The sequence below is a fragment of the Medicago sativa genome, chromosome 4 (genome assembly GCF_051527215.1).
Source record: "Medicago sativa cultivar Bolivia chromosome 4, Bolivia_mono, whole genome shotgun sequence".
In the NCBI taxonomy this organism is placed as follows: Eukaryota; Viridiplantae; Streptophyta; class Magnoliopsida; order Fabales; family Fabaceae; genus Medicago; species Medicago sativa.
This window is the reverse complement of record NC_140752.1, coordinates 61,799,856-61,941,530: the sequence shown is the minus strand read 5'-3', so window position 1 is coordinate 61,941,530 and position 141,675 is coordinate 61,799,856. Positions and strand designations below refer to the sequence as shown.

Below are 141,675 nucleotides of genomic sequence, written 5' to 3'. Positions count from 1 at the left end.
TTCGTTTCTCCTAAAACCTGAACACACTGATCAGAAGCTAAGTGAGACAGCTTCTGAAGTGATAATCAGAATCTAAATGCAGCGGAATAAAACAGAGAGAGAGAAGAAGAACGACACAAAGCAATTATACTGGTTCCTTCCACAATCCGGAAGTAGTCCAGTCCCCCTTGCACTTCCAAGGAGATTTCACTAAGAGTAATATCTGATTACAATTGCTCAAGCACACACGCAAGAGACTTCCTTTGCTCAAGCACACAAGCTAGAGACTTCCTTTGCTCAAGCACACAAGCTAGAGACTTCCTTTGCTCAAGAACACAATCAAGAGACTTCCTGCTCAAGCACAACTGCAAGAGACTTCCTAATTAAACAAAATTACACAGAAAATTGTTTAGGTTGAACACTTGATATACAATCAGAGGTGCTCACAATACAAATCAGATACAGACTCAATGGACTTAAGAATTTCTAAGAAATGACTTTGAGACACAGAAATTCTAAGTGAATGCAGAACAATTTCAGCAGAGGTTTGGCACTTGTAAAAATGTTGAGAGTCTGTTGTTCAGCATTACCAAATCTCTAGGTCTTCACTCCTTTATATAGAGGTGTGAAAGAGACGTTGTGAAATTGCCAGCACACCAAAGAGTCGTTGTTGAAGCTTGATCTTTCACCTTTGATCTTTTTCCTGATTTGGTTGTTGTCCTATGAAGAACTAATTTGAAATCCATTCCTTATCCAAAGGAACATCTATGCAGGCGAAGCCGTATTCTGGAGCTGTTTTCTTGTCTTGTAGCGTGGACACAAAACAGAGTAGTGGAGAACGTGGTTGTACAATTCGTACAAATGTCAACGCTTTCGTCCAAATTGCAAGCACATGCCTTCAAACACCTTTGAAATGACCGTTGCAAAATTCCACTAATCCTTTGTTGCGTTTTCGAATCCAATAGACAGCTTTTGCAGTGATAATTCTTCAATTCTTGAATCTTTGCAAATCCAGTTGATATTCAACTTCTGGTGAAATGGCTTCTGATGAGGCAGCTTCTGCAGCTTCTGATGATACAGCTTCTGATGATATGACTTATGCAGCTTCTGATGATACAGCTTCTGATGATATGACTTCTGGACCTCTTGTCTTCAGGAGCACTATTCTTACTTCAGAAGCGACTTAACTTCAGGAGCGCTTTTTCTCTTCAGTAGCAAGTTGCCTTCAGGAGCGTCCAAGCTTCAAATTTTGTTGTTTTCCTTTGCTCTTTATTTGCTCATTCAGAACCAATGATGATGTAACTTTTTAATTATGGTCCTGTATACTTGAACAAATATTAGCTAGTCCAATTTACAATTTTTAATACCTTGTTATCATCAAAACTCTTTAAGGTTCATTGTTAAACACATTTTGTTCCAACAGCCTCTATTCATTAAGTTATCATCAGTAGGGAGTTTGTCTAACATAAATCTCCAAACCATCAAAGCCTTAGAGGGAGGAATGCCAGGGGACCAAATCAGCTTAGCCCAATTTACTTTAGGGAAGTGAGTTTTCTTGAAGTTACAGGCATCCTGCAAAGTCAGCTCACCATTGTTACTGTGTTTCCAAATCAATTTATCTTTGATGCACTGTTTTGGAATAATAACTTTTGAAGCAAGTAATCTCAAATCAAGGAACAAACTCAACAGATCATCAAGGAATCTCTAGTTGTAATTCTGCATATAGTAGTTAAGCTTTTTAGGGAGCATGTTCAGCTGATGAGGAGCAATATCAAAAGTGTCAGCTAAAATTTCCCCACACCAATTATCCAGCCAACAGTTAATTGTTTCACCATCTCCAACTAACCAGTTATAGTTGTCCATTAAACTTTGAAATTCAGACTCTGCACCACTCCAAATTGAAGAATAAACATGATGTTGGATGCAAGATGAGTTTCTAATTACTCTACTTCTTAGCACATGAGCCCATTGTTCCTCAGATTGAAACAGTTCCCAACAAATTTTCAGGTTTGAGGCTGCATTTAAACAAACTAAAGATCTAATCCCCAGACCACCTTCATCATAGTCTGCACATACCTTTTTCCATGCACATACCTTAAAAAAATCAATTAAATAATAGTAATAAGCTACTTTAGTATATAAATTTAAGTATGCAAGGTCATTACGACTCTATTGGGGTGTTACAGACAACCATATAGAATGATGTTTTTAAAGTTATGAAGACGGTTTTTGGTGTTGTAATCATGCATCTAAAGTGTTTTGTCTTTATTTTTCACTATTCTTTTATGGGTTAATTAAGTAAATGGTCCCTATAAATATTCAAAATTTTGTTTTTAGTCCCTACAAAATAAAATCACACTTTTTAGTCCTGTAATATTTTCCTTTAGCATTTTAGGGGACCAAAAATGCTGACGTAAAATTTTTACAGAGACTAAAAATGTTGATGGAAAATTTTACAGGGACTAAAAATGCTGACGAAAATTTTTACAATGACTAAAAAGTGTGATTTTATTTTGTAGAGACTAAAAATGAAATTTAGAATATTTACAAGGATCATTTACTTAATTAACCCTTCTTTTATTGAATATGTCTCCTACTCTTCAACCTTGGTCAACGATACTTCAACAATTGTGACTTTTTTATGAAGATTCCACTATTTTTTCCTCATTGATTTATCCTATTTATTTGGAATAAAAAAAAACATAGAAAATTCTTCTAAAAACATAAATAAAAATACCAATTTATTTAATAAATCTTAACAAAAAATGGGGTAAAATATCATGTTATCAAACTACTCCATACTTGAACCATAACTGAAGGTGAGAAAAACACAAGAAGAGGTTTAATTGTGTTGCCTTTTTATGTTTTTTTTTTTCTTATGAGTGTTAAGACTTGATCAGAATCTGAGGTATACAAATTTTGATACAAAGTCTGAATGCAGCGGATTAAGTACAGAACACAAAGATAAAGAGACAAAACGAGAGAAAACAGACACAAAACAATTTTATACTGGTTCCTCCTACAATCCAGGAGTAGTCGAGTCTCATTGCACTTCTAAAGGATTTCACTATAATCACTCTGAATTAAAAATTGCTCAAGGACACTTCCAAGAGACTTCTCTTTGCTCAAGCACAGATGTAAGAGACTTCTATGCTTAAGCACAACTGCTGAAGACTTCCTGCTCTAGGACACTATCTAAAGTCTTCTCCTCAAGGACAACTCCAATAGACTTCCCTTTGCGTAAGCACAACTACATAAGACTTTCCATTGCTCAAGGACAACTCTGAGAGACTTCCAAGGTGCTCAAGGTTTGCACAACTGCAAAACTAGTTAATTTGTTATTACACTGTATTTAACAAGGGTTCATCAACCTAAGTTACAAGTTAGAATCTTAGGCTCCATAAGTTGCAAGTCCTCAAGAAATTGGGAACTCACATCACAAGGTCACTCATTTGTGTTCAAGGTGATTTAGTTCCACTCAATTATTTCTCAAACTCCAAATAATACCATAAACTTGACTTTAAACATATATTCTTTAAAAGTAAGCATAAATAAGAATACTTTTCAAGTTTAATCCCACTTATGTTTCCAAAATCCCCAAGAAAATATGTCACGCCAGCCAGTTGCAGTCGAGGTAAGACATCATGTATCATAAATGTTGTATATCAACCTCATAGCTGATACAATTAAGAGGTACTTTGGGATACAACTGAAACATATGGATATGACTATGTGTATGAAGCCATGTCCACAGCGAACAAAAAAATTGGTGCATTTGCCAATAGGTTATCAAACTCTAGGCTTTGCTACATTCTTAAGGGGCTTTGCTACATTCTTAAGGGAAGAAGGAAAATCAACTATGGAGCACACCATAAGGTTTACTGAATAGTGCGGTAAGGGAACCCATAGCGAGCTCCACAAGTTATAGATGTTCATTTTAGTGTTATACGAACAACATTCTTGTGGTATTAATTCCTTTCACCAAACTCAACCCAAACATGGAAAAAACATGGAAAGGTGTTTCATGACAGGTTCTACAGGCCCAAACCAAAAGTTAAAGCAGTTGATAAGTTAAAGCAGTTGATCTGATGAATCTCAAATGACAAGCAGGTTCTACAAGTTCTCGTATTCGCTCCCACGTACTTCAGTTGCTTCTTCTTTTTTCCATTTGTTCAACAAGTTTTTGTTAGGCAAAAATTTCTTGTCATGATTTTCCACATTTCCTCTTGAGAATCATTTTGCTAACAAGATGCTCCAGCCACAACGTTTTTGTGTTACGTCTTGCTTAACGCGGTGCATTGTTATCAAAAACTCGACTTAAGTCCCAAAATCCTGGGTTTTGCGACTTTGTGTAGCTTCACGACTCAAATCCATAGCAAAGTCCCAAAAACAGACAAAATCCTATCAAAATAGCACAAAATCGTGAAATTCATTCAAAATCGCAGGATTTTGATGGATTTTGAAGGATTTTGTTCATTTTTTGATAAGGGTTAATTTTTGACCCAGTTCGTAAATTGACCCGATTTGAATCCATGACCCGTTCTATAAATACCCAAAAGGCTAAAAATTTTCATTCTTTCACTTCCCCCACATTTATGTATATGTATTTTGTGGACTTTGGACTTTAGTCATTTATGACTATATGCAATTGATAACATATATTTAACATTATTTTTGTTTTGGTACAATCCTCGATTTTGATTGCGATTTTACGAGTCCCGACTTTGCTATCCTACATCGATTCTACAAAAGTCTTTGAGTAAAATCCTTCGATTTTGATTGCGATTTTACGAGTCCCGATTTTGCAACTCCCTTTCGACTTGAAGTAAAGTCCCGATTTTGATAACCTTGGAGAAGAGGAAGAGCAACAATGCTAGTTAGTGGTTAAATCCAGCATCACCATATCATTACAAGTCCCTATCTGGTTGATCATACTCACGTCATACATTACCTCTAAATCTTGTCGCTACATTAATTTGCAACCTCAATTACTGAATCAACTTCCAAGTGACCCCTCCAAAGTCACCATGGCATCTTTGTCTTTTGGCCACTCCAATATTGTTTGGTTTTAGATTTAATGTCTTTGTTGGTAGTTTTATGATATTATTGTTATGTTTCTTCTTCTTTTTTTTTTTGCTTTTTTATGTTATTTTTAGTTTGTTTTAGGTTTGTACTGTAAGTGTTCGTTAAAATTTCTGAGAATGACCCGTTTTGTCGATTTTATATTTTGAGTAAGGAGCTTATGATGACCATCACCAAATTCAATATTTTGCTAACCTCACAAATGACTTATCGAGATGAGGCTTAACTTGTCATGTCAAAGACACCAATAGTCGATCTGAGTGAACACCAACAAACATATTTTTCTCCGATAAGTGAGATAAAAATAAATGTGAATCTTGACCATTTGCCATATGTGGGAAACATTTGTTTGGTTTGTTTCATATTTTATTTATGTGCTATTTAAAGATCGTTTTAATCTCGTCATTTTTTACAAACGTAATGTACTCAACTTTCTTGTATCTTTAAAATTTCTTATAATTTTGGATATCTATTAAATGTTGAATATATCTTATAATTTCGTAAATATCTTGTATATATTATGCATTTGAAAATTTTATTTTTTCTTCACTAACTTATACTTTCAACACGGTCCCCATAAGCTAAATTTCTGACTTCGTCCTTTGTCATAACACTAAATAAAAATCATTTAGGTACCTGCAAAAATATATATTATTCTATTATTTAATTCTTTTATCATTTTATTATTTATTTGTTTGTTTATTTGCGTGTCTAAATAAATTAACAAAATATAATAGATAAGGAAAGGATCCCTCAAAAAAAAATAGAAAAGGAAAGGAAAGCACCAATAATTTCCCGGTCCCCAAAAAATAAAAATAAAGAAATGACATATTTTACCATAAATAATTACTACATGACTTGACTTTATCACCCTTATGGCATAAATGCTTGGTGGATAGGACAATAGATACGTCATACAGTCACAACTCACAAATACTCAAGAAAGAAAGAACAGTACTATCAACTATCTCTTTTTCCTCCTTTATTTCCCATCCTTTTTTCCTTTACCTAGAAAAAACAAAACAAACCAAAATGCAGTCCATGTTAAACCTTCGTGCTACTCATGGAGTTCCTCTCTGTCTTTCTGGAATCACCAACCCTCTTGCTCTTTCCAAAGAGTAAATTAATTAATTTATTAATTAATTAATTAACACCTCTTTTGATCTATGATCTCACTTGTTTTTTTTTTTTTTTTTGATAATTATATTCTCTTATTTTGATATATGTTTGAATTTGATGGTGCAGGATGGCAGATCACGACCGAAGAAGAAAAGATATGAGGAAGCAAAGATCAGTGCATGCAAATCAAGAAAAGGGTGCACAAAGTCAAAGAAACAATGATTTTGTGGAGATGAAAGGTGATGATGATCTTGAAGATCTGGATGAAATCTTGCATCAACTGTCTCTTACTTATCTCACAGGTTTATCAGCAAAAGCTGCTTAGTTAGATTTGGTTAGATTCTTATCATCTAGATCACTTTCATTTTCTGGATTCTGTTGTTGATGTTGTAAATTTCTGTTCTATTATTGTTAAAAGTTGTTGTAACATGTAAAAACAATATCTCCTAAATTAACATTCTAGTAAGTTCAGACGGTAAAAGACTGATGTGACCAATGAATAGGGTGAAACTTCGTACGGACATATTTGTATGGACATAACACCAAATCAAAATCAAATATGCATCTTTTGGAGAAATGGTTTTTTGTAGGTGATGGAGAAATACTTACATGGCACAACCACAAATAAAACGCATTAGATGCACATACAAGTACTTATTTATTTTTTTTGGTTCAAAGTACTTATTATTTTAATAAAGGTTAAATATGAATTCTTTTATTGAGCTTACCTCAATCGATAGAAACATTGTATTAAAATTGATGTGACCAATTAATATGGTGAAACTTCGAACCTGCTATCAAAATTTGTAGTTCCGCTCTGTGAGTCTATATCATATATAGTACATATTTTGGAGAAATGTTTTTTCTTAGGTGATGGAGAAATAGCACATCCACAAATAAAATGCATTAAAGTGCAAATACAAGTACTTCTCATTTAATAAAGTTTAGATATATTAGATATATATTTTTTGTGAGCTTAGTTTAGTTGGTATGAATATTGTATGATATACGTAAAGGCCGAAGTTTGAACTATAATATCTCACTTATTCATCTTAAAAGTGTGAATTTCTAGCAACTACACTACTCGACTAAAAAAATGTTAAATATGTATTTGTTTTCTATAAAATTTTCAAATTTCAATTTTTAATTACTTGAAAAGTTTTCTGCATAGTTTAGTCTCCAAATAAATTTCATCACCACCTTTGGTACCCCTTTTAAGTCAACTTGTGTGTAGTATTAAAAAAAATATTTTATTTTGCAATCATGTTTAGTACATTATAAAATTCTCTTTTGTAAAAGTTTAAAAAAATTTAACAAGAGCTTAATTAAATATAAATGCTTATGTTTTTTTTAATAATTAACTTGTATTTTAGTCCCCAAGAATTAATTATTTCTTAATTAAATTATTTTTTAAGATAGATTCTTATGAAATTTAAAACTTTCATGCAAATGTTCATTCAAAAATCTGAAGGATACACATGATTTGACTTCAAAGCAAAGACCAAAAGTGGCAAGGAAAAATATTTGAATCATCAAAAAATTGAAGAAAATTTTAGACAGACAAAATATAAAGTTTGAAAATTTTATAGGGATCAAATACTTATTTAAACCTATTTAATATAACATATTATGTAAAAAAAAAAAAAAAACTTTTACCTTTTATCATTTGTGTGTGTGTCAAAATAAAAATTATTTGGAGTTGTGACCATGTAAATGTTCCTCCACCTCCACATGTAAGGCTTATACTCAGGGACGGATCCAAGACTAAACTTTTGGTGTGGCTAAAATAATAGTGTCAAAAAAATTGTCTAGTAAAATTAAGGATTAAATAAGTTTTTGTTCCCTATAAATATAGTCAATTTCATTTTTAGTCCTCGTAAAAAAAAATTACATGTTTTGGTCCCTATAAATTTTTTCAACATGTAGTTTTAGTCCCGGTTAAATTAAAATTTGTTTAATTATGCTTAAACTTTTAATTTTTTTAATGATTTTTTAAAGACTTGTTTAAATCATTATAAATAATTCCTCCGCAAAAATTTGCTCAAAATTTGATTTTTAGCTCAAAATTTTCATTAGTTTTATCTTAAACACCGCAAATTTCAACAGACTGAAAAGTATCATAATCTAGAGGCAAAAAACAGCCATGCGGAAGTGAAACAGAGGATATTGAACAACCAGATCCTTTCGAGTTTCAACCAAACTTACATTAAACCAATAGATTGTGTTGAAGACATGAGTGAACTAAACGACCCCCACTGAAACCAACAACCAAAGAATTATCAAAGCACCAATTCTGTTTGAAAAGCAACTCGTCAACCTGTGAGAGTGAAGGTGACGAAATGTAACACCCCGTTTTCCCAACATAAAAATTTTGTAAAATAAATCAGAGTTTCTCAACACAAACGGAGTGTCACATTTCTTTTCATCAAATCATAAACGGAATTAAATAAATATTAATCCTTCAAAATCCAACAACGTAATATTTAAAACTTCGCAGCGGAATAATTCAACATCTTAAATAATCTTTGGCACAAGGGCCTCAACATAAAATCTCATAAAATCTTAGTTCAACAATAATTCTTGAAAACTTCAAAAATAATACGTAAGGAACAGAAAGCAACAACAAAATTCCCATTCCGTTACGTATCAGAGCACCTAAGACACACACTTGTGAGAGAGTCCACTCACGACCGCAACTAATCTTGGTTGCAAGTTACCCATATGAAGAGCAACATTTTCAAGCAGAAGGGGTGAGATTTCACAAACAACAATATTAAGCATATAATGCATCAATTACATTTAACAGCATAAACATCATCAACATATCATAATAATAATCATGTAAAATCATAGCATCATCATAAACAACTTCGTAATCAATCATCAACATCAACTTCATAATCAACTTAATCAACTTGACGACTTTGACTCGACTATGCAACTTCAACTTCTGAAATCTTCTTGACAATGCAAATGCATGTGGTACCAGTCCAGGGCATCAAGCCCTCAACATATATGAGCGTAAAAAGGCTCTCAGGGCATCAAGCCCCCAACATAATTGAGCAAAAGCTCCAGGGCATCAAGCCCCCAGCGTATTTGAGCAATGGCTCCAGGGCATCAAGCCCCCAACATATTTGAGTATGCATGGACTCAACTTCTTACAACTTGAAACATCATGAACATCTTATATGACTCCAATAATTTGGACAACATCTTACAACTTTACAACTTAGACCGACATTTACAACTCTATGATATTAATAGTCGACAACAGCAGAACAACAACATAGGCAGCATATAACAGTTCTTATATATCATATCATCATTAAAGAATGAACCACATCAACATAAACATCGTAAATAATATATATAGTACATATTTAACAACATCACATTACTAATAATATTAATCATCTTAATTCAGGCTTTCTGGACAGCTTCTAACATCATAAAATAACTTTCATTCCTACCCCAAGGTCGTCTCATGACTACACGTGCGAAAGGTTCGCAAGGCAACAATTCAAGGCAGCCTACCACTAGTTAGACTCATCACAGCATAGGTTAAATACTCTTAAACACCTTAATTGAACTCATAGTACACAAGCTTTGAAGTTTGGAGACAATCCATAAGTTTTGGTTTAACTTGAAATAGTTATGCCGAATTTTCATAAAGTTTTACTAAGATCCACTTGGAGTATTTTCATCATAACTCAAAATCTAAAAATCATTTTTGAGCCAAACCAAGACCATTAGAAAGCTAACACAATTATCTAAAATTTTCATGTTTACACCGAATGCAAATTCAAAACGGAAAAGGGTGAAAAATGTGAATGTTTTCTAGATTGGCCCGACAGAAAATCGGTGGCCGATTTTGACAAATCGGGGGCCGATTTTTGCAGAACTAAAACTGAAAATTCAGATCATAAATTGGTGGCCGATTTTGACAATTCGGTGGTCGATTTTGGGCTTCTCAGCAGTTCAAAAATCAGTTTAACAATGCGTTTTTCACTTAAGAATCACTCTTAAATCCCAATTTTCATCAACCCAAATTCCAAAATTGATAGAAACCTCTACCTATGATTATTTTATGAACTGAACACCAACTGGACATGAATTTGATAGACTCCTATTCAACTAACAACCTATAACGACTTCAAACCCTAATTCTCAAATTCTCACAAACTCAACCTACAACATGTTAAATCTAATTATCAGAATTACAGACTTAATAATACTGAATGTTAGTCTCACCCTTACCTTAGAAAGATGAAATCGCAGCTCTCCCTTGTCTTCTCCTCTTCTCTAGTCTTTTCTCCCTTTTTCACCAAAAACTGATCGTACGTTCTCCAACTTCTAAACCTAACTTCTCCTATTTATATCACTTCATCTATTTTATCTTATTTCTTCTTTCTACCACCAAACTTTCTAAATTCACAAAATGATCCCTCAACTTAATATTTATTTTATTTTCAAATCTTATTTTATTAAATAATAAATAAGTCACAACATCTCATAAAATTCTCTAAAATCACATAAATCACACTAATCATATAAATATAATCTAAAACTCATTAAAATAATCAATTAATTAAAACGGGGTTTACACGAAACACCATAAGCGGTAGCTCAACGCCGATGGCTAAGAAAAAGTGGTATGACCTTGAAAGAGTCACATCACCCACACCAAAGTTACATCTTCCATATGCCCCCATTCTTAAGTTTCAAAGCTATTATATTGAATTATGAATTCAATATAATAGTCAAAGTTGATGTCTTGCGGTCGACTACCTTGATTGATATGGAGTAGAAATCATCTTCATTTCTTTATAAAAGATACGATATCTAAATTACTATAGTTTTGTGTATAAATCTCCGACTAATATCTCCTTTTTTTTGACAAAAAAAAATAGGGGATATTAGTCGGAGCCTATTTTGAAATGCATATGTTTATATTCTTTATATACACTGTAAAAATAAAGTAATGGGTCTCTATTCTAATATATATATCAATAATTCATTCTAACCCATCAATATCATAATTGTGGATTTGTAAAAAAAAATAATTCATAATTGTGGAAAAACGTTAGAGGCTAGGGTTTAAATTCTGAAAAAAGATACATTGTTGTATCAACTTTTATGAATTATAAATATATTAAAGATCTAAATTACAAACATTCTAGGTGTAGTTTATGTTGTTTAATTAGTATAATAAATTATTTGTAAGAACTTTTGACATTTTAGTTTAAGCATGGTTATACCATCCTTGACGAGCTAGAATCACTCTTCTGCATCTTTTTCCCCCTTTCTTTCAAATTAAATAAGTGGTTTCCATATGTAACAAGTTTTTTTTTTGTGTTTTTTTCTCTCGTGATTTCATGGTTTGAATACGACATTGTGTTGTTTGTCATCTTGTGCGGCATTATTTGATTTTGTTTCTTGTTGCTATGTTTGGTTGGTTCCTATAGAAAGATCGACTTCAGTCAATGAGAGATTCAACAAATGATTTGAGCGTCAACGTTGCAGATCTGAAAACATGAGTACTCTGGTGACTTAGGCTTTGTTTGCGAGTTTGGAGGGGAAGGGAGGGGAAGACTTGGGAAAAAAGGAATGAACAAGTGGAAAAAATAGAGAAAAATGGGAGGGGAGGGCTTTGGGGGGTTAACTTTTCTTCATAATACAAAACCCTCCTCATTTGGGGGAACTAAAAAATTGTATTGGAGGAGGGTTTTGGAGGGTTAATATCAATTCTTCAAATTTAATCTATGTTGTTATGATATTTTTAAAATTAAAAATATAGTAATCATATGCATTAATTTATCTTTCTCTAAAAAACTACTCTTTTAAAAAATTTGAAAGATTTCTCTATTTTCCCTCATATATTTTGCACCCCTCAAAGTCTTTCCTTCCCTTCCCCTCCAAACTCCCAAACAAAGCCTTAGATTTTATCATATTATTTGTAGGCATTTTTCTGTTGAATACTATTAACTTGGGTACCATGAGTTTGTTTGCAAATTCATCTTTTATGTTTTAGCGATGTTGTACTATATCAATTTGAATAGATAAATATTGTTTTATTTTTATAAAAAAAAAGTTTAAACTCGGTTCTTTCAATGGATTTCCTGATACATACAAAATGTAAAAGCACAAAAATATATTTATTAAACTAGCTTATACAATGATGTTATCATGAAAATTGAAAGGTAGGAGAATATAAATCGAATCTTGAATTAAGCTATAAGTGTTAAAAAAAAAAATTGACACTTAGAGCCTGTTTGAAACACTTCTCAAAAACTCTTATTTAGTTTTTTAAAACTTGAAAATTAAAAACTTGTTTGCTAAACTATTTTTAAAATTACAGTTTTGGAAACTGTTTTAAATTTTTTAGTTTTGGGGACTAAAAAACTATAACATGTAAAAGGATAACCATTGTGAAAAGAGCACTTGTATATTTCAAAAACTGAAAACAAAAACTATTTGAAACAGGCCCTTAGTTCCACGATAACATCATTGTATAAATTAACTAATAATAATATATAATGTACTCTATCAATTTGAATAAACGAGTAATTAAACAAGTTTGATTTTGGCAGGACCTAAAACCGTGTGTATAAATTTTCTTAAAAATTGAAAAAACTATTAATATTAAAGATTAAACTTAGAAAATCTCCATTTTATAGAAACAACAAAAACATATTTGACCCTTATTTTCAAAATTAACTAATACAATATCCGGTATGCGCAAAAACCTTCGATGCACTCACGATAATGATGTACAACCCAGGGACAATCATCGAAAGAACGACATGGAGTATCAGCTTCTGCATTTTCATATAAGAAAGAAGGAATGTTAATTAGTGATGAAATATTATGTAAGATAAATTAAAAGGAACCAATTTTAATGGGTAAGTTTGGTTTTTTCAAAAAATAAGTAAATTAAAAGAAATAAAAAAAAATGCTTGTAAAATGACATACTTATACCGGTTACAACAAGAATTAGAGAAATAAAAAGGATCAAATCATAAACAAACATGATAACTTGAGCCTTTTTTTTTTTATCCTCCTATGAATGTAATAAACAAAATGTTTTTATCCTTTTATATGTAAAAATTTCATACTTTGTTAATTTCAACTAAATAGTTTTTAGCACTTAAAAGTTGCTAGAAGCCATTAAAAAATATAAATTAACGTTAAATGTCTAATAAATATGCACTATACAGTATATCCTTTTACCGTACTCAATTGATCTCTTAGCCTTTGTAAATATCTAACAAAATTTTTTATTTATTTTTTTACAAGATCTAAGATAAAAATCTTGATAATCACCAAAATTTATCATTTTTTTTTTTATAGTTTAGCCTTTCGTAATATAGAAGGGTCAAAACTCAAAAGTGGAACAGCAGTAATGAATGATGAAAATTAATGAACCTAAGCATTAGAGCCATTGATAGCCAATAATAGATTGTACATTTTGCCTATAAATTTAACCATTATTTTTCATCAAGTCATGCTGTGGTACTCAACATGAGTTTTAGACCTTGTTCAGTTAGGCTAGTTTGTTCCGACGAAATCCTCAACGGTACAATTCGTAGCCCTGAGTATAGATAATTTTATTGCAGTGGGAGAAATAATTAGGAAAGAACAGGGTTGAAGAAAAAAAAAATAAGCACAATTACCATACAAGAATATAATTATCATACAAGAATATAATGTGGAAATTTCAAAACTGGAAAAAAAAAACCACGACCGTTATCTAAACAGACAACCAGATAATTATTACTTTGTGAAATTTTTTACAACGTACACTCTCACCCTAATGTTCCAGTACAACCACACTCTCACAAAACAAATATTTAAAGTAAGTCATATTTAAACTAAGACAGATGTAAGCTTAAAGTGCTACTGACTAATGCATCAAAAAACAAAGAACCTTGGTTCAATATATAGTCTTGGACCAAACTAAGCGATGTGGGACTTCTCCAATTACAAAATATTGTTTAACCTCCTTCTTTATTCAAGAAACTTGACAATCAAACCCAACAATCTCCACCTTGATTGTAAGAGTTTCATATTCTGCTTTCATTGTCTATACCGACAATCATACTCCACCATAAAGAGTATACTTCACTTGAAACTGAACCATTCCAAGCATTTCTTCACGTCAAAACCTTGCTGAAAGATTATAGTGCAACTCCCATGTTGGCTTTCAGGAAGTTCTTCAGTCATTGATGTAGTAAATCTGCAAGTGCACGATTTACCGAAGTAGTAAAAAAGAGAGTATCGTTCCGATAGGGAGTTGTTCAATTCAATTAACTTTTATTGATGATTAGAAGAAAGTTCAGTTGTAAAGTTTGGATTTTTAAAGGTTGAAAATAATAATAAAAAGGCGCATTGGGATTATTGGTTCATCTTGTTGACAAATCCTTCACAAACCAAACCCTAAACCTAGAACTTTATATTAGACCCACTTTCTAAAGACAAGTTTCTCTTAAGCCTATCACATCTCCTTTCGGTCTCAATGAGTGTGTTCCTCTAGCAACCACGCCTATTCTCATGGTTGATTGCTATTGGAATCCTTGAAGAACGAAACTTTATTTGTCTCAAGGTTTGCTAGACTATTCTCATGTTTCGCAATCCTTATCTAATTTCACTTGTTCCAATATTAAAACTTCATCTTTCGATTCAACGCTTCATATTTGTGATGATGAATTAACAAATACTAACCCTCCGATGTCGCTTTATGAGTTTGATATTTGTTAATTCATTATAAAAATGGTGAAATTAGATTAGAAAGTAGATTTATATAAAATTAGGGTACGAGGGTTGGTTTTATTTAGATTATGTCATTAGACTCATCCAACAATCCCAAGAATAGAAGAGTCTACTCACTCATGTTCTTCGTAGACATAGAAGAGAAGAAGGAGAAGAACATAAAATAAATAGAAGAACTTTTATTAAGAGAAAACAATCGTCACTATTGAATTCCAAGAACAAAAGATGAATTGTTGTGATAGCTAGCTACTCTATTTATAGTTTACAACGACTTAAGCCCTAAGAAATATATCACTAGAATGTTCCACAAGAAACCACGAGCTTTTAGGTCATAAATAAACTAATAGGTAGCTGGTCCTTGAAGCAGAAAGCAGCAAAAGAGTATCCTGGGGGTTGGCACGGCCGTGTGGCTGGTGGCACGGGTCGTGCCAAGTTTCTGACTTGGGGGAACATATTTTTATACTCAATCTTCATATTTTAAGCACGAATCAGCTCCAAATCCTCTTTCTTTTGCTCCAAGACTGAAACTTTAGAATATTTGTTCCTGAAATTAAATAACTTGCAATTGAAGTAAAATAGTTCTAAAAAGGAAATAATATTAAATAAAACGGACTCAAATATTATATTAAAAACACTAATTATTGACTCATCAGTCATCGACATGTCTCACCACATATAGAAGATATAATGTTTTGATTATTTCTTAATGATTACAACAATTGCAGACCTATATATTTATATGAGAGAGACGTAAATTCTATACAACAAAACATTTTTTTTTACAAGCAAAAATTGAATTAATATTACCACCGGTGATTCATCTTGCACAAGGTGTGCAAAAGATGATCACCAAAACAGAGTACAACACAAAATCATTGTTGCTGAAATAACGAACACCGAAGTAAAGTAATGGAAATACAAGGAGATTACATATTAATACCCATAAAAGCCAGAGGATGCCGCCACCACATAGCTAAAAACAAAAGTAAGCATATTTGCCTTTAGCCACTGAAATGATAACAATTTGACCCTCTCTGCTGAATTATGCGAATCTGCCACTTTCTGATGAAATACACTGTTGTTCATTTCCTTCCAAATAATCCAGACACAAGCCATCCAGATTATCCGAAAATCAACAATTATAACAAATCAACATCTTAACTCCAAAATAAAACTATAATGGCTCAAAATCTAAACACCAAAAAGCAATGATGAGTTGAGCACCAAAGATGGAAAGAGTTCAGCATTACTATAACAAAAGAGTACAGCACCCAAAAACAATTATGCGAAAAGAGTGCATCATTAAAAAGGGTAGAAACTAAGATGGAGAACATTTCTATTGAATATAGACAACTCATCACCAAATTTCTGTTGCATGAAGTTCTGAATAATTGCAAATTGATGCGTTTAAACAAAATACTGAAAATGGAGTCTCCTATCACATAATACTGAAGTTGACCGGTCATTTGCGTAAGCTGCTCAGTGTTTGTGTAAGTTTCTATGTGGCTTGTGTAAGTTGTTTCTGAAAGGTTGTCAAAATCGCGACTTTACTTCAGGCCGAAAGGGAATAGCAAAATCGGGACTCATAAAATCGCAATCAAAATCAAAGGATTTTACTCAAGGACTTTAGTAGAATCGATATAGGAAATTGTAAAATCGCAATCAAAATCGATGGATTTTACCAAAAAACAATAATACTAAATATATGTTATAAATGGTATATAGTCATAAATGACTTAGTTTATAAGAAATCGTAAAATCGCAATCAAAATCGATGGATTTTGCCTATTTTAGGATTCTACTATGGATTTAAGTCGTTGAAGGTGAAGAAAGTCGCGAAATCCGGGATTTTAGGCTTTAAATCGGGATTTTGACAACAAACTTTCTTCGTCTCTTCATATCTAATTTGTTTTGCAATTGGATCAATGAAATTCTTCACTACGCTAAATTATCAATTCTTGTTAATGGTAAGGCAGTGAATTTTTCCTCTCACTCTAGAGTTCGTCAAATTTTGACTTTGTTGGGATATGGTGTCGGTGCTGTTTCGTTTACTTACTTGGGATGTCCCATTTTTAAAGGGAAACCGAAATGCTCCAATTTCAAATTTATAAACAAAATCAAGGTAAAGCTAGCTACTTGGAAAGGTGTATTGCTTTCTATAATGGGAAGAGTTCAATTGATAAAACCTATTATTCATGGCATGCTTGTTTATTCCTTCCATGTCTATTTGTGGCCGGTGAAGTTGTTGTGTCAGCTTGATCAATGGATCAAGAATTTTTTGTGGAGTGGAGATATTTTTTCACGGAAAGTTTGTACTGTTTCTTGGCAAACTATTGGCTTACCCTTTGAGTCCAGAGGTCTTGACATGCGTTCTACTATGAATCTTTGATTTTTCACTTAGTTGGAATCTCCTATCACATAATACTGAATGGTCTTAAATATTTAAGTGTCGTCACTTCAAGTTGGGAAAGCCTAAGTCTAATTACACTTCTCCTCGTCTGTGTGGTATGACATCAAACTCCATATTCCTACTGTGATGGAGGATTCTTTGTGGCTGGTTGGTAGTGGTGAAAAAATTAATTTTCCGACGCAATTGTTGATGGTCAATGATGGGTTCTTCCTCACCCATTTTTACATGTTGTTGTTGTGTCTCGGATATCACGTGTCACTTTTCCCACCTCGCCTTTACCTGACAAGTCGGTGTGGTTACATGCAGCATATGGTGCTTTATCTTCCAAGCTCCATACCACTATCTCACCAGCTAGAATCAGCTCCAGGGCTTTAGACATCTTTGTCTCTAGTATTGTGCATACCCTCCACACCATTTGGATAGCTAGAAATGGGATTTGTTTCAACAATGCTAGAGTTTCTGCCCATGCTGCTAAAGCAACAATTATTTCTCATGTTTCCATGAGTGGTTCGGAATCTAAAGGATATTGTTTTTCTAGTTTATCAGATACTCGAATTCTTGATGCGCTTCAAGTGCATCCGCGACATTGTCGTGTCAAAGATATTATTCCGGTTGTTTGGTAGCCTCCATGAAGGTTACCACAGATGGGTCAGTCTTGGGGAACCATGCCTCTTACAATGGTGTTTTCTGTGATCACCATGGTACTTTTGTTGGCTGTTTTTCTAGTAATCTTGGATCTTTTTCGATTTTTGAATATAAGTTGCTTTGATTTATTCATGCCATGGAAATTGCTTATAATAAATGTTGGATGAAATTATGGATTCAGGGGGACTTGAAGAGCGTTGTCTTGGTCTTTCAAAATCATGATCTAGTTTCGTGGAGGCTGAGAAATCACTGGGCAAATTGTGTTTATTATGGTATTCGACTTCTTTCGTATCATGTTTTTCGTGAGGGTAACACTTGTGCAAATAAGCTAGCAAATCACGGTCACACCATTCAGGGGATGCTTTGGTGGGATTCTTTGCCCACATTGATTCGGGATGATTTTTTTAGAGATCGCTATGGTCTCCCAAATGATCGCTTCCCTTAGTTTTTTTCTTTCTTGTTTTTGTCCTTTTTTAGGGTTTTGGTTTGGTCCTCCCTCTTGTATATATTTTCTCATTTTTTCAATAATATATTTTATGAGTAGGTGGCAGACGATGGGGGTCTTGAAGGTGTCAACCTAGTTGGGATGTTCAGTCTCCCCCCCTGATGTTTAACCTCACTCTTGGTTCGGAAAAAAAAATATTTTTTCTCCCAAACCTTCAACTTGCTTTTGTAAGTATTCAACATTCTTTTGATTATAGCTGTCAGCTTGAATATAATTTGTGAAATGCTTACGCTTTCCAAAATCAAAATTAGGACAAATCTCCAAACCCAAATAGCGCATGCACTCGACCTGAGTGTTCAACACGATATACTTTTCCAATAGCATCATCAGTATATGCATTAATCTTTGATGCAACACCCATTGTGGCGGTACGTTCTTTATCTAAATAAGTTCTCTGAAATATTCTAATGTTGATGTTATTTACCATGCCATGTAGGCTTACATTTTGTGTTTTTGTATGTATGTTGTTTTTATGATCATGACCATCTATTTTACCCGTGGAAATATGGGTATGGGTGCCCCAGAATTTCTTAATATCTTAGTTGTGAAAATCGTGACGACGCTAAAAACATGGCAGGGAGATGACTGTATTGGTGGTTGGAGGAAGTTTGTCTTAATGCCATTGGTGGATCTCACACCTTATCATCTCAATTTAGGGTTTAAGATCAGCTTGGAAGTTTTGGTTGTAGAGTCTTACTTGTTTATTTTCTCTACTTTATAATTTGTACCACTGTAAATGATATTGTCATAAGAAATGAATGCTCATACATCATTTCATGTTTTACGAAGTGTATGATTTGATTAGAAAACTCATTATGGGGAAATAATTTATAAGATAAGGCATTGATTCAGATCCTTAATTTGGGAAAATGCTTTCAAAAGAAAAATATACTCTAATTTTATAATAAAGACGATCATCAATATGTTAGTCCAAAGTTTTTGGTTGTTAAAAAAAACACTTTCACCGCTAAAAATCGGCAAATTCAATCGAAATAGATTGGCTAGTTGGGCTAACTCCAACATAACGAGTTGTACCCGGGCGGTGTGATGGTGTTTAGGGCCTTGTTATCTACCTTCAATTTGTGGGTTTCAAAGTTATTCTATTGAAATTTGTATTCAATATCATAGCCAAAGTCGGTGTCTTGGTAGAGATCGTCTTTGTTTCTTAAAGAAGACGTTGATATCTTTAATACTATAGTCTTGTGTATAAAATGTTCTATCCTATTGTTACGTTATTTAATCAATATAATAAAAAATTTGTAGGACTTTTGACATTATTTTAGTTTATCTCTTTCAATGAATTTTTAAGTACATACAAATTGTAAAAGCAGAACAAATGATTAATTTGCATAATCCTATGTTGCATTTATTAATTAAATCAGATTATTATATTTACACAGCGACATTGTCATGAAAATTGAAGGCAAGAGAAAAAAAAATTGAAACTGGAGAGAATCGAACCTAAGACCTCAAGAGGAGCACACTCCCAGGTCCCAAGCCAATAACACGAAGGCAAGAGAAACATAAATCAAATTTTGGAGTAAATTATAAGAGAACAAACATTATGATGTAGAAATAAAAAAAAAAATGAGAGATGTAGAAATAAAATTATACACTTAGAGGTAACATATTTATATTTAGGATTAATTAAGTAAAAGATCCTTATAAATATCTATAAAAAAAATTTAGTCCCTACAAAAAAATCAAAATTTTTGGTCCCTTCAAAAAATTTCGCCTACATTTTTAGTCCTTATAAAAAATTTCAACAACAGTTTTGATCTCTTTTAAAACGTCTATCGACATTTTTTATCCTTAGAAATGCTAAAGAAAAATGTTAAAGAGACTAAAAGTAAAAAAAAAAATTTGTCAAAAAAAAAAAAGTAAGATTCTTTTTATAAAGACTAAAAATAGAATTTTGAATATTTATAGGATCATTTACTTAATTAACCCTTATTTTTAAACTTATCTAATCCAATTTTATGTATGCACAAAAACCTTCAATGCACTCACAGTAATGATATGCAACTGGCGGACAATCATAGTAAGAATGGCAGCGAATATCAGTCTCTGCATTGTAAAAAAGAAATGTCACTAATAGGTGATAAAATATTCAATAAAATAAATTAGGAAAGTTAAAAAAAAATGGTGTGAAATATGACATACTTCTAGTGGTTATAACAATAAATAGATAAATACAGATAAACAAATCATGAACAAACATGAGAACTTGAGCCTTTTTTTCCTCCTTTGCATGTTTTAAACAAAATGTTTTTCTTCCTTTTATAAATAAAAATTTCATGTTTTGTTAAACTTCAATTAAATAACTTTTAGAACTTAGGAGTTGCAAGAAGCCATTTAAAAAGTTGAAATTAATGTTTTTTTTACTAAAAGTTGAAATTAATGTTAAATATCTCTAATCAATATGTCATATGTATCTCCTTAGCTTACTCAAATGATCATTTGACCTTATTAAATAATCTCACATCAAAATCTTGATGACCATCAAAGTTTATATTATTATTTATATTTTATGCTTTCGTTATATATTAGGGACAAATCCCAAAAGACGAATTATAGTTCTGAATGATGAAAAATTATGAAACGAGTAAGAAGCATTAGATCCATTATTTTGGAAACCAATAACAGGTTTGCACATTTTTCCTATTAGGAGAACCATTATTTTTTCACCAAGTTATGATGCGGTAATTCCTCAACATTAGTTTCTAGTCCTTGTTTAGTTGGTTTTGCGGGTTTAGTTCCAACAAAATCCCCTTGAATCTTTTTTTGTCCAATTTTATTTCTTGACAACCTCTTATGTTGGTAGAATGACCAATTGACTTGTAAGGATCACAAAAGCAGGTAGTTTCTCATATACAACCCTAACATAAAAAGCAAAGGGCAAGGATCTTCTATTCGTCTAAAGTGAGAAAATCAAAAATTGTTATTGTAACAAACTCGTAATTTGTTATGATGCATGATGACTAAATTTGACAAGTACACTAAATCGTTTTCAAGTAATAAATTAGTAAGTAAAATCATCTTCACAGGAATTGTTGTTTCAACAAGACAACTAGCTAAACTTATTCATGCAGTAAATAAAATCAAATAAATGGGGGAGTTTGAAAGTTTGATTTCACTGTGCAAAGCAGTTCAGTTGATTGCGAAAAATTAAAGGTTTTGATTGTAGAGTTTGGCGGCGATTAGCATTCTTCGAATTCCCTCTATTTCCTTGTTGGGTGAATGCAAATAATTATCAGTTATAAAATAAGGATTCTAATTAAGTGGCTAGTTCGGTGAGATCAAGCGTCCCTCCAAATGTCAAGTTGTTCCTCGATCACCCTAAAGGTCATGTGTGCAATACGTGTACATGGTCGTCAATCATATAGTATTTTGTACACAGTCAGAAATTTTTAAATTTTCATCTAAAGGAACTATGAATCTTAGAATTTTACCACATACTCTTACTTGTCCCTGATACATCTAACCCTGTCTTACTAAGGGGAAAGAATAAAGTTCATATGTGTCGCGTCATTTTTCGGACGGTCGAAATGCCATTTGGTTGGCGTTGACCCATTTTTGATTTCACGACTGAACATTTAATTCTTTTCAAAAGAAAGTGGAAAAAGGTTCAAATACCACATTTTTTAGGGATTAAGGGTTCGGGGGTTGGTTATATTTAGGGAAGGTTTTAAGCACCCTAAATATTCGTAGTACTCTACGAGAACCTCTTGATTTTATTTAACTTTTGTGCGATAAACTTGCTTGCTTTAAAAAAAGGGAATTTGCAATGATAAAAGAAAAGAAAGACCTAATTTATCTACATTTTTATTGATTTGGAAGGACACATGTCCTTTGCCTACGTACCCGTGAGGGATCAAAACCTCGTAGTTCGGGGTAGAAATTGACGTTTGATTTGTTTGTGTTTTTTAATGTTTTTGAAAAAAGTTTTAAAATGAAAAGCCAAATAGCAAATTGGAATGGGTTTGTGTTCTTTATATTGAAAGCAAAATCACTCAAAGTAGCATTACATTGATTGATGCTTGATTTAAGAAAATAAAATAAAAAAAGACGATCGCTTGATCTAGGATCAAGGTTTGTTTATGAAAATATTTTTGTGATTTTTGATTATTTGAATGTTTTTGTTATTTTGAATAATGATATGAAAATTATATAAGCAGAATGAGAAAAATAATATTAAGCTGAAATATGAAGTTATTTTAACACGGACCAGAGCATTCTGGAGAATGCATATATAAGCAGAAATATAATATTAACAATTGATTTAGGACCAGAGCATTCTGGAGAATGATTATATAAGCAGAAATATAATATTAACAGTTGATTTAGGACCAGAGCATTCTGGAGAATGATTATATAAGCAGAAATATAATATTAACAGTTGATTTAGGACCAGAGCACTCTGGATTGATTTATATTTAATGACAAAATTTAAATATGCATATGATAATAGTAGATAATAGAATGTAATGCGAAAATAAAATAAAAATGAATGCGAAAATAAAATGGACCAGAGCACTCTGGATTGATTTGTATTTAATGACAAAATTTAAATATGCATATGATAATAATAGATAATAGAATGTAATGCGAAAAAATAAAAATGAATACGAAAATAAAATGGACCAGAGCACTCCGGATTGAGGTGTGGACAAAAATTTAAATATGCGTGATGATATAATAAACATAAAGTAAAGGAATAAAGTGCAAAAGAAAAATATGAAAATGCAAGAGAATGTTAAAATGCATGCAAAATAAATAGAGTTAGATGTTGGGGGGTATGCAAGCAGTAAAGGGGGTGCAGAAATTAAAAAGCAAGAAACTGGGCTTAACAAGTGGGCAGGCGCGTTGGGCTGGCTTGGATATTTTCGGACCACATTTGGACCCTTTTTTATGGACATAAAATAACTAATAATAATATTAATAAATAAGTAAAAATAATAATAACAAAAATAATAATAATAATAATAATAATAATAATAATAATAATAAATAAAAAATTGAGCGAAGAGGGCCCGACTCGGAACCAAATATGAGGTATTTTAAAATACCTCTCTGCCGAAATTTTCGCTGAAAAGTCAAAGACTGATAAGGGTCAAAGGACACGTGTCAGTGTATGAATGCAGGGTCTAATGGTCAAATTTTGGGGTATGACAGATGCCCCTATTTAAGTTACTTCGTCCCAGGGTTTTAAAAATGAAAACTTTGATTTGAAGGGTCGAAGAGACTTAAATATTGATAGGAAATTAGATATGGGCCTTAGGCCAATAGAGAGAGTAAGAAGATATTCTCTAAATAAATCTTAGTAAAGATATTATATTAGAATTATATTAGAAATATATAATAAGTATATTATCCAAATAAATCTTAGTAAAGATATTATATTAGAAATATATAATAAAGATATTATTCAAATAAATCTTAGTAAAGATATTATTTGATAATATGTCCTTGGTAGTATTCTATATAAGTCAATATGTAGAGGGAGTTCTAAGAAGCAATCAGATTATTTGTTAGTACCCTTTTAGGGTTGGCAGCAAGAGACTTTGCTGAGGAGCTTTGCTCTGGAACTTGTAACTCTTTTCTTTATTCCATCTACTTAATAATATTCACCACTATTCTCTAGTTTCTATTGATTTCTTCTGTGTTATTGGCTCTGCTCTATCAATTGGTCCGACCTACCTTGTTCATGCAAACCATGGCTGAGCGATTTAATTTTGTGGAGGATCGTTTGGAACGTGTCAAAACAAGAATCGAAGGTTTGCGTGCTGTGATTGCCGAAGAGATTCAACGTGCTTTGGTGAATCCATTAGAAAAACTCAAGGAGTTGAAACACACTGGCTCAGTGGAGAACTATGTTGCAGATTTCCAATTATACTCTTCTCAGTGTGAACTGTGAACGTTTGCCGGAGCAACAACTTTTGGGTTACTTCATCAGTGGATTACGTCACGATATCCGTTCTCGTGTTCCCATGTTCAAACCACGCAACTGTGAATTGGCGATGCAGTGGGCACGTGATGTGGAGCGGGAGTTTGCTGAGGAGTCGCGTTCAGGTTACAAAATGGGTCCAAACTCTTGGGCTCGTCCGCAGAAGCAGTCGCTGGCTCATCAAGAAGATGATGGTAACAAGTCATCTAACCCGAGACCGGTTTGGGGAGTTTCAGGTCAATCATGCTTGATTTCCGGTTCTACCATATCGACAGGGTCTCACAAGCCGCTGACGTCAACCTCTAGTGTGATTTCTGGTGAAACTGAGGTGACACCATAAAAGGAAGAGGCGGGAGAGAATATGAAGAAGGAACACAGAGCAATTTCTTTGGGGGAGGGAAGAAACCATCCAATTCTGTCGGAAGGAATGGATGGAATTGAACCTTCGTCTTTGGCGGTTCCGGCCATCCTGTTACCGTCTTCGAAATCGATAGATCAGAAACGGAAATTGAGAACCGTGGGAGTACTAGCTTCGTGGGTATTGCTATTGAAGGCACCGGTTGCTTATTTATGGGAGGCGAATTCCCCACAGTCACTGAGCACTGGATTTGGGATTGTGAACTCTAAAGGAAAGCCAAGCGGAAAGGAAAGCACTGTATTTATCAATGAAGTATGTGCGTGTTGCTCAATCATAATCACACCACCACCAAAGCCGCCGGACACTGGGTCAAAGGAGGTCGAGCAAACGATGTCGGTGACAAGATATCTGGCAAGTATGGGATCACTATCAACAGAGGTTTTTAACATCGGTTCAGTTGAGAAGGATCTAGAGATGTTAAGGGCAAAAACGGTTCCAAGATTGGAAGATTGTGATGAAATGATAGTGTTTTATTGCCGTTCTGGAAGGATGAAATCGATAAAAGTTGCTGTGTTTGAACTTAATTGGAAAGGGTCCTTCGTAAATTTTGAAGACAAATTACATAGAGTATTGCAGTATAAACTTAAAGTCATCATAATATATGCTGAAAGTGTTGACCATGCCAATGACAAGCACAAGTTTCAGATCAGCGTTTCCAGCCTTGGGAACAAATTCCCAGCAGCTATCTTGATGTTTGCGTGGAATTTCAACGCTTGTTACTTGGAGGAATTGTTTGATTTAGCCAATGTTGCAATGCAGTTATTCTATTCACTAGTTTTGGTAACACCATGGGACCCCAGAAAATGCAACTTTCTTATGGTTGGGGCTGCTTATGGACTGGGTGGGATAAACTATTCCGCGAAATACTATTTTATGAAACTTGTATATGACAAAGGGAAGTTTTGGTCTTCAAGCATTTGGATGCGGCTTAATTTGGTATATGATAGAGGAAAGTTTTGGTCCTCAAGCATTTGGGTGCAATTGATATCCAGCATCACTGTCATCAACGGCTCCATTCCTATTTGTTTCTCAGGCAAATTGAAGGCTCTCCCAGTAGCAAAAATGGCTATAGAAACTATATCCAACCTTGAGGACAAGGTTGTTTTTCTAGCGGTCGGTGATGATAGGAACTTAGATATGGGCCTTAGGCCAATAGAGAGAGTAAGAAGATATTCTCTAAATAAATCTTAGTAAAGATATTATATTAGAATTATATTAGAAATATATAATAAGTATATTATCCAAATAAATCTTAGTAAAGATATTATATTAGAAATATATAATAAAGATATTATTCAAATAAATCTTAGTAAAGATATTATTTGATAATATGTCCTTGGTAGTATTCTATATAAGTCAATATGTAGAGGGAGTTCTAAGAAGCAATCAGATTATTTGTTAGTACCCTTTTAGGGTTGGCAGCAAGAGACTTTGCTGAGGAGCTTTGCTCTGGAACTTGTAACTCTTTTCTTTATTCCATCTACTTAATAATATTCACCACTATTCTCTAGTTTCTATTGATTTCTTCTGTGTTATTGGCTCTGCTCTATCAATTGGTCTGAACCACAGTTGCGTGGTTTGAACATGCGAACACGAGAACGGATATCGTGACGTAATCCACTGATGAAGTAACCCAAAAGTTGTTGCTCCGGCAAACGTTCACACTGAGAAGAGTATAATTGGAAATCTGCAACATAGTTCTCCACTGAGCCAGTGTGTTTCAACTCCTTGAGTTTTTCTAATGGATTCACCAAAGCACGTTGAATCTCTTCGGCAATCACAGCACGCAAACCTTCGATTCTTGTTTTGACACGTTCCAAACGATCCTCCACAAAATTAAATCGCTCAGCCATGGTTTGCATGAACATGGTAGGTCGGACCAATTGATAGAGCAGAGCCAATAACACAGAAGAAATCAATAGAAACTAGAGAATAGTGGTGAATATTATTAAGTAGATGGAATAAAGAAAAGAGTTACAAGTTCCAGAGCAAAGCTCCTCAGCAAAGTCTCTTGCTGCCAACCCTAAAAGGGTACTAACAAATAATCTGATTGCTTCTTAGAACTCCCTCTACATATTGACTTATATAGAATACTACCAAGGACATATTATCAAATAATATCTTTACTAAGATTTATTTGAATAATATCTTTATTATATATTTCTAATATAATATCTTTACTAAGATTTATTTGGATAATATACTTATTATATATTTCTAATATAATTCTAATATAATATCTTTACTAAGATTTATTTAGAGAATATCTTCTTACTCTCTCTATTGGCCTAAGGCCCATATCTAATTTCCTATCAAATATCGAGTACCCCAATTTTGACCCGTTGACATGTTGAGAATGCAATGCTATAATAATATGAATGCATGCAAATGCAATTATGAATGCAATATGTCGACGCGGAATAAACTAAAAAGTTATCACTGGAGAGAGAAGACTGTCTACCATCATTACTGTGGTGAAGACGAACATATTGTCAGCTACTCGCATGAGTAACGACCACATACAGAAAGATAATATTGTCAGTTACTTGCATGTGTAACGACCACTTACAGAAACAAAATGTCGTTAGTTACCCGCATGAGTAACGACCACTTACCCGCATGAGTAATGACCACTTACAGAAACAAAATGCCGTCAGTTACCCGCATGTGTAACGACCACTATAAAAAGAAAATGTCGTCAGTTACCCGCATGAGTAACGACCACGTATAGAAAGAAAATGGTGTCGGTTACCCGCATGTGTAACGACCACTACAGAAAGAAAATGTCGTCGGTTACCCGCGTGAGTAACGACCATCTACAGAAAGAAAATGTCGTCGGTTACCCGCAGGAGTAACGACTATAATATAGAAAGAAAATGCCGTCGGTTACCCGCATGTGTAACGACTACGTTCAGAAACAAAATGTTGTCAGTTACCCGCATGAGTAATGACTACGTACAGAAACAAATTGCCGTCAGTTACCCGCATGAGTAACGACTACGTACAGAAAGAAAATGGTGTCGGTTACCCGCATGTGTAACGACCACTACATAAAGAAAATGTCGTCCGTTACCCGCATGTGTAACGACCATCTATAGAAAGAAAATGCCGTCAGTTACCCGCATGAGTAATGACACAGTGGGATGATTTAATGGGTACAAAGATGATTTAATGGGTCCTGCCACTTGACTTGAATCAGACACATTGAGATGACATTTTTATGTATTAGAGTAAGACATAGACAAATAATGGAACTAAGTATGAATGATATTTTATACGTGCTATGTATGCATGAATGATATTTTATGCGTGCCATGTATGCATGAATGAATGTATGCGTATGAGACTCATATGACAGTATAACGGTAAGACTGTTGAGACAAGATTTGGGCAGGTCCAAAGAAAGAGGCCCGACATCACGTTACAAGCATTCGGCACTCTTCATTGGGGAATAACATCACTTGGGGGATGAATCAACCACCGTCGGGGTACAGCCCAGAAGCCGTCATTAATCAAACCACCATAAAGTGTGTTCTTTCGTTTGGCCCACTCGAAAATGTGATGCCCCTGTCTTTGTTTTTTTCATAAAATCCCTAACTTTTGCCTGGATCGCCCTTTCGGGTTTTCGATCCACCGGGATGCTCATTTTTTCCTAAGTCGCCTTCTCAGGTTTTCGACTTAACGAGCTTTTTTTTTTGACAGAGGTCATCTCACACCTTTTGGTCATGCTTACCTTGCAAAGTTTAACTGTCCTTGAGACGGATGCTGATGTATGTTTCACCTACTCATAAGTTCAAAGAAAATGTACTTGTTGTTTACGCATTTCAAAAGACATGAAAAAAGTTTTTTAAAATATATATTTTTGCTTTAAGTATAATTATCAAAAATAGAAGAAAATTTTGTAAACAGAATGGATGAGAATTTCAAATAAATGGGCATAGGCTCAAATTAGATGTAATGGAATGGTAGCCTGCCAAAGGCGAAGCTCCACGGATTTTAAAAAGTTTGGAAAATGGTAATTATAAAGGGAAAGGTACATTAAACACAATAACTGTTATACTCCCTGACAACTTTGAATTCCACTGTTCCGAGTTATTGATTTGCAGATGCTTCATATTGGAGATCCTTTTGACAGTTGAAATGCCCCAAGTGAGTCATGTCCGACCCGATGCAGTTACTTTGTCATGATCCTTAACTTTTGCATAGATCGCCCTTGCGGGTTTCAACCTATCAGGATAAACATTTTTTTTATATGTCTCTAACTTTTGCATAGACCGCCCTTTCAGGTTTTCAGTCCATCGAGACGCTCTTTTTTTTGTCTAAGCCGCCTTTTCAGGTTTGCGACTCATCGAGCTTTCATTTATTTTTTGACAAAGTATTTCTTGACTGCATCGGTATTCATAGGACGTGCAAGTTTGCTACCATTCATTGTGAATTGGCATCCATTTGCCCTCGGAATCGAGTAATACATTTTTGAGCACAAAGTCACTTTCTTGACATTCGCGGGGACAAACCTTCTTTGTCGCATACTTGCTTTATCCTTTTGATATAATAGTCCAAGACATACGGCAGTAACACTTTTAAATTCATTGGAACTTCCGTTGAGGGGACTTTGACTTCCATGAGTAGCATTGCCTTTACGTTGTATACTGAGGGATGGAGGGGGATTGCCCCTGTTGAAGTGTGTACTGAAGTACAATACCCATGCAAGGCAAATTGTAGCATCTCGTGCCAGTTCTTGTACATGAAAGTCCTCTTCTGGACAATCTTTCTTGATATTTTGCAGCTTTGATGGCCAAGATGCCCCAGTAGGCGAGAAATCTCATCGGAAACTTCATCATTCTCCTCTTTAGCCTTGGATATAAGGAACTCAAAGTCGAGAGAGAGTACATGATTAAAGTTTTCAACGGGTTTATTAATGCATGATTTGATTATTGATATATATGATTATGCAGATACGTGGAAATGATTAAAAGAAAAATATATTTTTTTTTTGGTTTTTTTTTTTGTATTACCATTTTTCTAGAGAAAACACAAAAATAAAAACAAAGTCGGGATCAAAGCGACTTTTCATGAATGATGAAAATACATAAAGCAAAAAGCCCTAAACAAGTTCACTTTCGTCTTGGGTGGGACAAGAGGATTTTTTTTGAAAAAACATAAAGCAACAAACAAACATATTATTTGAACAAATGAGTAGTAGAAATAAACACTAACCGCAGCTAAACATTTCGTGTACCACCCGAAGCTCATGGACCTCTTGCTCAAGCTGATCCATCTTTTGTGTTTGTACGAGTGTTTGCATATGTGAGCCGAACTTGGATAAAGACATCAGACCACTTTACTGATGGATTGGCCGTTTGTAGATAGAGACAAAGTATGAGACACGGACTAGAAACTATGAATGCACATGATGTATGAAATGCATATGCAAAAAATGTACAATTTTTTTGTTATCGAAGGATTTGTCAAGGTGAATGGTAAACATCGCAGATAAACATGATTTCATTTGAAAATTTGTAAAGATATTGCAATCGGTTCTATTTTCAAAAGGTAAGAACGAAACCAAGGAAAAAGTTCTTAACAAAAGCAACAGCTTAGTTAAGATTTTTTTTTTTTAAGTTTGTATTTCTTGGTGTTCCTCCTTTCAAGGTGGAATATCTCTGATGTTTACAAAAACTTATCTAAGTCCTTCAATGTTTTGATGAGAAAAGTTTTTATACATGTATGCATGATTATGCTACACAAACAGTGAAAACGTGGCGAGGTTTAAGTCCATATGTTGGAGCCAAGGATAACAACGCAATTTGGTAAGGACTATGGTTTAATTTGCACTTGTAACAAGGGTTCTACCAAGTTCCCAAATTACAACTACCCTTATGAATACATCGGTGTATAGGAATGCTCCTAGTCCAATATCATCCATAAGGGAGTCTAGTTTGAGTGTAGTATCGCGTGATAACTAAAGTCAAGAATGCTCTTGGTACAGCCACCGCACTACGTCGTAAAAAGGCCAAGATGGGTTAAGGGTTACTAAGGTCCACGGCTTCGACGGACACTCACATTGAAAGTAATACCGTTAACACGAATGCTCATGTTAACAAGACTCCGTGAGGCCTCCACCGAATAGGGTTATCACTTGTAAACATGGTCCAAGAATGCTCTTGGTATGTCACTATGACTTTACCCCGTCCTAATCTTATGTTTCATTCAAGCCCGGGTATAGGACTTATCTCACCACTCACGTTAAAAGAAAAGGGAAGAACAAACATACACGTAATTTCCGTCTTTTATTTAATTTTTTTTTGTTGCAAGTTTAGCACAAAATTTAAATAATGCCAAGTTAGGCTTAACCCTCTTACTTTTCATCCCCAGCGGAGTCGCCATTTCTGTCGCGTCATTTTTCGGACGGTCGAAATGCCATTTGGTTGGCGTTGACCCATTTTTGATTTCACGACTGAACATTTAATTCTTTTCAAAAGAAAGTGGAAAAAGGTTCAAATACCACATTTTTTAGGGATTAAGGGTTCGGGGGTTGGTTATATTTAGGGAAGGTTATAAGCACCCTAAATATTCGTAGTACTCTACGAGAACCTCTTGATTTTATTTAACTTTTGTGCGATAAACTTGCTTGCTTTAAAAAAAGGGAATTTGCAATGATAAAAGAAAAGAAAGACCTAATTTATCTACATTTTTATTGATTTGGAAGGACGCATGTCCTTTGCCTACGTACCCGTGAGGGCTCAAAACCTCGTAGTTCGGGGTAGAAATTGACGTTTGATTTGTTTTTGTGTTTTTTAATGTTTTTGAAAAAAGTTTTAAAATGAAAAGCCAAATAGCAAATTGGAATGGGTTTGTGTTCTTTATATTGAAAGCAAAATCACTCAAAGTAGCATTACATTGATTGATGCTTGATTTAAGAAAATAAAATAAAAAAAGACGATCGCTTGATCTAGGATCAAGGTTTGTTTATGAAAATATTTTTGTGATTTTTGATTATTTGAATGTTTTTGTTATTTTGAATAATGATATGAAAATTATATAAGCGGAATGAGAAAAATAATATTAAGCTGAAATATGAAGTTATTTTAACACGGACCAGAGCATTCTGGAGAATGCTTATATAAGCAGAAATATAATATTAACAATTGATTTAGGACCAGAGCATTCTGGAGAATGATTATATAAGCAGAAATATAATATTAACAGTTGATTTAGGACCAGAGCATTCTGGAGAATGATTATATAAGCAGAAATATAATATTAACAGTTGATTTAGGACCAGAGCACTCTGGATTGATTTATATTTAATGACAAAATTTAAATATGCATATGATAATAGTAGATAATAGAATGTAATGCGAAAATAAAATAAAAATGAATGCGAAAATAAAATGGACCAGAGCACTCTGGATTGATTTGTATTTAATGACAAAATTTAAATATGCATATGATAATAGTAGATAATAGAATGTAATGCGAAAAAATAAAAATGAATACGAAAATAAAATGGACCAGAGCACTCCGGATTGAGGTGTGGACAAAAATTTAAATATGCGTGATGATATAATAAACATAAAGTAAAGGAATAAAGTGCAAAAGAAAAATATGAAAATGCAAGAGAATGTTAAAATGCATGCAAAATAAATAGAGTTAGATGTTGGGGGGTATGCAAGCAGTAAAGGGGGTGCAGAAATTAAAAAGCAAGAAACTGGGCTTAACAAGTGAGCAGGCGCGTTGGGCTGGCTTGGATATTTTCGGACCACATTTGGACCCTTTTTTATGGACATAAAATAACTAATAATAATATTAATAAATAAGTAAAAATAATAATAACAAAAATAATAATAATAATAATAATAATAAATAAAAAATTGAGCGAAGAGGGCCCGACTCGGAACCAAATATGAGGTATTTTAAAATACCTCTCTGCCGAAATTTTCGCTGAAAAGTCAAAGACTGATAAGGGTCAAAGGACACGTGTCAGTGTATGAATGCAGGGTCTAATGGTCAAATTTTGGGGTATGACAGATGCCCCTATTTAAGTTACTTCGTCCCAGGGTTTTAAAAATGAAAACTTTGATTTGACGGGTCGAAGAGACTTAAATATTGATAGGAAATTAGATATGGGCCTTAGGCCAATAGAGAGAGTAAGAAGATATTCTCTAAATAAATCTTAGTAAAGATATTATATTAGAATTATATTAGAAATATATAATAAGTATATTATCCAAATAAATCTTAGTAAAGATATTATATTAGAAATATATAATAAAGATATTATTCAAATAAATCTTAGTAAAGATATTATTTGATAATATGTCCTTGGTAGTATTCTATATAAGTCAATATGTAGAGGGAGTTCTAAGAAGCAATCAGATTATTTGTTAGTACCCTTTTAGGGTTGGCAGCAAGAGACTTTGCTGAGGAGCTTTGCTCTGGAACTTGTAACTCTTTTCTTTATTCCATCTACTTAATAATATTCACCACTATTCACCACTAGTCTTTAGACCATAATAACTTCTAGAACCTATTTTTATGTTCAATCACAACTTCTAAGTATGTCACACTCCCTAGAATTTGTGATTGCATTAAACCTTTTGTATACAAAAATTAAATAGATCTCAAAACATAAGTGAATACAAGACATGAATTAATTTGATCCAACAAATAAATTGAGGTTCACCTTAGAACCAAAATCAATAGGTATTTAGTTACTCATGGTAACTAAGGACAAATTACAAAAGAAATATTACAATAAGAACAAAGGTTGATGAGAGACTCCTTTGTTGATGCTCATAGTGCTTGCCTTTCTCTTGAACCACCAAATTCTGAATGAATATTTATGATTGAAGGCTCTTGTATTTATAGACATATTTCCAAGTGGGTTTGGACTGAAAAACATAGCTTTTTTCCATAAACCCACATGGGGAAAACATCATTCAACTGTTTTTTCTCGGAATTGCGTGCACCAAGCGTGAGTGCTAAAAACTGTGATTTTTTTTTTTTAACTATTTTGCACACCCGGGACACGTAGCTTCATCTCCTAAAGCGTTTTTGCATTTTTTTTCTTCCTATTTTTTAGTGTTTTCTTCTTCCAAATTTTTCTTGGGACTTGTGACTGAATTCTGTAACAGCCCGTTTTTCTCGGATTATTTTATATGTGTTTAATTGCTTGTTTGTGTATTTGATTTGGGATTGGTGGATTTTTAGCCTATAAGGGTATTTTAGTCATTTTTAATACTAAGGGTATTTTAGTATTTACTAGTAAGGGTAAATTGGTAATTTTATAAAGAAGAGTATTTTTAGTGTTTTAGTGGGAATAGTTATTTTTACTAAGTTAGTAGTAACTTGTGGTAATTATTTTAAGATGGTAAGTATGAGATGTTTTAGAGAGTTAAGTGTGTAGTAACTTTTCATGATTTTGATTTTTATGGTGAAATGATGTTATGAACTCAAGATTATAAGTGTTTTGATTGTCATTTGATGTATGTTAATTGTTAATAAAGTTTGGGAAACGATTTTGGGACAAATGTGATCAAAATTGGGGTTTTTATGGAGTTTTGGTGTGTGTTCCCTAAAGGGAACCCATTTCCGGGTTCCCTGTTTATGGTGCAGCTCGTTGGGCAAGCCATCTGTGTGCCACGGAAAGCTCGTCATGACGAGCAGATTCTGTGCCATGGCGAGTAGTGCTGAACAGCACTTGCTGTTTTGCGTTTTCCGACCTTTTGGGGTGTTTTCCGGACATACCTAAGCGTCTCTTTTGATATGTTTGAGTGTTGTTTTACCGTAATAACCTACTGGAACATCTTTTAAGTTAGATTGAAATGATTTTTGTGAATTGAATGAAACTTGGCTTGAAAAATCACATAAACATACAATTTTCCGGAAACTTGTTTTTCTTGAATTAAATGAAGAGGGGGTGACTTGATTTCTGGAATAATGGACTTAGAAAGATTGTGTGAAGAATAAGTAATTTTATAACTTGTTGTTACTTTGACAAAGAATTGAATTTTGGGAAATGAGGGAATGAGACGAACTTGATGAATTTTAGAAATAACCGGAATTATGAAATGATGATGATATAAATGTATCACTGTGATGCTATGTATTATGTGAGCATGATATGTGAGGTGTTTGAACATGTATACCTTTCTTTTGATGAGAAATTTGGAAATGAATTATTTTATGGAAATAGACGAACTTTAACAAAATGTTGGATTTTTTATTTGATAATTGAAAGTGACTTTGTATTTATGATAACATGATTAAATAAAAATGAATCAATGATTGGTGGGTGTGTAATGTGTTGGTTATCATGGAATGAATGATTATTTGTCTATTTTTAGAATTGTGCTTTATGAAACAATGATGTTTCTTTGTGATGATGTATTCTTGGCACTTGTTGATTATTGTTAATTATGAATATGTAGAGATGGTTTATTAATTGATTAATGCTTGATGTATGGATGTATTGTTTGATAATGCAATATGTGGAGAATATGTAGTGTAAATTAGTGATGTGTGTTATCGAGTCAATATTTGGCATCCATGCATTCATAAATCCTATATGTAGAGATATGCAGAGAAATGTAGAAGGATTAATCGGTAAAATTACATCCGACATCCAATGGTACCACATGCATATAAAGTCGTGTCTAGAGAATTACATACACATGAGTTATGTGAATTATGTGAAGTATGTGCCTTGGTGAAGTTTGTGTTGGTGAGTTGTGTTACTTAGTGAATTTGTGAAACATGTGGAGTTGCATACTTGATTTACAATTGTTTAATAATGCATGTGAAAGATGTAAGAGATAGATGAAATCCTTTAATACTATTTATTTGGTTATAACTGATTATGTGATCGGTATCTAACCCTCAGTGGTCGTTTGGTTGACCTCCACGTCATTTCTTTGAATGGCGTAGGTGACTTGCAAGATTGAGGTGGTTGCTTTCTTTTGATGCATGAGGACTAGAATGGATTCTTCCTCGTTTTATTTTTTCACTTAGTGTCTAGTTAGACTCTGATGTAGGAGTGTCGGTCTTGAGACCCTTTTTATTTTGATACCATTTGATGGCTTATGTTATTTTATATGATGAGGATAATTGTATCATGATAGTGTATTTATGTGGAGTGACACACGGCATGTTGAGATTTTTTATGTTGTTGATTTTCCGCTGCGAGTATTTTGAAAAACAAATTATGCATGTTTTCGAGATTTATGTAGATGTAGCATCTGAACTCTTTTGATATATGATTTATCTGCATGATTATTGCTTTCGGGGTTTAGAGTGTTACAATTTCCCCAACTTGTAACGTCTTCAAATCCTTCTAGGACATTAATGATCTTCATTTTATGTCATCCAAAACTTCCATGAGGTGCCTTATTTTTCCAAACTACATGATTTCTCAATAAAAAACTCAAAACACCTATGAATTGTTTGATTTAGGGAATAACTAAAATTACATGACTCCACTGAAAATATTATAAAATGTCTCTTAAACTGTGAGAAACTTCTCTAAAACTCTTTATTACCTCAAACTACAACTAAAATAATTTAAAAACATACTGAAAATAACATAAGATGACTTTTTATCAATTCACCTAGAATATCTACTATTAAATTTATAAATTAATGGATGATATTGTCCACTTTATACTCTAAAATGAGTTATTCACTATAGGGTTTTGGTTCGAGGTTTTTGGAGGGAATATGAGGAAGTATTTTAATTTTTTTATGTTTAGTTCAACTTTTACGAGGGAATGAGCGGGGAAGGGAGGGGAATCAAATCCCTCCTATGACCACTTTTTGCTCCCTTCGGAATTAGAGTTTTTTAGAGGGAATGGGAGATAAATTATTACTATATTAATTATATTGACATAACTACCCTCATTTATTTTAAAATGTCATATTTTCCTTGATAAAAATTTTAAAATTATTTACTAACTTATACGTTGCTTACCGTTTTTACGTTTATTAAAAAAAGATTATGATTTTAACTTTTATATATAACTTCTAATAACATCTCTCTTTTTTTGTTTATAAATTCACGTCTTAAAGGTGAATAATTGGGATGTTCGGGGTTCAAACCATGGCCTCTGCATATATAATACAACGTCTACCAACTGAGCTAAGCTCATGGGGACACGTTTCTATTATTTGATTTCAATTCTTTTGTTTTTCAAGTTGACATTTTTTATTCTATTCTACTTTTTTATTTTAATTATTTTGTGTAACATACATTTTAATTTATTTATATTTTTTGTTTCTTTTTCCATTTTTTTATTATTGTCTATTATGTTGTAATTTTGCATTATATATATATATATATAATTTATTCGTATAAATATTTTATTTGGTTAATGTTTTGTTCATAAACAAGATTATCTTGAGAAAGATAGTGAAACTCACATTGCGGAAGGATCGGTGGAAGAATGTCCTCCGTTGGGCAAGAACTCGTCGGAATTCATGGATGAAGCTCCGTCGCCTGTGGAACGGAAGGGGGTGTGCCTGCACAATGTTCTGGAGGGAAAGAATGAACTTACATTGGTTGCAGTGGAGTGTTCCTTATGTAGGCATAAGGAAGTGTAACATCCAAGACTGCTTTCAGGATTGCCGACTAACCCCACAAACCAACACGAGTCTTTTCAGCGTGCTTTGTCCTCACTCGCACTCTTTCCGGGAAACTTCCCGGAAGGTCACCCATCCTAAGACTACTCCAAGTCAAGCACGCTTAACTGTGGAGTTCTTATGGAATGAGCTACCGAAAAGAATATGCATCTTGTTGATATGGGTAGTACCTAACAAATCTTATAAGCCTTCCTTCAACCATGTAGTCCCATACCTACACGGCCTCCGGATCCCTCTCATTCCGATGTGATTCGGTTCCTCTTATTAACGTGGTGTCATCCTTACGGATAGTGCCCGTTCCAACTGGCGGGAACCTTTCGTATCCAACTGGCGGGATATCGAAAGCCACGTCGTGGGTGTTACATGCCCACCAGCTTCCGCCTGGTTCGTCCCCGAACCACACCGTACTGGGAGAGGTCTGCTCTGATACCATTTTGTAACATCCCAGACTGCTTTCAGGATTGTCGACTAACCCCACAAACCAACACGAGTCTTTTCAGCGTGCTTTGTCTTCACTCGCACGCTTTCCGGGAAACTTCCCGGAAGGTCACCCATCCTAAGACTACTCCAAGTCAAGCACGCTTAACTGTGGAGTTCTTATGGAATGAGCTACCGAAAAGAAGATGCATCTTGTTGATATGGGTAGTACCTAACAAATCTTATAAGCCTTCCTTCAACCATGTAGTCCCATACCTACACGGCCTCCGGATCCCTCTCATTCCGATGTGATTCGGTTCCTCTTATTAACGTGGGGTCATCCTTACGGATAGTGCCCGTTCCAACTGGCGGGAACCGTTCGTATCCAACTGGCGGGATATCGAAAGCCACGTCGTGGGTGTTACAGGAAGAATGTTAGGTTTGACTCCTTGTTGGAATTTACCTTGTAATTGGGCTTTGCCAAGTGGATTTGACCCAAAATCGGATCTGGAACAGTTAGATGGATCATCAAGATTGGAGAATTATTGCGAATAGATAGTTTGATTAACATTGAAGAGTTATATCTCAACTTATGTGTGGTTGTAATTACAAAGTGCATAATTTCAAGATCATAAAATTACAGGGATAACAAAAGGTAAAATAGTTTTAAAATTATTCTCCTTCTTTTGTGAACCAAACACATATGTAATTAAAATTCATCCCCTCTCTTCACATCCCCTATGTAATTGAAATCCCTCCCTTCTCCTCCCATATGAAAGCATTAAGCTTGATGCATACAAAGATTAAATAGATCTTAAAATATAACTGAATAAAAGACTTGTATTAATAAAATCCAACAATTGAACAGAGGTTCATCTTAGAACCATAATCAATAGGTGTTTAGTTACGCATTGCAACTACAGACAAATTATGAAAGAAATGAAACATACTCTAAGAACAAAGGTTGAAGTGAGAGACTTTTCCTTTGATGCTCCTTGCACTTGCCGTCCTCTTGATCCACCAAGTTTAGAATGAGAAACTGTGAATGGAAGCTCTTGTATCTATAGGCAAGTTTCCATCTGAGTTTGTGATGAAAAACTAGGTTTTACCACAAACCCGCAGTGAAAAATCAACATTTTGCTGATATTTCCCCCCCAACTTGTAACGTCTTCATAGACCTTTTGAATTTTCATTTCATGTCTTCCATTCCTTAATGAGGTGTCTTGCTTTGCTGAATTACATTATTTTTCAATGGAATACTACAAAAACACCTAGGAATTGCTTCGTTTAGGGAAGAATTAGAATTATAATTAAATGACTCGATATGAAAACATTACAAAATGTCTCGTAAACTGTGAGCAACTTTTCTAAAACTCCTCTTTATTGACTCAAATCACTACTAAAATGACTGGAAAAACATACTGAAAATAACGTAACATGACATGTCGTCACTTGCTGAGTTGTAACTTTCTATTATTTGCAAACCTCTATTTTTACAAAGTCAATTTCTTAACCACTCTTTTCCACTTAAATCTCTATATCCTTTTTACTTGATTTATTTACTTATGCATTTACTTTAATATATTAAAAGCTCAAAATCTTATCTTTGTTATTTAACGCTTTGGATCTCGAAAAAATTAATTTTAAATTCGGAAATACTTAGAACTAATCAACTCCCACGATGATCGATACTCTAATTACTTTTTATTTCTTGTTATGATAGTGTATATTTGCACTCAATATGTATTGAAAATAAAACACTATTTTCAAAGCATCAAGCACGAACAGCAGCCACAACGTAATGGTATTTTTTTTTTTGGTACAGACAATGTAATGATATTTAATAAGCATAATAAATTATTGGGTTAATTATGTTCTAAGTCCCTATAAATAGGTGTGTTTCCAACATTAGTCCCTACTTAAATTTTATTAAATTTTTGGTCCCCAACGTTTTTTTCCGTTAGCAAAATAGGTCCTCGCTGTTAATTGTTGCTGATTGAGCAAACGGTGAAGACCAAAAAATTAACAGCGAGGACCTATTTTGCTAACGGAAAAAAACGTTGGGGACCAAAAATTTAATAAAATTTAAGTAGGGACTAATGTTGGAAACGCGCCTATTTATAGGGACCTAAAACATAATTAACCCTAAATTATTTGTTATAATTTATGACATAAAAGTGTTTTTTCTATTAGAAATTTTAGGGGAGGTTGGATATGGGGAGCACAATAGCGCCAGGACATGTCTCATGGCTCGGGGAGCACTGACAGATGTCAGGGAAGAACATAAAAAAAATATTAGCACTTTCAAATAATTTTTTAAATACATACAAAATGTGAAAGTAGAGTAAATAATTAATCAACATTGTCATTTATTTGTTAAAGTATATTATTATAAGAAGTAAAAACATTATCACATAGAAATAAAATTATACACTTGGAGGTAACAAAATTATGTTTAAACTTATCTAATCCAATCTCCAGTACGCACAAAAACCTTTCACGCACTCAATATGATGATACGAAACCCGTGGACATGCATCGTCTGATTTGCAAGGAATATCAGTTTCTACATTATCAAATAAAAACAAATGAATGTTATTAAAAGGTGATAAAATATTTTTTATAAAATAAATAGGAAAATAGGAAAATTGTATGAAAAGTGGCATACTTCTACTGATTACAGCCAGATATAAAGAAGTAAATATGGTCAAAGCATAAACAAGCATGAGAGCTTGGGCCATATTTTTTTTTCTCCTTTGCATGTAATAAAAGAATGTATCACTTTATAAGAAAAAATTTCATGATTTATTAAATTCATTTAAATAGTTTCTAGCATTTAGAAATTGCAAGAAGCCATTTATATAGTTTCGCATAATTTTTAATGGCTCTCATCATAATGTGCTTATATCCCTTTAGTCCATTCAATGGATCATTTAACTTTAATAAAGACTTCATGTAAAAAATTTGATGATCATCAAAGTTCATTATTTATATATATTTAGCCTATCGTAATATTTAGAGGACAAATCCCAAAGAGGAAAAACAACAACGAATGATGAGAAAATTTAGATGGGTAAATAGCGTATGAAAGTGGTGATAACAAATTTGTTTATAAATTAAAAGTATCATAGACATATATTTTTTACAACATGATAGATCTTGTCCAATATATAAAAAAAATAGATTCATTAAATAATTAATGTATCTGATTTACAATCAAGATTAGATACATTAATTATTCAATAAACCTACAAAAAAGAAAGAAAAAAAAATATATGAAACCGGAGGGATTATAATATCAAATGCAGAAATTGTATTTAGGCAAATGTTGTGTTATCTTGCGCAATGAAAGAAAGAGAACTAATTAGTCATTGGATGTATAATTGTCTTTGTATGGACATAAAAAAAAAAATATCGTGGATTCAAATTTTATTTATTTATTTAGGCCATATTTTGTAAAACTAATTTTGTGAATTTAAGTCATATCTCTATAAATATTAAAATTAAATTCATTTGTTAAAGTGTAATCAACTCCTACATATTACTACTTTCTTCCCTAATAATAAGAGTCTTTTGAAAATTTGTTTTGTCCTTTTTTATAAGACTTATTTGGTATTTTCAACTACATTCATTATTTTTTACCAATATACCCCTATTTATTTTACATTTTTTCTTCAATCAACAATAAATACTATAACTTTGAAAACTTAAACTAATTTTTTCTCTTAAAGGATAAAATAGTAAAGACAATATTAACGTCTGTTTGATTTAAGTGTTAATAAAAATATTCTTGTGGGGGAAATGTATGTGTTGGGGTGGGGGGAAGGGGGTGAAGCTTGGCAGTGGCGTAGGATGTTGTGGGATTGGGAGGAGGACTTGGTTCGGGAGTGTAGGTTGTTGTTGTCTGACATTGTGTTGCAGGTTTCTATTCATGACAGATGGAATTGGCACCTTGACAATGGTGGCTATTATGTCCGTAGTGTGTACCATATGCTTACTGCATATGACAGTCAAGTGTCGGATTCGAGTTCTAAATACATTTGGCACAGACATGTTCTGGTTAAAGTGTCTCTCCTTGCATGACATCTTCTCCGCAATAGGTTGCCGACGAAATCTAATCCAATGGCTCGCGGGATCATCTCTCCTAAGTCACATATGTGTGTATCTGGGTGTGGGGAAGTGGAAACGACACAACAATTGTTTGTTTCTTGTAATATTTTCAGAGAGTTGTGGTATCTTGTTTGAGGCTGGATTAGGGTCTCTGGGGCTGATCCATATGATATTCATGATCATTTTCATCAATTTATTTATCTGTCGGGTGGGTCAGCGACGCGGTGATCATTTATGCAACTTTTGTGGCTATTATGCATGTGGGTTCTGTGGTCAGAACGTAATAACATGTTGTTTCAAAACAAGGTTACTGACATGCATCAGTTGGTTGAATAAATTAAATTTCATTCATACTGGTGGATGAAGGCAGCTAATGTTGTTTATGTGTTAGGGATTCACAATTGGCCTGCATGCCCTTTAGGTTGCTTGGGCACTTGATAATTTTCTCTTTTGTGTAATCTTATTGTATGACTGTGGTTGCATTATGTTGGCACACCTTGTGCCGACAATGTAAACCTATTTCGCTTGGTATATATAATTCATTTTTGCATCTTCAATAAAAAATATTAAATAAAAACAAATTTAATACTAACAACAAATTTAATTAGATAAATCACTTAAGCAATGTGAACAAGAAAAAAAAAATTGAAAGGAACAAAAAAACTTTATGTTAATTATAAAATCACTTATATATTGTAAATAAGAAACAAAGTTTTGCTATCCAAAGAAAAATTCAATCATCTGAACCACTAAAGTAAGAAAGCTTTCATGAAGTTCATAGACCTAATCATCCAGTGAATGAACTCAAGCCTTGGATCGTCCAGTCATTCTGATAACTGTAAAAGTCTCAATTGCACTTTGTACAAACATTTTTGTTGCCTAGCTCTATCGTCTCTTTTCTCAATGAAAACTTTCTTCACTGATATAAAAGTTGAACTATTCAAGTTAAAGAGAGTATCTCTTGTTGAAGAGAACCGGTCTAACAACTACACTTTACCATTTCAAAAACATCGGCAAGAAAATCATCAACACCAAAGAAAACACCAAATCAAATACATATGATTCACACTTAATTATTATAACCAAAACAATCATCATCAATAAAACCACCAAGTGTACAAGCATCACCAAAACAACAAACATCAACATGTACACATCTCCACGCAATTCACATAATCACAATATTCACCAAATTTCATTAATGCACATATTCACCAAATTTGACCAATGCACATATTCATCATGTCACTAATTCAATTATGACACGACTCACCAATTAACAAATGTATGTAATGTTCTAGACTCTTCTAGATGCATGTGGTACCAAAGGATTCCGAAGATAATTTTACCGTTAATGAATCCACCAACATAATAAACAACCCTCGTTTATGTTGTGCAGAAGCTATGTAATAAACACCCCGCATTTACATACTTTAAATCACCTCATTATGACTATGAATGCATGGACCTCAAGTAAGGACTTGACAATGCATAATTCACCACCATAGACATTAACATAATAATCATCCCGCATTTATGTTATTCACCAACAATTGCATTATCAAATACTTACATCCATACAATCAACAAGTCATCATTAATTCATATATTTATAATCACCAAAAGAATCAACATCATAATCATCAACAACATTTAACATCTCAAAGAAACGATAAAGTCTCCATGTCATATTTCATCTCAAAGATGGACACCTAACCTTATCATGATATTCATCATATAAATCACTAATCCTTATCAATTAATTCACATTCAATCATACTAACATGAATTCAAATTCTCCTACGAGTTATCCGACCATAAAACATTAATTTGACAAAGTTCATCTTAGTTTATGAAAACTAACATTTCCCGATTTATTTTTTCCAAAATCAAAGCAACAAGTTCAAACGCCTCAACCGAGTATATACACAATTCACATACGGTGCAGTAGCATATACATATACGTTTCATAGGCCGATTCTGATAAATTCCAAAATCTCACAAAGTTTGTCTCATTTTATCACTTTTCCAAATAATTCAAGTTTTCGAAGTAAAACCAAGTTATGGCTAATGAATACCATCCAAAACATTTTTATAAATCATAACTACAGTGGACAAACCTAGTCCTACCCCTTTTTCTTTGAGAAAACGAGTTTTCGGAAAATCTCATGTTCTTGAACCATTTTCAAAAGTTTATGATACGATTCGCAAAACCAAGTTCAATCTAATTCAATTGTTGTTTCCAAAGGTTTAGAAAACTTAAATACACGCAAGTACATCAAAAGAATCCGTTTGGAATGGTCCGGATCGACCACGAGTACCCGGAACGACCCAAAACATGCGTGTCTGTCATGTGCAACTCGCCACAGCGAGTTACAGCAGAACAGGTCACCCTGTTCTTGGGTTTTCCTCTCGGGAAACCCTCCAATTTTCACACCAAAACCCCCAATTTTGATTCCCTAACCCCAAATTCGACCCCAAAACTTATACATTAGTTTATAAACATCAAAAGGCATTCAAAACAACAACAAACATCAAATCATAACACCAATTCACCTCAAATTCATCATCTAGTTCATTTTCACCAAAAACTACCATTTTCTCATTTTTCATTCAAACTTCATAAACAACCACACCAATTCAAATTCCATCAACATACAAACATAAACAAACATTCATGAAGTGAATTCAAACATGTTCCAACAACAATCACTCACTAATTCATGATTTACACTCAATTAATCAAAAATATTCAAAACAACAACAACAACAACAACTATGAAGTTTAAGCTCTTAACACAACAATTTCATGAAGTATATCATACCCACAAATTCACTTGAATTAGGAGCAGGAATTTCATCACTCAAAACCACAAAAATGTCACAATTAACACAAAAGCACTTAAACTCATTATTGAAAATAATAGATTATGACTTAATTGATGAAAAGAAACCATCCCACTTACCTCTAGCTCTTGATTCCTCTAGTTTAGGCTTCACTTTTGCTCTTAGCTCTCCAAACCCCAAGCTCTCTCTAGCTCCTCTTTTCTTCCTCTTGATCTACTTTCTTTCCCTACCTCTCTCTCAAAAAATGTTTTTGTGAAATGAGTGAATGAATGTAATGACCTAATTTTCTCACATGTGTTGTGTTTATATAGTCACCTCATAATTGGGCGAAGTCTCTAATTATCTTAATGGGCTCAATATTCTTACCAACTAATTCACCAAAGTTACTACACACTTAAACCGTCAAAGTAACGAATAATCACGTCTCTAAATAATCACCTCAACTCACTAGTAACTTAGTAAAACTAATTAATCCCACTTAAAACACCAAATATAACCATCTTAATGAAATGACTAATTTATTCTTGCTCACCAAATGACCAAAATACCCCTGAGTCTAAAATGACTAAAATACCCTTCTTAAGTCAAAATCCACTAATCCCGAATAAATACACACAGAGACAACTAATCACACATAAACACATAAATAATAAAAATAATTATAGCGTAAAATGGGTTGTTACACTTGCCGTCCTCTTGATCCACCAAGTTTTGAATGAAAAATTTTGAATGAAAACTCTTGTATCTATAGGCAAGTTTCCAGCTGAATTTGTGTTGAAAAACTAGGTTTTACCCACAAACCCGCATTGAAAAATCAACATTTTACTGATTTTTTTCCCAACTTGTATGTCTTCAGAGGCCTTTTGAATTTTCATTCCATGTCTTCCATTCCTCCATAAGGTGTCTTACTTTGCCGAATTACATGATTTTTCAATGGAATACTACAAAAACACCTAGGAATTGCTTGGTTTAGAGAAGAATTAGAATTAAATGACTCGATATGAAAACATTACGAAATGTCTTGTAAACCATGAGCAATTTCTCTAAAACTCCTCTTTATTGACTCAAATTACTACTAAAATGACTGGATCAACATACTGAAAATAACGTAACATGACATGTCATCACTTGCTGAATTGTAACTTTCTATTACTTGCAAACCTCTATTTTTTCAAAGTCAATTCCTTAACCACTCTTTTCCACTTAAATCTCTGTATCCTTTTTACTTGATTTATTTACTTATGCATTTACTTTAATATATTAAAAGCTCACAATCTTATCTTTGTTCTTTAGCACTTTGGATCTTGAAAAAATTGATTTTAAATACTTAAAACTTATCAACTCCAATCATCGTGGATTCGATACTCTAATTACTCCCTCCGGTCCTAAATATAAGCAAATTTGACTTTTTAGATTCATTCAATTAATGATGTATGTGGTCCATATTATGGACCACATACATCATTAATTGAATGAACCTAAAAAGTTAAATTTGCTTATATTTAGGACCGGAGGGAGTATTCTTTATTATTTATTACGATAGTGTATACTTGCATTAAATATGTGTTGAAAATAAAACACTATTTTCAAAGCATCAAGCATGAATAGCAGCCACAACGTGTTGGTATTTAATAAGCATAATAAATTATTTGTTATAATTCAGGACATAAGAGTATTTTTCTTTTAGAAATTTTATGTGAGGTTGGATAAGGGGGGCTCAATAGCTGTGGACATGTTTATGGCTCGGCGAGCTTTGACATATGGTAGGAAAGAACATAAAAAATTATATGCACTTTTCAATAATTTTTTAAATACATACAAAACGTGAAAGTAGAGTAAATAATTAACATTCATTGTCATTTATTTGTTAAAGTATATTATTATAAGAAGTAAAACATTATTACATAGAAATAAAATTATACATTTAGAGGTAATTGTTTAAACTTATCTAATCCAATAATTGCCAGTACGCACAAAAACCATTCACGGCTTCACGAACTCAGTATGATAATATGAAACCCGTGGACATGCATCGTCTGATTTGCAAGGAATATCAGTTTCTACATTGTCAAATAAAAACAAATGAATGTTACTAAAAGATGATAAAATATTTTTTATAAAATAAATAAGAAAATAGTAAAATTATGTGAAAAATGGCATACGTGTACTGATTACAGCCAGAAATAAAGAAGTAAATATGGTCAAAGCATAAACAAGCATGACTTTTTCTCCTTTTCATATAATAAAAGAATGTATCACTTTATAAGTAAAAAAATTTATGATTTATTAAATTCAATTAAATAGTTTCTAGCATTTAGAAATTGCAAGAAGTCATTTATAAAGTTTGGCTTAATTTTTAATGTCTCTCATCATATGTAGAGCATATCCCTTTAGCCCATTCAATTGATCGTAAAGGCTTCACATACAAACCTTGATAATCATCAAAGTTCATTATTTATTTATATTTAGCCTATCGTAATATATAGAGGACAAATCCAAAAGAGCAAAATCAACGATGAATGATGAGAAAAATTAGATGTGTAAATAGCTTATGAGAGTGGTGATAACACATTTGTTTATAAATTAAAAGTATCATAGACTTGAATTTTTTACAACATGCTACATCTTGTCTAATATATAAGAAAAGATTCTCTTTTAGATTCATTGAATAATTAATATATCTGATTTACAATCAAGATTAGATACATTAATTGTTCAATAAACATATGTGTGTGTGTGTGAGAAACCAAAGGGATTATAATATCAAGTTGATACATATCAAATGCAGAAATTATATCAAGTTGACGGGTTCCTAGAATCTCAAATTTGGAATCCTTCGCTTGTCGCAATGGGTTCCTGACTTCTGCTCGGTGCTCAGAAACAATCTAATGCCCAAGTTTGGATTCGTTTCTCTGATCTCCCTCAGGAATATTGGAGAGAAAAAACTTTAATTGAAATTGCTTATGTTGTTGGTATTGTTGGTATGCCTATTACTTTAGATGAACCTACTAGGTGTAGAGTATTTGGTCATTATGCAAGGCTGCTTGTTGATGTTGATTTATCAAAACCTCTTCATAATAATATTTTAGTCGAGAGGGAAGGGTTTGCATTTCATGTTGGTGTTGTCTATGAAAAACATCATGAATATTGTAATATCTGTCAGACTTTAGGTCATCACATATTTAATGTAACAAGTTGAAGCATGGAAAAATGGTTGCAAGTAATAAGCAGGATAAACCTAAAGCACAAGAGGTTGTGATAACAAAAAAAATCACTAATCAGGGTGAGAAAAACCCTAAAATTGTTGTTGCCCCTTTGCCTTCTTTAGTAGCAAATGAAGAAATTTGAGATACAAACATCGATAGTCTTGCCACTTATAATCATGATGTTGATCTCATTCCCATTGTGGAGTTAGATGGCAACACTGTTTTACCAGAATCCCCATCAGATCAAAGAAATATTGATAACAATCGTGATGAAGCATCTGATGCAAACTTAGTCGACACTTTCTTTCGTGAAGAGTTAAACGAGGAAGTGGTACCGATAGATAATGCTCAGGAAGATCTTGGTAGGGTCATAGTGGCGACAGACTCTAACTTGTCAAACTTTAGTGAAAATGTTATTCATGACATGCAAGTTTTAGGGCTTGTTCCTACTGTGGCCCAACAAAATATGGATTTTCTGAGCGATTCATGGGCTAACATGGATCAGAAGGAAGATTTTGTTAATTCAGACTCAAATCAACAATTTCAGTTAGTGGTTCCAAAGAAAAAGAAAAACAAGTTAAAACAGCACTCTGAGACTATCAAAGGGTTTAAGGTTGGGGCTTCCAGTCGTTCGCCTCGCTAGTAATTTGGTTTAATGTTGCTCCTCTAGCTTCTGGTTGTTTTATCTGTTTTGGTTTGTCTTTTTCTTCTTTTATCCTCGAGCGTTTTGGTTTATGTCCCCCTCTCTTTTGTAATTTTTATTTCTATCTATATATTTCAAGGTGCTGCAGTTGGAGTTCCCTCTGCACCCTTTCTTTTGCTTAAAAAAAGTAGTATTTAGGCAAATGTTGTGTTATCTTGCGCAATGAAAGAAAGAGAACTAATTAGTCATTGGATGTATAATTGTCTTTCTATGGACATAAATAAAAAAAAAAATTGATCATGGATTCAAATTTTATTTAAATTTAGGCCATATTTTGTAAAACTAATTTTGTGAATTTAAGTCATATATCTATAAATATTAAAATTAAACTCATTTGTTAAAGTGCAATCAACTCCTACATATTACTGATGAGTCATTATTTAGTCTATTTTTATATATTATTTAGTTTAGTTTTTTTTAGATTTGAATTTATTTTATTGCAATATTATTTCCTTTTTGAATCTTTTTACATCAATTGCATATTTTTATATTTCAGGAATGAATATTGGATGGAAGGAGTCTTGGAGCAAAAGAAAGGAGTCTGGAGCTGATTTGGAGCAAAAATACGAAAGATTCGGAAACAAAATATAAGTCCCCCAAGTCAGAAGCTTGGCACGGCTCGTGCCAACATGTGGCACGGCTCGTGCCAACATGTGGCACGGCCGTGCCACCTCTCAGAAGTGCCTTTTGTTGCTTTTGCTTAAGCCCCAAGTTACTCTGTTGTAGTTTTACCGAAAAGCCCTTGTAATTGCTTAGATTTTAAGTCGAATGTAAGCTATAAATAGAGTAGCTCTCCATCACAAATATTCATCTTTTGTTCTTGGAATAAAAGTTCACTTTTACTTTATTGTTTTATTCTTCCTCTTCTCATTCTTCTCTATGTCTACAATGAACGTTAGTGAGTAGACTCTTCTTGTCTTGGGATTGTTGGATAAGTCTAATGATGTAATCATAATCGAACCAAGCTTTAACCTTAATTTTATGTAACCTTAATTTCTAATCTAAATTCACCGTTTTAACATGAAATAATAATTATCAAACTGTGGAAACGAAAGTGGAGGGTTTGATAATTGTTAATCCATCATCTCAAATATCAATTCATAATGCGAAAGCGGAGCTTTGATATTGGAACAAGTGAATTTAGACAAGAATTGCAAAGGCAGCGAAATAGTCTTTGCAATTCTTGAGACATGTGTAGTTTCAATCCTTATGAGCTTCTTCTAGTAATCAAGTCAGCGAAATAGGCTTGGTTGCTAGGGGTAAACTCTCACCGGACTTGATCGGAAAGGTGAGGGGCTAAAGGGAAACCGGTCTTTAGAAATTAGGTGTAAAACATGAAATTGGATGTTAAAGTCTTGGCTAGTGAAGGATTTGTTATTATGACGAACCAATGATCCCAAGGCTCTTTTATTTTATTTTTGTTATTTTCTTGTAATTAAAAACCCAAACTTTTTAACCTTTCAAACTTCCATCTAATCATTATTAAAAGTTAATTGAATTCATAACACCCTAGCGGAACGATACTCTTTTTATTACTACTTCGATAGACCGTACACTGCGATTTGGCCTATCAATTACTACTTTCTTCCCTGATAATAAGATTCTTTTGAAAATTTGTTCTATCCTTTTTTATAATACTTATTTGGTATTTTCAACTACATTCATTATCTTTTTTACCAATATAACCCTATTTATTGTATATTTTTTCTTCAATCAATAAATACTATAATTTTGAAAACTTAAACTAACTTTTTCTCTTAAAGGATAAAATAGTAAAAATAATATTAAATACAAACAAATTTAATTAGATAAATCACTTAAGCAATGTGAACAAAAAAAACTTTCTTTTGAAGGGAACAAGAAACAAAGTTTTGGTATCCATAATTTTGTAAAAATCCATCAAGAAAAAATCAATCATCTGGACCACTGAAGTAAGAAAGCTTTCATGAAGTTCGTAGACTTAATCATCTAGTGAGTGAAATCAAGCCTTGGATCGTCCAGTCATTCTGATAACCGTAAAAGTCTCAATTGCACTTTGTAGTTTGTACTAACATTTTTGTTGCCTAGCTCTAACGTCTCTTTTCTCAATGAAAACTTTCTTCACTGGTATAAAAGTTGAACTATTCAAGTTAAAGAGAGTGTCTCTTGTTGAAGGGAACCAGTCGAAGACCAACAGTTTGATGGCCAAGTATGTCAAGATTCAGGAAGTCAAGGACTAAGAGTCGAAGAAAAATCTTATAATATCCCAATACTCAGAATGTCAATTAGTGTGTGATTAAGAATATTAGTGGTTTAGAATAAAATAGAATTTATGCTAATAACTATGCAAAGGGATAAAATGAGAATACACATATCAATAGTATTGAATCAAGGAAAGAAATCACAATTTGATCATCACATTGTATCCATGCAAATGAGGTTGACATATTGGTGAATAAGTTGCCAAATCTTGTAAAAACAAACTCAAATCAAGATTGTGCTAAAAATATAAAAAATAATTTGAGGCGCATGGATAAAAGTTTGCATCATAAGGTAAAACTAAAAAAAAAAGGTTGCATCATAAGGTGACGACAATCAAAGAGTCACAAGACCTCAGAACTTTGGACTTTGTATTTCGAACCGAACTATGAGTATATATTTACTCGGAATAAAATTGCAATTTTGCATATTTTGATTGAAAAATCAGAATAAATTGAGGCGTTGTCGGAATGCTATGAAACTTTACAGATCCACTCTATACTTTTTTCATAGGTGGCTGCAAGGAAAAAAAAACTCAAAATTTGATTTTTACGTCAAGAATTTCCTTATATTGTTGTTTGAGTTTTTGGGAATTCAAAAATTCATAATTAAATTCTCCCTTTTCGGAGAATTCTAATTTTATGTGCAAATCATATTTCAATGTCCTAAATATACCTGCAAAAAAAAAAAAATGATGGGAAAAATTCAATCTCTAGATCACTTTTATGGACTTTATGTCTATTGATAAACAAAAAAATGAAGTTAAAAATAAAAAGAATCTCAAATTACATGGATAAAATCTGTATATTTTTTATTACATAGTCATTTTTCAAACTTCACGTATATTACAGGTCAATTTGAACGATTAACCAAATATTTAATTATATATAAAAAATAATGGCATTAATTAGAGTGTCACATCATCAAAAATAATGGGGGACCAATAATTTCCCAAAGATATGGAGCAGAAGCCAACTAATCACGACAATAATATGTATTAGAACCACAAAAATAATGATAATTCATTTTTTAATCCATCTGTGCCAATCCATGTTTTGGCAAAGATAAGTGACTGATACATATTATTGCTGGACGCAGAAGCCCTCTAATTGCTGGAAATAGGTATATTAATTCCCTCTTCCACGAGCTCAGGAACGTGAACAACCACGTGAGATTCATTTCAATTTTAAATAGTTATTGTCTCATGCACGTTGGGTTAAGCCATTAAGGCTGGCTGGTATGCAAATTTTCTTGTCAAGGCTGGTGTGAAGGAGGGATCTAAGCTACTCCCTTCATTTCATATTGATTGTTGTTTCACAAAGAGCAATAAATAATGATTAGTGTAAAATTACACAATTTATTTATTTTTTCATCTTTAAGAGTGCCAAAAAGTTTAGCCAGTCTAGAGGCATGAACTTTCACTAGCAATAATACATTGTAGACAAAGGGAAAGGTTAGACTTTTTCCTAATGTGGCCCAGAACATAAACCACTTTTCCATATTGACCAAGAAAGGCAGCAACTTTCAAGCATTATGGAAAGAATTTCTAATTTCTATCAAGGTTGATAATCAATCTAATCTGAGTATCTGACACGGCAGAGATATCTTATACAACCAAGTATCACCATTATTCCAGAATTATGTTACAACCAAAAGCATATTGCGAAGTCAATTGTATATATTGATCAAGAAACAGTGACTTCTTCGGCAATTTGGGAGGATCCACTTTCAAGCCATAACGAACGTGATAATCCGGGTTCATTACAATGAGCTCATACACGTACACATATGCTCAGGTTAGAAGCAGAAAGTATCTTTGAAAATGAGATAATGGATACATACTAGATCCAAGGTTTCGACCTTTAAGTCAACTACTGATATGTTCGGTTTAGCGGTTGAGTTGTTATTCTTGAGAGCCGATGCAAAAACCATTGTGATCTTTAGAAGCTACTATTTGGAGCTTCATAGTTAGTGTCCGGTCACAATGCAGAATTGAAATTTTTCGAGCACAGATGTTAAAATTCTGCATCTTATGAGTTCTGAGCACTTTGTGCCAAACATATGAGTTCTAAGGACCAAACATATCCAAGAATTTCAAGGTGAGATTAAAGCTGAACCTGAAATATATATACAAATAGATACAGTTGTCATTTATCAAAGACACCACATATCTCACTCCTTAAAGCAATTAGCAATGAAAGGAAAGCAAATTCTCTATTGATATTCTACGAGAAAATGATGGTGTAATTTGTTGAAACTTAAATAAAAAGTACTATATCAGGCTATAAACTCCTAGTCACACAAAACCATTGTTTAGGAAGTACATTTGCTATCAAAAATACATTATGAAACACGACACATAAGATGCAAAATTTTAAATATAACTCTTGGCCGGCAGACTATAGCAAGAAAAAACTAATTATAATGCTAAAAGATTTAAGATTGCAGTACCTGAATCAATTCTATTTTCTGAATCCCCATAATCATCTTCAAGCACATAAAGAAGCTTCCTGTAAGTATGCCCATCGACAAGGTCCTTTTCTTGCAACTCCTGCAAAAACCTCATGGCCTCTTGAACTCTACCGCGTCTACATATCTCATCAAGTACAGTCCTGTATGTAATAAAATCAACTGATTTTTGCTTTTCAGTCATCTCCCATAGATAATTTACAGCCTCCTCAACATCTCCAACAAGTGCCAAAGAATTGACAAGCGAATTATAAGATTTACTACTCGGAACAAAACCTTTGGCCTTCATTTCATGATACAATTCTTTAGCATTCTCTGTTCTTCCTTTGGCACACAACCCATGTATCAAGTAATCATAAGTTAAAGAATTAGGTTTACAATCATAAACCACACCCATCTGATGAAATATCCTCAACGCATCGTTAACATGAAGAGAAAGCACGTAACCTTTTATCATCGAATTCAGTGAAAAAATATCAGGTTCTATATGTTCGTTTACCATTTGCCTAAACAAACATCGCATAGTTTCCATATACACAAGGTTTATATCGGTATTATATCCTCTACTCAAAAACGCGCCAAAAAGAATATTATACGTTCTAATTGAAGGCCTAAACCCAAAATTCGGATTTCTACTACTCTTCATATGCTTAAACACAATAACCGCTCGAGTCAACTTCCGTGCCTCAGTAAAATAATATATAATCATATTAAACAACGCCTCATTACCAATCGAACGAACAGCAAGCAACTGATTCACAACATCATCCATTTCTTGATACATTTTAGCATCACCAAGCTTCTTAATTGTAACATGAAAACTCGACTCATTATGGCGAAACCTCGGCTGGTGAGACGCCCAATGAAAAAGCTCCAAACAAACTAACGGGTCGCGTTGATTCGCAATAACATCGCGTAATTCCTCCGGAGTAAACCGTGGGAGGAGTTGGGATTGTGCAAATTGAAACTTTTCTTGGTCTAAAACAGGTTTGTTGGCTTTTAAAAACCGGTTTCGAGCTCGTCTTCTGTAAGATCTTGAAGGGGTTTTGGTTGAATAATAATGATAATAATTAAAGCTAATAAGTGAATTGTTCTGTATTGGGTCATTGAGAAGAAATAGTGATGGATTTTGATTTGAGGTATTTCTTCTATTGAAGTGGGTACAATATTTCAAGCAATTTCTACGAAAAGATAACATTTTGTGATGTGTAAGATTGAAAAATTGAATTTTGGATATGTATCTTAGAAGATTGATTTATGCGCACCTTTATCGACGGCGGTAGCAGAGACGGAGGAATGAGATGTCGAGCTACAAAAGAACGGCGGAGCGCGGGGGTCTGATGTCGGCGGGAGATTCGGGATTCGCGGTGGTGATCGCAGGAGGCTCGCGGTGGTGATTTTCTGCGAGCTTGGGAATGATGAAACAAAACTGATATGAGCCACCACTACTCCAAGTTAAACTGAGATTACGTCACAGCACTAAATAAAAAAGTGTCTGGTTCGAACCTCGGTTATGACATTCGACCAACCAAATTTGGCATTTTGTTGGTTGAAATACTTAAAGGAAATATACCAAAGCTTAATCAAGATAGATATTTTTGCCACCGTCGCACGAAATACTGAAAAATGAGTTTATTAAGTGAGATCTATTTTATCCTCGTGAGCTTAACATAGTTGCTAAAGGCATTACATAATATATGCAAGGTACGGAGTTCAAACCTCAGCCACCACAAAAAAAAGTAAGATCTACTTTTGTTGCATTGGCTTAAAGGAAATATACGACCACCAGAAAATTATGTTATGATTCCCCAAGAGCTCATTATGATCCGTTGCATTGTGTTTCTAAGATTTTAAAACAATAAGTGCATGTAATCATCATCATCATCATTTATAATTATAATCCTACAAGCTCTCCCTAAAAAATTTCCCTCCAAAACTCTAATTCTATTAATTAATCATTAAATTAGAAAATATATAAATTTTAAATTAAAATATAGAAAAATAACTTATATGTCCACACTAACTCACAGAACTCACACTAACAACACATAAAAAAAAAGGCTCATATTATCCCACTAACCCACCATTCTCAAGATCAAATTGTCAAAGAACAATATCACTCCTTAGTGCACGGTATACATGAGTAAATTTATAACTAACAAACTATTCAAACCACACTTATTATATGAAGTCGTTACCACAATTGCACCTAATTTCTCTTTTTCTTTAGTTGTTATTTTCTTCTCTTCATGTGTATCATCTCATCATTTCCTCTTCCATATATTAGAGTTGTTTGTTGATTCTCATTTTTTATTTATTTTTCCAAGGCAAACACATTTGATGCATCCACACAATATTGGATGGGAAAGTTCAACAACTTCTTTATTCATTCTTATCGCATGTTATTAGTTTGTCTAATAGCATGCCAAAAATAATAAAAATAAGCAATATTTGGTTTTCATTTTGCAATGTTTGATATAATCTTAGTCCATCTTTTTCTTCTTGAAGATTTCATTTTCATTTTTCCATATTCCTTTTGATTTGATTTTAATTTGTTTGATACAATCTTAATCTTACTCTTTTGCATAATTATGAAACTCTTTTTTCTATTGTTCTTATTTTTTTTCTAACTATACTTTAATTACGATGAGAATTTACAAATGTGTCATTTTTTTAAGAAAAAAAAAAGCTAGAGATGCCTGAGAAGGCAAATCATCCCAATTATATTGTCATCCTACAAGTTCAAAAGTAACTTTTCCTTCCCGTACTCTCATTTTATTAATTAAATTGAAAAACACTTATAATTATAATCATATAGCCACACGAGAAATTAAAATAAAAATTAGGAATTAAATTAAGAAAATAGAAAAAAAAATAATGGAGAGAAAACATTTCACTTTCTCGCTTTTTTTTTTTAGTTTTACAATCCTACAAATTCTCCCATAAATAGATAATCATTTGTCTTGATGTACTATTTAGTCGTGTGCATAATTTGTTTTATTAAAGTCATATATTCAATAAAGTTATATGATATATTAAAATATTATTATAATTTGTGATTTATTGTATGATATAGATAATATATTCTTATTTTCTCATACGGTATAAACTATTAAAATGTTGGATATTTTTTATTATAAAATTTTCTTATGCATGACAATAACGATTCGAACGAGCTCTACAAATTTCATGATTTACCTTCTATCATTTAAAAAGTTTTGTTTTTAATATGTTTTCATATCACTATTTTACGTCTCTTATATTTCATTAATTTTTTATTTGAGAGTGTGATAGACATTACATGTAAGTAGTTTATTTCACTTATTTGTTAATTTTATACCATTTCTATTTTCAGTATTCAAATAATGTTAAAAAATATTAAAACAATTGATTTACATTCTTGCTTAAAAAAAACTTATATTCTAAATTGAGAACAAAATCAATGCAACAAACATTCATATCAATATAATGTATAATTATTCTTCAAACTACAATAATAAAACTTACTCATTCATACAACGTATAGTATGTGTATATATATTCGAAGTTGCAAAGCAGTAATGGAAGTAATGGAGTGGTCATTCCAGTGAAAGTATTATTAAACAAAATACATTTGTTTCATTATGGTTTACGAAAAAATTTATTAAATGGGAAGCCTTTTAAAATGGTTCTACGGATGGGTCTCAACCACGTCAATAATAACAATAACTTGGTGGTGTTGAAGCATGTAAGGGTAATGGAAATACTGTATATTTGGCGAGAGATTTTCCCGCCTCTGCAAGTGAAAACTTTCTAACTATGTAGTTAACAGGCTAACGTTATAGGGATTTCTCTCTTCCGTTTACGCATTTAGAATTCCTCTGTTTACGCATTTAGAATAGGCAATCTTAAACTTAGAATGGGCAATCTTGTTTGATTTGTGAGTGGTACACTTCCGACGCAGTGGAGAACGAGGTTTACGTGTGCATAACGCCGTAACTGACTTGAGTGTGCGTGACGCAATGATTGTTACTAATACAATTTTGATTATGATCAAAATAAATTTAATTATTTGTTTTAAACATTGTTTGCACAATTGTATCACAATAGGTAAGATTACAATTATAAAACCAATAATGTAATAATATTTATGCTTAAAAGAATACGATAAGATAAGATAAAACAATACCATACATAAACAATCTATTTAATTTACTCCATATCACTCATATTCAAATGAAAAGAAAAGAAAAATGTCACGCTTGTAATTTTATATTTGAGATCACTTTTTAGTTTAAATTGTGTGGAAAAAAATATTTGATAAATTTTTTTTTTTTGAAGTGATAAATATATGTTACTAAAATATTTTTCACCTTGCATCGAATGATTCTCAACGAACACCGTCATCGATACAAAGATAAAACTGAACTAGCGTATTTACCCGGTGTTGCCCGGGTTACATATAGTATAATATTATTATTCAGTTACACTGACTGGTGGCGGGATCCATTTCTATGTATGGGAGTTAGAGACTAGCTTTCTTCTTGTTGTTTTTTCTTTGTGGAGCTTGTTCCATTGGCCTATGACACTGAAATTTGTAACTTTGTAGAGTGATTCTCTCTGCACACCTTGTGCGAGATGAATCTCTTTTGGTGTTCAATTTAATCTCATTTTGATTTTTTCGAAAAAAAGTATAATATTATTATTATTTAGGTTATGTATAATATTTATTTAAAATTCATATATCTCATAGATAATAAAATCTAAAATATAAAACAAAAAAGGTCCTAGTTGTAATAGTTGAAATGATAATCAAGAGAGTATGTGTTTAGAATGAATATATACAATGGACACATGTACGAAAAAAATCGAATATATAAAATTGATTAAATAAATAATTTAATTTTAACCAAATAATTATTTAAAATTTCCTCTATTAATATATTATTTAAAAAATAAATTATCTATTAAAAAAATGGTTACAAAAAGTTTAGGTAACCTCAAGGTGCTCACCAGGGTCATGGCAAACCTCAAGTTCAAAGAGCACTAAATAGCTACTTACGGATCACCCACCAAAAATGTTCTCACATCGACAACGACACTTGAACCCACGATCTTACGCGTCACTCAACTCCTTACCAACTGAGTCAACATTCACAATCTTGCACGTGATTCAACTCCTTACCAATTGAGTCAACCTTCATTGAAAATTATCTATTAAATTTGATAAAGCATATGTTGAGTTTAATAAAAAATTTAAATTAAAATGTATATAAAGTTAGTTTTAATAATAATAATAATAATAATAATAATAATAATAATAATAATAATAATAATAATAATAATAATATAGGGTAGCCGAGTTTGCATGGAAATTAGGGTATTATGTTTGTAAACGTATTAAATAAGTGTACAACAACTTGTCAAAAAAAAGTCTACAGAAACAATAGATATATACAAACGATGACACATGATAGGGATGAAAAGCTCATCAGTGAAGAGAAATATTAGGGATTGCTGCATTTTAGAGGGAATTTGTTAGGTTAAATTGGTGCGCTGCATTTTAGATGGAATTTGTTAGGTTAAATTGCTGCTAACCTAATGCAGCATTTTAGAGGGAAATTATTAGGTTAAGTTGTTGCAGACCTAATAAAATTAATAAATAAGGATGTATATAAAGTTAGTTTTAATAATAATAATAATATAGGGTAGCCGAGTTTGCATGAAAATTAGGGTATTATGTTTGTAAACGTATTAAATAAGTGGACAGCAACTTGTCAAAAAAAAAGTCTACAGAAACAATAGATATATACAAACGATGGCACAACATGATAGGAATGAAAAGCTCATCAGTGAGGAGAAATATTAGGGTTTGCTGCATTTTAGAGGGAATTTGTTAGGTTAAATTGGTGCGCTGCATTTTAGATGGAATTTGTTAGGTCAAATTGCTGCTAACCTAATGCAGCATTTTAGAGGGAAATTATTAGGTTAAGTTGCTGCAGACCTAACAAAATTAATAAATAAGGATATTAGGGTTTGCTGCATTTTAGAGGGAATTTGTTAGGTTAAATTGGTGCGCTGCATTTTAGATGGAATTTGTTAGGTTAAATTGCTGCTAACCTAATGCAACATTTTAGAGGGAAATTATTAGGTTAAGTTGTTGCAGACCTAATAAAATTAATAAATAAGGATGTATATAAAGTTAGTTTTAATAATAACAATAATAATAATAATAATAATAATAATAATAATAATAATAATAATAATAATAATAATAATAATAATAATATAGGGTAGCCGACTTTGCATGGAAATTAGGGTATTATGTTTGTAAACGTATTAAATAAGTGGACAACAACTTGTCAAAAAAAAAAAGTCTACAGAAACAATAGATATATACAAACGATGACACAACATGATAGGAATGAAAAGCTCATCAGTGAGGAGAAATATTAGGGTTTACTGCATTTTAGAGGGAATTTGTTAGGTTAAATTGGTGCGGCTGCATTTTAGATGGAATTTGTTAGGTCAAATTGCTGCTAACCTAATGCAACATTTTAGAGGGAAATTATTAGGTTAAGTTGTTGCAGACCTAACAAAATTAATAAATAAGGATATTAGGGTTTGCTACATTTTAGAGGGAATTTGTTAGGTTAAATTGGTGCGCTGCATTTTAGATGGAATTTGTTAGGTTAAATTGCTGCTAACCTAATGCAGCATTTTAGAGGGAAATTATTAGGTTAAGTTGATGGAGACCTAACAAAATTAATAAAGAAGGATGCATCATTTTAGAGGGAAATTATTAGGTTAAGTTGCTGCAGACCTAACAAAATTAATAAATAAGGATATACAGCACCATCCAAATCAAACTCAACCGAAGTGAGGATGGATGATTATTCTATTTGTCAGCATATAATCAAACTCAACCGAAGTGAGGATGGATGATTATTCTATTTGTCAGCATATACTCTCTTTATGGTTCCACATTTCCTTGTAAAACCCCCGTGAGTATAACTTAGTTGGCAGGGACATGCATTATTATATGCAGAGGCTGTGGTTCGAACCCCAGACACCCCATTTATTCACCTTGAAAAAGGTGAATTCTAGTCACTAGACTACTTAATCAAAAAAAACAACTAGTCTTTGTTGTGGGGCACAAAAACATAATATAACTTTTTTTGAAGAACACAATAAACTAAGAGTTTTACTTTTCCCACCCTATGCATTTCCTCGCACGCCCCATTTTTTCCCAAAATACCCCTAGTCCGGAATCTATAATCCGAACAACTTCCGGAAAACGCATACCGGATAAATTTGTGGATTTTGGCACTTTAACCACCCTGATGGATGATGATGCCAGTTTTGAATAGATGGCTTCGGAGTACTTAATCCGACAATTCTGTACCAATTCCGGATTATGTAATCCGAAATGTGTAAATCACCCTGTTGAAAGTCAACAAATGGGGTGGCAAATGATGTTTTCGGATTACATAATCTGGACTGTGTTAAATTGTCCGGATTATGTTATCCGAACTGCACCAGAACAGAGGCAGAAGCCATATGTTTTGGTTGAGCCTCTGTTTTAGAGCATTTAGCTTGCTTCTAAACAGACATACCATGTCGGTGACCATGTGTTCTAACAGTAAATTCAACTTATAGCATAACAATTATTAACACAACATAATTTTCAAACATAACATTAATCAAATATAATTAAAAATTATCCAAGATTACATAACATTAAAAATTATCCAAATGTTACATCACTAAAAATTATCCAAGATGTTCAAACATAACATAATAAAAATCAACCCCTAATAACTACACCCGGACCACCGCCACCACCCCTGCCACCACCTCTGCCACCTCTAGCACCCCTGCCACCCTCAGTAGCTCCCCGACGACGGTAAACCTTCCTATCATGCACCTCTTTCAACACATCCTCTAAATGTTGCCATTCCTCATACCCTCGCGGCACCAGACCACTGGACATCACAACATGCACATGGTCTCTGATGCGGCTCATCCTTCCGCTAAGTTGTAAGTACCCCTGCTCACCATCCTCCTGAGCAGCAAGCGCATCAAGGACCTCATGCTCTAGTGGCCTCGGCACTGGTACCTCCATGTCAGGAAGAATCATGCGAGGATGAGACACCTGGTAAAACCACTCGATGTATCCATCCATCTACTGCCTCAATGCAATGAATTGCACGTTGCCCCAACTGCTCAGGTGTCAGCGCATGATCAAAAGCATGCTGAAAGCGGAGTGAAATCGTCCCCAAATTAGTCCGGAAATACAATCTAGTCCGGAAAACGAAATCCGGATTGCTCCAAACCAGAATTCCAAAAAAAAATTGGACAAATTAACCATGCATGGGTACAGAAATCGAACTAACCTTCCATGATGTTTAACAAGGGTTGAAATGCAGTCGTTTTAAGTAAGAAAACTTCAAATTTGGTGCAGATCTCTGGTTTACGGAATTTAGGATAATGTAGAGAGAGAGAGAGAGAGTGGTGAAAGTGAAACTGTAAAACTGTAAAAATGGAGGGTGGAGTTCCTTTTATACTTCGCAATTGTCCGGATTATATAATCCGAAATGCATATAGGTTTTCCGGATTATATAATCCGAAGGGCATGTTGGTAATTTGCATAGGGCGTGCGAGAAGGCCATAGGGTGGGAAAAGTAAATCTCATAGTCAAATGAATCCAAACACAATATTGGTAGATCAACAAAACATGTCCTATAGTGATGTCATTCAATTAAGAGGTGAGAAGGAAAATGGCATTGTCGACTATAATTCAAGAATAAGCAAAATTAAAATGGTGGTAGATTTTTAACTCTTAAGTTGAACTACCATTGCTGAAAAATAAATATCAGGTAACATAGTCAAGTTTTACGAAAAATACAAACTCGCATCGGCTATTTGATGCAGTATCCATTTAATACAATGAAGTAATTGGAAGTCATTTCATATATCGTTTCAAGCTCCAGTTTCATTTAATTTCATATTCAAACGGCTACCACGAACCTTCAGCACCAACTGTGGGATTCTTGAAAGCAGAGAACTCCCAGTATGTTTTTAATGAGAATGGCGGGAACATAGTCGCACCTTCTTCAGTCATTTTAGCTATCTGTAATAATAGATTCAATAAATATGAAAGTCAATAAATAAGAATTAATTGATTTCAATTGAAAATTATATTAAAAGTCTAACAATTTATAAAGGAAGAAAAATCATGATCTAGAATGACCGCCAAGATTGTACTAACGGAAAAAGCTAATAAATGAACTAGATGAGAAATTTAGAAACAGATTGATATACTTGACATTTCTATGAACTGATAAGCATCTAGCTATTTCTCATCTTCTGATAGGAACCGGAATAGAGTGAGGAAAATACTTGTCTATTTTTAACTGTAAATGTAAACAGAAAAGGAAAAAAAAAAAAAACTGAATTGAAACAGAAAAAGATATGGTTAGAGCGGTGCTCCTTACAAGATGAAATTAAGAGAGCAAAAGAAACCTAAAGGATAAAACCTGCTGGCCTGAGTTCCTTACCAGACTTTCCCACCCAATATCCCTCGAATCTAGATGCTCTCCTTCCATCCACTTTCTCCATCTCTGTCCTTCCAAAATATGTATCTATCTATCTCCTTATCTTCTCTCTTGATCTTGCCTTCCTATCCAAGTCTGTTTTGCACCCTTGCCGAATAAATTCCCACCTTTCTCCTAAGGCCATGTATCCCATTCTGTTATATTATAATCCCTTTAGAGAGTATTTTCATTATTTCCCATCCTACCCTCTTAACAACCGTGAGTCTAACAATACTCCCAAAAAAAGGTTCACTTTATCCTCAAGGTGATGGTTAAGGAACACTGGAACAGCCATTAAACTCCCACCGAGGTCCCATAGCTTGAAGCCTAATGGTTTAATTCCAAATTCCTCGATAGCCTCCATGACGCCTAATGGTCCTGTGCAGTAAAAATATGGGCATATGTAGGTTCAAGACTACGAGCAATAACACTAGTGGCAACCAAAATTGGAGACTTCCCAGTCCGGAGTGGATTTAAAATCCAATCCCTCTCATCTTCCAGTTAGTTTTGCAAATAGCCTACTATAACGCTTAGGGCTTTAAAGTTCCATGATTAGGTAATAAGAAAGTGTACTACTATTACTTTTTGAACATTAACTCCGATCTCTTAGTTAAGTTCCACAAGCATCCACTGAAAGGAAGCAACCAAAACACTATCACAAACCCATAGCAACATTTTTTTTTCGTACCATATTTATTTTCCCTTCTTCACTCCAGTACAGGGTTCTAAGGTAAAGCCTTGAATCCTTGTACACCAAGGATTCTATATTGTGTTATGTTGACCAACACAAACTAGATGAAATTATTATACCCATGCAAAATGAAAGGAAAGCATACTCACTAAGTGAGAAATTTCACATAGCATAATTAAGCTATCCAGCCTCAAATTTTTGCTTAATGGAAAAGAAAGAATGCCAATTTTTGCTTAAAACAAGTTATCCATCCTAAAAAATCCTCCATCATTTTGTGACAAGTGGGGATTAGAAAAAACCCATAAGGATCCATCTCAAATAAAGAAAAGGTGGCATGTGGGTTACTGCTTACCAGTCCTCACTAGTTAAACTGCTTTTAAATGCTTTGGCCTATGCAATTGCAATATACGTCTGAATGAGACAAATTGGAAATCTAAAATTTCAAAATGAAACATAAATTGGTTTTCTAATGAAGGAAGCGACACAAAAGAAATCAAGAGAAATATCTAAGGAAAAAAAAAAGTCATAGCAGAAACCAAGAAATAAACAATCATATCAGTTACTCTACAAATTTCATTGACAATCCAAAGGTGAAAAACTGATGAAAGTTTAATGCAGTATCTTCAAAAACATAAGTAAATTGCGAAGTAGACGAGAGGTGTAACAACCAACGGAGAAAGGGAGATGTGCATGTAGTGCTAATGAAATTGTGACCCTAACAATTATAAATTTAAGACAATTTTTTAGAATATTACAACTCTGAAATTTTAAAATACTTTCATACATGATATTTCGACAACCTCCATAGGATTATGCTCCCTTACAGTATTAAAGAATTAGCAAGACAGTTATTTGCTATGCAATTGAGGAACCCGAGTTGGGGTAAGTAAGATGATGCAAGAACAGAGAAAAACAAACCTGTATCTTGTTGACAGCAGACCTGTCACGATATAAAAGTACACGCATGCATTTTTCCAGTAACTTAACACCTTCCTCAAAGCTTAAATTTTCATGCCACTCATCACGAAGAATCGGCCTAGCAAGATGATTTCCTAGCCCAGTAGCTATGTGATCATCTTCATAATTAATTCCGATCATGTTAACCTGGATAAGATTCATAAGTACAAGAACTGAATAAACTTGCAGACTACTCATTGTTGAGCAAAATAAAAAGAAAAGCCAAGGCCTACCGTGCCAAGGTACTTTTGCCCATTCTTCACACCGCCAAGTACAAGGGAGTTCCACAAAGGGTTGAACTTGTTACGCCTATTATACATCACCCGAGTTAAGTAGTTGTGCACCTCCTTGGGTCCTAGAGAATTCCCATCATCCCACATGTTGTCATTGAGGCTACAACAGTCAAAGTTCAAAATCAACACTTACATGGTAATAATGAAGTAATCAAATCTGGAATAACTGAGTTGCGGACGGATTCATTTTCATGAAGTTTGACATGAAAGAAAATAATAAAACCAAATGCAAATCAATTGACTGACCAAATTTTCTTGTCTTTATCTTAATAGAAATAACAAAAGACTTACATAAGCTCGTCGAGGTAACGTTGGATTTCTTGAAAATCACTTATTTCTCCACTGGCACCAATAAGGGAATGTTTCCCAATAGGCTTCACCCGCTCAACACTCTTGTATCGCAGTGTAGACCCATAGGAACCTATCAGTATATATTCAATATTCATCAATGACATAACACATAAAATCAGCCCATTATTTTCCGGGAGAATGGGGTTTCAACTTCATATTTCTAACACAATTATGATTCATACATTATTACTATTTACTAGTTTACTACTAAAACCAGCACTTCCAAGGAATCACAGTTTACCAAGAGTGTAATATCAAACATAAAAGAAGGAAAATATTTGCTTTACAACAAAATAATTGAAAGAAAATAAAACACTGGAAGCATTCAATTCTAACAAATAAGCTAAAAATAGATTCAAATTAACACAACTATTTTTGGTCTTAATACTCTGATTCCTGGGGAAAAAAGGTCCCTAATAATCCAGAGTTCAGCAAAGAGATAACTAAAGTCTAACCAATAATTTCCAGCCAGATATCAAACTAGATCAGATTCTCTCCATCAAACCGACCTCAACTAAAACTCATTAACCATAACCACTAAGGCTTTGTTTGCGAGTTTGGAGGGGAAGGGAGGGGAAGGCTTGGGAAAAAAGGAATGAGCATGTGGAAGAAATAGAGGAAAATGGGAGAGGAGGGCTTTAGGGGGTTAACTTTTCTTCATTATACAAAACCCTCCTCATTTGGAGGAACTAAAAAATTGTATTGGAGGAGGGTTTTGGGGGGTTTTGGAGGGTTAATAAGAATTCTTCAAATTTAATTTAGGTTGTTATAATATTTTTAAAATTAAAAATAAAGTAATCATATGCATTAATTTATCATTCTCTAAAAAATTACTCTTTTAAAAAATTTGTAAGATTTCTCTATTTTTCTTCATATTTTGCACCCCTCAAAGCCTTTCCTTTCCTTCCCCTCCAAACTCGCAAACAAAGCCTAAGGCTCAAGCACTTCGTTAACTAATTTGGTTTCACTTATGCTGATCGATAGTATCTAAGTTCAATATCTGGTTCGAAGAATTGTTCCACCCAGATATTGAAATCAGATGCTCTCCATCAATTCAACCTTAACTAAAACTCATTAACCGCAAAGGTTCAACCACTCCATTAACTAACACAGAAATTTAGTACTAAATATTAAAAAAATAAAAAAATATATATTAATTGGTTTCGTATATGCTGAATAAGTGAAATGTGCAAAGGGCCCGTTTGGATTGGCTTATTGTTGAGATTATGGAAAATAGCTTATGCAAATAAATAAGCTTTTATGTTAATTCATAAGTTCTCACTAACAAAAATTGTATGTTCATAAGCTTTTTTTTATCTTCATAAACTACCTAAACTTATTTAAAAGCTTATTTATTTGCATAAGCTATTATGCATAAGCTCAAAAATAAGTCAATCCAAACGGCCCAAAGTAAGGTTTGAAATTGCATTATGATTTGATTCTAACCTCCCATATCAGAAGCCATGAGAATCCCATCTTTGTATTTAATAGCAACCACGGAGGATCCAGTCACATAAGGATACCTAAAAATCAAACCAACATTTAGGTCAATTTCAAAACAAAATCGATGAACAAACAAAATAAACTATCTCAATTTTCGCGTTGCACAAAACCATAAACTGAGTAAATTGAAAAACACACACGCCAACGAATGAATTTACTAGAGAGAGAGAGAGAGGGGACGTACAAGGTTCTCTGTGATTCAGCTACGGAGTCCATTGTTTGATTTGTCGAAGGAACAGCTTCAAAGAACTAATGAGAAGGTTTTTGAGGTACGAGATCGAAGTGGTGTACTGCAAACAAAAGGTGCTTATGTTTTGGTTTTAAATAGAAGTTTTATTTTATTTTTTTTCTTTTCTTTTGTTTGCCCTTTGTTCAAGAAAACTATTTTTTCTTTATTTTATTTTCAGAAAAAATAAATCATAGAAAATGAAGAATGGGCTATATGTTTCCCAGAAAAAAAAAAAAAAAAAAACTTCTTCCCTCTTCCCTCTTCACACGAGTCATAATTCATTCAAAAAATATCTTTGTTCCGATTATACGATTTGGATGTTTTTTTGGATTATATAATCTAAAACTCTTAAAAATCTAAGGAAAAAAAATTTGTTCTAGTTTGTTCGAAACTTATAAAGATAAGATTAGTAAAATACAATCTAAAAACCTTCGTAATAGTTCGGAAACTATAATACGAAATGCCTATAATCCAAAATTTGTCAAACCTCCAAGAAGACTACACGAATTTCAATGTAGAAATTGACATGTTTTAGATTATATAATTTGAACTTATAAAAACGGAATTTATGTTGATTAGTTGACGTATTTTTTTCCTTAAATTGAATAATAAGGTTTACATTCATCAAAACAAATCAATGATAGGCAAAATGTTTAAGAGAATCATATGTAACAACATAAAATGAAGCATATATCAAAAAAGTATCATCAATATCCGTCGGTTACAACACAGGATTCAAATATAAAATTAAAAACACAAATTATCCAAATTATACAACACAGTCAGAAAACTACTGGTTAGCACGGCCACCCTTACCACACCTACTCAATCAAGTCGGACTTCTCTGCTCCATCTGACCACCGCTCATGATACTTTTGACATGTTCTTTGATGTGTCATAAATATTTGTTCATGTCTAGGAAATGACAGTCTCCCTGCTCCTCAACAACAAATTCATCAAAGGCCTTCTAATTAGGTGCCATCTGGAAATGTATATTCTCCAACGGATGCATGTGACGTATGAATGTGAAATGGTAATATATCATCTCATGTATCTAACTACCATCTCTACATCGGGCACGATATCAGCAGGTATGCCCAACTCTTACGCAGACAACACATAATTAAGATATTGTATGTAGTGTTGATGCACCTCCTACTGTATCATATTGGGAGAAGCAGACTCATGTGGATGTCTGAGAATGGTTTGCACAAATTCAAATTGGTGCAGCATGTGCTTCAGAAAATAACAGACCATGTGAGGTCCATATCTGAGTCATCCTGAGTAAAAACTGATTTCCTCGAACTAACGTGTGTCGCGGTGCTGATGATACGGGGAGAAGACAAAGTCACTAAGATCAATGTGATCTGATATTGTAGGATTTGTGATAATCATTCCCTTCGGTGGAACAAACATCATGACACGTTGGTGTCGTCGATCCTCCATGTATTCACCCCAGAAATCCCTATCACATACTCTCTGAAAGTGCTGAAATATCCAAGTTTGCATCAACATCAACATACATGTATCCATAGACAACACGTGAACAAAAAACATGTTTAATGGTTAATTAAATAAGAATTTCATTATTATATCTGAAACAAGGTTGTGTATCTAGCCAACTGCGAAGTTCGATAATGGCATCCATTGTTAAGTTTCTTGTACAGGTGTAGATTTATCAAAAGTAAGTATTTGTGTATTGTTTCCACGGGGACTAGTGCGATATTATAAGTCGTTCAACAATAATTATCATTTTAAGTTAGGGTTTAAGTGATTGTTTGTTATAAAAAACCTATTCGGACTATAATGCAGTAAATAAAACGAGATTTGACATAGACTTAAAATTGTTGGGATTAGACTTTATTGACCAAACATCGCATAAACTCTCATAATCATGAATATGGATTCTAGCTATTACTCGATATTATCACATATCCTTGACAACATCATTTATGTCTAACTAATGTCGTGAGCTTAATCGTATTGTTTAATCGACGATTTCTCGGCCTATTAAACAATACAATAGCATTAAGATTTGATACATAATGTGATTATCAAAACTTAAAACCATTTCTAGCATTTAGGGTTTAATAGATGTTATTCTAACCTAGATTCAAAATGTATTTTTCAATAACAATCCAAATCCATAAGATCAAAGCTTAGAAACAAGAATGACATCAATGAATCATACATTGCTTAGATCATAAAGAATACATATTGAGATTGATCAATTACATATAATCCCAACAAGGTGAGATTTAGCTATTGTCATGGTAGCCTTGCAAAAATGGATGAAATGATTGAAATACATCACAAGATCTTGATCCCTCAATAAATCTTGTTGAATCTCCACTCTAACAATCTTGCCTTCAGTTCTCCTCTGAAATTAGTTAACGTCTCTCTCTAAAAGCCTAAGATTATATTCCTAAAAAATGAGACAATGGCTTTTATACTTTTCCTCGTAAGTGATATCTCGCCGAGAGAAGTGATGCTCGCCATGGCGAGGGAAACTTTCTTCACCAGTGGGTTTCTGCCACATAAGCAAGTTGTCTAAAACCGCCTTATATCGCCATGACAAGGGCTAGGCTCGCTGTGGCGACGCCCTGTTTCTCTGGATTCTGGACTTTCTGACTTTGGCTCGCTATGAGCTCCCCATGGCAAGATTGCTTGCCATGGCCTCGCTTGGCACACAATGGACTTGTGAAATGTGGGAGCTCTCTAACTTGCCTCGCCTTTTCCTCGCTTCCTGCTCGTTGTGGTGAGATTTGTCGTTGAGGCCTCGCCATGACTCTGATAGTGCTCTCTAACTTAGCTCGCTCCTTCCTCGCTCCCTGTCTTGCAACTCGTCCCGGCTTGAACGCAATGTGTCAGGTCTGACCTGATCAAAAGAAAATCAAGGAGAAAAGATATGAGACAAGACAAAGACATAACTAAAACAATGACCGAGTTCGGGTTAACCCTCGGGATACCCAACCTGCCCCAATTTAATTTGAGGATAAATAGTTTTTCTTGAAATCATTTTTTACTCTCTCAGACTCCGTCTCTGCCACACGACTCTTTCACTTTCTATTTCAAACCTCAACCTAGGATTCGCTTCACACGTCATTGCTTTCTGAGTGACGATTGTAATCTATAATTTATACACCGTTTATTTAATCGTATAGAATACAAATTGTTAATTAATTTCTAACACAATGTTGCTACTACTTTTGATTAGTTTGTAAGATTGTGCTACTTTTGAATATATTTCTTTTTCCTATGATTAAAAAAAATTGTTGATGAATTCTTTTTAAATAAAAAAAGTATGTATTGGCAGTTTTTTTTTTGACAAACATGATTTTGTCTTCATATTGTCTCGTTGAAGGGCATATATAAGGGCAACCTAGTGCACTAAAGCTCCTGCATACACACGGTCTGGGAAGGGGTCCCGCTATTTTTGTGTATTGTACGCAGCCTTAGCATGTTTTTTACACAAGAGGTTGTTTTCAGGTTGAAGAGTATATATGTCCTTTTTTAAAATAACAATACTTCTCTCTCTTTTATTTCTCTTATCATTCTCTTATATCAAACAAGACATCAAATCTACTCTATTTTTTACCTTTTCTCTTCGTACACTCTTTCTTACCTCTTTCCTTCTTCTCAAATTCTTTCTTCAACCAAACATAGTGTTCATACATAATTGTAGTCATAATATAATGAACTCGGGAACAAATATATGACAATGCCACTTTGGTTAGAAGTTGTTATTTTTTATATAGAAATTAATACTTTTCATTCTCTGATTATTTTTTACAATAACACAACCAATTAATTTCGTTCTTAATTACAATCATAATATAATGAATTTGGGAACAAATGTATATGACAATGCGGCTCTAGTTAACAAATGCACAAGTGAAGGTGTTGGGGTTTGAACCCTAGTAATGGCGTCCGACCTAACAATTTTGGCATTTTGCCATGAGTTATGACTTGTTGACAACAAATGCACAACATTATTAGCTTGTTTTTGAATAAAATTTATCTTAAAGTTTTGTGTAGAATTAAGTGAAGCTTTACAAAAAATTTAAATATCACCAAAATTAAAATTGGCACTTAATTCACGTCAGATATCATGAACCACTTGATTACAGTTAAGGTCAATATACACTCGTGAAAAGATGATGTTACCAAGCCAATTAATTGTCTCTTGTAAGCTGCACTCATTTACTTCTCGAGGTTGTGGTAACCCTTTATACCAAGAAGTCTTTGTTGATATTAAGTCATATATGTCGTCTCTTAGACACATTGCTATATTGTCTTTGTACCTGAAAGATTGTTGAATTGACGTTTCACTTCAGTGCCCCCGCTTTAGGATTTTTGTAATGCCCGAGACTGACGAAGGTAAAGAGTGGTCGTCGGTGCACAAGGCATGACAATGAGCGGCTCCAGACAGTTTCTAGGCAAAGCGAATCACATTAGAATGAGAGATATCCTAAGACCGTGCAAGTATGGGACTACATGGTTAAAGGAAGGCTTGTAAGAATGGTTTGTTACTGCATATACAAACAAGATGCAACTTCTTTTTTATATTCATTCAATAACAACTCCATAGTTAAGTGTGCTTGACTTTTGAACAATTTTGGGATGAGTGACATTCTGGGAAGTTTCTTGGAAAACGTGCGAGTAAGTACAAAACACACTGAAAATACTAGTGTTGGTTTGTGGGGTCAGTCGACAATGCTTAATAGTTGTCTGGGATGTTACAAGTGGTATTAGAGCAGACCCCTCCCAGTACGATGTGGTTCGAGGACGAACCAAGAGGAAGCTAACGGCATGTAACACCCAAGACTAACGAGAGCAAGAGTGGTCACCGATGCACAAAACATGACAATGAGTTGCTCCTGACAGCTTCTAGGCAAACCAAATCACATCGAAATGAGAAGGATTCTGAGTAAAGTTCCAGGATGACTCAACATTATAATTACCTTTCAAAGTAAAGTTCCAACATCAATTGTCTTCTTTCCCACATCATTAAATAAAAGCATGGACAATAGAAAAAAACCGAGCTTCTATAGTTGTAAAGTAGGCTTAAATATGGAAATGGTCCCTGCAAATATCCGGCGTTTTGATTTTAGTCCCTATAAAAATATTTTTTTGGTTTTAGTCCCTGCAAATATAGAATATTTGGTTTTGGTCTTTGGTATTTTGTTTTAATCCTTGTAAAATCATTTCATATTGAAATTGGTCCCTATAATATTCATTTTAGTCCTTTTTTGAGGGACTAAAATCAAATATTCTACATATTACAAGGACCAAATCCAATATGAATCAATTTTACAAGGACTAAAACAAAATACCAAGGACCAAAACCAAATTTTTTATATTTGCAGGGACTAAAACCAAAAAAATATTTTTACAGGGACTAAAACCAAAATGTCAGATATTTGCAGGGACTATTTTCATATTTAAGCCTTGTAAAGTAATACTGAATAAATTTGTGTTCATTCTTTAGCAATGAACGATCTTGTAAATTTTCATAAGAGAAAATAAATTATCTAATTTGTTTTTTTAGAAAATCTTTTGTTCTAATTTATTGTGTGTGTTAACATCCGATATTTAGTGAAAAAGGGTCTTTGTAATAGTTTTCATCAAGTTAATAGTTGTGTTTACTGCTTTTTGTATGTCTACGAATCGATATAGGTCTCAAGTGACTATTAACCCTAACTTTTGTGACTCAGCCTAATATTATTTGTTCAAACTATAATAACTTTAGACATATTTTATTAGCACCTTTGTGACAATTGTTTGTTTTAACATACAATCAAATCTTCAATGTTCAGGAACTCACCTAAGATATTAGGAGGTTGTGATCAACGAAGAGAGTTATGAGCCAAAATATTGGACATAACCATTTTGTTAAAACATCATGTATCAAAGTAAGGAATTGCAGTCTTGGGACACATTTATCAATTAGCGAAAGTGAATTGAATAAAAAACGACTTAATAATATTTTTTTTATCAATTTTTATTCTTCATTTGCGAACAAGCCGTATGCCCTGTGCATCCCTTACACTTATAAATCCTAATCATAATCGTTATATTCAAGTAGAAATTTCACAAGCCTCGTCGTTCAGACTTCCTTCATTATATTCCACGATGATAGTACTCAAGGTATCCACCACAAGATTTCATGAGCATCAATATTTTCTAAGTCCATTACTCCCATCGTTTAGCCGTTTTTTTTTTGTGGTGGTCGGGGTTCGAACCCCGGACCTTGCATATATTATGCATTGTCCATACCAATTGAGCTAAGCTCACGAGGACCATCGTTTAGCCGTTTGATAAAGATAAGTTTATTTTTATATTTTAAAAATACAATATATAATATTTGTTTTTCATTTTTTTATAATTTTTTTTACATCACCTAAAGATGTAGATTTACCTGAAATAGACATTATTTTTCTTCACTTTTTTTTTATATTTTTGACACCAGCTTATTAAATTTTAAAATCATCCTCCCTTTTATTATCACAAAACTTAATATAATATTAAAAAATTATAATAAAATAAACTATTTTTTGGCTGAATTATATGATTAATATATACAATTAAAAAGAATCCGATTCTAGTAAAGCGAATAAAGTGTAAAATAAAAAAATAAAGTTATTATTTTAACAAAATCGATTTGGTAATTAGAAATCTTCGCTTTAAAGAAGTCGACCAAATTCAATTAAAAATAGAATAAAATTTAAATACATTTCTTTAGACGTTCTTCGTATGATTATTGACTTAACCACTCATGACTTAGATAATATAATCCGTTGAGAGATTGAAACTTGACCAAGTCCAAAAGAAAATTATATATTTTTTCTTATTTGATTATATTTAATTTTTTTTTGATAACAAAAGTTTTAGGTGAGGGAATATATTTTTCTTTATTAAATTAACCAACTAATGTATTTTTTTTAAGGAGACCAAGAGACTACTAGTTGATTATTACTAAGAAAAATAAAAATAAAAATAGTTGATTATTACTAAGAAAAATAAAAATAAAAATAGTTTGACTATCACATTAATTTTATTTGTTCTAGTAAAAAAACAATAGTAATAAAATCTGTTCATTAAAAAAAAAAAATGAAAAAATGAAAAAAAGAAATGGGGTGGGTGCGTGCGTTTTGCATGAGGAACCTGGTGGGGCTTGGCACACCGAAACTTAACCCGGACGTGTTGCCGCAAACTAACCGTATTGGATAATCGTGGATAGGTCCGATTGCTTCTTCTGGTTTTTTGGGTTTGGGTTTGGTCAATTACAACAAACAATTTACAACAACAGCAACAAAGTTACACACGCAATCCATCAATCAATACTCCCTGCCGCGTGCGTGATTTCAACAAACCCTAATCTCCAAACCCTAATCACCTCCGATTCATTCTTATTACGGTATCTTCTCTTCCAATTCTAGCTTAATTTTTTCTAATCTCTTCGATTAATTCCATTCATTTTCATTTGATTTGATTTCATTTGATTTGATCAGATTGGTTACTACTGCGGCATCACCATGTGTTGATTATTCGCTTCTTGATTGAGTCTGTTGATTCAGTTTTTGGTCAATTCTTAGGTTTTGTGGAAATGGATTTGGTTGCCGGTATTAAGGTATATCATCGTCATAATCTGATATATTTATGAATTCATTAATTTTTTGCTTATGTTGGAATATACGAAGCACAAACACTGACACGTCGACATCTATAATAATTAGATATGCCTTCGATCAGTAGTGTCGGTGCTACATAGGTTGTAATTTGAGTTTTTTGATATTGAATTTATATGGACAGTGGAGGAGGAGGTTTTTTTAATGGCAAGCTATGCGGTATATATGCATTTTCGATTGGTTGGATTTTTAGGTGTTATATAGTTTTAGTCATGGTCATTTGGTTTGCAATTCGCTTTGCTATGTGGTACGGGTTCAGCTACGTGGGGATATATATATATAGTTGGTTCACTGTTTAGTTTCGTGGTACGTTTTAATGCTAATAATAATTTTTTTATCTTGTCTAGTGGAAAATAATGAAGTTTGGCTATAATTATTAAGAAATAATCCCAACAGCTAAGAATAATAAGATAAGAGTAGTACATTTTTTTAAGAAAATAGACCCGCATTGATTGTTGACAGATTGACCTTGTAGTTTATGTTCTTAAATTAATGTTATATTAGTCCCTCATCGGAAGCGTTTAAACAATAGAGAAGAGGATTAATATTTAAAAGGCAGCATGTATCACACAGTTCATTGTACCATGGAGTCCAAATTAGCGCACTATTGCAAAATTGCGTGTGCGGGTTCCCATGTCTAGTTAATGGTTACAAACCAGTTTTACTACGGTTGTTTCCATGCCTAATAAAACTGGTAGTGAATTATTTTATTGTTCGTCATTTCTATGAATTGGGTACAGATTTGTGCAAACCAATTTATAGAAGTACCTCCAATTGGTACATACGAATTGGTTCGCAGTTCTCATGGCACTCTAGCAAATTATTTAACTATTGTTTAGTTAAGCATGGAAGCATTGTCTAAGGTGTTCAGCACATATTTTTACCTTGACAGTCTTTTAAATCAATAACTTTTTTTTACATTACCTAGTTTTTGTGCAAGTATTGGTCACTTTGTGAACGATGTGATTTCATAGTTGGATGCCTTTCAAGTTCATTTTATTATGAATTATGATGCTATTAAAGAATTGAAAAGCAATATAAGTAAAATGGTAGTATATATTTACACTTGAATTTCAGTTGTATTTTTTCTGGAAACTGTTTCATATGTGACTTCTTGCTCTTCTTATTAGTTTTTATGTCAGTATTGAATTTTTATGCGGTGATATATTAATTGGGTATGCTATTATACTTCTGACCTCTCTTATAGGAAAAATTAACATATTTCCGTATAAAAGAGCTCAAGGATGTGCTGACTCAGTTAGGACTTTCAAAACAGGGAAAGAAGCAGGTGAGACAATCAAACTATTACCAAATCTGTCAATGTTATCTGTTTAGCTTTTTCTGCAAAACCTTGAATGCTAACGACTTCATTTTGTGGTCCATGTGCTGTTTCCTTTTTAATCCTGAATTTAATATGCTGTTTCGGTGTTTTTAATATGACGTCTTGGAGTTTTTGGATGATGTGATAATGCCCGTGCTTTGTCTTCTGTAGGATCTCGTCGATCGGATATTATCCATTCTCTCAGATGAGCAAGGTAAAATTATACACGGGTTCAACCATAGAGTCTAATTCTATCCTTATACTTCTCTGCTATGCTTTTACTGGGGTTGTGATATTAATACCGATGCATTGGAAGTTTCAACTATACCTGCATATGGAAATGTAGATGTTATGAATCATTTACTGAATAGGCTGTATCTTCAATGTTCTGTATATCTCTTCCATTATCCTATTGAAATTAGCAATAATAGTTTTTGTCATAATTGTCTTTGGTTAAACTTTAGATGGAATCTTAGGCCAAGGCCCTTATTTTTTTTTTCTCTCTCTCACCCCAACGGTAAACCCTCCTTGTTGAGTAGTTAATTCTAGCTGTTTGCTTTCATACAGGCTTCAATTCGACTCCAAGTTTGATCCATTTCCCCCTTCTCTCGCATATGTAAATCTTAATTGACATAGTCTGATAATTTGAAATGAATGTCTACTTCGTGGGTTATATTCGATTATATAATATTTGTTGTATCGTGCATCTAATTAATTGTGATTTTATCATGTGGGATCAATTTCCTTGTGTTCCTTCATCCTTTCTCATGTAAACTTAGAAACCTTTTGCTTTTGTCTCAGTTTCCAGAATATGGGCCAAGAAGAATGCTGTTGGGAAAGAGCAGGTGGCAAAATTGGTGGATGACACGTATAGGTCAGTTTTAGCACCTAGCAGCTATTGTTGATGCTGCTATTTTGCTTTCGCTATGCTTCAAATGCATGTCATAACTCATAACTTAAAATGATTGGATGTATTCACAGAAATGATGTGGTACTATGCCATTAGGCCTGGTTTGGGTTGATTATGCTGCTTCTTATATTCTTTAACCCATTCCCTTGGCCTTCCTATTTCTTATTGGAGTTTTTGTATTTTGCTTTTACTCAGGAAAATGCAGATATCGGGAGCCACTGATCTAGCATCAAAGGGTCAGGTTGTGTCAGATAGTAGTAATGTGAAGGTTAAAGCTGAAGTTGAAGATTCCTTTCAAATTCAATCTACTACAACTACAAAGATTCGCTGTCTCTGTGGAAGTACATTGGAAACAGGGGATTTGATCAAGGTGAAACATTCAATATTTTTCTTCGTTCTCCATGGTCCATAAAATTATATGCCCCACTGTACATGCAATATTTCTTTATTGATAATAATCATCTAACTTATAACTTCATGTCTAACTTTTTGTGATCACACGTAATTTTCATGGATACCTCCTGCATGTTGCACATTTGATAACTTTTGGACTTAAATTTTTCTCATCTTACTGCAGTGTGATGATGCAAGATGCCAAGTGTGGCAACACATCAGTTGCGTTATTATTCCAGAGAAACCTATGGAAGGCATCCCACCAGTTCCTGATAAATTTTATTGTGAACTATGTCGACTCAGTCGTGCAGACCCGTATGTCATGTTCTCTTTCTTTGAATTTTTTCCTTCATGGATTAGGGCAAATTTTTTATTTTTAAATTTTGTATCTAGTGTTTTACTGAAACTGTTTTAGTGTGAGGCTGTTATCGTTGAAGGATTGTGTTGATGACACAACTTGATTATGATTTTCATTTTTTGTAATGTAGTATTCTCAGTTGGTGTAGTGAACTGGTCTTTGTAGTTGTGACATGCTACCATGTTGCAAGCTTATAATTTTATTATTGACATGATGATATTGTTTCCCTATTGTGACCCATTTTTAGTTGTGGAGTTGGTGAATATGTTTATGCTTACCCTTCTACAATAACACAGTTATATCTTAATATAGTAGTTATGTCTGCATATACTTATTGCGTTAAATTTATGGCTCATGAAGTTGGTTTTGAATTATAGATTACTTTTTTTGCTTCAACGATTAAATTCTTTTGTTCTTTGTATTCTTGGGGCCTATTTGGTTTGCGGCTTTCAATTTTCATTTCCTATTTTCATGTTTTGTTAAAAAATGGCACTTGTTTTCACTCTTATTTTCTGTTTTCAAATATTTGTATGGGAAACAATACAAAAGTTCCTCTGGTTATTTTATCAAAGATTCTGTCCTTTATATTATTTAGCATTTTTTACTTTGCTGCCACTAATTTCATATTTTCTGTTGTTCTCTCTTTTATAGGTTTTGGGTTTCAGTATCTCAACCTTTGTTACCGGTAAAGTTGGCCACAACCAGTATTCCGACTGATGGGTGAGTACATGGTGTGGATTTATTGAAAATTAGACATAGTTGGTGCAATCGTGTTCCTTTGTTTTGTAGTAAAATAATTGTCTTGTTTAATATATGGCTTCATTCTGACTTGAATACTACATTTTGGGGGTTGGGTCATATTGCTAATAATTACTGGCAGTTAGTGCAAATTCCTTTGCTGGATTAACTTTTGACTACTCTGCAGAGACTGTAATGGTATTCCATTTACCACTTATATTTTGTTGATTGAAATTCTATGGTGGTTGAATTTTCTTTTTTGAGGTAGAATTACCTCTGGACAATACATTAAGATTTTCTTTTCTTTTATTTAATGGGTCTAGGCTAGTAAACTTCATTGTCTTCCCAAGACACAATCAAATGACCGTGTGCGAATAATTATCTGCTTTTATTGTTTCAACCTAATCTTCATTGCAGTATTTTGCTTGGTTGGCCTAAATCATATTCCTGTTTGAATTGTTCAGTACCAACCCAGTGCAGTGCGTGGAGAGAACATTTCAACTCACAAGAGCAGACAAGGACATGGTATCAAAACAAGAATTTGATGTTGAGGTTGGTTTGGATTTTCAGTGCTTGTAGGTTAATCCATATCTTTCTTCTTTCGTTTGCTTATTTCGAAAAATTACGTGTAGGCTTGGTGTATGCTTCTGAACGACAAGGTTCCATTCAGGATTCAATGGCCACAGTATACAGACCTAGCAGTTAATGGTACTTTCATATTTTTCGATATCTTCTTGCTGATTTTCTGTATCATGTTGTCGTATCAGTTTTAATTTTTCTTGCATGTGATGCAATAAAAAGCCAAATATTTTCCTGTGATTGCATTATAATTTGTTCTTATTAACTTTGACTATAGGTCTTCCTATTCGAACAACTAATAGACCTGGTTCTCAGTTGCTTGGAGCTAACGGTCGTGATGATGGTCCAATTGTGAGTTGCCATTTATTTTAACTTGTATAAGTCTATAAATATTCTGACTGCGGATTCATTCACTATTTAAGTTTTGTTTATTGTTAAATTTTATTTAACTTATTATATTTTTCCTTTTTCAGATCACGCCGCATACAAAAGACGGAATTAATAAGATTTCCTTAACAGTATGTGATGCTCGCATTTTCTGTTTAGGCGTTCGAATTGTCAGAAGGCGCAGTTTGCAACAGGTAGATTGTACACTAAGCTTGATTTTTTAGCAAGCTATTTTGAATGACTCTTGATTCCTTTAGTCCCTCCTTGTGGTACTGAACAATAAGTTCGATGTTGAGCATTTCCCTGTACAGTGTCAGTCTGAAATTCCTGATATTGATCCCTATTCCCTATTGGTTTGAAATTTAAAAACTTACTATGCTTTTGTGTCTGTACTTATTTTCTTTGTCAATTTTGAAGAACACCTGACTGTCGGAAAGCGCAACTGCGCATGGACCTCAAGTGTTGCTTCTACTAAATTGAAATAGTTTGATTTTTTTCTAAATTCCTAATTCTAAGACATACGATTTAGACTTGTGTTGTTTCACATGATAATATTTGTTGTAAATATATTTGCATGCAACTGCTTTCATTGATGTTAAGCATTTCCCTGTACAATGTCAGTCTGAAATTCCTGATATTGATTCCTATTGGTTGGTTTCTTTAAATTTGAAATTTAAAAACTTTCTATGCTTTTGTGTAAGTACTTATTTTCTTTGTCAATTTGAATAACACCCGACTGTCGGAAAGCGCAACTGTGCGTAGACCTCAAGAGTTGCTTCTACTCTAAAATTGAAATAGTTTGATTTTTTCTAAATTCCTAATTCTAAGACATACGATTTAGACTTGTGTTGTTTCACATGATAATATTTGTTGTAAATATATTTGCATGCAACTGCTTTCATTGATGTTAAGCATTTCCCTGTACAATGTCAGTCTGAAATTCCTGATATTGATTCCTATTGGTTGGTTTCTTTAAATTTGAAATTTAAAAACTTTCTATGCTTTTGTGTAAGTACTTATTTTCTTTGTCAATTTGAATAACACCCGACTGTCGGAAAGCGCAACTGTGCGTAGACCTCAAGAGTTGCTTCTACTCTAAAATTGAAATAGTTTGATTTTTTCTAAATTCTTAATTCTAAGACATACGATTTAGACTTGTGTTGTTTCACATGATAATATTTGTTGTAAATATATTTGCATGCAACTGCTTTCCTTGCATTACTCCCACACATTTGTCGTTAAATAGTTGAGTCTCTGTTATCTAGATCCTAAACTTAATTCCAAAGGAGTCTGACGGTGAGCCTTTTGAAGATGCTCTTGCACGCGTCTGTCGTTGTGTTGGGGGTGGAAATGCAGCTGACAATGCTGATAGCGACAGTGATTTGGAAGTGGTTTCAGATACTTTCAGTATAAGCCTTCGTTGTCCGGTAAGGTTTTTTTCGTTTCTTTGATTATATTTGTAAATTTGTAATACACGAAGTCCTATTAATCAGTTTTCTATTACCATTTATAGATGAGTGGTTCAAGAATGAAGATTGCCGGAAGATTCAAACCTTGCATTCACATGGGTTGTTTTGATCTTGATGTTTTTGTGGAAATGAATCAACGGTCAAGAAAGGTAAGATTTGTAACAAGTGAAACATGATTTGTCTGATCCCCTCCATTGTGATTTTTTACCTTATGAAAAATTTAATTGTTTCTGCAGTGGCAATGTCCTATATGTCTCAAAAACTATGCATTGGAGAATATCATCATTGACCCTTATTTCAATCGCATCACTTCTATGGTAATTTTTCAATTAACCATTTATATGTTCATAAATCTTATATTTGAAGACTAATTTATTTGGTTTTCTGGTACAGATGATTAATTGCGGTGAAGATGTTACAGAGGTTGAGGTGAAGCCTGATGGCTCTTGGCGTGTTAAGGCAAAGAGTGAAAGTGAACGTCTGGATTTAGGGATTCTTGGCCAATGGCATCTTCCTAATGGATCCCTTTGTACTTCTACTGCTGGAGATATCAAGAGAGTAGAAACACTGAAGCAAGTAAAACAGGAAGGTTTTTCAGATGGACCTGCTGGTTTAAAACTTGGCATTAGGAGGAATCGCAATGGGAATTGGGAAGTCAGTAAGCCCGAGACAACAAACACCTCTTCTGGTCATATATTAAGGGAGGTTTTTGGAAATCCTGAACAAGTTGTTATTCCAATGAGCAGCAGTGGCTCCGAAAGTGGTCGGGATGGTGATGATCCCAGTGTTAACCAGGGTGGTGGTGGGCATATTGATTATTCTACTACCAATGGAATTGAGATGGATTCTCAGTCTCTCAATAATGTTGATTTAGCTCGTGGATATACTGCGCATAACACATCTGCTCAGGTGGGTGGGGCAGAGATAATTGTTCTTAGCGACTCTGAAGAAGACAATGACATATTGGTGTCTCCTCCAATTGCAAATAACAACCACCAAAATGATATTGCAGATGGTTACTCCATGCCACCTCCTAGAATTGTTGACCCATACGCTGAAGATCAGAATCTCGGTGGAAGTTCATGCTTGGGGCTTTTTCCTAATGAAGATGATTTTGGAATATCTTCCCTGTGGTCATTGCCTTCTGCATCTCAGGCTGGTCCAGGATTCCAATTGTTCGGTTCTGATGCAGAGGCCTCTGATGCATTGGTTCATTTGCAGCATGTTCCTATTAATTGCACCTCATCACTGAACGGTTATGCATTGGCTCCCGAAACTGCTTTGGGATCTGGCAGTCTCTTACAAGATTCCTCTGCTGGACGGACAGATGCTGACTTAAACGGTGGTTTGGTTGACAACCCATTGGCATTTGCTGGAGATGATCCCTCACTTCAGATTTTTCTCCCCACAAGACCAGCTGAGTCGTCTATGCAGAATGAATTGAGAGATCAAGCAAATGTCTCTAATGGTGTTTCCACTGAAGATTGGACATCCCTTACTCTCGGAGGTGGTGCTGGCGGTAGTAATGGTGATGCTTCCACTCAAAATGGATTGAATTCTAGACACCAAGTCCCATCCAGAGACAATGGCGCAAATACTTTGGCTGATTCTGGTTTGTTGCACTCCGACCCTTCTAATTCATAAATGTTCTTTACCGCTTGCATTTTTAGTCCTTTGTTATAACTAGTGTGTGAGTTTGGTCCTTCAATTAGAAGGGGATTATGATTTCTGAACACATCTCCATGCCAACAAAACCTGTTGTTGTTAAAATACACTTTTTTTATCTTGTAAATTAATCCCTATTTATGATTCACTTACTGGAATTAATTTATTTTTTCGTCATTAAATGCAAACTTTATTACTCTCTGATCATTACAATTTCTGCCCATTAAATTGTATGATTTCAAACCACTAGATCAATATGAAATCAATCGTAGGAAAATTGCCCAAGATTTTTACTCTTTCATGGGGCCATCAATTAGGGAGCCTGTTCAAAAATTGAGTTTGAACAATAATTGTCATGACATTGGATGATTAATTGGGTTCAAAATAACAGATGATTGGTTGGATTGGGTTAAAAAATAGCGAATCCAATCTATTTGGCTATATTATAATGTCATCTGATGAATGATTGGGTTCAAACTAAATTCCAATTCACTGCAAATCAGTTTTGCTAAACTTTCATTGTGTACAAGTTAATCAGAACTAAAAAGTTAATACCATCCAAGTACATAAAATACCAGTTTATACCTATTCGTTAAATTGCTACCTTTGTGCGACTAGGTCACAAGTTTGAGTGGTGGAATTAGTCTGTTTCAAATGTGAGATAAGACCGCGTACATTAGATTTTCAATGGATACGACCTTTCATAAGATCATCTCACAGTTCGCCTTTTATAGCACCAAGTTGCAATTTATTTTTCATTTGATGGGTTTTCAAATTTGAACTTAAAAACCGATCCAATTCCAATAACTGTTTCTGGTTTAGGTCGTTTTATTGTGGAAAGTTAGTATTCTCGGAATTTTGAAGAGGATAGAGTTCTTAATTCTTTGATTTTTGGTAGATTCCTAACTTTAAATAAAAGTTCAATTTAAAAGGTGTAAGAAAGTTGCCGGGTTTCTTGTATTGAGCACTGCTATGCAAATGGTTAGATAGAAACTGTAGATTTTGTCTTGGATTTGTCATAAATAAGTACTCCATGTTGCTGTGTTTAGTCTTCCTCACCATATGAATCTTGGTGCGAGCAAAATGCGTTTAATTCGACTACTAGTATTAACAAAATGAGTCAAATGCCCATATTTTGTTTACTTAGTTAGAAAGCATTAATGGCTATTTTGATATTTTGAAAAATGTGGAGGATGCTAATCTCCTTCACACAAAGTCGACACGGTTAATGTTTCCTATATATGTACATGTGTATCCAGCAACTTCTCACCTTCTGCATTGTTTATGGTTCCCCTTGTTCTTGATCAGATAATTGCATTTTGATTGAGTTTGTAAATATTTTCTTGATTAACCATATCTTCTTGTGCAGCTTCTTTGCTTCTTGGTATGAATGATGTAAGATCTGACAGAGCAAGTAGACCAAGGTCAGGTAGTCCTTTCACATTTCCTCGCCAAAAACGTTCTGTAAGGCCCCGCTTGTACCTTTCTATTGATTCGGAATCGGAATAAAGGTGTCAGAACTTGTTTCAAGAACTTTAGGAACTCTTAGCACCAGATATTGTATTTAGAAATTGAAAGAAGTTGGAGGCATTTTTGGTCCTCATAATGTGGCAGTATGTATTGAGGCATCTCTGGTGGAAGATATAAATTGGCCCTAATGCTTGCACCTGCCCCTCTTTGGCAAATGATATTGGCTGCAAAGATTCTTGTTTCTCCATGCTTGATATTGAAGTTGACGGGTTGTGGTCAATCCATCATTCCTTTATTCTTCAATTATCTACCGAGGGTATAGTGCTGGTTTTACTGTATAGTTGGTCATTCAATCTGGTAGTTTAAACTTCCTAATTTGGTGGGTAAAGTTTCCCATTAGGAATATTTTATCTGCATTTTTGGCTCTGCGCATGAGAGCAAATAACCTGTAAATGTTTAGCCTTCGGATTCAACAAGAGAATTCAAATAGTTTTTCTATTTCAAGGGCATAACTTTTTCTGACTTGTGCCCATTTTTACATCTGGATTTAAATATTTATTTGTAAATAATTTAGTCCCAAAAGTGCGTCTAGAATTGAACTTTTTCATTGAGGATTAATTCTTCCTGTTTGTCTATTTTGTTTTAGCTGATCCTGATGTTGTTCTTTCTGTTCTGTCGTCCTTTACACAGTAGTTTTGCAAGAGAGCCCTCTAGAACTTCGGAATCTGATTGTTATTCTTTTCTAAATGAATTATTTCAGTGTCTGTTTGGTAAATGGAGATTGACAGCAGATGTGTAACTTAACAAACATAATAACAAGATACTGGAGCATCATGATTTGCTCAAGGTCTTCACATCAATGCTATAAGAGTGAGTTCGTGATTTATATCTAATCAGTTGGTCACATGGTGTCTTTATTGTTTTAACGACAGAAATGGCTTATTTGGTTGCTTATAAATTCACCACAACTCTTAAATAAGCTATAAGAGTGAAGGTGGGAAATGACTTATTTGGTTGCTTATAAATTCACAACAACTCTCAGATAAGAAGAGGGAAGGTGTGAAAAACAAAGCTATAGGAGTGAATGGTTGCTTATGATTTATAAATATTTCTCCGACTCAACTAAAGTGAAGAGAGAAACAAATGAGAAAAAACTGAATTGAGCAATAATTAGGGGGCATTTCAGAGACACGAGAATAAAAAAAAAAAAAATCATCATTGCATTCTTTATTTTCCATCATATTTATACATTTCTTTATTAAAAAAAAAAATACATCCCTCACTGATAGTATGACACTATTTTTTGAGAAATCTGATTTTTATTGGGATTCACATTTTTTACATTTGAAGTTTTAGTTTTTTCTTTTTTAAACAATTTTGAATAATATACATAAAATAATAAGATTTAATTTACATCTGAATCTTCACACTATGTAACTTAGTTTATTATACTATTCAATTCAACTTGACACATTAGCAAAAATAAGTTTTGAAAATTTTTCAAATCTGAAGAATATATTGTTGGATGACAATGTGTACCCTTTGGGTAGGATACTATAACGTTCACCCTCATATCAACGTTTATAAAAAAATTCTCATACCTGAGTTCATACCCTTGTGAGCGACAAGTTTGGTGTCTGTCCCCATATCCTGAGTATTTAAGTGTTCGTACCTGTGCCTCTTTCCCGCGCTTTAATGACAAGAAAAAACAATAAATAACAAAAAAATGTCACAACCTAATTAAAATATATCTGAAATCTCTTAAATCAACATATAAAATGCTACACATTGTATTATTTAGCCAAATAAAAAGCTTCTAAAATATAAAAAAAAACAAGTTTATATTATAATAAATATCAAAGACTTAGGATTAATTAATTAATTTGAGTTTTACATAAACTTATAGTTATATATAATGTGCGGGTGTGCATTTAAGTGTAGTGTAAAAAAAAAAAAAAAATAGAAAAACGTGTTTGCTTGTTTTTTCGGTTGAAAATTGACAAGAAAAACGGGACATTAAATGAAATCACTTGATAGTAGTTATAGAACTCAGAAGATTCATGGGAGATCCTGTTATTGGTGTCCTGATAATTTTTTTTTTTTTTTTTTAAGAAGCCAAATAAATGAGTAATTAGCCAAATACCCCCCGAAATTGCAAGCGGAGTCAATTACCCCCCTGTAGTTAACGAAATATCAATTACCCCCCGAAATTGCTTAACAATGATCAATTTCGTCCATCCGTCCATTTCTGCCGTTTGAATGGTGACGTGGCCGTTAACTGGCCAAATGGCACATCCACGTCAGACAGTAGATTAAGACATGTCATAGGGGGGTTTTTGACTAGTTTTTTTTTTTTTTAAAGGTTTGTTTTGTATCTGCAACGGTAACTTCTTCTTTGCTATGTCAATAACCATAGCTTCATCTTCTTCCTCATTCTTCTGCATCTCAATTCAGCATTCTTCCTTCTAAACCGTTTGAAAATGATGGGTGGTGGATTTGGATATACAAATAACATGTAATCAGACTCATTTGTATTAGGACCCGACTTAGGGAATGGAACTCTGATTGGTGGTATTCCTGAACTTGACGTTGCCACCATGTGTGTGTATGCCCGAACTTGTGATGCTCCTCTCATTGTAGATGGCTGGAGTGGTGGTGGTCCTCTCATTTGAAAATGCTGAAATAATGGAGGTCCTCTAATTATAGGTGGCTGGAGTGGTTGTGGTCCTCTGATTGGGGGTGGTCTTGCAGCAAAGCCATCAGGGCATACGTTTACCTGACAGCTGCCAATATCTGCATGCACAAGTCATAGCTTCTAAGTCCACATCAACCTTGATGCTTCCTTTTTGGACTTGGTACCTTAAACGTGGAGGACCAGTCCAAGTAGGTGTCCACTTGTTGCTTTCAATTAACTCCTTTTCTAAACGACTTGCTTGTACTGGACAAAGAGGCCCAGTTCTACCACCAAACTTCACCTTTCTTGTAGTCATGGTTCTCATGATGTAGCATCTAACCTCTTCAACCATTGTCAAAATAGGCTTTGTTCTGTAGTTCACTATCTTTGCATTAAACACCTCACAATTGTTGTTTGTAATGCTATCAACCTTTGAGTTTTCTTTGAAGTATGCCCTTGTCCAAGCTTCTTTTGGCCACTTGTTTAAATATTCCCAAGCACTTTTTTTCAGGCTTTTAACTTTATCCATATGCCTATTGAACTGAGACACAATAGTTGACTTAGCACAATCCCAAACAACACCTCTTAACTCCTTATCTTTCCAGTTCTTTGTAAAGTTTTTCCACAAGTGCATTGCACAATACCTATGTGCAACACCAGGCATGACTTCTTGAACAGCAGGAATAAGTCCCTGCGCAACACAGAACAAAAATTTAAAATAAACTGCATGTAAACGAAAACATTCTGTCAGAACCCCCCCTGTAGTTTATCAGTAATGATCAAAAAACCCCCTGTATTTTATCAAAGTTATAACACATTAAAACTGCACATATATTTCTGCACTGTCATAATTTAGTAATGTTCAAAACTGTACATATATTTCTGCACATATATCCCAAGCACTTCTTTTGGCTATACACACTTATATATGTTTCATAAGTAGTAATAACACAAGTAATAATAACATAAGTAATATAAGCATGTACTGGATAAGTAATAATACCTTCTGCATATCAGATATTAAGTTCCAGCCATGTTGCGTATGTTGACCCAAGTCATTTTGCAACAAGGAAAGAAACCATTTCCAGTTATCTTTGTTTTCAACATCCACAATTGCATAAGCAATCACATAAATATGATTATTTGCATCTTGGCCAACAGCAAACAACAATTGACCACCATAATAACCTTTTAAAAAGCATCCATCCAAACCTATGAATGGTCTACAACCAGCCTTAAAACCCTTCTTGCATGCATCAAGACAAACGTAGAACCTCTGAAATTGGGGCGGAGAATTAGGAATAGGTATGGTATCTATCTTTAATGTTGATTTCGGGTTGCTCCTCTCTAACTCTTTGGCATAGTCCCATACTAGGCCATATTGCTCCTTTTCAGAACCCTCAACCACTTCTCTAGCTTCCCTTAATGACCTTGTTATTTTTGAGTCAGAAAGAATCACATTAAAAGCTAGCTTGAAGTGATCATATACCTCTTTATGTGAGATAGTTGGCTGAACTCTAACTTTATCCACTAACATCTTAACCACCCATCTTCTATTTGCTGCTGATATGTAAGAGTCCCTGCTGCAAGTATGTTCTTCATGGTATGCCTGAATCTGAAAGCTTTTTCTTCGATCATTCCTACTGCAGTATATTTCCCACTGACATCCGTTAACATCCTGCTTGCACTTAGCCCTCGCTCTATATGACTCATCTTTTACCCAGCGTATATCTGCGCCTTTCGAGATTATGTAGTCCCTAACAGCTTCTTTAAAAAGAGCCAATGATGCAAATTCCATACCCGCTTCCAAAACAACTTCACCAAATGATGCACCTTCGTTGAACTGAGGGAAATTGGCCTTTTTAGTACCGTCACCATCAGAATCCGTACTTATTGGAGACTTCAGCACTTCAGAATGATATGAATCATCGCCTTCACTTTCACCTTCCCTTCTACCTTGCACAATACCACTTCCACTTCCACTATCTTGATAATAACTCTCTCTATGACCTGGTGCATCTCTAAACTCAACATGGTAATCCTCGTAACCACTATCTGAATCACTATCACTTGGTGATAACACAGACCTCTTCCTTCGAATAACCCTTTTCACCTTTTTTTCCCCTTCCGTTGTTTAACCTCCTTTCTCATCTTCGAAAGCGCCTCATTCAAAGTTTGCTCTGGTTGGATTAATTCATCAGCGCATGGAAAATCATTTGGATTTTGATTTTGTCCTGCACCTTCTTGCCTTGCTTGAGACTCTTGACCAGATACATCTTTTGGCTCTAAATTAACTCTTGTTTGCGTACGTTTTTCAACTTCCCTAACAAGTCCTTCGACAAATTCCATGTCAGCATTCTTCACTGGCTCTTTGGATACTTCACATGCACTTATCTAAGTTTCAGCCAACTTCATTGCTTCTTCAATCTCTAACCTTTCAGCTTCAGTGATATGCTCCACCTCTACACACTCCATAACATAATGTGTAACGTATACGTCAACACAATTTCGATTTCGCTTTGCAGCGTCAACCATGTTGATTACGTCACTATCAACAAACAATGGCCTCAACCCCAAATCATAATCTTCGCCAAATTCTGCCCTCATCCACTGCAAACCCTCAACATTCCCATAATTACCACACTGCACAACCATTTTTTTTAAGATCAGGTATGCAAACGAGGTCTGGGTCTACATCGCACACACGTCTTTGATTCCCTGTATATTCACGGTTACCTCTTCCATTTCTTACAAACCTCCCTCCATGATACATGACAAGTGATATGTCCCCATTCATCCTATACATCCAGAAAAATAACATTGAATCAGAATAATAACAATTTAACCCTAAAAAAACAAACATCAAATAAACATGCAAAATCAAAGAAATTAATAACATTCAAATACTATAATATCACATATAAACAATAATAGGATGATTAAAATGGTAAAAGAGATCATTTACATATCAACCTTATTTGTCAAAAAAATCTAATCTTTAACATGCAAACTCATTCAAATGGTAAGATTAAGATATAAAACAGTAAGATTTTCACCATTTTAGTAGTTTTTTTAGAGCAAAAACAGAGCAACAACGTTTAGAACTTAAGAGAACTGTACCTTTCGTACGTGTTGCCTTACGGTGACGGAATGACGACGGTGACACGAGCAAGAACAAACGCGAACAAACGCGAGTAATTGATATTTCGTTAACTACAGGGGGTAATTGACGCCCCTTGCAATTTCGGGGGGGTATTTGACTATTCACTCCCAAATAAATACTCCCTCTGTCTCTAAATAATAGTAGTTTAAGGTTTATGCACGGTTATTAAGGAAATGATTAATTGTGTTGATTTTGATGGTAAAAGTAGTGTCACTTACTAAAACACCCTTATTAATTGTAGTTAGTGGAGTAGTTAAGTTGGATGAAATTCAATAAATAAGGGTATAATAATGGAAAATAATAATAAATGCTGCATTGGTATTCTAAAGTGACAATTATTTTGAGAAAAAGAAAAATTGGTAAAGAGACAATTATTGTGAGACGGAGGGAGTATATTAAAAAGTCATTCATGCACAAAGTGTGCCTATAATGAGAAATTACAAGAGTTTCAAGTACAATAAAACAAATACATATATGATATAAACAAACAATTAAAGAGGTGGAAAAACCACCAAAGGTTCAAATCAAAAGAAATTTTAGTTTCCTAGCTTTTAACAACCACCATGCTAACACTTAAATTTTGTTGAGCAATTGCAAGTTGATTATCATCGTTGCTAAAAATCAGTGAATTTATCTCTTTCTACTAGAGCCCAATATAAGTTTTTGTTCTTATGGTCTTGGCAGCCTACCTGTTTGTTGACACCTTTAGTTGCATGTACAAGTTTCCATAGGTTTGGCTGTGGCTGTGGTGCCAATCTAGTTGAAATTACATTCTCATCTTGCCTTAGCCGACATATTTTTATTCATTTTTCCTTAAAAAACAAGTGATAAATTTGAAGAGACCAGCATTATGTTTCGAAATCTATTGTGTGAAAAAAGTCTGATGCGTGTCTGAGCTGTTTGAATTTGTTTTTTTAGTACAAATTAGGTCATCATCTATCTGAATCAGATTTTTGACAAAGTACAAGAACCCAGATTATCACGCCGGACATTGTGACGGCCTCCAGAAACATTACATGATAACTTCAACTGAGGTGACACAATTCTATCAGCTTGCAATTGTCGAATTTGCTTCAAGTAAGTTCTTGCTTCAAAGCATGACTCTATGAAATGTGATTTACTGCATTAGTTTGAGCCGTCATGTCGAATGTTAGCGGAAGGGTTATAGTTTGTTAACTATACACGTCTCAATCTTCAGATTCTGTCTCCATAACAGGTAGAATGCTTAAAGCTGAAGCACCTAGATGCATACCCCTAACGATACCTCCATACCCAACTTTAATCTTATGACACAGAATCAAGATGGAATCCCAAAGTGCTGTTCTTCCCTGAAAAATAAATCTCAGAGCTGTTAGCAAACCAAGATAATAGGCTGTGGTGCCAAATGTTAGCAAACCAAGATGATAGGTATTGGTTTAAAACAATATTGAAAGGTTTAATAGGCTGTCGGTTCATAGTAAATAGGTTGTTGGTTCATATAGTAACATTGGGGCTACAGAGGCTTCACCCACCTGAAGAGAAAGTTGCAGCTTCTTATCCCAGTACAAGGCAAAAATTGGGGGACCCTGCTTTCCAACTACTAGTATACATGCTCCTGGATGCAGCACAGAAGGGACTGAAGACACTACGGAGATGTATTTCTCTGGAAACCTATCCTTTGGAGGAAGGACTCCCAAGAATAAGGGGTTTTTGCTAGACTGAGCTCCAGCATAAGACGTTGCATCCACATGTAGCATCCACTTTGGATGTTCTAGGAAAGCACAAAACAGATACAAGAGCAAGTGAGAATCGGATGGTAGCTCAAGTGTCCACTTCTTATTCTTTTTATCATAAACTTCCCCGCTACCAAGATACTCATAATTCTTCAAGCAGGTTCCTTCAGCAAGCTCTGAAAATTTAGACAAGGTAAATGCCAGCATTAAAACCAATATCAGAAAAATGAACTCCTGCTGCAGAAAATCTGATGAATCTAATGACTAATAGGAAAAAAATTCCATGATTACGTGCCTACCTCGGATTCTTTGCACAGTGTAATCAGCTCGAACACTGCTTTGAGGTAGCAAACCTTTGACCCACTCCCCTTTAACTAAGGACTGAAGTCTTTGGTGTTCAATGACAGCATCGACACAGTCCTGCATGAGAGGAACCAAAGGACCCTGCTGTGGGGACTGTTGCATATTAGGTACAAACGAGTTGGCTGCATGCAAACATGAACCAGTAGGAGAATATCAGAAATCAGAAGTTATCAGCAAATATAATCAAACTGGGAAACATAATATCACTTTTTATTGACCAATATGCATATGAATATGAATCAACATACATTTGGAAGCCTCTATGGCCTGCACAAGAGTAGAATGCAGCTGATGAAGCAATCCATCTTCACTAAGGGTAACTGCTGGTTGCCAGTCTTGAGTCTTATCAATGGATGAACTTGTAGAGGGGGTTCCTGTAGACAGTGTATCATTGCCGACTTGATTGACTGTAATTGATATACCAAGTTTGGCAGCTGTGTTCATAACCTATGAATACGAAAATTTTATTAGTTGGTGCTCAATCATATTTGATGCTTTGTGTATCTAACTTGAACTATATGGACCTCTATAAATACCATAGAACTTCAACCGTAATAATGGAGCACAAGCTTCAGCATTGTAAAACAAGCACAAGCTTGATTGGAAACAACCAAAATGAGGTTTTTACTGGTTTTCTTAGTTTGGGTGGTCATCCAAAACCTAACTTTGGGTTCTTTAAGCCTTTGTGAGCTGAAGATTCAAGAGAAGTAAAACATTTTTCTCAATGTTCAGCCTTTTGGGGTAGTATTAACCATTACCATGACCAATCATATCATAGATTCATAACAACTAAATAATAACATAAAGTATATTTCATACTCTTCTTCTTTTTGGTAACTGCACACCATACCTTGAGTAATTTTTCCTAGTAACCAAATAAGTCTCGTTCTTGTAATACTTTTTGGATAAACACATCCAAATGTAAAACTCATTCTCTAAAAAATAACTAAATCCAAAAATAATTCTTCAAACACAATCTTATTTCAGTTATCTATTATATACACACAAATAAAGATAACTGAAAATAAAATCGCTTTTCAAGTAATTAAAATTGCCAAGCAGTAATTCAATTTGAACAACACACTGTCAATATTTTCTTGGTTTGCTCGACATCCCTTTTGCCAAGGAAGGGTGTGGTACAAATGGAAGAATCTTAGAAATACTATGCAAGCAACATTACTTTGACCATGTATCCTAAAAAACATTACTTTGACCATAAAACAAGAAATGATTAGGATGTAAATAAACCTGAACATGACTTGTCTCAATCTTGTGAAGCAAAGGATTAAGCAAAACTGAAGAGAACCATTGTCTGAGTCCATCACGCCACTGCTCAATTTGAGGATAGACACCCAAATGGTCAAAAGCTTCAACCGCTTCTTCCATGGACATAGGTGGAGGAAGGTCACCACCTTCTCCCTTCTTAGGGGGAGTCTTAAACTTTTGGGAGCCTGGAGACATCCTCACAGGCCTCAATGGTGTATGTCTTTTAATTCCAGAGTTACTAGCCGATCCTGTAACTGTATTAGGGCTCGCTAATCCAAAACCAGGAACTGAAGGTGGTGGAGTAGACAGCTTCCCTGCAGATTCACTTATTCTTTCATCTACTTCAGCTAAAAACTGTTCCAGCTCTTCCTCTGATGTTATCTTATTAGCAGAAGATGCCCTCCTATTAGACCAAGGACTTGAAACTACTGATTCCAGTCCTGCTGTACTCTGTGCAGGTGATACTACTCCGGGAGAAAGATAAAAAGTCGCTGAACCAGGCGACCTCGACAAGTTGCCAATAGAACGACCAGAAGCACTCCTATTCAAATTCGAACCATCAGCATCAACACGACGACTAGGACTTGAAATCGGCTGATGTAGTGGAACAAGCAATTCAGAAGAACCCGGCTGCGGTTTAGACTTCGGTGGCTTCTTCAACGACTCCGGTTGTACCAAATCAACCTTCGGCTTCACTCCTAAAAGCTCTAACTGATGTTTAGTAAGACACATTTGATTCTTATCAACTTTATTAGAATTCGACACAACCATAGGAGTAACAACACCTCCACCATATCTAGTTTTACGTAAAAACACAACTTTGAAGAGTGCCAACATAGTTCCAATGCAGACGATACCCAACAAAATTTGCAGTGTCTTGACAACCCAATCTGAAGTTCAATAAATCAACAACAAAATATAAATCACACCCACATTTTTAAAAACAAAATAATCACTTTTAAAAGTTTTCGTCTGTTACACATTTAACAAAAAAGGAGGACCCAGAAAAAATAAAAGCAGCTTCAACTCAAATGAGAAGTTGTTTCAGTAGCTTCTCGAAAAAAATCATTTTTTAATAGCTGATTTCTTTAAAACAAAGCGATTTTCATTCTAGTACCAAACACAAACCAACTTCTGCTTGTTTGGTTACACTTCTAGAGTGGCCAAAATTGATTCGAACATGTTTGGTTGCTTTCGAGTAGAAATATGAAGCACGGATACGGACACGGACACCGGACACGACACAGACACTGATACGCCGACACAACTAATAATTTGAAAAAATCAGATAATTCAGTGTAATTACAAGTGTCGGTGTCATGTCGGTGTCAGACACGTAATCCGAGGAGTGTCCGTGCTTAGAATTGGTTTTGCCTGCATAATTGATTCTAGTTGAAGCTAGAATTTGGCTTCCGATTCCAGAATTGGTTTATACACACAAATTTATATTCAACTATCCTAACACAAATCACTTTACCTTCAACTCACTTTAAGTCAGAATGAATTTCACAGAATCAATTCCCTTATTAAATTATTGTCACAATAGAAGTGTATGTTTGGTGCTGCATTGACAAAAATTGATTTTGAGTGAATGATTTTGTAGATTGATAGTGGCTAGAAGTGAGTTGAAGGTAAAGTGATTAACATTTGATACATTCATATAAAAGTGAGTTGAACAATAAATATGAGTGTTCTTTCAAAAAAAAAAAAATTGGGTGTTAAAATCAATTATAGAATCAAAAGCTCCAATTTCTAACTCAAGTAGAATCAATCCTAGATGCAAAATCAATTCTAATTGAGAACAACCAAACATGTCAAAATCATTTTTTTTTTCTTTGTAATCTATAACAAACCAGCCCAAAACAAAAACAAGTTAAAGTTGAGAACTTTACAAGCTGTATAAGAGGAAACACATTGAAATTTGAAGATATCAACAAACCCATTTTCCCTACAACAACAAAACATGAAAGTTAGTTTAATAAATAATGAAATTGAATGAATGGTGTTGAATGTGAGTGATGAATGATGTTAAAAAATGGTTACCTGAAGATGATGGCGAGAAAGGCGAAAGCGGAAGCGGAGAAGAAGGAGAAGATGGAGATGAGAGCGTGATTGGATGGTTGAAGACTGTTGGAGGTGAGAACGGAGGAGAGATTAGGGTTTTGGTAAACGGAGAATTTGGATTTGGATTGTGGAGGTGAAGAAGAAGCCATGGTTTCGCTCGCTAGGGTTTTTGAAATGAGGTTTGAGGTTTATACTTCAAGTTCGTAGTTCAAACCATGATATATGCGCTACACAGTTCTGTTCACTGTAGTGATGTGTAAATGTGGAGCGTTCAGTTTTTACACTATCGTGCAAAGTCTATAGAAAGTTTTTTTTTAGGGAAGTCAAAAATTTCAAATCAAATTCCTTCAAAATTAGATTTAAATTTTTTTGACTATTTTATTTTTAAAAAACAAATCCTTCTATTTAAAATGTGATTTGAACTCTTTAAGCGAACATTTAGATTTTGATTGCGAAGAAAATTTGGTTAAGAGAAAAGAGTCCGTCTTTACTTCCATGAAAATTTGGTATAACATAGTAATTCAATAAAAAAAAATTTACTGATTGAAATTAAGTTAAAAATCACTTTCTTGAGATCCATTTTTAGGAGCCACTCTTACCCTATGAAGAAGGACCCAAGCTTTAACAATGGGGATGTTTCAATTTCAATGTTACCTTTATCATTGTGAATAAGACAACCACCACAAGGTAAGTTTCAGATAGATTCTTGTTGAAACTCTATAGGTGCCACTCAGAGGAGGAAAGAAACCGACAAATCTCCTTTAATTTAATCTTATTCTTCCACATTGATGAAGTTAAGGAGTTTTCTTAAGAACAAGATGGATATGGTTATGAAATTACGTCCGAAAATTCATATACAATTTAGAAGAATTAGAGAAAATTAAATGATTTCTTTCTTTCTAAAGTATCCATATAATACCGCCGAAGCAAGTAGACCATGACCATGACACACACCCAATACCCATCATTGTAATATTTCAATCCAACAAGTCATGAGTACCAAGGCTAAACAAATGACTCCATATAGGTTGATTAATGATTTTATTCTAAAAATTCACCTTGATAAGTGGCAAATTGACATTAATTTACCTGTTTATTCTAAGGCACATACTAACTTATTTTGCAAGAAACCATTTGAAAACTTGCATTTCATGTAAAATATTGTATGGCTAGGTCAACATTGAATTCATTTGTCTTTTACTTTGATTTTCACAAAATTTGTAGTGATTTAGAGCAAAATAAAGAATGGCTCAAGCAAAGATCTATAAAGAAGCAAATGAAACTGCTCGCTTAGCAACTAGAGTAGTTGTCTGACGATTCAAGTCAGAGGCTCATGTTTTAAAGTAGGGCAAAATCACCAGGGGAAAAAATGACTCACCCAACAAGTGATGATGGTTTAAGTCCCACGTGACTGTTGACAGAAATCTATTGTTGAAGTAATTTTTATTCGCTCAACGAATCACTTACCAAACAAAAATGCACTTTTAAAAAAAATATATAAACAAGAGTCTCAATCTCATTTTAAATTCACTTTTTAGATTCATCGGTCTAAATTATAACCTAAAAAGGAATTTATTGTTTCTCTCTCAATTGAATGAAATGTATGTGCAATGATCTACTTCACGGGTGAGGTCATCCTTTTTTGAAAATACACGTAGAGAAATAAAATATTGATGTAAGTAAAGCTATAATTTATTCAATAAATCTAAAAAATCAATTTTTCTTATAATAAAAACCAGAAAAAATACGTTTTTAAAATTATTCATTCAAATATTTAAAAATTCATTTATTTTAATTCCTTTTCAACTCCTAAAGCATAAGTTATTATGATTTATGACTCTTTCAAAATAACACATGAGAAAGGGGCAAAGATCCTCTCCGTTTGGTATCAAAATCAAAATCAAAATCAAAATGTTTACAAAAGAAATGCTAAAAGAACAGTTTTTAGTTACAACACATTTTTTTCAGCGCTACTACTACTAATTTGAAGGAAAGGTTCCGTGAATAAAATAACTATCCTACTACTATCTGATTCAGCTATGAATTGAAGATCGTTATCGACCTTCATCCTTATCTCAACTGCCAAAACACTATACCCATTCCATATTAGTTTACTATTTAGTTTTCTATTGTTCTATCTTTTCCATCAAAACATAAATAAACAATAAAACAATACACATGCATATCACACAAGCACCATACCCGTATCATATACAACATCAACACCAACAGCTAAGCTAAGTAATCAACAATCACAAACCGTTGCCAAAGATGATTAGAACAAGAATCAACACAGCACGCACCATTTTCTCAACTCTTTTCAGAACCAATTCTTCTCATCCTCGCTATGCTGCTGCCTTTTCCACTACTTCATTCCTCTTCGATGACACTCAGATACAGGTTTTATTCATTTCATACCCCCCCCCCCCCCCCCCCCCCCCCCCCCCCACTGCTACTACTAGCCTGATCAAAATGATTGAACCCCATTTTTCTGTTTTTGTAAAAATTTGAACTTTGTTCATTTTGGTTTTTAACTTGATCAAAATCATTGAACCCAATTTATCTGTTTTTGTAACAATTTGAACTTTTTATACCTTGGTCAAAAATGAGATTGACCCCAGTCCGTAAGACTTAATTCAACTGGTTAAGGATTGTCAAAGTTGGATGCCTTCATCGGAGTTCAAACTGGTTAAGGATTTGTGCAAGTGAGTTTCAGAGGTTGAAATTCAGTGACTTTCATGGCAGGAAAGTCACCATAACCTTAGTGAAAAAGAAATGATAGATATGACGAGAGAGTAGACATAAAGTCACAGTGACTTTCCCGCCTTAAATGTAGTGGATCTCGATCCGAGTTTCAGATGGTGTTAGCCTATTTGTTTATAGATAAAAGAAAAATGATTGACCCCATTTATCTGTTTTCGTAAAAATTTGAACTTTTTTCATTTGGTGTTCTTCTATTTTCTATCAACTTGGTTGGTTTTGATTGCATATCATGCTTTTAATGGTTTCAAGTTTCTACTGCAGTTTAAAGAGAGCGTTGCTCAATTTGCAACTGAAAATATTGCCCCTCATGCTTCCCACATTGATCACACAAATTATTTCCCAAAGGTATGTATTATTAAATGATCTATTTGTTTTGACTTTTGAGCGAACACCCAATTTGGTCCCTGACAGTTTTCTCGCTGCTCAATTTAGTCCCCGGCAAAAGATAAATAATACCAAACTAGTCTCTGTCATTTTCAAATTGGGGACAAATTAGTCCATCTATTAAGGAGTTAAAGGGCCAAGGTTCAAATCCAGACAAGGGAGAAAAATACTAACATTACGATTAACATACTAACATCGGTCATTAAAAGAAAAGTCCTTCTGTTATAATGAATGATCCAGGGACTAATTTGTCCTTCATATAAAAACATTAGGGGATTAACTTGGGTATTATTTTTAGTAAGAGACTAAATTGGGCCGCGAGAAAGTTGTGAGAGACCAAATTGGGTGTTTACTAATTTGTTTTTCAATCATCTACATGAACAATATATAGCTCATAGTGTAACTGAATATGCTGGTTGTGTTTTGATCTAATTTAGGATGTTAACTTGTGGAAAAGTATGGGAGAATTTAATCTCCATGGGATTACTGCACCAGGTAATACTTTTTTATTTTCCTTGAGTGAGCATCCATGTTGGTCATGGAATTGTAGGATCAAAATCAACCAAGTCTCCCGTATTTTCTTTATTCTAAAATAATTCCTAGAATCACATACATATAATCAAGTTCATCCTTCTGTTTGGATATGTTATCAAATGCATATTTGACATTATTCACTCAGTTTCAATTTCATCCTATGCATTGCCAACATAATGTCATTGTCTCTTTAATACAAACGGAGAGACAAATCTGATTAGCATTTTGTAATTTCTAGAATCATTTTGGAATATTGATAACGTGGATGATTGGGTTGATACAGTCCTACAATTTCAAAGACCAAATTGGATAGTTAGTTACTCTACTTTACTTGGTTTGGTACATTCATTTTCTAATATTTCAAGTGATTTTACTTTTAGATTTTTAAGCTCTTGTTTTTATCTGAAAGTTTTATTTCTTCTTCCTGTATACTCTATGAGATAGTGAAGACAATTCTTTCTGAAACTTGCTTTCAACGATAACACAAAAATAACGTAGAATGTAGATACTATTTGCAGGCTAAGAGTAGAGTTTATTCACTTATTCACAAATTATTTTCCTTTTGCAGTATTACACAAATTGAATGATATGGAATAGGGTTTTTGATTTCAAATCGTCCTTCTTTAGGTGTTCTGATTTAAACTTCTCATTAGTATACTTGACATCTTTGCATTATGATTGTCTTTGCTACAACAAACTTTTTCCAATTCTATGTCTGCTTATTTGCAGAGGAGTATGGAGGGCTTGGTCTAGGTTACTTGTATCATTGTATAGCAATGGAAGAGATTAGCCGAGCTTCAGGATCTGTTGGTCTTTCTTATGGTGCTCATTCTAACCTATGTATCAATCAACTGGTAATTGAAGGGAGCTTAAGTTTCTTTCGTTATATGCTTGACAATTTTTAAACGAGTCTTCAGGATTGCTGCCTTCTTTTTTGTTTAGGTGAGGAATGGAAGCCATGAACAGAAACAAAAATACTTGCCAAAGGTTCGACACTCTAGTTTGCCTAGTTTAATGTTGTGTAATTCTATCTTTTTTCAATGCAGTATTTGCTGCCTTGCCCTATTGCTGATATGTGCAATGTTTGACTTATCTGCCAAAAATGCTCATAACTAGTTGTAGCTTTCAGGTGGTTGGGTAGCTCAATTGGTTTGAGCTAAGGGTTAAAGGAGTTGAAGGAATTAAAGGACTAGATTTCAAACCCTGGTGAAGGAGAAAATACTGAAAAACAACTACTAAATTAACTTTTGTCCATTAAAAAACACTAGTCACAGCTTCCCAACCATTTCTTGTGCTCATTAATAGTCTTTCTCAACTTTTATGTGTCCATTTGTTTGTCTACAGTTAAGTCTGACATATTTTTTTTCGCTCTTCAACTTTGAAGCTTATCTCTGGGGATCATGTGGGAGCTTTGGCAATGAGTGAACCAAATTGTAAGACATATAAAATTAAATAGAAGTATCTTAAATATTTGATATTCCAAGGACTTAGCCTAGTGAATTTGTCTTTTCTGCAGCTGGATCTGATGTTGTCAGCATGAAGTGCAAAGCTGATCGTGTAGATGGGGGATATGTACTTAACGGGAACAAGATGTGGTGTACTAATGGGCCAACTGCTCAAACATTAGTATGTTTCTTTAATTTTTTATTTTTATTTTCCATGCCATTTCCATGCTAAGCATGTTTGTCCCACATATATATAGTATAAAACCGGATGTAATAATGTAGGCATATAACATATGCTGAGAATGCATAGCACACATTTGATTGTGTTGAATTGCATCAGGTTGTCTATGCAAAAACAGACGCAACAGCAGGGTCAAAAGGAATCACTGCATTTATCATCGAGAAGGGAATGCCTGGGTAATTGTACTGAACCTTGACCACAAGTTTTGTGATATTGAGCATCAAGTAGTGAAATCTTTTAGCATCAAGTAGTTCATAGTTGATTCCTTAGTTTATAGCTGGAAAATATCCTTCTATGGAAGTGTACTTGAAAAGAGAGAGTCGTGATTACCACCGATAAATCATTTTATTACAGTGAGAAAATTAGAAATGAAAGATGAAAACCTGACAATCAATGATGTTTGTCTACAGATTCAGTACTGCCCAGAAATTGGATAAACTAGGGATGCGAGGAAGTGATACGTATGTATACATATTCCATTTTAATTTTCTTTGTTTAATCCATTTCCAACCACTTGATTTTACTGACAAGATAGAATTTTGTGGGCAGATGTGAGCTAGTCTTCGAGAATTGCTTTGTTCCGGAGGAAAATGTTCTTGGGAAAGAAGGGAAAGGTCTTGCAATTTCTTTTATAGTCTTTATTATTTTTGAAAGGAAATAATCTTTATATTATTTGGTAGTGCTCGTTTGGATAGTCTTAAGAAAAATTAGCTTATATCTAAGATCTGTTTTAAAGGACTTTTTTTAAGAGAGTAATTTTGCATCTGGACACGATCTTGCAATTACTCATTAATAAACAGAAATTTCGAAAACCTCTTAATCTTCCACTTATTTTTGAAGTTTTACTCTACTCTTTTCCTCCCAAATTAAGGGTTTATTTTATTTGTTTTTTCAAGTGAATCCAAAAGTTTGTTGTGAGACTATGATTATTCGTACATAGTATGCCTCTCTTGCATCATATCAGCTTCTGCTTCTTTCTGTCTCTCTCTCTCTCTCTCTCTCTCTCTCTCACACACACACACACACCACTCAGCCACTCACTAAGAACGTAAGGACATTTGAAAAAAAAAATAATCAAGAAAAGAGCACATTTCTTGTGTTCTTATCTATGTTACTTGTGAACAAGAATTTCCTTTCCAGTTGCATAATTTTCCAAAATCACTAGATTGACACATAATTAGTTTTTCTGTCGCTTTTTGACAATGTAAACTCTGATGAAAAAACCACTTTTGCTTTGTCAGGTGTCAATAAAATTTTGTTAATACCATTATTTTCTTTTTGTTCAGGAGTCTATGTCATGATGTCTGGACTGGATTTGGAAAGGCTTGTTTTAGCAGCCGGTCCCCTTGGTATTATGCAGTCATGTCTTGATGTTGTCCTTCCTTATGTTCGACAAAGAGAGCAGTTCGGTCGTCCTATTGGGGAGTTTCAGTTTATACAGGTTCATTTCATCGGCAACATATTTTATTTTCTTCAGTTATCGTGCCCTTTGTATTGTATGGTGAATCTTTGTTCATTGTCAATTGATCTTTTGGTTACAGGGGAAAGTTGCTGACATGTATACATCTTTACAGTCTTCACGGTATGAGATTCTAATGCCATGGTGCTATTTTCTCCTGCTAAATTAGTTTGCACGGCAATCGATAATGTTCTTCATTTCAGGTCTTATGTGTATTCTGTAGCTCGGGACTGTGACAACGGAAAAGTTGACCCAAAGGTGCCTCCTCAAATCTGTTTCTTATTGTTAATACGGTGTTATGTTATCAAGCTATTGTTTTGTCTTTTTCATGAAAATGTAAACATCATTCTTGGGCCCTTTAATTGAATTTTTCAATTAATGAAACTCTTTCCCTATTATTAGACAAGATAAGGTTAGGAATGATAGCATTAGAGAGAGTTGGTAGTAGCACAAATTAGGGAGTTTGGACATGTGAAGAGACCTTTTGATTCCATACTAAGAAGAGTAGATCAGATGGAGGGTATCCTAATCACTAGGGGCTGATGAATACAAAGAAAACTATAGGAAGAATGAATGTTTTCAAGATCAGGATCTTGCTTAGGATTGGCAAGAGGGTATCATGATCATAAAAAGGAACGTAAGATCCTACCCAAAAATGACCTAGAATTGGGAGGGGGTTGCAAGATTGTAAAACGTAGAATCGTAACAAGGATTCTTCAAAAAAAAAAAAAAAAAAAGAAGAAGAATGGTAACAAGGATTGTAAAATCAGACAATTTTGAGATTAAGGTACCGGTTTCAATTGCGGTCTTTTAAAAAAAAAAACGATCTTACTCGTTCCATGGGAGTGGGGTCGTAAAATCGTGCGATTTTACGGTTAAAATTGCAATTTTGATAACACCGGGGAGAATTATTAAGAAAGACTTTTTGGAAGCCTTTGATTTTTTTTATTATCTTTAGTCATCCACTCTTGTAATTTGGTATTTTTGTTAAAATTTGATAAAGTCATTTCAAATCTTACAAATTCTCATAAAATACTTTCAAATCTTAAAAAATCTTTGAGTTAAAATCCCTCGAAATCATGAAAGTTAATATATTCCTACACAATCTTTAAAAATCTTCAAGACTTTTTTTGCCAAAATAGTCTTTTAAAATCCCAATCCAATACACCCCCCTTAGAAATCAATGGTTTGGCTAGAAGTATGATTTATGATAGAGAATTATGGTGTAGTTTGAACCATGTATCTGACTCCACCTAGTGGGACAAATCTTGGTTGTTGTGGTTGTAGTGAATCTCATTCCATATTTCTTATGCATTGCGTGAAAAGATTAAACTTTATTATTTTATTTTTGTGTTTTTCCCCTTTCGGCTTGTTGATTTTGTTTTTGGTCCAATTTGCATGATGTAACACAAGTACAGTGTGTAGTGGCATTTGTGAATTAAAATATTACAACTTTGTTTTTGTCATGGTATATTATAAAAAGTATAAATCATCATTCTTGAAATGTTATTGTTTCTAAAATGTCTCATGAACTTGAGCCAAGATCATGTTGGCTCATTATAATTGTAGTGGGCTAGTGGCTATCCAATGCAACAACTCTACTATTTTCCTTTTTTGCATCATACTATTCATTGTAAAACATATTCTCATGTGCTACTAATTTCAGGATTGTGCTGGAGTTATACTTTGTGCAGCTGAAAGAGCAACACAAGTTGCTTTGCAGGCGATACAATGTTTAGGTGGAAACGGCTATGTGAACGAGTATCCAACCGGTCGTCTCCTCAGAGATGCGAAGCTCTACGAGATCGGGGCCGGAACAAGTGAGATCAGAAGAATGATTATTGGACGTGATCTCTTCAAGGAGCAATGACATGCTATTCCCCTTGGATTTTGACTGGAACTGAGCGCCTCGGAGATGATTCCTTTGTAAAAGTAATTTTCATTTATCAAATGAGAGCAATGAATAAAAGCTGCCATATTAGATCTGTATGTGCTTTTTTGCTGTGACAAATCTTTGAAGCAAATCATTCCTCTTGGAAAATGATGATGGAAAAAAAAAAGGTTCAGGTCTGAGATTCAATAATTTGGTGCCAAAAGTAATGTAATAGATTCCTCCAGTACAGTTATTTATGTTTTTCAAAGAAACCTTTTTGAATAATAAAAAGGGTAAAGCTTAGAGTTAGATGCAGTGCCTTACCTATTGTTGGTACTGTATTGGACACAAAAGTAGTTATATTCAGTTTACATACATAATAAAACTGCTTTGCAATGCACCTCTTGATCTAGTTTTTGACATTTATTTTTCATTTTTAGTGTAAAATAGTATGAACAGTAGGTAAGAAACTGCATCTAAGTCTTATCCTAAAAGATTTAAAAGGGCATTTTTCTGATAGGCAAAAGAGAATAAAACTTGATACAAAAAAGGGTAGAGGGCTTTGCATTACAGATCACACATTATTAAGGTGTAAATACTGTTAATTAAATAACAATTATCCATGCAACTTTCATGAAAAATTCTACTATATACTTTGAACCAGAGTGCATTTACCGAATTCTCACCTTACAATATTTTAAATGTTCCTCTACTTTCATTTTTTCTAAAATGTAAACCAAATTCCACCCCAAACCAAACACATTCATAAAAATATTAGTAATATTACACCACCATGACATGAAATATGAAAACCACCATAATTCTAGAGTACACAATTCTCAAGAGACATTGGCTTATATTACATTATGCCAACTTCCAAGACTAGCACTTATTTAGTGCAGTTAATTGTCAATCTTTCTGGCACTGACCATGCAATTTTTGCTGAGCTAACTAGCTCAAAAGGGTAGTAACCAAAATGCAACATCAAATTATACATAGATAATTAAATTTGTACAAAAACAAGACCAACACAACCCTGAAACTTTAGACTCTAACTACTGTTGGAGAATAATCTGGCTGACCAACTGAGGAAGACTTTGAAGGTTCAATAATAACTGGTGCCTGATCCAAACAGCTATGAGTATCATCATTGGTCATCATCCCAAATGTCATCTTCTCCACTTCTTCTTTGGTATATATATGGATTTTAGACACCACATCACAAAACTCACTGCAACCAAAACAGAACACTAGAAAACTTAAATGCCCAGTTTGGATAAACAACTTAATTCAGCGTTTATTTATAAGCCATTTCTATGACAAAACCAGCCAACCAACTAAGCCTTATCGCACTAAGCAGAGTTGACCACATGGATCGAACGATGTCATAACGTTATATCATATGTCATACTCATATCCCTCTGCAGATCATTTCTATAACAAAAGATAAAATAAAATCAAACTATTCTAATATAAACTGTTTTCATAAGCTATCCTGGAGAGCTTAAAGACATTTCATAAGCTGTTTATCTATGCTCTTTCAAATAGTCTCACAAGTGCTTATCAGTAGATAAGCTCGAATAAGTCAATCTAAACATACAATAAAAAAAGTGATATCACTTAACAAATTCTTCTATAATCTCAGTACATGTTGAAACAGTTAATGTTCATTGATAACTTATTTAAAGATTCAAAAGCAGCATCCATAAAGAAGAAGAATACTTACTGCCATGGATCATCCCCCACAACCATTATGTCATTCTCACTGTCAGTGTAAAGGATCCTCCATCCCTTATCAGAATCTCTAAGAAGTCCTTCCATGCCAAATAGTTTCTCCAGTTCACTCAGAAGATCATTGTAGCCGCTCAACCTAGAGAGGTCAATGGCTCTTCCAACTAAGCTTCCTTGCTTGTGAACCTTCATTTAGTGTATATTATATAGTTTGTAAAACATCAAACATTAAAAAAGAAGCAGCATATCATAATATCTTTTTGTTGTTATCATCCCTCACCTTTGTGCAACTCCTTTTTGCCGTGTTCTGTAAATTTTGGCTACCAGGTTCGCCAGACAAAGGAAAGCCGAATAGTTTGCAGGAATTTGCCTTTCCCTTGACATTTTTATCATTTGGAGCATTTATATCCGTATCCCCTAATGAAGCAGAAGCAGAAACATTGTCCTGCAGCTTATGCTCATCTGGGAGGAGATTAGATCCAGATCTTCCAACTTCTTTTCTAATGTTCCCTGCCACTATCGATGGCGTGTTAAACGGCACATTATCACTCATGAAATTGGTGTGTTTTGAGCTAAAAATATTAGCTTGATTAGCTTTGTCAATATCTCCGTAAGGAAAACATGCAGATTGAAAACTAGGCTTGGTTCCCCAAGCTCCGATGTTGAAATCAGCTTTTCCTGAAAGGGATTTCAGTTTACATATTTCTTGACCTTGCAAGACCCTTGGAAAGTTGTTACTTTCCATAAAGCCTGCATAACTGAAAGGATTAACACTCATAAGCTCAGAGGATGTAACTACTTTTCCTATTCCAGTTGATGCCAGGTTTTGATGATGACTTGAAGTGCTCAACTCAAAACCTGGCTGGTTGGTTACTTTGTCACATCCATAGTATAGTGACATAAAACCTGTATTTTCTTGACCTTGCAAGACCTTTGGTGATCTTACTGACTCCTCAAAGCCCATCATTCCACTGATTCCTGCTGCCATAAATGAAACAAAGAAAGAATATGATTAGGATCAAGACCGTGTTTATAAATTTTGGGGTCTTCGACAATAATTTGAGATATCTAGTATAAAGTAAATCATCAATTTTCACATTAGTTCTAGCATTTCACTTTCAATAGATAATCCTAAGAATACATTCAATCTATTTTATAACATTATTGATCTAAAATAAGATCCAAATAGACCCTGATACATGTAGTACTAAGCAGAAGTAAGCATACCATCTCACCATTAGGATTCATACCAGTGATGAGGTGATTGGGTGAGGTAACCAGTAGACCGGTCCGCGGTTTCTTCAGTCTTGGGGAAGACTGAATGCTTAGGGGAGGCTGAGGAGAAGAAAGATCGATCTCCCATGGCGATACTCGGTCTTGATGATTAGTCTCAGTATCCTCATCCCATCTTACCTGTTGTATGTCACAGAAAGCTGACAAATTATAACCGTTTCATCATTAAAAATATTTCACTTTAATCATATCTACCTTAAAAGTCATATAAATGATGAGTTATGATTGGTTGACAGTGTAATAAAATGTTTTACACTGACAATGCAATAAAATTATTCTCGATGTATATATATAGTCAAAATATATTGCGTAGTAATAAAGTAAAATTTCAAATGTACCATCAAGCACCTCCATTTTGATTTAGGCCATCTATAGGGATCCAAATCATTTATTCCAATCAACATACCACTACTACACCTACAAGATAGGAAGACAATATCATGTCAAGAAACTGTTTTGAAGGAAGAAATCGTGGCAAATACTACAACTGTATTTTACATTACCTTCTTTCTGGTGATTCATCCATTTCAATTCTCATTTTGAACCTTGTCCCTATACTCAATGGATTCTTGATGCTTTTAACATATTTTTGGTACGGAACAACAAACTCTGCATGACTTGCTCTGTAACATGGGAAAACCAATGATTTTATTGATTTATATTTCCACAACCAAATCAAAATCTAAGGATAAACAATTGCAGTGTGAACTTCTTGCATCTTGCAATGCAAAAAGAAGAGATTAGTTAGTTAGTACTCTTACCTTGGACTATAGAAAACATGAAACATGCTTTTGGTGGATATAGCATTTGCAACAGATGAAAGGAAATTGGGATAACAATTCTGATTACCGACAATTGATTCAGGAAGACCATTTCTAGGTCTAACTGCTCTTCTGATTCCCAATCTCAGCTCTCCATTTTCACCCCTACAAAGTCATTTATAAAAGCTGTAATGATTTGAAAGATACTAGAATGGTACAACAAAGACTTTTCTTTATTTGACAGTATAGTTGGAATCTCAAGTTTGATTCCATCGGCATTCAAAGATTATTATAACTCATTTTTCCTGCTTTTGAAATTTGACTATACAAATAATCTTGATTCTCATTCACAAGAAGTCATGGATTTTGAAGTATGTTCTTTCCTAGTTTGGTACGTGACATTCACTAAGACAATAAGCTCCTTGATATTAGTACCAAACCATAAATATTCATTACTCAGGTAAAAAGCATAGTGTAACGCAGTCTAGTGCGCGAGGCTTCCACCAAGTGAGGTCTGGAGAAGGTAGATGTACGCAATCTTGCCCCCTGTAAGCCGAGAGGGCACTTCTAGGATATAAATAGGAATTTCTCCATGCACAAACACACATACCTTAGAAAGAGCACTGCATCACCAGAAACAAGATTCTTTTGGTTCACAAAAATGCTCCAGCCAGTTGTGAGTAGATGCCGCCTTGGCTGACCTGACAAATTTAGTACCATATTATTTTGTGCATCGATTAGTCAGCTTATGAAACTACACTTTTTTATTTTTCTTATTACATTACCTCTATAAATATGGCGAAATTTCCACTCTACACCATGCAGGTCTTTGGCAACAAGCTCTTGAGAGGGTCTCTGCAGCTTATAATCCTATAGTAAAAAGTAAAAGGAGCAATCCACAAATAAAATGGAGATTTAGACCTTTTTGGATAAACAATTTAATTAAGTGATCAAAACATAAACACATGTCGTATAAGTGTTTATATGTATAAGTTATTTCTATAACAAACGATGCAATAAAGTCAAACCGTTTTCATTTAAGTTCCACATTGTTTTCATAAATTGGAGAGCTTATAGAAAAGAATTTGAAACATGTCATAATTAAGCTGTTTCTGTAAGAAAAGATACAATAAAGTCCAATTGTTTTCATAAGTTATAAGCTGTTTTCATAATCTATCTTAGAGTGTTTAATAGGCTGAAAACAACTTATGGATAAGTCATAAGCTATTTCAACAAACTATCCCAAATAGTCTCTCATTTCTCAAATGCTTATGCTATTAGATAAACTCAAATAAGATAGTCCAAATAGAAAGAATCAAACTTCATCAGCTCATAATAGAAAAATAGACAAATCAAACTTCAAAAAGATCATCACCGAAAGATTTCATACCAAAGGAGGAAAACAATCTTCAGCAGCTCTACGAGGCACAGAGAATCCACCATGAGTGCTCGTATCAGAGACAGTTAGTGTCTTGCAGAACATGTGAGGGGTTGATTTTGTAAGTGACCCTCCATCTCCCTCATCATCTCCTTCTAATTCCTCAACTTCTTTTCCCTCCATATGCATCCCTGCCAACTGAAAAGCCAAAACAATCCATCTATTCAAAGTTACTCAAAATGGGAAGTGTAAAAACAAAATAATGTATTTTTGAACTACAAATGTTAGTATAGTTAGCATTAAACTGGTGGTAGAATTCAAACTCTCTCCCTCCGCCACTCCACTCGTTAACTTTCACATCTCAACATTTCAGGCGAAAAACGAAAAGAACATGATACATGTTGACTGAGACATTCTTTTGAGTCGCGTTATTTTGACATACAAATTTGACATCAAAATTCGAAAACAACTTAGATGGTTAATACTTTCAAATATGTGATTAACTACATTAAACTGATGGTTAATGAATATAACAAGGTATCACAAATCATTAACCATCCACTAAACACAACTAACTAGGATTTTGAACTTCATTAACCACTGTTGAGGGGATCGTTAATGAGTTGTGACATCTGTTATACTACTCCCTCCGGTCACTATTATAAGCAAAAAAAAATCAAATTTTAAATTCATTGAATAACTGATGTATCTGGTTGATATTATAGACCAAATACATCAATTATTCAAAGAACCTAAAAAGTTGACCGGGGAAGTATTCATTAACCATCTACTGAAAGTAGTTAATCAAATAATTTTTATGTCAAATTGTGTGTCAAAATATGGTTTCTCTTCATTTATCAATAGTAAATAAACATGTTTGGAAACACAGACCAAACATAAAGAACATAAAAAAAAAAAAACCAACCTCAGCCTGAGGTAGCAGAGTAACTTGTGTATAAACCTCATCATTCTCCTTGTTGGCCTGTTAAAAGAAACAACAATTTAAGCAAAACCAAAATATGTTACATGAATTCAGTAAACAACCTATGAAGCACGGATACGGACACACCGACACCTCTAAAAATTTGAAAAAATCACATAATTCAGTGTAATTATATGTGTCGGTATCTGACACGGCACGTGTCCGACACCGGGACAAGTCTAATTTGAGAAGTGTTTGTGCTTCATAGGTAAACACTAATAGTTAATTCAAAGAGTATAATTGAGTACTCACAAGTAGCTGGACATTGACAACCCTGCAAAAGATCTGAGGCTGAAGATCATAGTTTGGTATCTCCAATTGTTTAAAAGGAGAAAAAGAAGCAAATTGTTCTAAGTGACCTTGTGGAAAATACACCACAACATTTCCTTTCTTAGGAAGTGAAGTAAGAGGACCAGCACAAGCATGCCATAGTTCAAGATAAGAAGAAGAAACAAGTGGTGAAGTTGAACTTGAAGATGAACAAGTTGAAGGAGACAAACAAGAAATACAGAAACAAAAACCTTTTTCACATTCCTTAAGGCACAATGCATTCTTCTCAACCTCAATCACTTCATTGTTTAGATCAATTTCCATGAACACTGTCTTTGTTTCTTGAGAGAGTCTCAAATGGAATTAAGAACACCACAATTGAAAAATGATCAAACTTTATTTAAAGATAGAAAAAAGGGTGTGACCAAGTGGATTCTAAAAAGTGAAATTCAAAAAGTTGAGGCTATGCTATAGTATCATGAAAAATGAGGACATTTTAATGATGAAATTTTTTTCATATTGCAAACAAGGCTTAAAGATAAGAAAAAAAGGAAGGTAAAAGAGAAGAGTATATATTTATTTGTTTATCAAATAATAACAAGAAATTCAAAGTATGATTCCATTATCTCCATTTGTAGGTACATAGAAGAGGGAGCAGAAGACAGAGACAATTGCATAGGAAGCACAGAAACAAAAGGCAAGTAAAGCCAATGTGGGTTGTGACTTTTGGTCTTAAACTGTTAAGAGTCTTGGAGATAGAGTGAGAAATAGTGTATGTGTGTTGGGTGGAGGGGACAGGCAAAGACAGTACAGAACCAACCCTTCCCCACATTCACTTTCCTTTGCTTTTTCCATTTTCATTGTTCACTCATACGGACAATGACATCAAACACGACGCTGACACTTATACATCAATATCGATAATAATTTGAGAAAATAAATTTTTTAAAAGTAAACAATGTGCTGATGTTTAAAACCGACATGTGTTAGACATTAGACACACATTCAATATGAAGTATAGGTACTTCATATATAATGAAGTGTATGCTAAGTGGTGAAACTTTCACACTATAACTACAAAGAATAAAGTTCAATTAGAAACAATTATAAAACCCGTGTTACTATTAAATTATTTAGATTTCATGTAAAACACAAGTGAAATTGGCTACTACTCTCTCCGTTCCAAATTATTAATCGCTTTGGAGAAAAAATTGGTCTAAATTATAAGTCGCCTTACAATACCAATGAAGCAATAAGTGCTACTTTTCCTACTATACTCTCGACTATTTATTACCCCCATTTCTTTTAATTCTTTAATTTATCTTTCCTATATCATTAATGAAGGAAAATTTTCTAAAATTACTTATAATTTCTCTTTTCTATACAACATTAATTACATTTATTAATTATTTTAAAATGACCATAACGTTCTATAATCTGAGACGGAAGGAGCAGTATCCTTGTTGGTATTGAATGATCACTCAATTACCTGCATTAAATGTTTTTGAATTAAATTATATATTAAGAATACTAACATTAAATAGTTGAAAAATAATTAATTTTTGCATATAATAGTGACCGAAATTTAAGGTCATTTTTTTTTACTTATAATAGCGACATGAGGGAGTAATCATTAATGCCACTTTAATTAAAAATAGTTTTGGTATTTCTTTGTTGATAATTTCTTTCATCAGTGTGATTGTGGGGTGAGTGATTGAGGATTTAAGGTCCTACCCTAGACAACATAAGTTTATGTATAAAGATAAATAAACAAACAATCAGTGACAAGTTCTTCTTTGTCTGTTGTTTTTTCCTTTTGTGAATTTGGAAATAATTTGATGTAAGATGACAATTTCAAAGGAAACATAATATGTAGACTCAATCCATAATTGAGATGTTACCATTTAAATATTGATATTTGTGCAAAGGAATATTATGATGATTCTACAATGAAATATAATTGAAAATACACAATTTAAGTTTTGAATCCTAACCAATAGATGTGTCCGTATTTAGTATCCAATAATACATCAGATATGATTATTTCTAGTGAAGAAAAATTAGGAAAACCTAAACAAATTATATAATTGAAAATTTGTAAATACTATGAAAGATTGTGTGTGTATGATTTGATGATTCCAAACACATAAAATTGATTTAGATATGATTGAGTTTGAGTGATGTCCATTATAATTGATTTTGTCTTTAAAATCAACTCTATCTTTTTTAATGATAAATGTTAATATGTTAATTATTATGTTAGTTTTTTTTTCTTGTCAAGACTTGAATATCGAATCTTTAACTCCTCAACTCCTTTAATTCCTTAGCTCAACTCTCTCCCTGTAATTTTTACACTAATTTTTTTTTCAATTCATTTTTATATGAATGCATCTAAATATAAATAATTTCACATTCAATTTTAACTAAAAATAATTTATTAAAAATGAAGTTTTCTTACCCTAGAGCCAAATTCAATCTCAATTTCTTATCATTTCTTTTCATTGCACCTCTCACACACTACAATGTTTATCCTGCCATGCTAAACTGTCCATAAATGAGTTAGTAATAGTTTTCTGTTGATATGATATCATATGAAGGTTTGTAATATGAATATCCGACAAACATAGCAACATATACAGTTGCTCATTTAATATGTGAGACAACTTGGAAAATGCAGTATGGTTTGTGTTTTGGCAGCAACTGTTTTATTTTAATTTAATTTTTTATTTTAAATTTTCTTTTTCTAATTTTTAAAAGAACATCGCATACTTATTATTACAAAAGATGAAAAGAAAATCTATTTTCCACCAAACAAAAATTCAGATTGAAGGATTCCTGACAAGCCCCCTCACCACTCAGCAGTGTACCCATTTACAACACATTGGTCCTCCCAAACACTGATGACTTATATCACTATTCCCTTCTTTGAACTACTTGTTTGAGGTGCTTTTTCTCTCTCACAAATAAGTGCTTCTCAAGCTACTGGCAAGTTGCAACACCATCTCTTGAAAATGAAAAGAAAAAGGAAAATAAGAATACAAATGTATTTTTATAGTTTACAACGTGTGGTAGAAGGGTTTCTTTAATAATTTCATAGTATTTTTATTTTAGCCCAATTTTAATAATTTTCTGTTCTTGTTTCAGTTTGTTATTTTCTATAATATTTTAGAGTTTGTTATTTTCCTATTTAAGCTTAACATTTATGATAATTGTATCATTAGAGACCTTCTAGTTTTCTCAACATTTATGATAATTGTCTTGCTGAAGAATTGAGTATAATCAGTCTCTCCATATATCTCTTTAAAACAACGGTTGTTGTCACTGATGCCAAGTTACAAAAATTTTAGTTTGTGTTTGACTTCGTACAAAATATATATTTTTTAAGGTGTGTTACAAGAAATTATATTCTTTGGAATGACGTTCCTAGGAATAATTATATTCCTATCCATATGTTTGGTAAAAATTTAGATTTTCTTGGAATGTTTAGAAATTAATTAATTAAAAAAATAAAAATGGAAATAAATGTTAGTGGTAGTGAGAATTTATAGCAAATTGAGTTTTATTCCTATGGAAATGTTAGGTTCTCATCCTTTAAGCATGCGAATAACAATAGAAGAAATCATATATAAATAACATTTATGGAAATATAACATTTCTGGAAACAAATTCTCAAAACTTAAAACAAACATGAATATTGCATTTCCAATCTCACATTCCAACCTTGAAACAAAACACCCTTAAAATTATACCTCTCGTTTGAGAGAATATTACAACATGATCTTATATCAATCCAAGTTTATAAAACTTTTATAGAGTTGATTATACAGAGACCTACTTGGTTGATTTACAGTAAGTTATAATCACTCCTCTATTACATTCACAAAATTTTCAGTAAGTTCTAATCACTCCCCTAAATATAAGATTGGTAATTGAAACCGGCATTAGGAAAATAATTAATAGTAGATTTAGAATTATTGAAAATCAAGACTATCGTTTATTTTGCAAATTTGTTACTCATTGTGGAAAGGAGAAAGTAATAAAATGGGAGGGTTAATAATGATGGTTGGACTTTGCACTCGCATTGTGACTTAATAATATCTATTTGTTTCCGAATCCACCACACCAGATACACTTTCTTTTAAGCTACACTTATCATCTTCTCATTTTCACAGTGAAAGGCCCCTAGACGTGCGGTTGGGGCAACCCACCACGCAACCAAAAATGTTTTTAGATTCAACTCCACAATTCTCTTGTTGATATACATGTCATATGTAAATTCTATTATAACTTTCGATAAAGTTTGTAGTTTTCTCTGACAGTATCTTAATCTAAATTTAAATTTTATAAAAGAAATGAAATATTTATCTTAAAATTGTAAACGGTTATTATGAATGCAAAAAGTGTAAAGATATATATATCACATAATTATAAATTTATAAATTATAATGAATTCAGTCTTAAGCTCTATTTTCATGCATCCCATTGTATTATAAAATTATTGTGGTTTTTGTGTGTAAAAAAGTCTAACAGCAAAATTCACACACATTAGAGTAGAGAGGAGTGACATTACAAGTTTAAACCTGCATAATTTTTTGGTCAAGTAGCCTAGTGACTAGAATTCATCTTATAAGGTGAATAAGTGGGGTGTCCGGGGTTCGAACCCCGACCCCTGCATATAATAATGCATTGTCCTACCAATTGAGTTATGCTCACGGGACACCTGCGTAATAACATATCAAATATACTCATAATATTTTACCATTTTTTTTGGTCGAATAATATTTTACCGTTTGAATTACACTTATGGAAAAATCAACCTAGTTTTATTTTTTAACGCATGAACCATGTGAAAATGTTCACTCAATAATGAATTCCATAAATAACAAAACTGAGGTGTTAGGTCACCAATTATAGGGCGACAAAACTTAAATGTTAGTACCTATGAAATAAAATAAAAAATTTAGATGTAATTAGTCCTCCAATTATAAGATGACAAAACTTAGGTGTTAGTTCACCAATTATAGGATGCTACATGGATTGATTTTAATTTTAATTTATAATAGTTCTATTTATATGTTGGATATATTTGTCATGTATTGAATTGTTATTGTGATTGAAAAAGAGTAAAAACTAACAAACTGTACCTAAATTATATCGTTATGAAAAATAATATTACACACTCTTCCTCTTCAAAAAAATAAATATAACACACTCTTGGAGATTTGATCATTTTTCAACTCTCACGATCGGTTAGATTTTGGGATCTACTAATTTAGTAGCATCTACACATTTTCGATATCATAGAATTTTTATTTTGAAATAGGAGCATTAGAGAGTGTACTACTGATGTTAGTTCATCTAAACTAATTAGTACTATTCTTTTGCATCCTTAAAAATTGATAATAAAATAAAATTGATATGGACATCACCTAATTAATGGCTCTTCTGTCCTCGTGCTAAAGTTATGCAAGTTATTATTATTACACTTAAAAAATAGTCATGAAAGTTTCATAAAAAGTTGGTTTAGTCTACATCAAAAGTAGGGATAGATTGAATGAAAATTTGGGATTGGCTTGATAACATACCAATATGCTAAAAAAAAAAAAATCTAATTGTGATTTGAATTTGCAACCAACAGGTGTGTAATGTATTGCTTAAAATAAATAAAATCAAATTATATATTTCATTTTTTGGATCATCAAATAATATTTTACCATATAACTGTTTTTTTTTTTAAATACAACATTTCACCAATAATAAGAAGCAAAGTAAAAACATCTAAGTAATCTAAAGGACGCTGCCACCACCCAAATAACCCAATAGAAACAATTGCATCATTTTTCTTCGGCCACCACATCGATAAATATGTTTTTTTTAACAAGCCAAAATGGAATATATTACAATCGCAATAGACTCCTTATCAGCACAAGGTGTGCCAACAAAGACGTCAAAAGTATACAAGGTAACCAGTCACAAGGGAACCATAACATAAATTGATTAGCCGATGCCCAAACAAAGAAATGAGCTCGACCACCACATATGAAAATTTAAGCTAACATTAACATTATCGACTTTCATCCACCTAAAAGAATATATCTTTATTTTTTCTAACAAGTGGTGAATGTCGCTTTCCTTATTCTTGAAAATTTTGTTATTTCTTTCGTTCCATATAACCCACACACAACAAAGCCAAACAAGCTGCATGAAATTACTGCGCCGACGCGTACCCCCAAAAACATAAACAAACTGAAAGAAATGATCTTGTACAATACATGGCACAATAGTAGAAGTGCCAAGCCACGCCAGAACTGCACCCCACAAAGAACCAAAACACGGACAATGAAGAAACAAGTGTTGCGCCGTCTCGATGCCACGACAACGTGAAATACAACTCTGAGTCTCAGAAGGAATGATGCCTCAGGCCACCAAATTGTCTTTGGTAGGCAACATATTCCGCTAAAGTATCCAAGCAAGAATATACACCTTTAAAGGAACATGTCTGTGCCAAATTAAATCCGTAGTAACAACAGTGTTGTGCACCTCCTGAGTGGTAAGTAACCGGTACACACCTCAAACCGAATAACCCCTGCTGGGATCAGGTCTCCACTGCCAATGATCTAAAACATTATTCTGCAAAGAAATGTCAGAAAGTAAAGTCTTACACTCTTCTAACATCTCCTCCTCCCACACCCACAACCTACGCCGCCACCGCCAACCAGCCCCGCCCTCCTCCCATCCCAACACATGCATCGTCGCAATTGTAAACGACTTCTTTTTTGCTAAATCAAACAACAGCCTAAACCTCCTACACAACGGCTGCCCACCCAACCATACATCCGTCCAAAAAAAGGACTCCCTCCCATCACCGACCTTCCTCACAACACTCTCCTCAAACCACCTACCGCCGTCCACACCATCCCTATCACGAATTTTCGCTACCTCCTTCCACCAAGAAGAACCACTCCAGCCTCCAAATTTCCCATTCACCTCACCATACCTAGCCACCAACACCCTATGCCACAATCCCCCTCTATCTACTAACATTCTCCAACACCACTTCCCAAGCAAAGCAAGCACATCGATAAATACTTGACCTTATCCAACAAATGAGGCATAGATTTTGCCTTATTATTAAAGTTTCTATCATTTCTTTCTTGCCAAATACGGTAACATTTACCCTATAACTGTTATGTATATATATTGATCGAAAAAGGTTCTCACACTTCTCACGACTTCTCTGGCCGGATTTACCCTTCCCCAAGCCCTTGGGTTGAAACCTCTTATCTGATCCTTTAGATGTCCTAGGTGATCCTTTTGTTTAGGTTTTTATTTTCTTACCATTCCTTTTGTTTTCTTCTTTAACAAACTTCTATCATTTATTTTACAAAAGTCATATGTTTTATTGTTACATTAAAAACAAAGTACACTTTTTGTTTTTTTTTTTGTTTTTAAACCAATTTTTAGGATAAGCTATAGAAGATAGACTGTATCGCAAGTCAAACTTCCTCTTTATTTAATCATCACTAATTGCTATCATTAAAGCAATGTGAATATTTTAAGTTTAAGGAATCTAGTGTTTTATTGCATCTGATTATGTTAATCTCTATTATATATATTTACCTTAATTTTTTTGAAAAGTACACTTGGCACTCTTCTATGTTAAACTTCATTTAATGTATTACACACCTTAGCATCACTAATACACATGTGCACCTCATCATCTAATTGTAGCTTGATTATTGGCTATTTATAAATCATTGTTACATATTAACACATGTTTGACCTTGCTATTTATTACAATTGATACCGACATGAATGCCAATACAAAAGTGGCATCCTATAAGAATATGCTCTCTATTGAACCTACAACCATTTCATTTTGTATGTGTATTTCCACTAATCAAACAATCACCCTTTAATGTCCATAAATGTCTTATAATTACGTGTAAAAAAGGTTCTAATTTAAGATCAGCATCAACAATTGTATTGCTCAATTTTTCTCTATAAATATTGGTTCAACTTTCACCATTTCATATTCATTCAAAGAATTCAGAATTCTTTCTAAATATCGTAACAAAAGTTGTATATGATGGTGGTTAGGGTAAAAAGATGTTTTCATTTATACTATTTTCTGTTAGTTTTCTCTCATTGTATTGTTTTTATTTGATAGTATTATCTATCATTTTTTTTAATTCACTTATAAATTCTAGACTTCTTTATATTTATAGACTTCTTTATCAAAGTCCAGGGATTATGGATCTAATATGTAACGTGGAGGCCAGACCTAGCAATTAGTCATCTAAATTTTGAACTCACACCTTTCAAGCGATCATTTGATATCATGATCAACACGTAGCAGCAGTACAATTTCGTCCAAGAATTTTTGAAGAATATTAAGATTGAGAAGGATTGATAAGGATCTATGAAACATGGAGATTTTTTTTTCTTTCTATGAAACATGGATATAAACACGTACTAATGATCTTTTTAGTGTTTACTGGCATTATCATCAAATTGTTTGTTGATAATTTATTTTTTTAGCTGAAATATATAATTTAGTTTTTTTTTTGAAGGAATAATTTAGTTGTTTCTCCTTAAAAAAATAATTTGGTCGTTTCAAATTATAATTTTGCTACGTTAATGTTGTTGGTTTTTTTTTTTTGAAGGAATGTTGTTGGTTGGCTTTTATTGTCTTTGTTTATTTTTTCATATTTTTTAATTATATTTTAAAACAAAGCAATTTGATTAGATGCACCAATAAAACAAAGTGATTTGATATATCAATAAAAAAAATTGTTGGTATATACAAGTTAACTCATTCACTATATACGAATTTACGAATCTATATTATTATAAAGATAAAAAAATAGTACACGTGACATTTTAATTTGCTTACAAGACTTAATTGCTCTTAATTCTTCATTTGTAAATTTCCTACAATAAACACGTTACTTCTTTTTTGTTATTATTACTTACTCATATTAATTTAGTAATTTTTATGAACATTCAAAGTTATTATTACTTAATCATATTAATTTAGTAATTTTTATGAACATTCATAATCAAATCAAGAAAGAGAAGATTTTCACGTGCCAAAGCAATTGTCCTTTTTTATGGTGAAAATATTATAATTTTTTGTCAATCATTTTTATACATGCTATACATGCTAACAATTCAATTAATAATCTTAAACAAAATAAAACAAAATATCAACTTCGAATCTCTTTAATAATAAACAAAAGGCATGCACAGCAAAAATAAATCAAAATAGGCGAATAATTATTGATTTAAATTGTACTAAAAAAACTGATTATGATTTTATTATACAATTTCAACTCTATTTTATTACTCAATTATAACTTAATCGTTGTATTTTCTTCATATTTTTTTAATCTATGAAAATAATATCCTAAGTAAATAGAAAATCATTTTTACGTATTAATTTTCCTAGGAAAAATTTAATAAAATAATTTTCCAAATATTTGTTTTAATTTTTGGAAAAATAAATCAAGGTAGGCAAATTTTCCAATCAAACTTATTAGGATATATTTTGTTAAAAAATTGAACAAGCAAGAATTTTGGTAAAGAAGTGTCCATTTAATCATACATTATCACTGCAAGAATTTTGTTTTGAATGAAAATTATATGCATTGATTTTAGTTGATTACATAATATGCATGGTCAAAGATAATTAATAACATTTACCTTCAATTCCTTAATGGTGATAATCATTTACCTTCAATTCCTTTTTCCTATAAAAAATAATTTGTTCAATTCCTTCAACATGATAAATGGATGATTTGCGTTTTTAATCATATGTTTAATGTTCAATAATTTGCTAGCCTTTTCCCTATATATAGTCGATCCATCTTACATCATTTTCACTTTCTTATTCATTCATACGATCTTATTACCTTTAAAAAATTTGCAATGGTACCATATACATGTTCCATTTCCGTTGTTTCTAAATATGAATCAACCATTAACGTTAGAAAAAAATTAATCAAACAACGTGTTTTACTTCTCTTGCATGAAACAGAAATTTTATAACATCAAATAAAATGTATAATTAAATTAAATGAAGGATTAAATGACAATGAAAATTCATGAATGAGTTTGAATGAAAAATAACCGTTAAAATAAAGCTTATAAAATAGAGCTTAATTCTCTAAAAAAAAAAATAAAGCTTAATGGAATTTTTTATTTAAAATAAAGCTTATAAAAATATCCAAATAAGAACAATTACATTGGACAAATCCTTCTGCATAGTAATATTTGTTTTTTGGTACATTTTACTTAGTATTTTAATCTCAACAAGAGTGCACTAAAGATCCTATGTAAATCTTCTTTCATTTTTAATTTCACTAAGATAATAAATAAAACGATGTTAAGCCTTTACCGCCGATTAAGGATCCATTTCCTAAAAAGAAATACCCATTCATTACCAAAAAAAAATTGTTAAGAAAAAAATATTTATGAGTTGATTATTGTTTGTATAATATTACGATGTTTACTCCGCTAAATTTTTTTTTTTACCAAAAATGGTAACAATCACATTTGGATTGAATCCGTGTGAGAGGTAACAAAATATAAAGTTTTTTTAATTGTTTTTCTTAAAAAAAAAATTGGTATATGCAAATTTCACTATTGTAAACAAATAAAAAATAGCTTCATTTTTTTTCAATGAAAAACTAATTGAATTTTTTATCACTTATTAATTTGATGGTTTCAAAGGCAACCATCAAATTATCATCATTGTTTGATTTCTCAACCAATCAAATGGAGTCATGTACTCTTTGCCTTAACTTTCTACCAATTAGAGTAACTAAATCATCATAGGTTTCAATCATACACATATTTGTTAACAAGTAAATCAAATATATATATATATATATATATATATATATATATATATATATAGGTACAACAAATATAACTTTCTAACATGCAAAATCTTAAATGTTTTTCTGCTCAACTTTCAACTCGCATGGTGACGTGACATTTTTTTTTCTTGGGCTTTCATTTTCATTTTTCTTTCGTTTCTCAAATATGAAACGTATCATTGATGTCATTACAAGAACCATTGAATTGCTTCTAAAATGCAAGGACCATTGAGTACGGGTATATGATATAACATAATGAGTATGTGTAACATTCCAATTTGAGTATTAAGAATTTAAAACTTTTTCAACTCAAATGGAGTTTTACTTTAAGATTTCAACTTAAAACTTCATATAAATGACTTTGAATAACTTTATTTAGAAGAAAGATTTACAAAATATTTACATTTACATAAAAGACACCTTTAAAAATACAACGAATAATGAGACCCTAAACTATACTCTACTGTGATCCGGCCTCTGATGATACTTTGAAAATTACTTATACCTGAAAAATAGAAATAAACGTGGGGTGAGAGTATGAGTGTATGTCATTGCAAGGACCTTTGAATTGCTTCTAAAATTGAATTAATTCAAAGTATTTCTGGTCAATTTGTTTTGATAAAAAAAAAAGGATCCTAAAAATATGTCAGATTATATAGTTGATTTAATTATAATGCTATGAAGAGTATCATTTTATTTTTCTACGAAAGGTGCAAAATCATCTTAGCATTTAATGAAATATCAATTGTCTAATTGAATGTATTTATTGGTTTTCTTTGATTGTGTTTTTCAGATGATGTTAGAGGTTCTTGGTACAAACTCAGATGAAGAAGAAAAAAATTAATTTTGTTTTGAGAAGGAAAGAAAAATTAATCTAACAACTAATTATTAAAATTTGCCATTAAAAAGCCTTTGTTTAATATGATATATTTTTTCTTAATTAAATACATTAAATATATAACTTTTAACCTATGATGATCAATAAAATCTTATGTCTTTCATTTTAAATGGTATTCTAGACATTTTTTAAATTAAAAATAGAAAATAATTGATATTTTAAGGATCTTTTCTAATAAGTTTTCTTAAGAAAAAAATTTATGGAGAAAAAACAAAAAAAAAACAAGGAGACGTAAACCTAATCTGATAAAAATTTAGGGAAATAAATCGAATCCAAGAAAAGAGCTAACATGAACTAAGTTGTATAATCACATTAGGTTAAGAACAACCACATTAATTAACACTGCATCTTCGTCAAAATCCTTAAGACATTAGATATATGGATCATCTCATTTATATGTTTCTTCTCATCTACTGATGCATTCAATGTGAAACTTTAACTCACATATGACACATTAGCACCACTTAGTGCGATTTAATAGATGAAGGTTTATGCTCATTTCTTTCATGAGAAAAGAGAAAGTAAATTAGGAAATGAAAGATGATAAAAAAAATTGAACATGAGAGAAATAATAATGAATATCTCCGCAATCAATACATCATAGAGTTCAGAGTTATGAGGAAGCCTACAATGAGTTGGATCATTACATTTGTCTAAGAGAAACCCCACAAATGAGATTGACACCACATCTTCGTTCAAAACCTTAAGACATTAGGTATATTGGACATCTCATTTATATGTTTCTCAATATTTACTCTTGCATCAAATGTAAAAGGTTAACTCACACATGTCACATTAACTTCTTCTTTCTAAGGGTGAGAATCTTGGTGTCTATGATTTGACGAAATATCCAACTAAGATTGGAGACACAACCTGTAAAAAAGATGGGTTGGTGACACTTTTATAGAGGGGCGTTTTTACACATTTCTTTCATGAAAAGAGCGTAAGTAAAATAGAAAAAGAAAGAAGATGAAAACAAAATTTAAACATGAGAGAAATGGTAAGGGAAAATAACGAGTTTTTGATAATTTATGAGTTTGTTGATGAAGTTATAAATTATTGGGTAATTTTTCTACCTAATATTAGGATCATTAAAAAAATGTCACATAAATTTAAAATGTCTAATAAATGTGTATTTTGTTAACTCATCATAACACATCTACATTTTTCCTTTTTCAGATCCTCCAAAGACCAAAAGTGAAGGAGTTTTAAATATTGCTTTCACCAAAAAATAATTCCATCAAAGTGAATGACATCAAAAGTTTAAAATGTAAGATAATAAAATTAACACAAATGACACCTAAAAATTAACAAAAACAAATCATTGTAATGCTGGGACTTCCTATGAAGCTTACATTGAATTATATTCAACATGAGAGTAAAATAAATCTCACAAATGAGATTGACACCACATTTTTATCCAAAATCTTTAGATACATATATATGAGTCATTTCACTTATATGTTATTCATCATACACTCCAGCTCCCCTACAACGTTGAACCATGATATCATACCACAGTTGGACTTTCTGGAGAAGCCAACAATAATGTGGATCAACTCATCGGAGAAAGAGCAACCACACGGTGAAAATGAGACTACATTTTCATCCAAAAATTTAAGGCTTAAGTATGAATTTTTCACTCTTTTGATGTTCAACCTGTACTCTTTCATCTAATGTTGAACTTTAACTGACTTTTGCTACATCGCAATATTATCTCTCAAGTTTGACGGAATTCTAGCCCGTGCTTGGCACGGGTTTCCATGCTAGTACCTTTTAAAACATCACAATATGGGTTTCGTCTATTTACCAAGTTAAATAGTCACCTCAATTGTTAAGAGGATTTTTTTAGTTTGTTTATGGAAGCACCTATCTCTTTTAACTATTTTCTAGATCACACTTAATAAATTAATTTTAATAAATGAGTTTTATTGAAATAAAATGATATGTAGTTATTTGCGAGACTCATTTAGTAATTTTTTTGAAATGCTGGTTTGAAGAGATTTAATGCTTACTTAATAACAAATTTTTTTTTTATAAAATAATATATGTGCATGTGAAACCCACTTAAAACTTCAAAATGAAAGCTCTATTGTGAATGCTATAAAGTACTGAAATGACATTCTCTTACCTTTTCATAAAAGAAAAACACTATATTTAACTATAATTCTACCTTATTTTAATTTCCAATTTTACAAGTTTTTTTTTTTGACAAGACCAATTTTACAAGTCTTGATGTATTTTTTTTGGTAGTGGCCGGGGTTTGAATCTCGGGCCTTGCATATTTTATGCATTGTCCAAACCAATTGAGCTAAACTCACGAGAATAATCTTGATGTATTTTCATAGTAGACAACACTAATGTTATATTAGATCCATTAAAGAAAACATTAATTTTATATTAAAAGTTCTATTATGTTTTCTGGTGCATTTTTTTACATGATTTCTTTTACACTTTCATCAACAATATTATTTACTAATCAATGAATTAAGAATGTCAAGATAAACAATTATATATCACATAATACTTCTTTGAGGAAAAGAGACATCACATAATACTATATAGAATAAAGTTATCCAATAGTGGTAATGTAATAATTGATTTGTGAAGTATTTTATTCATTAGAGTCATCGGAGGAGAAAATTAAGTTGAGATTATTCTTTAAACTCTTTTGATCAAATACACACTACAAACATCCATAATTGCAAAGTTGATTCATGATTTGTGCACTTATTTTATTTTTCACGAAAATTAAGGATGTTTCTTTCGCTCATCTTGGGTTGGGACTGCACGTGGGCAGTAAAATTCCTTTGTTTTTCCCCCACGTCTCCCGTGGTTTTTTCTGATTTCTTTTTCAGGTTAAAACTAAAAAGCTTGTTTCATTATGGTAAAGACAATGACATATCTTTAATCTCTCTTAATATAAGAAGAGAAGATGTTGTGGAAAATATATTATTACCCTAAGCTGGTTGCTTGCCAAATCACACAATTGAGGGTAAAAGTTGTCTAAAAATTACTTTATTGAACTAAATGACCAAAATTAACTATGATGATGTCATGTAACTACTAAAGGCATCTGGTTTAGTTTATTTGCTCTACAAAAACACTCTTTCACTTACATAGCAACTAGACAAATTACTTTTGCGTCAGCATTTATATCATTTACCAATGCTGCAAGTTGTACTCTTGGGGGGCAAAATTCAAATTTCAAAATTCAAATACTCTTTTATATATCATCTAATACTCCTTCACTATTATATCATTCTCCCTTTTTCTTCTTCCACTGTTTTTATCTTTACTATTTTTTCTTCTCAATTTCTAACCATTTTTTCATCTCTATTTTGCAGAAAAATCTTGAACACATGAAGATAAATGAAACTTCTTTTATCATCACAAAGGTATGAAGATGATAATAAACTCATTTTTTGGTTGTGCATTGTCTTTAATTTTTTTTTCCCTCTTCATATCAAATCTCTATAACATGTTAAATGAAGCTTCTTTTTTTTTAAGATTCTCCACGAATGCATAAGAAACAATATACACATACAAGAATGTTGAATGATCTTCTTGTGTCTCCAGCAAACTATAAAACAAGAAGAAAAGCACATACAAGTTAAAAGAAAAGCAGAAGTAAATGATGAGAAAACATGGGTAAGTGAACGATCCTTTCTTTTTTTTTCTTCCATTTCTATTGGATTTTAGTAATACTTGCTGTTTTGAAAAATATATATATATAACTAATTAGTCAAAATAAGAGTTCAAGAAATAAAATAAAATCTACATAAAATACATGTTTGGACACATTTCTACTTTCATTCATAGACATGCTTTCTTGTGTTACAAAATCAAATGCTCAAATATCTATCCTTCAAATGCTAATCTCATTATTTGTCATTGTAATCTTTAACTTCATTTGTTTTAACAGTGGAATTTTTTTTTTCTTAGTAGGAATGTTAAACAATGTTGTATCTCTCCAAGAAACATCAAAGACGGTAAATAAATGATGAAAAACAGCTAGAAGAGTACTAATATTTCTATGTGGTCATAAATGTATTTTTCAATTTTATGAGTTAAAAAAGTGATGAATTTTAAAGGTAACTCCTGAAAATCTGATTTGAAAAGAAAGAGAGGAGAATGAAATGGTGGATAATATTCAAAAAAAAATTATATAAGTCGCCGGAGGTGAAATGGGTGTGACTGAAAGGTGGTTGGTGTAATTGGTGGTACACGGTGGAGATGAAAAAGCAAAGGAGGTTAAGTTTTTTTTTTTTGGTGCATAGAGATGAAAAATTATGTTTACTTGGTTAGGTTAAAAAAATAACTATTCATTATTAATAAATAACAATAAATAAAAAGTTGATGTGTATTTTTTTAAGATAAAGTTGATGGGTCATTGATTTGTGGTTATGACATATCACGAGTGAACAGTTGAGGAATTGATGTGTGATAAAAAAATTATCATAATAAATAATAATAGAAAAAACAGTCGTGATAGGTGTCACTATTTTTTTGTATAATGTTGTGGTAGAAAAAAATTTGAAATTTTTTGTTGCAGATAGATGAACTAGGAGATAAATCCATGTCAATAGTGCCTTGAGGATAATTGAACTCTTTCTGTTTTCTTTTCTTCAAAAGACAAGATAAATGGTCTTTTTATGTAGAGATTCAACAAATGTTACTATATAAAAAAACACTATTTAAGCACTATTTTTAGTTATTATATATTAAAAATAAATGTCCTGCTCACATATTTTTTCTACAGAACAGATATGGAAATAAACATATTATGTATTCATTACTTTATTTATGTTATGTAAAGGAACAAATGATACATCCGATTTTTTTTTTTTTTTGATCAGGAATACATCCGATTTTTATTCATTGTAAAAACAAAATTACACATGAGTTTTTGGATCTAGAAAATCATGTTTTTTAAAATCATGTCATGCAACTTCTATTACAAAAATCAATTAAGAGAAATGCAAACAGTAAAAAAGCAAATCCATATGGCTTACATTTTTTTTTTTTTTGCTTAATTTATCAACAAAGTTAATTCATGAGAATGTATCAACACAAACCAATAGCCAGATGAAAGAAAATGCCTCAGAAATCTCTAAAACATGAAACTTAAAATTGTAGATGAAACTAAATTTCAATTACCTGTGGAACATTTTAGCAAACAAAATTCCCAAATCCAAACCAGATTTGATACTTACATTTTAATGTCTATCTCTTATGTTGTTGCATGCATAAAGTTGAGAAGAAATAGCACCATGTTGTTACTGTGCAAACTTTCTGATACGGTGGTGAAAATTTCAGTACGGTGGTCAACAGAAAAAATGGTCAAAGTTTACAAACAAATAAAAAAAATTACTTGATTTTCAAGATTCCTCCTTTTGTAATTATGATTTGATAGAAGGATAGAGGATGAAGGGAGCATCAAAAATATGCATTTCTTTTGGAAAAAGGAGGCTGGACGGAGGGGTTGGTGGCCAGAAAGAGAGTGGCAGCGGCTAGGGTTTCTATTAGGGGCGGAGAAGACAGAGAGAGGAAGGGAAGCTGAAATGAATACTGGTTTATGATTTTCTTGGTATTTATATTTGGGTTGTTGGTTTTTATTGGGCCGAAATTTAAACAAGCCCATGCCTGTTATTTATTTTTTCTTATTAAAAATTATTGCATCTCAAGATTTTCTTTTTTGCCAAAAGTTCCCTTCAATTTTTATGGTATACGGGAGATTAATTATTTTTTTTCTCCAAGGAACTCAATTAATTATTTAAATATATGTAATTATTTAAATATATGTATTAGGACAAGTTGTAAGTGATATTAATTTTAAAATAAATTTTATACATAGAATAGATTGTCACCGCTAACAATTTAAAATAATTATTATATATGGGATAAGTAGTCACTAATACAAATTTAGTAATAATTATTATCCACAGGACAAATTGTTTAGTAAAAATTATTATACACGGGACAAATCATCGCTGATACAAATTTTAAAATAATTATCATACACGAGACAAGTCGTCCCTTAAACAAATTTTAAAATAATTATAATTCAAAATAAACAAGTAAATAATTAATGTACACGGAAAAATTGTCAATAACTAATTCATCACTCCAAAATGCACGGGATAAATGGATATTATATAAAATTTTGTAAACAACTAAAATGCATGAGAGAAACGGTCACGAAAATTCCAAAAGTAACTCAAATGCATGGTATGAGTTGTCACCGACTAAACTAACTTTGATACACGGGACAAAATATCATTTATAAAAAATTGATCTAGCAAAAATGTTTATACTATTTAGAATATCACATCACTTTAATTCTACAATTATATTGAACTCTCATCAACTAAAATTAAAGAGATAAGTGAGCATTGTCTAAAAGTTCGTAAATATATAAAATGCATGGGAGAAGTGGGCAATGACTAAAAATTCAGAATTAACTCAAATGTACAAGATAAATTGACACCGACTAAATTAACTTTGATATCTGGGACAAGTTGTAATTTATAAAAAAAATTCTTCCTGATAAAACGTTTATACTATCTAGAATATCACCTCGCTTCAATTCTACAATGATATTGAATTGTCATCTTCTAAAATGCACGAGATAAGTGAGATTGTCTAAAATATCGTAAATAAAAAAATGCACGGGAGAAGCGGGCATTGACATAAGTAACTCAAATGTACAGGATAAGTTGTCACTGACAAAAATAACTTTGGTACACGAGAGAAGTTGATATTTATAAAAAATTGTTCTTGCGAAAACGTTTTACTATTTAGAATATCACATCACTTTAATTCTACAATTATATTGAACTCTCATCAACTAATATGCACGGGACAAATGGACATTGTCTAAAATTTTGTAAATATATAAAATGCATAGGAGAAGTGGGTATTGACTAAAATTTTAGAATTAACTCAAATGTACAAGATAAGTTGACACTGATTAAATTAACTTTGATTCACATGACAAGTTGTCATTTATTAAAATCAATTCTTGATAAAACGTTTATACTATTTAGAATATCACATCATTTTAACTCTATAATTATATTGAATCCTCATCAACTAAAATGCACGGGATAAATGGACATTGTCTATAATATCGTGAATAAATAAAATGCATGAGAGAAGCGAGCATTGATTCAAATATCAGAAGTAACTCAAATGCACGTGATAAGTTATCTCTGACTAAATTAAGTTTGATACATGGGACAAATTGTCATTTATAAAAAATTGTTCCTGATAAAACGTGTATACTATTTAGAATATGGCATCAATTTAATTCTACAATTATATTGAACTCTCCTGATAAAATGCACATGATAAATGGATGTTGTCTAAAATATTGTAAATAAATAAAATGCATGGGAGAAGCGAGCATTGAGTAAAATTTCAGATCCAGAAATTGTAGATTTAAATGCACGGGATGAGTTGTTATTTGACTAAACTAACTATGATACACGACAGAAGTTGTTATGGTGGAAATACTTTGAACAAACCAAACTGGTTAAGTATTATTGACTTCTACATTTTCAACTTTTCGTTTATAACTTTTGTTATACCTATGATAATTATTTGTAATATATTAACTTCGTCTAATATATGATTTTCTTATGCAGAAATTATCATGTGAATTTGCAAATTTTCTAAAGCACAACATATACGACAACCTAATTCTATCTGAAGACATTGGAGAAAATCAAACTTTGAACATCATTGTCAATAAAGATCGCAAATTAACTACACAAATTTGACCTAAGTGGAATAATTTCGTCCAAACTAATGAATTCCGACCAGGATGTGCTGTCAGATTTAATTTTTCGATCAATAATTGTTATGTTTGTCATGTATTTCATGTAAAATAGGACTATGTGGGTTATTTTATATTAGTCTATTTATGACTATATATTCATAAGATTGTACCAAAGCATTAGCATTACCTGTCAATTCTATTTTCTACATTATATTCGAAATTAACTGTTTTCTACTTATTCCCAGAAGTATAAATTATATAATCAATGCAATTTAGTTTATTATAACATCCAACATATAATACACAAATAATTGGACAACACATAAATTATTCACATAAATAAATAATTAATTTACACAATAACTCATATAAATTATTAATGATTTTTTACAAATAACAAAAGTTTACTGTACCCGTGCGTCAGCACGGGTTTGTTACTAGTGACTTTATTAAAGTCGTAGTGCAAAGTGTCTGCCTATATATCTATTGAATTCTGAACATAGAGGTTGATAGATCAAGAGATACCGTTTTAATTTGTCTCTATGGAGCAAGTCTTGTATAAACACAACCCTAAATAAAATTTATTTGGACACACATATGATTGATAAAATATAAAAGAGAAATGATAGTAAATGATGTGACTAAATTATTTCTTTTTTAAATTTTATCATTCATGTATGTCTAAATACTTTTGATTTAGGGTTGTGTTCAACTAAGTATTTATCGTTTCTATGTCCATTTATTTTTTCTTTTGAAAACTCGACTATATGTCCCCATTTATGTTTTTTGTTTAAGGGATGCCCATTTATACGTTATGTGTTATAAAACAACCATTTTTACGACTACAAAATTGCATTCATCAAGTGATTGATAAATTTTAGTTAAAGAGAAATTGTTTGAAATAATTTAAGTATCTCGGTAAGCCCTCTCTGAACCTTTAGTTAAAGATAAATTGGTAAAAAGTTAACTCATCTGCAAAGTTGTCGGTTCAACTTTTGTTGCCGATGTATGATGTCTTTGGTGGATGATTTATAAGTACATCTGTAAGCGCTCTCTGAACCTTGAGATCTGTCATGACTCTGACGAACTTTTGAAACTCAACTTAGCTAAGCTTTTTCTCAACGACAAAAATATGAAGGTCATGTTGGATTAAAGGACACTGAGTCACTATTAGTAGTCTTGATCATGAGTGTAAAAAAAAAAAGAACACTCACCACAATCGAGACTCCTGCTGGTCACTTTCCTTTTTCTTGCTAGACATGTACACAACACAAAAATCCATTATCTTTCTTTTTCTCTCTACTTTAATCAATACGACTTTGCTGGGTTGATTTTGTCTTTGCTTCGTAATGTGAAGCTTTTCTCTGTTCTTTTATTAGTCTTATTAAACGCCCGCATTCATCGAACCCCTTATCATACGTCTTTGTCTTTTTTAAGTGTGGCAATCACACGTCTTTGTCTTCCTTAGCACATTTTGGTATTTGTATATTGTGTCTATTTCATTTTTCACGTAGAAAGAGTTATAAAAAGGCATCTGTACAGTATTTTCTTTTATAACCATCTATAGTACTATGTGCAAGTTTGATATGTGATTTTTTAATATACCAAGAATTACTTACACATGAATAGAAGACAAACAGAGAACAAGTTGCACGACTTGGTTTTCACACATGACAAAATCAATCATTGTAAACACAATATTCATGGACCTAGGAGACATGACATTGCTATGTATGACCCTTTGAACTCTATATAGAAGGTCAATAGCCTCTGGTGCTAGAAAACCGAAAGTGTCAAAAACAAATGATCAGAGCCGTCTTAACAAATTCGTAGGTCCAATTTTAGTTTTTAAGGGATGTAAAAAAAAAAATTGGACCGCAAAAGAAATAAATAAGGCAATATAAAGAATTAAAAAGTACATTCTAATGAGACTTGAACCCTTGACGACAACCTACAACACATGTATCCGCGCCACTAAAGCATTGTGTTAAGTTTTGAATTTATTACACTTTATCGGTATATAACTAATATTTTCGTGTCTTACATATAAAAAAAAGTATTTTGGGCCCCAAAAAATTTGAGGCCCGGTGACATAGTCCAGCCTTGACGGGCTATGGGCCGGCCCTGCAAATGATTTAAAAACATGATGATTGTCAGAACACGTTTTCTCATGTTTGGCCATTTTGCTTGACGCAGCTTCTAGGGCTGCTTGTCCTACCGTAAAAGTCTTGACCCCTAACCCAACAAGTGGTGAAACCGCGGTCAAGTCCACACATGCATGTTTTCCTCCTACCCATCCGTACACCATAATATCCGCAGGCCGAAGTGTCGATCTTCTATCTAATACATCCCTAACAAAGTCATGTCTGTACTTAAAACCGAGAAGCTCCTTACAATGAACGACATGCTCCCCAAAAGTATCCTGCCACGCCTTACGACAAACATGGCACACCTCATCAATAGGAAATAGTGAAATCATAAGGCGACATCTAAGGATAATACTGTACTCCACTAGTGACATATGTTGACCTAACCCATCAATCGAGATAGCTAGAAGAAAATCATGAGCATGTGCTGCTTGCAAACATCCTAAAACCGTATTATGTCTAGTGGTCATGTCAAACTTAACTTCCATATCTTGAACACTTTTACTGAAAAGAGCACTTGTCAAAACATGTTGTGCTTTAGGCGGGACGGTGTCCTTACTAGTAAAACTACTAATGTGAAAATCTAAAATCATACCACGAAGACCATCCAAAGAATTATCAAAATCCGAGTCCATAGCACATATCTCATTGTCTCTCAAAATATGATCTTGTAGCACTCAAGACTGCGTCGTAGAAGCCACAAAGGCGTACGAAGAAGCTTCTACTGTTGAGTACAAACCAAACCCTCCATACCTAATAGGTAAAGAAGCCAACCTCCATTGAAAGTCTCTAAAATGACAATTTTTTGTTGAGGGTACAAAAACTGATTTTGAATAAATTGATTTTATTTAAAAATGAGTTGAATTTAAAGTAATTTATATTTGAATACATTTATGTAGGAGTGAGTTGAGCAATAAATTTTAGTATAAAAAATACTTTAGACTTAAAAGCTACAAATTCTGAATTCAACTTAGAATCAATACTACATGTAAAATCAAATCTACTTGAGGGCAATCAAACATGTCAACATTTATTTTACATTTTCATAATCAATTATGACTACTCCAAACATGACACCAAACATAAGCTAAACATATGTACTTGTGTTTAACCGTGACAAATATCTATCACATAATTTGTTGGATAAACAACATGAGTTTTAGTAAAGGGTCCTTAATTTAAGATGCAGCACTCCCTTTGGATGGTGTGATGATGGCGTTAGCCCTCTGCACCACCATCTCTTCCAAATCTCCGACGACCCTGCTTCTTTTCTGATGTGTGGTGTTGGCATTTGATTTGTTGTGGATCTTCTCATGGGTCGCAAAATGCTTCTCCACCACATTCGGTTTCAGCAGCAGTTCACAAGTATGCTCATGTATTTTCATCGGCGGTGTTTTCTTTGGTCGCCACGACTGGTTTGATTTCGTGGGATCTCGCATTTTTGTTTAAAACTCTTTAAAGGTGGTTTGTAATAGACATGTCTCTCTTATGGTGGGGGGGGGGGGGGGGGGGGGTGGCTTGGTTGATAAGGGTTGGTTTAATTTATTCCTATCAACGGTGGGGGTGGTGGAGTGGGGAATGGGGTGTTGAGTTTTTATCGAAGATGTTCGGGTTGTTCTGGAAACTGAATTTGTGATAGATGGTGGCATATATCGAATTTGAAAGCACTCCATGATGTTAGAAACCGCGAAACACGTTGGTGTTTCTAGAATTATAATCGCTACATCATCCTTTATGCCGAGGTGAACACCTTAAATATTCTTGGATTTTGACTTGCTATTGGGCCATGCAACTCTTTTTTAAATGAGCTTCCTTGTTGAGCAATCCATGAGAGATTTAGGTTGTGTTCTTTAGGTCATTACCTTTACACTCCTTAAATGGATAACATCATGTATGAGTTTGGTTATGCACAGGTGACAATTGATTTCGGTTAAAATTGAATAGATTATAAAAGACTTAAATATGTGATTATTCCTTGCATTCTCATCCAATTTTAGCATTGGTCCCTGTACATTTTTTTGTTTGGCATTGGTCCCTGCACTTTGTAAATTTTTTGGCTTTGGTTCTTCTGTTAAATCTCAATTTAAAAAAAAAAAATCAAAACTAACGGCGTGCCACGTGGACCAATCATTCAACGGCTCGTGGCACACCAAAAGACAAAAAACCCAAACTATTTAATTATTTGTTTTACTTAAAAATATCATTAGTCCCTGCACTTTCAGCAATTGTTTATATTAACTTTTTTTAAAAAAAAAACTTTCAATGAAACTATTATGTTTTATTATTATTTTGTTCATTAATTTTATTGAGAATAATTATGAAAAAAGTAAAATAATTTTTTTTAAAAAAAATTAAGCTTTAATTGTATCGTATCGCAAATGGAAATTGTATCGCATTAACACCATGACAATAGATGGAAATTAACATAGTAGATGAAAATTAACACAATGTATCACATCTACTTTGTTAATTTCCATCTACTTTGTTAATTTTCATCTAATTTCAAATTAAGCTTTGTTAATTTCCATCTACTTTGTTAATTTTCATCTATTGTCATGGTGTTAATGCGATACAATTTCCATTTGCGATTCGATACAATTAAAGCTTAATTTTTTTAAAACAGATTTTTTTAATTTTATTTTTTCATAATTATTCTCAATAAAATTAATGAACAAAATAATAATAAAACATAATAATTTCATTAAAAGTTTTTTTAAAAAAAAAGAAAAGAAAAAGGTTCAGGAACAATATCAAAGTGCAGGGACTAATATAAAAAAAAAATGCTAAAAGTGCAGGGACTAATGATATTTTTAAGTAAAAAAATAATTAAAAAGTTGAATTTTTTTTCTTTTAGGGTGTGTTTGGAACTGCTGATTGTTCAAGGATGGAAAGCTTTCAGCAAGGAAAGATTCTAGATTTGTGTGCTTCCACAGTTTGGTTTGGTCAAATGCAAGCAAGGAAAGAAACTTTTCGGTGGGTCCCACATGCAAAATGTTTCCCCTCAGTTTTGGACGGAAAGCCTTGGAAAGCATGGAATGACATAAATGTCTCCACCCTATTTTATTTTTAAGCCACTTCTCTTTATCAACAATACATTCAATAAAATATATTAAAAAAGTGTATATATATTTTTTGAATGGAAAAAAAATGTAATATATATTATTTATATATATATATATATATATATATATATATATATATATATATAGATATTTATATAGGAGTCTTATTGCATTTGTATATTAAAAAAAAGGTGTGGTTTATTGAATTAATGTATATCATTTTTATGTAAGGACAATAATGTCATTCACTAAACATAACTCTTTCTTTCCTTTCACTTTCTACTCACTTTCACTCATACCAAACACTCAAACAATCATCTCACTTTCTATTCACTTTCTTCTTACTTTCTTTCCTTTAACAATATTTCCTCTTACAATCTTTCCTCTCACTTTCTTTTGTGATCCAAACAAAGCCTTAGTGTGCCACGTGTCGTTAAATGATTGGTCCACATGGAACACCGTTAGTTTTGATCTTTTAGATACCTTAATGCTACCCTTTGGTCGAACAACTATTGTTTTCAGTGGTAATTTTCAGAAACTTTTACGTGTGGTTGCTAGCTAAAGGAAGTGGTGTTGATATTTTTCATGCAACCTATTGATTTGAAAATGTTTCAACGCAACAAATAGACTCGATAGATCAATCTAGGATTCAAGTGTCATCCTTAGGAGAGTTTTTAGTTGATAGATTTAAAGTACAAGCACGTCGCCGTGAATGGAAGAAACATATGAGTTTTTGAATAATGTAAAAAGAAAAAACGATAAAGAAAAATAAAGGCAAACATGCGTGAAAAGGGAAAAATGTATATTAATCTAAGTGAAGTTTCATACATCGTTCATTCAACGTTGCCAATAAGAGTATTAGCCCGTGAGGACAAATGTGTTTCTACTAGGTATAGTTTTGTCGAACGAAAATGAACTTCTTTACTTTAAGTTTGATTTTACAATATACAGACAAACGAATAAACTAACTCATATATGTCGCATAAATTTGGTATGTCTTATAACTTCTAAGGAACTTCTATCGCAAGTTTCTTCTTTAAATTTGAATCTTTGGTGTTGAGAAATTAGTATCTCCTTGCCTTGAAAGACTTCTTGTTCTTGACCACTCTTTGTATGACAATTTTCGGAAGTTGTAGATTTACAGAATAAACCTTTTTGCATCAACCAATTCTTATTTACAACAAACCTTTTTGTATCAACCAATTTTTATTTATTGCATTTTCTTAAAAGCTTTTTCAGATTTTTATTTATTTATTTATTTATTTATTGTAATCAAGTTCACCTAATCAAATTGACTGAATCATGATTTGAAGGCATACGGATTCAATCTCCGATTCGAATATTTTAAAACAATTGGGTCTAAGTCATACTTTTACTTGATTAACATGTACCCTTTTCATTATCATCGTTCATGCAATATCCTTTTCCAAAAATATGTGCATGCAATATGACGTATCGATCTGTAATTGGCTAGCTGAATAATTAACTCTTTAAATATTATGCAAAAAGAAAAAGAAAACTAATATAGGCAAGAATTGAATCATTTTATGCAATGAAAAGGTACCTTATGCTTTGCTTAGTTCCAAAAAAACAAAGCTAGTGGGTCCATGAGAGGAGACAAAGGGTATCCCATGATCACTGACCTGCGATTGGGGCATCACAGCTACAAACAGGAGCTTTATCAAAGTTGAGTTTGGACAAAACATCATGTTGAAATAAAGGATGTGCCTATGGTCATTATCTTTTTGGATATCAATACTAGTTTCAGGAAGCACAATTATGGATGAAATTGATTCCAATGGATTGAGACATTAAGATTTGTGTCAAGATCTTTCTTTATCATTAAATCGTGTTAATTAAGGCTGCTTGCTCAAATCGGCTTTGTCTCATGCGATTATTTTTTTTTTTGACAAAAGTAAATGAAATTCATTCATTCAAATTGATAGAGTACATCGATACAATACAAATTCAAATTTGCTAAAAACAAAAAGGATGAATCTGTGAACAAACTCACAACATCCATGTCATTGTCATTGATCGGATCTGCACTTGCTCAAAGCTAATCTTTCAACCTGAATCAAATAAACACCGTACTAAGACGAGGAATCAAAAACACACCGCACAAGACAGGAAATCAAAACAAACAGAGTCTTTCAGAGACGACGAAATCACAAAAACAAATGAAAGAAAACAAAAAATATGTGAAATCACTTATTCAATTAGTATAGAATAGAAGGAAAAACAACTCGGAGGGGTGATTTTTGGGTCAAAATTGACCCTAAATCACCCATCTGACAAGAAGAAGAAGAAGAAGAAGAAGAAAGGGGTGACGGCTAGGGTTTGCGAATGAGAGAAGAGAGAGAGGAAGAAAGGGAAATATTTTTTTTATTCTAGGGACCAAAAACTTATTTTGTTTCATGCGATTATTTTGAGCATAAACATATAGGGTAATTTGGTGTTTTTAATCTTTAAATTTATGGAGTCTTTGCAGCTCTTTGGTAACCTACGCTAAAAAAAATAAAAATAAAGACAATTCATCCGATCATATCTATAAGCAAATTTGTTTTTTTATATTCATTAAATAATTGATGCATTTGAAATATAACATTGTCTAGATACATCACTTATTTAATGAATCTAAAAAAACAAAAGTTGCTTATAAATGTGACCGATTGGAGTGCCTTCTACGGACACATGTGTCCTAAGCAACGGCGAAGCTATTTTTTTATTTTTATTTTTTTACGATGAGGTCATGATAGACGAAATTGGCAAGTGCACCAAATCGTAACAAGTAATAAAGTAGTAAGTTTATCGTTCTCCACAGGGATTGTTGTTCAACTTAGTAATTAATAAAACATATTTCAAAGAGTGAAAGTAAGATAAAATTGAATAGAATTGCCATGTCCAATGCAAGATTTGGTTTGTGATTCAGATTATTAGGGAATCCTTAAATCCCCCATTCGTCTTTGTTGGTTTCAAGATTTGGTTTCAACATAGCGTTTGAGGCAGTAGCAACACTACCTCATGTGCAAGTGGCACATGAGGCAGCCCTTGAGGTGCGAAATCTTGCATTTTTCTCCCATTTTCGATCGTTCATACGTCTGGAAACTCCTAGGAACTTGAAATGAATCTTCTCCACTTTGTATTGTCTTCAAAAACTTTTCATTGACTTCAATCTTCATATTCTTGATCATACACATAATGTTCGTGATTTTTTGATTTACATAATGTGAAAAAAAACACAGGGGGGGGGGGGGTTGAATTGTGTTGGCTCTTTCTAAGTGTCTAACACTGGTCAGAGTCTGAATGCAGAGAGAGAGAGGGAGAACAATAAATATTAGTTTCTCCCACAAAACAGGAGTAATCCAGTGTCCTTGCACTTCCAAGGGATTTCACTATAATCTCACTTGATTACAATTGCTCAAGGACTCTTCCAAGAAACTTCCAAATGCTTAAGCACACTTGCAAGAGACTTTCAATGCTCAAGCACACAGACAAGAGACTTCTATTGCTCAATCACTACTTAAAAAGACTTCCATTGGTCAAACACACATGCAAGAGACTTCCAATGCTGAATCACAACTGAAAGAGACTTCTAATGCTCAAGAACGCATGTAAGAGACTTCTTTTGTTTACAAATAAACAAATGTGATCTTGCACTTGATATACAATCAGAGGTGTAAACAATACAATCCAGAACATACTTTTTTCAACTTAGAATTTCTAATATACAAACTTTGATAAGAAATTCATAAGTATTTTTGCGCTTTATGATTTTGGCAGAGTAATGACACAGTAAAAATAACAGAGTCTTGTTCTTCTTCTTCTTCTTCTTCTTCTTCTTCTTCTTCAGGTCTTCAGCTCCTTATATAGGCAAAGATATGACAGACATTGGAGAAGAGTGCCATCACATTAAGAGTTGTTGAGAAGCTTCAAATTAAGGATGTTAGACTATTGCTTGATATGGATAATTCCGTTGAATAGCCATTTGAAATTCGTTCTTTGAAACTGGAATTATCCGTTCATTCTCTTTGTCCTTGAAGTTCTTTGTCCTTTTCTACACGTGGCTAGAAGAAGACAAAACTGTACTATCAAATCCTCGATAGAGACAACTAGAGAAGACGACAAATCTGACGTGGAGTTTGGGTGCCTCAAGATCTTCTGAGTCTGGAGGTCTTCCAAGCCTGCATGGTCTTTTGAGTCGGATGATCTTCAGAGTTTGATGAGATTCTTTAGCTTCTAAGTAGAATCTTTTCTTCTAATCCAAGATGTTGATTTCTGGTCGACCTTTCTTCAGATCTTCTACCATAGTCTTTTAAGCTTCTCTTGTTATTCTGATGCTCTTATTCATGTCCAATTGATCGATAAATTTTATTCTATGGTCCTGCACACTTGAACAAATATTAGCATATCCAATTGTTCTTCAATACTTTGTTATCATCAAAACATTAGAGGAATTGTACAATCCAATTTTGTTCCAACATATTTCTCACTATTAAACACTCAAAACACCTATGGAGTTACATGATCTACGATAAAAGTGAATTACAACGACTCGAGTGAAAATAATACAATATGTTCCTCAAACAATTGACAACTCCTCCATCTCTCAACTTATTTGTCTTCAAATGTAAAGAAAAGTACTAAAAACATATCCAAAAATGTCATATGATGCTTCGTCATCATAACACAAAACTCAAACCATTGTTTGTTCAACTACGACATATTGTTTTGTTCAATGATAAACAGACATTCAAGATATATATCAACACACACACATATAAAGGTCTTTTAGGGTTATAACGTTGCTGAGGTTAAGGTGGGATATATTTGAAAAGTAGGCCAACAATCCCATATTCATCCATTTTGATAACAATATGCTTCATGCAGTCTTGTTTAACATCACCATGCTATAGAATGTGAAAAAGTTTTGATGCAAAATTTATCATTAGTGATAATAGCATTAGGATGAATCACACACATGTATGAAATTCCTTGAATACGATGATTAAAAAATTTGTTGCCAAAGTATGAATTAACAAAAAGGAAGTGTCTTCAAATTAAAAACGTCCAAATTGATTTTTTTTACAGTTTTTCAAAATTCGGATAATTCGCTAAGCGAATCTGCCTTGCCTAGCGAATCAAGAAAATTCCAGAAACTTTATGAGTTTCATAATGCACTTTTTCCACACTTGTACAACTTTTAAGGGTCCATAAACATTCTATATCCTATCGAATCAATCCGTTATTTTTCTTAGCATCAGAAGTTGGTTAATATGATGGTTTTCATATGTCATTTTCCAAACATGGAAATGTGCGATGAGGGATAGGTGGAGTTATATTTGAAGCATAGAAAATATACTATCAATTAAGAGAAACCATTAAAAAAATAGCCACCGAAGTCTAATCCCAACACAAGTTTCTCTATGTATGCTAAATTCTTACTTATCTATGTATGCTAAATTCTTACTTATCACATTGTTACCAAACCAACTATTCATAAAACTGATTTAGAAACTTTTCAAACTCAAGAACGAATTGAATCAAAACGCGGTCTCTGTGGTTCGATACAATTGTTTGATAAATCGGCACAATACTTGCTACTATGTGAAGGACCCTAAATCCTTCTTATCAGGATACAATACACATGCACAATTAAATAACTTTTTTGAAATTGAGGATATGACATGACCTAGTTGTGTTAACAAAATATACATTGATTATTCTTCATTAATATTTAATATATAACATAATAATAAGAACTTACAAAATATAATAAGTGTGTTATAGAGTTTCTGTCTAAATCATATATCAAAAACTATATTAGAATATCAACAAAAATATTCTTAATAAATTTATTTCTTATGCTATATAGCTCAGTCTCTTCTCTCCCATTTCTATAATCTATAAAAAGTAAGAATTCTAGTCTAATTCATCAAGAGATAACTATGTTGAATGAAGAAGTCCCAACACCATCTTCAAGTGGACTATGTACATCTCCATTGATGTATCATAATCTTGACTTACCTTTTTTTATACCTTTAATCATTTCTAGGATACGCATGCGGGTATCTGCGACTTTTTTTTAAAGACGCCAAGTCTCGAACCAAGGACTACAAGGTTGAGAAGAGAATCCTGCAACCAAAAGATCTTAGGAAAACGGGAGGGTATCTGCGACATATATATTCTAAGTATTGAACATAATATCTTCTGAAAAATAAATGAAAAAAATCCCTAATGCTTCATAGCCAATATGTATATAAAAGGGAACATGCCAATATTTGCCTTAAAGAAAAGTTACGTTAGAAAGGAATTATATGTCACATCAATAAATAATTAAACAACAATGTAAATTTGGTAAAAAAAATTAAAAAGGAGACTGATAGTCGGATTTAGGCAAGTGTACCAAATAGTTTATCAAGCAATAAAGTGTAAGTAGAGTATCGTACCCAAAATGATTGTCGTT

At 33.0% G+C, this 141,675-nt stretch overlaps 8 protein-coding genes, 4 long non-coding RNA genes and 1 pseudogene across 17 annotated transcripts; 4 read left to right on the top strand and 9 right to left on the bottom strand.

Annotated features, from left to right (window-relative positions):
- Nucleotides 1-5,970: 5,970 nt before the first annotated feature.
- Nucleotides 5,971-6,661, top strand: LOC146930471 (uncharacterized). The gene is made up of 2 exons (XM_085702002.1): nucleotides 5,971-6,179; nucleotides 6,307-6,661. Exons 1-2 carry the CDS (start codon nucleotides 6,094-6,096, stop codon nucleotides 6,503-6,505), a joined length of 285 nt encoding a protein of 94 aa, XP_085558128.1. The 5' UTR covers nucleotides 5,971-6,093; the 3' UTR covers nucleotides 6,506-6,661.
- Nucleotides 6,662-12,822: 6,161 nt separating this feature from the next.
- LOC146930470 (uncharacterized) lies at nucleotides 12,823-13,281 on the bottom strand. Its single transcript, XM_085702000.1, has 2 exons — nucleotides 13,155-13,281; nucleotides 12,823-13,006 (listed from the first exon to the last, which is right to left on the bottom strand). Exons 1-2 carry the CDS (start codon nucleotides 13,208-13,210, stop codon nucleotides 12,898-12,900), a joined length of 165 nt encoding a protein of 54 aa, XP_085558126.1. The 5' UTR covers nucleotides 13,211-13,281; the 3' UTR covers nucleotides 12,823-12,897.
- Nucleotides 13,282-38,352: 25,071 nt separating this feature from the next.
- Nucleotides 38,353-41,065, bottom strand: LOC146930469 (uncharacterized). Of its 2 annotated transcripts, XR_015006407.1 has the most exons (3): nucleotides 40,596-40,774; nucleotides 38,878-40,493; nucleotides 38,353-38,434 (listed from the first exon to the last, which is right to left on the bottom strand). It is a non-coding gene; the product is annotated as an uncharacterized LOC146930469 (long non-coding RNA). The 2 variants fall into 2 exon arrangements; XR_015006406.1 differs by lacking the exon at nucleotides 38,353-38,434 and having other exon boundaries at nucleotides 40,268-40,493; nucleotides 40,596-41,065.
- A 5,650-nt stretch (nucleotides 41,066-46,715) lies between these two features.
- LOC146930468 (uncharacterized) lies at nucleotides 46,716-47,171 on the bottom strand. The gene is made up of 2 exons (XR_015008335.1): nucleotides 47,047-47,171; nucleotides 46,716-46,944 (listed from the first exon to the last, which is right to left on the bottom strand). It is a non-coding gene; the product is annotated as an uncharacterized LOC146930468 (long non-coding RNA).
- A 5,197-nt stretch (nucleotides 47,172-52,368) lies between these two features.
- Nucleotides 52,369-54,957, bottom strand: LOC146930467 (pentatricopeptide repeat-containing protein At2g27800, mitochondrial-like). Its single transcript, XM_085701999.1, has 2 exons — nucleotides 53,483-54,957; nucleotides 52,369-53,148 (listed from the first exon to the last, which is right to left on the bottom strand). Exons 1-2 carry the CDS (start codon nucleotides 54,696-54,698, stop codon nucleotides 53,126-53,128), a joined length of 1,239 nt encoding a protein of 412 aa, XP_085558125.1. The 5' UTR covers nucleotides 54,699-54,957; the 3' UTR covers nucleotides 52,369-53,125.
- A 7,354-nt stretch (nucleotides 54,958-62,311) lies between these two features.
- LOC146930466 (proteasome subunit beta type-4) lies at nucleotides 62,312-67,162 on the bottom strand. Its single transcript, XM_085701998.1, has 6 exons — nucleotides 67,055-67,162; nucleotides 66,814-66,890; nucleotides 65,308-65,437; nucleotides 64,957-65,116; nucleotides 64,685-64,870; nucleotides 62,312-62,612 (listed from the first exon to the last, which is right to left on the bottom strand). The coding sequence occupies exons 1-6, from the start codon at nucleotides 67,084-67,086 to the stop codon at nucleotides 62,499-62,501; spliced, it is 699 nt and encodes a 232-aa protein (XP_085558124.1). The 5' UTR covers nucleotides 67,087-67,162; the 3' UTR covers nucleotides 62,312-62,498.
- Nucleotides 67,163-74,383: 7,221 nt separating this feature from the next.
- Nucleotides 74,384-84,698, top strand: SIZ1 (DNA-binding protein with MIZ/SP-RING zinc finger, PHD-finger and SAP domain-containing protein). The gene is made up of 17 exons (XM_085701997.1): nucleotides 74,384-74,519; nucleotides 74,614-74,732; nucleotides 75,998-76,078; nucleotides 76,283-76,325; nucleotides 76,913-76,985; nucleotides 77,217-77,391; nucleotides 77,599-77,729; nucleotides 78,424-78,492; nucleotides 78,975-79,062; nucleotides 79,143-79,218; nucleotides 79,367-79,440; nucleotides 79,563-79,670; nucleotides 80,742-80,903; nucleotides 80,990-81,094; nucleotides 81,182-81,262; nucleotides 81,339-82,557; nucleotides 83,980-84,698. Exons 2-17 carry the CDS (start codon nucleotides 74,709-74,711, stop codon nucleotides 84,117-84,119), a joined length of 2,649 nt encoding a protein of 882 aa, XP_085558123.1. The 5' UTR covers nucleotides 74,384-74,519; nucleotides 74,614-74,708; the 3' UTR covers nucleotides 84,120-84,698.
- Nucleotides 84,699-87,738: 3,040 nt separating this feature from the next.
- LOC146930464 (uncharacterized) lies at nucleotides 87,739-89,665 on the bottom strand (annotated as a pseudogene).
- Nucleotides 89,666-90,765: 1,100 nt separating this feature from the next.
- Nucleotides 90,766-95,573, bottom strand: LOC146930463 (cytochrome B561, amino-terminal protein). The gene is made up of 7 exons (XM_085701994.1): nucleotides 95,302-95,573; nucleotides 95,151-95,206; nucleotides 93,241-94,148; nucleotides 92,241-92,439; nucleotides 91,929-92,114; nucleotides 91,429-91,805; nucleotides 90,766-91,245 (listed from the first exon to the last, which is right to left on the bottom strand). Exons 1-7 carry the CDS (start codon nucleotides 95,469-95,471, stop codon nucleotides 91,105-91,107), a joined length of 2,037 nt encoding a protein of 678 aa, XP_085558120.1. The 5' UTR covers nucleotides 95,472-95,573; the 3' UTR covers nucleotides 90,766-91,104.
- A 1,894-nt stretch (nucleotides 95,574-97,467) lies between these two features.
- Nucleotides 97,468-104,421, top strand: IVD (isovaleryl-CoA-dehydrogenase). Its single transcript, XM_085701995.1, has 14 exons — nucleotides 97,468-97,722; nucleotides 98,347-98,430; nucleotides 98,907-98,964; nucleotides 99,733-99,857; nucleotides 99,946-99,990; nucleotides 100,388-100,436; nucleotides 100,520-100,629; nucleotides 100,789-100,865; nucleotides 101,100-101,150; nucleotides 101,239-101,303; nucleotides 101,976-102,130; nucleotides 102,231-102,271; nucleotides 102,352-102,406; nucleotides 103,815-104,421. Exons 1-14 carry the CDS (start codon nucleotides 97,594-97,596, stop codon nucleotides 104,016-104,018), a joined length of 1,248 nt encoding a protein of 415 aa, XP_085558121.1. The 5' UTR covers nucleotides 97,468-97,593; the 3' UTR covers nucleotides 104,019-104,421.
- Nucleotides 104,422-104,762: 341 nt separating this feature from the next.
- On the bottom strand, nucleotides 104,763-111,139 carry LOC146930461 (auxin response factor 4-like). 4 transcript variants are annotated; one of them, XM_085701990.1, is made up of 12 exons: nucleotides 110,419-111,139; nucleotides 110,110-110,166; nucleotides 109,197-109,382; nucleotides 108,592-108,676; nucleotides 108,417-108,507; nucleotides 107,807-107,971; nucleotides 107,549-107,668; nucleotides 107,384-107,462; nucleotides 106,988-107,165; nucleotides 106,033-106,733; nucleotides 105,748-105,938; nucleotides 104,763-105,252 (listed from the first exon to the last, which is right to left on the bottom strand). In XM_085701990.1, exons 1-12 carry the CDS (start codon nucleotides 110,758-110,760, stop codon nucleotides 105,066-105,068), a joined length of 2,382 nt encoding a protein of 793 aa, XP_085558116.1. In that variant the 5' UTR covers nucleotides 110,761-111,139; the 3' UTR covers nucleotides 104,763-105,065. The 4 variants fall into 4 exon arrangements, with proteins under 4 accessions (XP_085558116.1, XP_085558117.1, XP_085558118.1 ...); XM_085701991.1 differs by having other exon boundaries at nucleotides 106,033-106,730; XM_085701992.1 differs by having other exon boundaries at nucleotides 107,003-107,165.
- A 13,996-nt stretch (nucleotides 111,140-125,135) lies between these two features.
- Nucleotides 125,136-127,904, top strand: LOC146930460 (uncharacterized). Of its 2 annotated transcripts, none has more exons than XR_015006404.1 (2): nucleotides 125,136-125,615; nucleotides 125,797-127,904. It is a non-coding gene; the product is annotated as an uncharacterized LOC146930460 (long non-coding RNA). The 2 variants fall into 2 exon arrangements; XR_015006403.1 differs by having other exon boundaries at nucleotides 125,728-127,904.
- LOC146930459 (uncharacterized) lies at nucleotides 125,619-128,070 on the bottom strand. The gene is made up of 2 exons (XR_015006405.1): nucleotides 127,434-128,070; nucleotides 125,619-125,800 (listed from the first exon to the last, which is right to left on the bottom strand). It is a non-coding gene; the product is annotated as an uncharacterized LOC146930459 (long non-coding RNA).
- Between the last annotated feature and the right edge of the window lie 13,605 nt (nucleotides 128,071-141,675).

What these genes read in the sequence shown, in the direction of transcription:
- LOC146930471 (XM_085702002.1), top strand. Translation starts at nt 6,094, where the DNA reads ATGCAGTCCATGTTAAACCTTCGTGCTACTCATGGAGTTCCTCTCTGT. An exon ending in CCTCTTGCTCTTTCCAAAGA is followed by an intron (nt 6,180 to 6,306) that starts GTAAATTAATTA and finishes TTGATGGTGCAG; the next exon opens with GATGGCAGATCACGACCGAA.
- LOC146930470 (XM_085702000.1), bottom strand. Translation starts at nt 13,210, where the DNA reads ATGTTTGTTTATGATTTGATCCTTTTTATTTCTCTAATTCTTGTTGTA. An exon ending in ATTCTTGTTGTAACCGGTAT is followed by an intron (nt 13,007 to 13,154) that starts AAGTATGTCATT and finishes TTTCTTATATGA; the next exon opens with AAATGCAGAAGCTGATACTC.
- LOC146930467 (XM_085701999.1), bottom strand. Translation starts at nt 54,698, where the DNA reads ATGTTATCTTTTCGTAGAAATTGCTTGAAATATTGTACCCACTTCAAT. An exon ending in AGAAAATAGAATTGATTCAG is followed by an intron (nt 53,149 to 53,482) that starts GTACTGCAATCT and finishes TATATATTTCAG; the next exon opens with GTTCAGCTTTAATCTCACCT.
- LOC146930466 (XM_085701998.1), bottom strand. Translation starts at nt 67,086, where the DNA reads ATGGACTCCGTAGCTGAATCACAGAGAACCTT. An exon ending in GCTGAATCACAGAGAACCTT is followed by an intron (nt 66,891 to 67,054) that starts GTACGTCCCCTC and finishes TTTGATTTTTAG; the next exon opens with GTATCCTTATGTGACTGGAT. An exon ending in CATGGCTTCTGATATGGGAG is followed by an intron (nt 65,438 to 66,813) that starts GTTAGAATCAAA and finishes ATATACTGATAG; the next exon opens with GTTCCTATGGGTCTACACTG.
- SIZ1 (XM_085701997.1), top strand. Translation starts at nt 74,709, where the DNA reads ATGGATTTGGTTGCCGGTATTAAG. An exon ending in CAAAACAGGGAAAGAAGCAG is followed by an intron (nt 76,079 to 76,282) that starts GTGAGACAATCA and finishes TGTCTTCTGTAG; the next exon opens with GATCTCGTCGATCGGATATT. An exon ending in GAAGGCGCAGTTTGCAACAG is followed by an intron (nt 79,671 to 80,741) that starts GTAGATTGTACA and finishes TCTGTTATCTAG; the next exon opens with ATCCTAAACTTAATTCCAAA.
- LOC146930463 (XM_085701994.1), bottom strand. Translation starts at nt 95,471, where the DNA reads ATGGCTTCTTCTTCACCTCCACAATCCAAATCCAAATTCTCCGTTTAC. An exon ending in TGTTTCCTCTTATACAGCTT is followed by an intron (nt 94,149 to 95,150) that starts GTAAAGTTCTCA and finishes ATTGAACTTCAG; the next exon opens with ATTGGGTTGTCAAGACACTG. An exon ending in TTGAGACAAGTCATGTTCAG is followed by an intron (nt 92,440 to 93,240) that starts GTTTATTTACAT and finishes TCGTATTCATAG; the next exon opens with GTTATGAACACAGCTGCCAA.
- IVD (XM_085701995.1), top strand. Translation starts at nt 97,594, where the DNA reads ATGATTAGAACAAGAATCAACACAGCACGCACCATTTTCTCAACTCTT. An exon ending in GGCCAACTGCTCAAACATTA is followed by an intron (nt 100,630 to 100,788) that starts GTATGTTTCTTT and finishes GAATTGCATCAG; the next exon opens with GTTGTCTATGCAAAAACAGA. An exon ending in GGGAGTTTCAGTTTATACAG is followed by an intron (nt 102,131 to 102,230) that starts GTTCATTTCATC and finishes TTTTGGTTACAG; the next exon opens with GGGAAAGTTGCTGACATGTA.
- LOC146930461 (XM_085701990.1), bottom strand. Translation starts at nt 110,760, where the DNA reads ATGGAAATTGATCTAAACAATGAAGTGATTGAGGTTGAGAAGAATGCA. An exon ending in TTGTCAATGTCCAGCTACTT is followed by an intron (nt 110,167 to 110,418) that starts GTGAGTACTCAA and finishes TTCTTTTAACAG; the next exon opens with GCCAACAAGGAGAATGATGA. An exon ending in GATGAATCACCAGAAAGAAG is followed by an intron (nt 107,463 to 107,548) that starts GTAATGTAAAAT and finishes CCTATCTTGTAG; the next exon opens with GTGTAGTAGTGGTATGTTGA.